Below are 144,179 nucleotides of genomic sequence, written 5' to 3' on the forward strand. Positions count from 1 at the left end.
TGAGTAGACCGGGATTCAAGCCCCTGACTGTTAAATATGGTCGATCTGCCAACCCGCACTGGACCAGCGTGGCAGATTATGGTCCATTTCCCACAACATGAATTGTTGAGGAGGCTTCCATCCTGCAGTGGGTTGATAATGGCTGCAGTTTACCTTTACATATATCTTGATGCTAGCAGTTTATTTTATTTTTGTTTGAAGTCATATATTCCATATTTGCTTTATAGTTGTCTTAGAAGGAAAAGGCTAAACTGTAATTTAATTTAATTGTTGTGTATTTTGAATGTATAATTTACTGATAAAATTTGAATGTACAATTTTATGCACTTATAAAGTGAATGAAATTTACTTATTTTAATGTAAAATAAACATTTGTATCAGGAAGGTGTTAGCCATTTCCTAAATGACTACTCTTTGTGTGTAAAACAACTAGTCATTTTACACACAGATTACTACAGCTTTAATATATCAGGATTATGATTTAGAAATGTGTAGACCGGGGTTCTTTAATATAAGCTATAATATCTGGATTATGATTTAGAAATGTGTGTGTTAATCTCTAAAACAACTAAAGCTATGAGACGATATTGGTTTGCTGGACGCAAAACACGAAAGCAACCCTCACCTGAGACCGAATAACTCGGTCTCATAAAAGAAATGCTCATAAAAATTCTTCTCATCATTGATGGGATTAGGACTCAGACCTTTGCCTCTGGGTGTTGGGAGAACATTAAATATAACCACTGCGCTATTCGCGAAGTTGTTTAGCACTCTTTTGTAATTTACTTTGTGGATATATCAAGTTCCCACGTAATCTGCATTTTTCTGTGTTGGTGAGAATCATTAAAATGAAAGAAACTTGGAGCAGGATTCTTGCTGAAACGTTTATTACAAACGTAAAAATTTAACAATGTATGAAAAACTTATTTCTAATTGCACGTCACTCTATAGGAACACGGTCTCAAATAAAACAAATTATTAACAGGACACTCCGTAATATGGCGCTGTGCCCGCTAACATCACACATATGTGGAAAGTGGGTACTTTGCCACGCTTACAAATACACTAAGAAAGTATTCACAATAACGTCATTATTATAAAAGTAAGTGAGTAGCATTAGAATTTATTTCAAGTAGAAAAGATAAAAGCCCTTCATATATAACCCCGTTATGTAGTAGAAAGAATATTTGAATTCTCTCTCCTTTACATAATTTATATATTAGCACATAATATAGACTGTCTTTAATACGAAAATATACCCGCCACTAATCCAATGTAACAATGGAAACGAACGTGAAGAGCACACGGTTCGGAAAGTGCATAAGTACAGAATGGGAGAAAGACTTCTTGTAGGACTGATATACCTTTGAATTGGCAGCCTAAATGTTAGGCCTCACCGAGTCTTCTAAATCTGAAGTCAAGTAGATAAACCTGACCACAAAACCCTACCATTAACGGACCACTAAAAGTTTTTCAAACATTAACATGCACGCCATTCCTTTTCTTTTGTTACTCATGCAAAAATAAAAACGCGCTTTCTGTACAGTATTCGGCGCATGAAAGAACTTCTGATTTGAACTATTAGTTGTCCATAAAGAACACTCAAAGCATAGCGAGTTTTGTGACCAGCTTGCTGTAGCACAACATCATATCACCGATAGGATCACGGCTGGGACTACCGATCACACAGACAGCTTCTAGATATACCCTTTATTAAGGGAAAAAAATATGAATCTTTTCATATATATATATATTTATATATGTGTGTATATATATATACATTACTTAAATACAAGGCAAGATATGCTGACCAGCAAGTCGTTCGATCCTCTCACTAGCCCAGACAGTCTTAAAATATAACTATTAAACTGAAGTTTAAACAACCTACACTAAGTGTATAGGTACTGATACCACCCAGCTGATATTACAAACTCAAAAAATTTCTACTGGTACCAGAATAAACATAACTATTAAGGTGATCAAGTATTAAATCTCACCAGATTGTGGAAGTAAACTAGAAACACAGCAGTTTGCGAGCCATATGTCAATTGATATTTTACAGAGGAAAGACGTTAACATAGCCCCTGAGTTACTGAAGAATTGAGCTTAATTAGCCATAAGAAGATGTTGGTACTGATTCTGATAAGGAGCTGAAGTAATGTTGAAATCGAAACTGTACGCTTTACTTGCAGCGTCATTTACGTTAAAATTCATATTCAAGCCCCCTGTGCTGCTGCTGCTGCTGCTATTCAGGAAGGGATTATCAAAGAAGACTGATAGAGGGTTGTTGTTAGTAGCCATATTGCTAGTTATACGCGTTTTCTGGGATTTCGCTGTGTTGTTAGAAAGAATTGTCGAAGATGAAGAATTACTAGGAAAAAGGTCTCCAAGGTACCCATAGACATTGTCGAAAGTGTTCGATGATCCGAAGGAACGTGTAGTTTGTGGAGAAAACTGTTGGTTTGACGCTAATAGCAAGAAATTTGGATCCATTTGCTGCTGTGGCGGGTTCGGAGAAATGGAACGTGGTCGGTGACATACTCCACTAGCGTTGGCAGCAGCAGAAAATATGGCTGCGGCTGCAGATTGCTGGTGTGAGGTAACTAGTTGCTGTTGAGTTATCTGGTGAGCTTGCTGCTGGATTGTAGCGCGCTGTTTAATGTAACCGCCAACATCCGTCGGAGACGTTCTATGGGACCGCTTGCTGTTTGTCTTTAGTTTCGTGGAACCAAATTTCGTCTGGGCAAACGTGCCAGTTGTGAAAGTGAGAGGCATGCTCGATTTCGTAATAAAACCATTTACGGGACTAGTTGATTTGTAAGTTGGAGACGGCGAACTTCTGAAGGGGCTTGCGGCCGTCGATCCAGACAGAGATATGGTGCTCAACTGAGCGGCTACGCTGTCAATTGGCTTGAAACATTGAGCTTCTGGATTGAAGGTCCGGCAGATCTCGCGGTCAGCATTGTCCTCTGAGCTGTCCGATTCACTGTATAAAATGTTGACTGTTCCTTTTTCTCCAAGCCTGTAGGAAACTTCTCCTGGGTCAATCCAGACACTAAGTTCTCGAGGAAGATTCTCTTGAATGTCGATGATATCCATTCCTGCAGCTCGTGCTGCAATCTCAAAAATAGGATCTAACGGTAACGCTGTTTTCACGCAGCGGAAAGCCGATCCTTTGTAAGGTCTCTCGGGATACCAATGACCTTCGAATTTTTTGTTTAAAGCTTTCTCCAGCTCTTCTCCAAACTGGTTAACTCGGCGTCTTGGGAGTTTGTTGTAAAGAAAGGAAATGAGAAAATTGAGAGCAACTTGGATTTCTAAGTTCATCCTCCTGACAAGTAATTTTGTTACTTTCTTTCAAAAGAATTGATTGGATGCTTCCTTATTTTAAGGTTCTGAAAGGGAAAAATGTAAAATAATTAGTTTATTTTAATTTAAATGGATATAAATAATAATTAGTTTATATTTTACATTAAATGGATATAAAGTGATATAAATATACATACATACAAAACAGAATTGCATGCTATTACATTCTACAACTAATACAAAAAAAAAAAGAAAGTTTCCATAAACATGTATCTCTAAAGCCTTCATTTTCGAGATATTAAATATTAATCACAAATTACAAAACTGGGTAAAGCAGCAAAATGTTTTTATCTTCTAATTTATGTCATAAAAATATGGCTCTGTAGAACGTCTTTAATAGGCGGTGCAATCATGTTTAACGACTCCATTTACCAACAAGTACACGGCATAGCCATGGGTTAGTCCCCGGTTAGTTTGGTCACGGCAAACATCGCGATGGAGGAATTAGAGGGTCGTGCATTTACAAATGTACCAGATCCCATTGCCTTTTGGTGTCGTTACGTGGACGAAGTGTTCGTGGTTATCCCCAGAAATTCAGGTGACCGAATCTTAGACCGCCTCAATTCTCTGTCGCCTTTCATAAAATTCACCATCGAGCTAGAGTCGGACAACACCATACCGTACTTAGACAGCCTTGTCCGGCGCGAAGGCACGCGCTTGAAGACAACTGTCCATCGTAAACCTATGTGTGCTGGCCAATTTACCAACTTCCGGTCAACACACGCGCGTAGCCATCTTCTTGCCACTGCACGAACCTTGCTAACTCGTGCCTGGACACACTCTAGCTCTGTAAATGAGAGGCGCACCGAAATTGCTAAAGTCAAGGCGGATCTTACGAGGTGTGGCTATCCCATCAATACTCTTGACTGGTGTGACCTCCAGACACGCGGCCACGTAGCGACCAACAGAAACATCCAAGGTGATGACTCAGCCACGAGCGCCTTTATCCCATACTACCCAAACCTATCGCAACAGGTTTGTAGAATCTTAAAATCACATGGGATAAAATGCGTACAACTCCCAGGCAGGAAATTACGATCCCTCATCTCTAAGGTAAAAAACACCTGTCCCCACCCTACTACAAAGCGGATTGGTCTACCACATCGCTTGCCGTGACTGCACTAGCTGCTACATCGGGGAAACTGGGTGACGGCTCGAAAAACGCCTTTCTGAACACAAAAGAGCAATCCGCTTAGAGGATGTAGAGCACTCAGCTATTGCCGAACAGGTTTGGGCAACTCACCACGACATTGATCCACACCGCAATGTCGTGATTGTGAATAAGTTCCGCCACTATCGGCGACGCGCCTGGTTGGAGTCGTTAAACATCAAATGCTTCAATACCTCAGTGAACAGGAACAGTGGATGTCAAGTCTACCCTATAACCGAAACAGCAATCCTGTCCATTGACAAACGCTGGCAACGTCCGCATACATCACAGCCACAGGCTTCAACATCCAACAATCAATCACGCACTTCACGTACAAGATTGGCAGTACACCGCCCTCATGCTCCATTCTTAACTGTCAGTTTAACTGAGGAAGGTTGTCAAAACAACCGAAAGCTTTTATTTGTATGTATCTAATCTAATATATGTATATTTCCTATTATTAAACTTGTCACAATTTATTTTTGTATCCGTTTCGCTCTGAGCAACCGTAATTTGATATTAATAATGAATCCAGAGCACACAGGCCTCTCTAATCATAAAGAAAGTTATATTAATCTCAGAAAAGAGTATTCTAGCACAATAAAGAAACATAAATGTTTGGCCTGGCAGTCCTTTGTGGAGACTGCTGGGAACAGGTATCCTCGGGGCTCCGTATATAAGATTATTAATGATGAAGTTAATATTAGGGATTTAACATTAGTGATATAACATGTCTGTGCAGAGGGCCAGCGAGATACGGTGATGTGGTTCCGATCTGTCTGACAGGTCTTGGCTGATTTCTGTTTATCCGATTCTCATGAGGAGAACTGTTCTTGGCAAAAGGAGCTTTTAAACTAAATAGTGAGTACATAATCTTCTGAGAGTGAAGTGCCCTTCTTACTAGCGGAATAGTGTTCGGTTATTGTGCTTGTTAAGTACATGAAGTCTCCAGGGATTGAATTCCTGGAGGCAGAAATTATTCAACGTTTCCACTTAATGTATCCTGATTATTTTTTGGATATATACAATGAATGTTTAAGAGAGGGTATATTCTCTGTGTTATGGAAGACTTCGCTTTTGAGAATGGTCGTCAAAGGTCTGGATAAGTCTTTGGATGAACCGAATTCATATTGTCCGATTGCTTTGTTCGTCATTTTTGGCAAAATCTTTGAGCGACTTATTATAGGAAAATTTTATCCTAGATATGTTTCTTCTGGACTTGATTCTAACAAACAATATGGTTTTAAAAATGGCTCTTCTACGGAGGATTCCATTAAGAAATTAGTTGATACATAGTTCAGTAGGAAACGCGGAGATATGTACTCGGTATGTTCATTGACTTTAGGGGGCGTTCGCGTTCGATTCTCTGTGGTGGGGTAGTATTAACGCAAGGCTAGAACTGGTCTCTGTTGTGCAAATTTATATACGGTCCTTGAGGGACTATTTCTTGGATCAAAAGGTTATTGTTAGGTCTAGATGGGAGGTAGTGGGTAGGAAGGTGGAATGTATGTCCCCCAGAGCTCCATCTTCCGACTTTTCATGTGGAATATTGTATTAGATGAGTTTTTAGAGCATGATATGAGCGATGTTTTATCCATCACCTATGCTATGACTTGGTTTTGATAGTTCCTGGGGATTCCTGGAAGCATTACTTATGCTTCCGGGGCTTGGTGTAAGAGGTTGTCGAATGCGGTATTAAGAAACATCTTTTGTCAGCCCAGATGTTCGCTCTTTTGGGCATAACCAGAGTTTGCCGCACAACGTCTACTGATGCGCTTCAGGTTTTAGCAGGAAAAATACCTGCTGATTTAATTGGCTGCCCATGCTGGGCTAATGTACGAGGGTAATTCAAAAAATAAGTTACACTTGACCATTGCTGCCCAAGGGACATTTATTGAGGTATGTAACATTATGCAATAGAAAGCACGCACCTTGCACTACTTTTCCACATAGTCACCGAGTCGCCTCTTGTTTTTCATGGCTGTTCGCAAAGACGTAATGTTTGGCGTGTATGAAGCAGCATTAATTGTTGTGACTCTCGGAACGTGTGACTAAACGTTCGATTCCCTGATGATAGAAATCCACTCCTTGGTTATTTAGCCACCGTCGAACTGCTGTTTGCACCTGCTCATCGTTTGCAAATAGTTGTTCCCCCCCCCTAGATGTTCTTTCAGCTTGCTAAAGATGTGATGTCACAAGGCGAAAGATTGGGCCTGTATGGCGGATGTTGGCATACCTCCCATCCAAAACACTACTTTGGAGCAAGTGTCGTGTTGTGCATGCATTGTGTGGCGCGGCGTTGTCCTGAATGAGAACGACACCTTTGCTTAACTTTCCAGGCCTCTTGTTTTTCATGGCTGTTCGCAAAGACGTAATGTTTGGCGTGTATGAGGCAGCATTAATTGTTGTGCCTTCTGCCATAAATTCCGTGTAAACAACTCCTTCACAGTCGAAAAACACAGTAGCCATGACCCTCCTCTACAGTCACCCCACAGGGCACCACAACCTTTACATGCGAAGAGTCAGTAAACAACATCTTGGACACCCTGTTCCCGCTAAACACAGATCCTCAATCCAGCCAGCAACAAGAAATCTGTACTGAAAACGCATCCTACAGCACCACTTCTATAGAACAGCCTTTCAACTTAGACGAATTAAAACTTGCCACTGGCAAAACAAAAAACAAAATAAGCCCAGGGTTAGACTTCATTGAAGCAGAAGTAATTAAGAAGCTTGCAGAGACGCAATCAAATCTCCTTCTCAGCCTGTACAACCATTGTCTGGAAGATGGACTCTTCCCGGATGACTGGAAAGTGGCCAATCTACGCCTCATTTTGAAGAACCCAAGTAAACTACCAGAGCAGCCAAGGTCATACAGACCCATAGCACTCCTTCCCGTTTTAAGCAAAATATTTGAACGTCTTCTCTTATCCAGATTGGAAAAACACTATAAAAATGCAAATATCCAGTCCCCAAACCAGTTCGGCTTTCGGGCAGGCCGTTCAGCAGAAGATGCTCTTCATGGATTCTGTCAAAAATTCAGCCACCAAATACTTCTTAACAATATCAGTGGATTTCGCCGGGGCCTTTGACTTGCTCTAGTGGCCAAGTATACTACGAAGACTCAGAGAAGCTAGCGTTCCAGCAAATCTTTACAGCTGCATACAGGACTATCTTCACAATAGTGTTACAGTCAGAAATGCCTATCGACAAGTCTCCAGAAATGTCTACAGAGGATGCCCCCAGGGCTCTGTCCTTGGCCTTTTCCTATGGAATGTAGTCATGGACGAGTTCCCGAACCTAGACCTGGGGGATGTTTCCACCCAAGCTTTCGCGGACGACTTGATACTGACTTGTAACTGGAAACTCCAGAACTTTCCTGGAAACAACAGCCAACGGAGCCCTTACAAAGCTACAGGAATGGACCAGCCTCCATAAACTCCATATATCCCCTGAGAAAGCTACTTCAATTCTACTCAGAGGAACCTTTCAAATAAGCAGGCTGCCACAGATTAAAATTGCTGGTAGAACCATTAAACTGGCAACTGAGATGTAGTACCTTGGGGTTATTCTCGACCCCAAGCTCACTTTTACCTGCATATAGACTACCTTCATCGCAAAGTCAGGCACTACACCGCAATAGTAGTGAGGATCAGCAGGTCTGACTGGGGCCTAAATCGGCGCTCATTGCAAATGCTATACAAAGCTGTATTTATTCCCATTATAACCTACTGTGCAGGTGTCTGGTATAATCGTGCACTCGTTGTTCCTAACCAAAGGAAGCTCACCTCCATCCAGCGTAATATCCTTCTCACTATCACCCGTGCCTGCTGCACAGTAAGCAACCCAGCCCTCCAAGTCTTGGCAGGAGTTCTCCTTCTGGACCTGCAGATAATTCGCAAAGGCGTGCACTAAAGGGACTCCCTACCACCATCCTGGATTTCACTGTAAACCCAACAAACACCATCAAAGAAGAAAAAAGCACCTTGCAGTCCTTCTTAACGCCTGGAAAAACAGATGGAATACCATCCCCAAAGGTTCCATCACTAAAAAATTCTTACATGAAATAGCCCAGATCTACCCCAAAGCTCCATCATGGTACAGCCCACGGTTATATACCACTTTCCTGATTACAGGCCATGGATCCATAAATCACAAACTAAATAGCCCCGGGGGTGATGCTGGGGCTGTGATCGGATAGCTTATTTTCTTGTTGAATAGTAAGAGTGCCTAATTTTCTGTGTGAATCACAAGAGTTTTTGCTTCCGTTGCCCAAGGCTGATAGCTAGCAGCGTCTAGGCTCACACCGCCTCGTGGTCCGGGGCGGGCAGGTAGGGGTGAATCCCCTGCCTGGCTAAGCTGAGTCTGACTTAAGGGGACGAGGCTTTCGTTGTTCGTTTATTTAACTTAAGAGGGGGTTAAAAATTTCTCCTTTTGAGGTTTTTCAGAGCATTTCCGTGTCCTTTCGGAATTGCATTGCTAATATTAGTTGAGTTTGAGTTGAGCATTTCCGTGCCCTCAATTAATAGTTATTTGCTAACACTAGTTACTCCTGGGACCCCAACCGTTTAACTTGGGTGGTGGAGTTTTTATCACGAGGAGAGATTTCCACGTGTTTTAATAGTTCCATTAAGTTGAGTCCAGGTCTGAAGCTCCTTGTTCGCTTACAGTATTGTGTAAATATTAATTGTTCCTCAATTTTGGGGTGAAATTTTTAGTTGTAAATAGTTTGTTTTTATATACAAGGTGATTCACTACCAGTGAGACAAACTTGCAGGAGGTGTAGGGGCACAAAGACGAATCGGAATCACATAGCATTGCAGAGTCTGAAATGCCTTCGTCATGCGTTAGACGACGTTGAACGGGAGGTCGCGTGAAGAGCGATCCCTCTGGAAGTCAGCATTTATGAACCGGTTCCAGAGGCAGTAGGATGGACGAGTATTCAAACGTTGAACTGGCCGACATGCACCTCGCGTATGGAGCTGCGGACTGTAACGGGCGCGCCGCTCTGCGCTTGTACCAGGAACGTATCCCGCACAGGCGTGCTCCTCATCGTAAGCACAGAAGGTTACGTGAGACTGGTTGTTTCACGAGAGGTACCATGAATCGAGAGCGAACGACGAGGACGCCAGACAATGAGGAGAATGTCCTATGTCTTACAGAAGGCAATCCGAGTACGAGTACTCGAGCGATAGGCCAACGATTGGGTATTTCCCAATCCACTGTATGGAGATACTGTCAACAAACCAAATGAGTTCATACCATCTGCAACGCGTCTAATCATTGGAGCCTGCGGATTATCCACTCCGGAGGACTTTTGCTACTTGGTTTCTTCAACAGAGTGTGGCAGACAGCGCATTTTCTGCGTCCGTATTGTTCACGGATGAGGCAAGTTTCACAAGAGAGGGAACCTTCAATTAACATAACGCCCATTTGTGGGCTTTGGAGAGTCCCCATGGTACGCGAACACGTGCAACTCAACGCCCTTTCTCTGTAAATGTTTAGGCCGGCATTGTTGGAGACCACCTCATTGGACCTTACCTTCTGCCCCCTAGTCTGGACGGTAGGGCATACTTGATCTTTCTACAGCAAGTCCTGCCCGAACTTATTATTTTTATTTATTTTTTTTTTTATTTTTGTGTTTTTGTATGGGCGGCTCCTAGAACAGAAGTTCATCTCCGCCTCGTTGCTCTGTTCAGTTTTTATACACTCTGTAAGGGTAAGGCCGGTGTGTGTCTTATAAAAATAAATATATTTTTTTTTTTTTCCAAACCGAATCCACACAGGAATATCCCAGATTGCATGAAGATAGATGAAAAGGAAGGGGAGAGAGGGAAAAAGAAAAAAAAAAAAAAAAAAAGCTTTTCATCCCGCACGGGAGAAAGTGATAGGAAAGAAAAACTGTGTTTGTGAGCTTATGTGTGTGTGTTCTGTAGCGTGATGTTGTGTTTTGGCCTATTGGCTACCTGGAAGGAGTGAGCACCTGGACGATTCCTCCAGGTACTCGTCCCTAGCAGAAGAAGGGCAAGGCCTCCCCTACTATCTGCACGCCCTCCTCCCTGGGGAAGAGTTCCCAGGGAAGAAAGAAAAACTTGTATAAGATGAAGAGAGGGAAGGAGTAAAGAGGAGAAGGACTGTTCCGGCCCAGGAAAGTCCCAGTCCAGGATGGATAGCTAGAACAACAACGCAAACAAATAAATAAATAAATAAATAATAATAATAAAAAAAAAAAAAAAAAAAAATTAGTGTGAGAGAGGAGCTTTCCTGGTCTGGGGAGCCCCAGCCCAGGTCAGAACGCGAAAAAAAAAAAAAAAAAAGATTTAATCCCACAACCTGGTCAAGGAAAGGAATAGAGCCAGGATGTCAGCAAGCAGAATGATGTTAAAGGGGAAAAAAATAACAAATAAATAAGAAAGAAAAGAAAGAGGGTTTTTTTTTTTTTTTTTCCAAATTATCCCACACGGGGTGGATAGGAAAAGGCTATCAGGAGAGTGCTAGGGCTACTAGTGCTAGCTGATTATGAGAAGAAGAGAGAGAGAGTAAAAAAAAAATAATAAAAATAAATAACTAGTTATTGAATTGCAGAAGCTTCTAGGATGATCCTCCTCCTACGCTTGAATACGTCTGCCGCAAAGTGCTGTAGTGCACCTAAGTTCCTTTTGGAATGGACAAGGAGTTCTACTTGGTCAGGAGAAAATCCCAAAATTGCTGCCTGCAGTTGTTGTCTATGGTCCTCGTAGATAGTGCATTCAAATAGTAGATGTTCCCAACTCTCGACAGACCCACAGAAACAGAGGTCAGTATTTAGCAGACCTAGTTGGTGGAGTTTCTGGTTGAGAGATCCATGTCCAGTGACCAGAAAGGATGTTTCCATGCTGATTGAGAACCACTTGTTGACCGCTTTGCTGGTTGCGAATGTGACATCCGGTATAAATTTTTTCGTAACAATGCCTTTTGTGGTCGTGTCCCATCTTGTCTGCCAGTAATTGATTAGCTCGTTATAGCAACGAGCTCTTTCCTGTTTGGTATCACTGTCCAGGTTGAGTTCAATATCCAGTATTTCAGTTGGGATTCTTTTCTTCAGACGGTAGGCAAGTCCTCTATAGATAAGGAATAGATCCAGGGGGATGTTTCCAGATATTACTTGCAATGCTGCAGTTGACACAGTTCTACAAGCACGATGGGTAGCAAGAATAATGCTTCTCTGGATTGAGTTAAGCTTCTGTTTGATTTTGCAATTGGTCGCTCTGTGAAACCATGCTCCTGCAGCATACGTGGCGATAGGTAAGAAAACAGCTTTATAGTATAACTGTAAGGTACGCTTAGAGAGACCCCAGTCGCTTCGGGAGATTCTGATAATTGAGGCAGAGAATTTTCTGATTTTGGCATATAAATGTTGCAAGTGTGGTAAGAAGGATAGCCGGTGATCAAAAACGACCCCAAGGACCCTGGTCTGTGTCACCAGGGGGAGCCGTATTCCATCTATCTTGACCTGAGGGGGCCGCCGAAGATCCAGTTTAGTTTTAAAAATCATCATATTTGTCTTGTGAGGATTGATGTGCAGTTTGTTAATCTTAGCCCAGTTGGTAAGGTTAGTTAGTACTAGGTTAGCAGTATCTTCCAGAGCAAGTCTTGAGTGTCCGGAGACAACAATGGTAAGGTCATCAGCAAATGCAATGACCTTGGTGCGTTCAAATGATCTGCTTAGCCAATCTTGTAAAACTACATTCCAGATCAGGGGGCCTAGGACAGATCCTTGGGGGCAGCCCCTAAAGACTGGTCTGGTGACGTGCTGATGTTTTGTTTTCACCATAACTGACCTTTCAGAAAAGTAGTTTCTAGTTAGCCAGTAGAGTTGTGAGGAGCAGTTGGCTAACCGGAGACGCTCCAGTGCACTCTCCCACCAAACTTTGTCAAATGCACCCTCAAAGTCAACACAAACAGCAAGCTCATACTTTGACTTAGATGTTTCTAGATGAAGAACCAGGTCGAAGAGGGCATCTTCGCAGGAGCGGCCAGGCGTGAAACCGTATTGTGCTGGGGAAATAAGATCTTGTGATTGGAATAAGTTGACAATCCTCAGGGCCATGAGGCGTTCCAGGATTTTGCCTAGGTTGGCCAAAAGAGCAATTGGCCTAAGGGATCTTGGCTCCATTGGTGGCTTGTTTGGTTTAGGTATAAGGCGGAGGAGTGCTTCCTTCCAGTATTTCGGAAATTTTGATTCCAGGAGGCATTTGTTATACAGGAGTAGCAGTAGGCTGGGTCTTAATTTATAAAATCTTTGTATAAACATATACTCAATCAAGTCGGGGCCTGGACATTTTTTGGGATTAATTTTCATCATAGCTGTTTCAAGTTCTTGTGGGGTAAAAGGGTTAGTACTGTTGGATGCTATATAGTTAGCATTGTTTCTTCTGATTGTCATATGTTCTGGCATATCTTCTGATACGTCATCTGGGGGGAAAAGCTTATCTAGTATCTCGTTGACTGAGTCTTCCCGAACTTATTGAAGAAGCACAAGTTCCTTAGTCGTTGTGCCGCTCAATGTGGTTCCAGCATGATGGGGCTCCCCCACATTACACCAATGACGTCCGCCAACACCTAAACATTTGGACAGCATTGGATATAGGTTGTGGTGGTCCGGTTCATTGGCCTGCTATATCGCCGGACCTATCATGCCTGGACTTCTTCTGCTGGGATCAAATGAAGACATTGGTGTACGAGACCCCCGTTGATTCAGTTGAAGACCTCGTCGCTCGCACCTCTGTAGCTGCCGGGGAGATTCGAGACACGCCAGGAATCTTCCAGAACGTTAGGGATTCCATGCGGCGGCGCTGTGAAGCCTGTGTGACTGCTTCTGGTCGAACTTTCGAACACCTTCTGTAGCATGGCTTTTTGCCAATGTAAAACTTGTCATTAAAATGATTTCTGTTACACTAACGAGTCGCTGTTTCTGTTCTTTTTCTTTGCTTCTTTGTTCACGCGACCTCCCGCATGACGAAGGCATTTGGGACCCTGAAATGCTATGTGATTCCGATTCGTCTTTGTGCCCCCTACACCTCCTGCAAGTTTGTCGCACTGGTAGTGAATCACCCTGTATATACAAAGAATGTCTTCATCCAGTGAGGAAGATGAGGTTACCGATAAGGAGTTGTTGATGGTCATGAGCGGGGTCACTGATGATGAACCAGAGGGGTTGATACAGGAGACTGTGGCTCAACTGCAAGAACCAACTGAAAAAGATGTTTTCTGGCAGAACTTTGCAAAGGACTCCAATAAAAACTAGGTCGTCGTCTCTGCCGAGTACCTCACAAACGGAAACAGGGTTGAAAAAGAAGAAAAGAAAGCAAGTTGATATGGCCTCGGATTGTGGTCTAAGTGACAAGGAAAAGAATAAGAAAAAAGAAGAAAAATGGAAATAAAGATATTGTTGATGAAAGCTTTGAATATATTTTTAAGATGAGGGAAAGACTTAAAGCGTTTTTGTGGGATACAAATAGTAACGTACCCACTGCAGCAATAAGAACGATACTTGATATGTGGGATACAGTCGAAAGGAAAGCACATGAGGTGCATATCAAGAACGTTTTATTAAAGGAAAAAATTAAAAGAAAAATGATAGACATGAAAGCTGTTCATCTATGGTTTCTAAGAATGTGGAGAAAAAAGTAAATGCTCCTAAAGTTATGATTGTGAAGGCCACCTCAAGTAGACACAAGACGAGTGACGAAGTAAAAATAGATATTTTAAATGAAGTAAGACCAATGTTATCAACTGTTAAGGTTAGAAATATAAGACCTATTAGGGATCGTGGGGTGCTCATTGAAGCAGAAACAGTCGATGACCTGGCTAAAATGAAATCCTGTTCTAAGTTACAAGAACTGGGGTTGAAATATAGTGTACTTAAGTCAATTTATCCTAGGATTGTGTTATTCGATGTGGAGCCAGATATTGAAAGTTATGAACTGTCGAATCAAATTTGGCAAGGTAATTTTAAGGACAGTATAAGTGAAAAAAAATTTAAATATTGTGTAGAAATTTTAACTGTCAATAAAAATAAGAAGACGCAGCTGAATAACTGGATACTTCAAGTAAATACTGAACTGTGGAAAAGATTAAGTGATAGAACACACCTTTTTATTCGGTGGTCCTCCTGAAAATTTAAAGAAATTTATGATGTCACTCAATGTTTTAAGTGTTTAACATTTGGCTATGTCGCAAAATATTGTAAGAGGGATATCTTACAATATCAGGGCATACGTTTAGAGATTGTGCTGATCGGAATAAGGAGCCCATATGTAGAAATTGCTTAAATAAAGGAAATACAGCTGCGCATGTTGCGGTGATTTGGGAATGTCCGGAATATATTAAGGCGACTGAAAACCTCAAAAAGAAAATTAATTATGGATAAAAATCTAAAAGTTTTGCAATTGAATGCTCAACGTTCTAAGGCAGTCGCAGCCCAGTTGCATAAAGCTATGGAATCTGAGGATGTAGACATTGCCTTGCTGCTTTTTTTTTTGCTAGTTGTTGGCGCATCGGCATCTGTGGCCATAGTGCACCTCCCAAGGTTTTTTGCAGTACTTTGATCCAAGCCCGAGGCGGGATTCGAACCCGCGACCTTTGGGTTGCCAGGCAGGCAGGCACTTTACCCACCCGGCTAGCCCGGTCGGCTTGCCTTGCTGCAGGAGCCGTACTCTGTGTGCAGGGCCAAGTAAGGGGATATCCTGTTAGATATAAGATTATTTCTGATGGTGAGAAGCCTATGACGGCAATTGTAATAAGAAACAAAGAGCTTGTAACAAAATTAAATTCTATGTGTAATGAAAAGTATTTATGCTGTGAAATTATATGTAATTTTGGAAGATTGTACTTTGTAACAGTTTATTGTCCTCCGTCAGAAGAAATGGAACAATATGTTAGTTACTTGGAAAGGGTGTACAGAGTGCTTGGTTCCTGTGGTGTGGTGGTGGCTATTGACTCAAATGCAAACTCTCCCTTGTGGGGTAGTAATGTCTCTGATGACAGATGAATAATACTAGAGGAGTTAATTGCTGCTTCTGGGATTGAGGTTGTTAATGTTGCTGGGCATGGACCTACTTTCTCATCAACGCATGGGCAGTCCTATATAGATATGACAATGGCGACTTATTCAATCATACATAAAATCAAAAATTGGAAAGTAATTGAGAATCTGATTACTAGTGACCACAACAGCATCTCCTTTATTATAGAAAATACAGATAATGTTCGAAATTATTATGATAATGATAGATTTTTGATACATAGTGCGGCATGGTCCATATTTGACATTGAGTTTGAACAGAGTGTTTTGCAGGTAGAGTGGACCGAGTTGACATCTGATGATATGGTAAAAAGATTAACGGGGATACTACAAAGATGTAATAGAAGTATGAAGAAAAGGAAGGGTGTTAGTCGTCCAGCGTTTTGGTGGACAGTGGAGTTGTCACAGAAAAGACGACAGTTATTTAAGAAAAGGCGTAAATTTCAAAGATTGCGAAGATCTGGTGATATAGAGCTGTGTGAAATTATAAAGGAACAGTATAGAGTTCTCAGACGTGACAACGTTCGTGCCATCAACAGAACCAAGATTTTGAAATGGAGAGAATATGTGGGTGAGCAAGGATCTAAGAACCCATGGAATTCTATTTTTAAATTGATTAATAATAAACGGCTAATTTCAGAAGTCTCCTGTTCTATAGGAGAGGGGGATGATGAAACTCTAACTTGGGAGAGGTCGGTGAACAGGATCCTGGATGATCTCTTTCCAGATGACTCAGAGGTGGAATATGGTTTGCATAGGCAAATTATTGAAGAAAATTCTAGGTATAATTCAAATGCACTAGAAGAACCCTTCATAATTGTGGAGATTGGAAATGCTGTATCCCTTGCAAAGGTAGACAAATCGCCTGGCATTGATAAAATAGAAGTAGAAGTAATAAAAAGAACTTTTGAAAAATTTACTGAACTTTATACTGAAATGTATAATAAATGTTTAGATGAGGGTGCGTTCCCACTGTGTTGGAGAAAGGCACAAATTAAGTTATTAATTAAAAGCATGGACAGGATGCTAAATGAGACCAGTCCATATCGTCCCATTGCACTTCTTCCGGTTATGGCAAAATATATGAACGGTTGTGTGTAAACCGATTAATGATTAATTATAATAATAAAGGCCTTGCATCTCAAAAGCAATTTAGATTTAAGAAAGGTCGTTCGACCGAAGATGCGGCCTATAAATTGGTCCAGACTGTGGAGGGCAGTGGGATGAGATATGTGCTGGGAATTTTTGAGGATTTTAAAGGTGCCTTCGACAGGTTATTGTGGGAGGGCATCCTTTATAGGATAAGTAGAACAGAATATTCAAATAAAATGTATTCAGTATTTAGGAGTTATTTCAATGAAAGGGAGTGGTGGTTAAAACCAGATATAGTGAAGTCAATAAGAAAATTTATCGAGGTTGTCCTTAGGGCTCGGTGATAGGCCCTTTTGCTTGGTACATGGTATTTGATGAATTTTTAAACTTGGAAATACCAGAAGTAGAATATATTGCCTATGCAGACGATTTGGTTATGATTGTGACTGGCAATGCAAGATCACAAATTGAAAGTAGGACAGAAGAGGCCTTGCGTAAGTTAGACGATTGGTCCAGACGACATAAGTTGTTGATATCAACTGAAAAGACTGTCCAAATGCTTTTAAAAGGCAAATCGAGTATGAACCGGGCACCTACTGTGAGGCTTCTGGGTGATGCAGTTCGTTATGTGAGATTAACGAAATATCTTGGACTTAAAATTGAAGAAAGATTATATTTTACTGAACATGCAAAATGTTTAAAAGAAAAAATAAGGACTCTCTATGCTAAGCTCCGGAGGGTGGTGCGAATAGATTGGGGGATAAAGGGCAGAGCGATAAACTTATTATATGAATAAGTTTGAATGGGGCTTGGGTGCATAGAGTGTCGATTACAATTGTTCAAAAATATTTGATCCAAGCACAAAGATTTGCTCTTTTAGGAATAACTCGAGCATGTCGAACTGTCTCCTCAGAGGCCTTGCAGGTGGTCTCAGGTAGGGTCCCCGTTCAGTCAATGGTTCTACTCGCGGGTCTGCTGTACCTAACAAAAATAAATGTTAAAAGGACATACCTAGGAATGACGTCTTGTCCTGATGACACTAAGATATATTCAAAATTAGATGTTAAATTAGAAAAAGAATTATGAAAGAAATAATATTAAAATGGCAAGAAAATTGGGATTTAAGTGTCAAAGGTCGGCAGACCTATGAGTTCTTTCCAAGGGTAGATATTGTAGATACCAAGAAAAAGCCATGGCTACAATTTGGATTGAACTCAATGTTCCTATTGACTGGACATGGACTCGCCATGAGACTTAATCAGTTCGGTTTGGTGGATCGTGGGTCTTGTCATAGTGGCAGTTTAGAGACATCATTACATATTATGTTAGAATGTGTAACTTATGCAGATTTAAGACATGAATTAGAGATGTCTGGAGAGGGATTGTCTTTGGATCATGTTCATGAATAAGTGTATGTTGTATTTTAATAGATATGTAGTTGCGGGTTTTAATAGAAGAAAAAGAATACGGGAAGATGGTAGAGGCCCGCCTCCTAGTGGCAGGGACGGAAACTCCCATTATTAAGATAGATGGAAAAATTCAAAATTGATATTTCTAATAGGAGGCTAAGTGGCCAAAAGTTAAAAGTAAAAATTCTAATCTTGGAGTTAAATTAAATTAATTGTTAAATTAAATTAATTGTTTTGATTTAAGACTAAGAAATAAATTCCCATTTTATGACTTTAACCATGGATAGGCTTCGGCCTGGGGAATGGTTGTCAGAAAAATGGAGACTTAATGGAATATCCTGGCTATCCTTTCCATTCACATTGTACTCCCCAAATTCAAATTCTGCATTCCTTATATCTGCTTGACACCACGTCTCTGATATCCCTAAAATATCCGCCTTGGATGTCTTAACCAGCACATAAATTTTTTTTATCAAATGTATTTACTATACTCCTAGCATTGGTGTAGATGCAAGTATACATACACTTGTTCTTACTCTTAGTTACTCTGACACAGCTCATGTATTTACTTGTTTCATGACTCCCAGCATTTCCTGAAATCCCGAGCAACTTGCTTTCTGGGCTGCTGTTCATTCTAAAAGAAGCAGTGCAAGAGTCATTTCCTCCTCTGCCTGCGGTTTGTTGTGTGTATTGTTGTTGTTGTTGCGTATAATTGTTGATACTAGATGTTGATACCGGCCTAACATACTGTACGCCATCTTTCTGATTAAGGCGAAAATAGTTTAATCTAAATCCTTCAGTCTTCACCATTTTTGTTTAGCGATGATATAATTTTACAGTAGTCACTTGTAGGATATATGCATATGTCACTATTTGCAGATGCTTTCCCGTCTTTTCCAACAAATATTGCAGCAACCTTCGTTCTGGATGTAGGTGCATTATATCGTCTCTTAACAATCTCGTTCAATTATTGCATTACTTCGGCCATACACCCTTGGTTTGATCATTTATCAACCTGTTTTGTAGTTGTTTCACAGAATCAAAAAAAATATGAAGTTGTCCATATTCTGGCTTATTTGCCTCGTTTGGATTTAGCGGTGAGACCAAACGGTAAATCTGGCAGTGTATTCTAAAACAGTATGGATCATTTACAGACGGTGGTTTAATCAAGGTTTCTTCAATGTTTTCTGTCCATCTTCGTTTCGGTCTCTTAGTCTATTACATCTCTCGTATATGTTCTGTTGTTGTTGTTGTTGTTTGGTTTTTAGGACCATTAGCAACTAAGGCCATATTGCTCCGGGGATATGCGGTGGTCATTCCCTGACCTTTCCGCATCCTCCGTATTTGGTGGTCATGGGCTCGAAGCCCGGTCTAATCAAGAAGCGTGTGCTGCGCACTGCTACTGCTGCTCCTGCCCACCTGGCTACGGAGGCGCCGTATATGTTCTCTGCAGTTATTTGTTTCATGTGTATCGCTTGTGAGCAGCTCTCGTAATAGAGTAAGTGTCTCAGATACCTACTAACCAGCATTTAGTGTATTTATTCGATGTGTTTAACTCACGTCCCCAATATCTTGCATTGCAATACTCACAGTTGTAACATATACATCGATGAGCCAAAACATTATGACCACCTACCTAATATGATGGTGATCCTCCACGTGCAGCCAAAACAGCTCATACCCGACGAGGCATGGACGCAAACAAGATTTCTAAATGTATGTGTCTTGTGTTATCTGGTACCAACACGTAACTAACAGATCCTTTAACTCCTGTAAGGTCCATGATTGAGACGCTGCAGATAAGAGTTGCTGTTCCAACACAAACCACAATTGCTCGATGGGATTGATGTCTGGAGAATTTGGAGAATTTCCAGGGCAATACCTGGAAGCGTTCCTCATGTTCTGCGAACCAGTCTCGAACAATCCGGGCGGTGTAGCATGGCGCATTATCCTGCTGAAACACGGCACTGCCAGAGGGGAAGACCGTCGCCACGAAACAGTGTACCTGGTCAGCAATGATGTTTGGGTAAAGTGTAAAGTGTATTTAGTGTCAAACGGCACCAGAGGTTTCCCTCATCTCCGCGTTGCTTACAATATAGGTGTAATCAATTTGCTGGGAATTGCCAGAGAGTTAAAAGTGTGTGGGATTTGTTCATGTGTAGTGTCATGTACTGTTATTCATCTGGTCATTTAGTGCCCTGTGGAGGTAGACCAGGTACCCAGTAGTTTGAATTTTTTTACTTTGGCAGGCCCTGCCACCTAGTTTCTTGAGATTTCAGTGGCTAGGACCTATGTTAAAAAAAATAATAAAATAAAATAAAAAAATAAAAAATAAAAAGGGGGAGAAAACCCTAGATTTGGAAAGGCCATATGGTAAGCGCGGCTGAATTTTGTCATAATTAAATTTGGACATGTGGAGCGTACGCTAGTGTACAGACAGAGAAGGGCGAGGAGACTAAAGACTGGGAAGAAAGACAGCAAAATGGGGACGATAGAGAAGACGACCCCACGTAGTCAGTGGGATATGCCCATGCCCCACCAGAAGAAAAGGAGGGGAGGAGACAGGAGGGCCATCACCTGCCCCCATGCTGGAAAACTTGGAGTAAAAAGGGACCGTGCAAGGGTGTCGGCCCAGAACGCCAAAGAGCCATATGTGCAGCATGGAGTTGCTTTGTCAGGCCAGTAGTCATTCCTGGGACCGCATCGCGTCCTTGACATCTACATGTCCAAACCTAGTGGTGTCAATCCTGGGACAGCTAGGTCCCATCCAAGAGGTGTAGTTGCACCAGTCGTGTGTCAGACATGGTTGGTTTGGAGCCTAGTCCACATTCCATACAGTGGAACTGATGAACCCCTGCAGTTGAGGTTTGGTAGGTGAATTGAGTTTGAAGTTTGTCCATGGGAGGAATCCCGTTCGGTAAAATAGTATCGAGTCAGGTTGTCGGTGAAGTTTAGTCATCCATCCAGTTGAAGTTTGGGTAGGGAAATTCGGGTGGGATTTTGTTCATAGGAGGAATCCTGTACAGTGAATTTGTTTTCAAGTCAGGTTGAGTCATCTATCAATGATGTTTGGTCCGGCATCTAGTGGGAGTTCTATCATATGGAGTGAGTCCAATCGGAAGAGTTCAGCGGAGTCCACTTAGGTGACTGGGTCTAAAGCCATCGGCCCTGCGCTCCTGCCCTACCCATGAGCACAATAATGTGCTTTTGGTCAGTCTGTCAGTCAGTCAGTCTGTCCTAGGTAACGGAGTTGGGTTGTTTTAGATTTTATCAGGTGGAGGCGGGAGTGTCTTTCGACTGGTGAATAGTTCCTGTGCAAACTTGGAGAAAACATTATAGGTCTGGTCATCTTCTAAGAGAAGGTATTCCTGGTTCTTCGGAATGAATTTAAGCCGAGTAATGAGGTTGCTTCGGAGGTCGTCGTACAGGTCATAGTCATGTAGCAGGTGGCTCTGGGTCTCATGGGCACACAGGTGCACAGTGGATTGTTTGCTATTCCCAGGAGGGTAAGCTTACTTCTGATGGCGCCATGTCTGGTGAGAAGATATGTGGTGAATAATCCCAGGGAGAACCAGGTAGGTGATTTTGGGTAGACTTTATGGACATCCGCGATGAATTAACGGGTTACCTCGCCTTTAGTTCAACAGGGTCCACCGTGTTTGCCAGATTTGCTTTAGATGGGTTGTCAGCCATATCTTTTCAGCACAATAGTTTCTCAAGGGATCTGTAGTATAACCCTGATATGTTGCAGGTTTCCCTCTGCTAAGTTGGAAGAGTATTTCGGTGCATGCCATCTCCAGGGCAAGGGGAAAGGCGCCCGCCAGAACCTGAAGTGCAAGCGTGCTGACGGTATTACAGGCACGTGTTGTGGTGAGGAGTATTGAGCGTTGAATAGTGTCCAGCTTGCGTCGGTTGACTACTGTGGATGACTTGTGGTACCATACACCGAAGCATAGGTGATGGCAGGGATAAAAACTGCCTTATAAAATACAGTAATGCCAGAGTACGTTTTTTCCGTCCCCAGTCCCGACGAGTCACCCTGGCGACCATCGCAGCGTAGTCCCTGATTTTTTGTTGTAAGTATTTTAAGTGAGGAAAGTATGTTAGATTCTTGTCAAGGATCACACAAAGGTATTTAAGTTGGGTGTTGAGTTTGGTGGTCCTGCTCTGTATTTTTATTTGCGGTGGTCTCCTGGGATCAAGATGTCCCTTGAGTAGGATGGACTGCGTTTTGGCCGGTAATATAGTGAGGTGGTGTTTGTGCGCCCTGTCCTGGAGGGTTGTAAGCACCTAATTTGCTGTAATTCCAGTTGTGCCCGAGAATCTGCAGCGAGGATCATTGTGAGATCATCGGCATAGGCGTGGTTCTGCACTTCGCCAAGATCCATGTTTTGAAATTCATTGACATAGTTCCAGAGTAGGGGGGTCCAAGAACTGATCCCTGCGGACAGCCCCGCTAAACCTGCTTGCCCACCGTGCAGAAGGATGCCTGGACTATGATAGCTCTGTTTGTGAGATAACTTGAGATGACACTGTATAGGTTATCAGGGAGATTTGCACATCTGAGTTTGCAGAGGACTCTCGGCCACCACAGGGTGTCAAACGCCCCGACAAAGTCGACAGATATAACCATTAGATACTTGCGATTGCAGTTTTGGACAACTTTCGCAATGCATTCAAGCGCGTCTGTTGTTGATTTGCTCGGTCTGAAACCAAATTGGTTTCTGGCAGGTAGATGGGCGGCATTGTACGTTATATCTATTCTGTGCCTGAGGAGCTTCTCATAGAATTTACTCAGAACAGAGAGGAGAGAAATAGGGCGGTAGGAGTCTGGAAGATCTTGTTGTTTGGTCAAATTTTTTAGTATTAGCTTTATGCTTGCCGTTTTTCACTCTGTAGAAAGCATCCATTGTGGAGGCAGTGATTAAACAGGTTAAGCAGGAGGTTAGGAGTGTACTATGCCACTTTTTTTTAACAATTTCGGGTTCTAGCACATCTAACCCAGGTGTCTTTTTATTTTTGAGTTCGACTATAGCATTTGCCAATTCTATTTCAGTGAAGGGTTCCTCAGTCTGTGCCGAGTAGTAATTGTCATTGTCGTGACAGAATTGCATTTGCTCTGGGGTATTGTGATCATCCAGTTTCTTGAAGATGGTACCCAGGATGTTCAGAACAGAATCTTGCCAGGTGTTAGTGGTGCCTCCCTGGGGGTTCGGGTGGAAGGGGTCACCTCACCTTGTAGACAGTGTCCCATGGGTCAGAGTTACCCATTGTTGAGACTAAGTGTTCCCAGGACTGACGCTTGCACTGCCTGATCATGGCGTTGTAGACTTTCCTTGTCTCCCAATATTGCTGTCTAAGATGTTCAATTTTTGCAAGGGGCCAGGTTGTCCTCGCCCATTGGAAGGCTCGTCTTTTATGATTCACGTCTCTTCTGAGTGCCTGCATTTCCATAGACCACCACAGGACTGCTCCCGGGAGGGGGTTTCTCTTTTTAATGGCAGCGTCAGCTGCTTGTTTGATTGCATGCTGATGATGGTGAGGGTCCTGTTCTTACAGGTTTTCAGCTTGCAGTTCTAGTTCATTGGCAATAATGGTCTCCCAAAAGTCCCAGTCAGCCCTTTCTGCAGCGTATCGGTGTTTCCTTTGTCTGTCTGTCTGTTGCAATGCGGTTTACAGGAGCTTCTTGGGTTCCTGATTTGAGTAGCACTAGCTGAGGCTTGGGAAGAAGAGTTTTTCGTTTCATCTGCTCAGTCATGTCCGGAAGTTTGTTGTGTTTTTTCTCAGCGCGTCGGCAAAGGTCGGAGCACGCTGTAGCAATTGTTTTGCTCCATCTTCGAGGTATACCTGCAGCTTTGCCGTGGCCCTTTCGTAATCAATGTGTGTCTGTTGCAGAATGATTTCTAGTTTTGTCCATATAGTTACAATCTGGACCCTGAGATGTGTTGTAACCCTATTGTTCTGATCTTTCATCAGTTCTTCCAATTCGGTTCTGAGCTTAAGAGTGTTCTAAAGAACAGTACCCTCTGGGAGCAAAGGATTGAGAGGGGTTGACTTTGGTTTTTTGTGGCCTTCAGCTAGGTCAATTTGCAGAAAGTTGATGTCCTGTGGGTCTTTGAGTTCCGTTTGTGAGCGAGTTTTTCGCTCTGAATTTAGCATAGTCGGCTCTGTTTTTTCTTTTGGTGGATGGGGGGATCCCGTACGGGTAATCCCCACATCCTTATTATGTTCAGTCACAATAAGTTCTTCATTTTGTGTCTGCTGTGAAGCGATGGTGGCTTTTTCTAACTTCCCCTCCATATTTGGCACAGTTCGGATGACCGAGTAGATGTCGGATTATCAGGATGTGCGTCAGTCGACTACACAGTTCTCCTAAGGTGCTTTAGAAGACGACCAGTGACTTGTCTTTGCGACAATTAGAGGCAGAGCAGTCTAACTGCAATAAAAAGGGGATTTACCCTCCAGAGTGGTGGGGGGAAATACACAGGTGGAAATATTCTCCTAGAAGGTCGAAACTAATTTCCCCTAAGGTTTTCAGTGGTGCTTTGAACGATGGTGATACCCGAAATGCCGTTTGATGAGAAGAAAACAAGTTGTTGCCCTACCATGTAATGTCTATGGTCGGCGAGTGGTGGGAACACAAAGGTCATGATTTCCTCTATAATATCACTTAAAACATAGCCCGGAGAGAGTGGAAAATTGTCTCTGTCCAAGTTTACACAAGTGGTAATCCTTAAGCTAATACATCATTCACAGAGCATATCAAAAACTTGACAATGTTGTCGAAACTCGATCATTTTCAGCGATATCGTCTCGGTCATAGGCTGTAGGTACAATTTAGGTAGATTCCTTACTTAAAAGTGAGGGCCTTTCCCTATAATTTGGTGTTCTCCTTTCCCTATAATTTGGTGTTCTCCTTTCACTTTTCAGATCTATCGGTGCGCAGAAATAAAGTCCCGAAAATCGGTCAAAATCAGTCGAGATCGCTGGCCGGGTGCGAGTTACGACCACGTGGTGCTATCATGACAGTAATAGCAAATGAATAAAATGATAAAGTGCATGTTAAAATAGCTAAAAGCATTCTTAATATATCTATACTATGCCTATTGATATACAGTGCTAGGTAAGGCTGTCCAGACACTCTCTCAACTAGTTTTAAGGCAATATTCAGCACGTGGTAGCGACAATAAACAAAGGGAAGGCTCTCTTTGTTGTGTAGGGTATTTCTGCGACGTGCCTAGAGAAGGTTTCAATTAATGTAAATACTTTGACATAGCGCCACTGATATAACGGGCAAGTATTATTTACCAAACTGGCACATTGCAATATGTACGTGGAACAAGTAAGTCGTTTCGGACTCTAAAGTCCAAATTTGTATGTGGCCGCTCGAGTTACATACAAACACAGGCTTTCACACGTAATAATAAATTCATTCATAATTTCGTTGTTTCGGCAACAAAGTTTTCACAAAGTCACCTGGTGATCCAGTTTCTTTAGTTTTTTGAGTCCAAATCATTGGCGAATGGTAAATCGCCAAACTGACACTAATTTACCCCCAGGGGCTCAAATCTGGTGAGTATGGGCTTGGTACATCCATGGTCCAGAGAATGATGATATCCGAATCGGATATCATCATTCTTCTCTTTCTTGGTGATTCCTTTCTACTTCTCTCTCTCTCTCTCTCTCTCTCTCTCTCTCTCTCTCTCTCTCTCTCTCTCTCAATGCAATAGGGAAGTTTTTTTTTTTTTTTTTGGCCGGTGCAGCATAAGCCTCAGGCTTCCTTGCACCATATGGCTAATAATAATTACGCTTTTTGTCTGGAGCACATAGAAAATGACTGCACGATTGAAATCCACCTATTGATGTGTTAGATCGCCAATATGGCTGCCTTTGTGAACAGACGTGTGTTTCATCGCTCCGCGAAATTTTAGTTTAAAAATGTGTTTTTACATACAGTGCCATGAAATGTATCCTCACTTGAAGACGAATTGGATTGGATTCCACTGGTGAAAAATTTTTGCCTATACAGTATATTGGGAATTTGGTCAGGTTGAAGCGTTATTTATCCGTATCCTTTTTTGCCAGACCGCATGGTCACCATGTGGCTGACAACAGGGCTATAACGCGGCGGCCGCGTTTCCACCTGACGCCTCGACTGGGGAGGTGCCCCAACTAGTGCAAACTGAGCAGCTGTTGTGCTGAATCAATCTGTGCATTTACCGAACAATATAGCGGCAACCCCCAAGGCAGAATGCGCTGGTCCCACAGGAATTAGTACTTGTTGGTGACTCTATTGTCAGGGAAACGGGAAACATGCTTTGTATAAAGGATAGGTGGAACAGGACCAGGGTATGTATGCCAGGGGCAAAGGTTGATGACGTTGTAGAGCGGATATCTTTTAAGAGCACAAATGGTGAAATAGTTCTACCCGTTGGCACTAATGATATTAAGAGTAGGAGACAGGCAGAATTACTTAACAAGTACAGGTCACTGTTGGAAAAATAGCCGTTAATTAGGGTTGAATTTGAAAGTGTCTGCAATTCTGCCCAGACACGATAGGAGGGAATATATGATGAGAGCCTTGTCGATCAATTCGGCCCTGGAAAGATTGTGCAAGTCTCAAGGGGTAGAATTTTTTTCAGTCTGGTCTGTACTTGTTAACAAAAGGGACTGCTTCTACAGGGATGGGATACACTTAAACAGAAAGGGTGCAAGGATATTTGCTGATGCTATCCAGGCAGTGTTAGGTGGGTCGGAAAACTGCTAGCTTGGGAGGATACAAGGACTAATAGATTAACAGTAGCCACTGGCAGAGGTGAAAGTGATTCTTGCACTGCTTCTATTGGAACGAGCAGAAGTCTGGAAAACAAGATGCAGAATATTTCAGAGACTGCTGGGAGTCATTGCGGTACAAATAAACACAGGGGTTGTGTTAGAGTAGCTAGGAAAAAGAACAGGTGCATGTATACTTGCGTGTACACCAATGCTAGGAGTTTGGTAAATAACTTTGATGAATTTGAGGTATTGCTCAAAGCATCAAAGGCGGATATTGTTGCGATATCAGAGACGTTGTGTCACACAGATATAAGGAATGCAGAACTGGAATTTGGGGAGTACAATGTGTACAGAAAGGATGGACAAGATAGGAAGGGAGGAGGGGTTATACTATTAGTTAAGAAACACATAAAATCCAAAGAAGTGAAGCCAGTCGACATTACTGGACAGTGCAGTGTCGAGTCCGTTTGGTGTGACATAAGCATTGGGAAATCAAAATTGAGAGTAGGAGTGTGCTATAGGCCTAATCTCTCTGATGAGTATAATAAGAAACTGTACAGGGAAATAGAGTGGGCCAGTAAATCAGAGAGTCTTATAATGGGAGATTTTAATTTCCCAGATATTGACTGGAATTTGTGGGTTGGTCACTCAAACACTAGCAAGGCTTTTGTGGATTTATTGGATGATTGTTTTCTACATCAGCATGTTCGGGAGGCAACTAGAGGGAATAACACTCTTGATTTGATTATCAGTAGTGATTCTTCATGCATTAAGAATCTGCAGATAGAGGAACTACTAGGTGGCCGTGATCACAGTGTGCTAAAGTGGGATTTACTCAAAGAGGTAACTACCATTAGGGGTAAAGGGAAGGGTTATTGCTTTCGTAAAGGCGACTATGATGGACTGAGACAGTATTTAAATTCTATACAGTGGGACCAACTGATGATGTAACTAACAGCAAATGCAAAATGGGAAGCATTCAAAGAACTTATCTTGGAAGCTACTAGGCTTTACATACCTAAGAAATATTGTTCAAGGTTTAGGCCTAAATCGATGTCAGGTGAACTAATGAGACATATGGCAGAGAAGAAAATGCATGGGATACATATAAATTAACATGTGACACAGAAGCCTATGATAGATATAAGGTGATCTGTATACAAGTTACGAAGGAGGTTAAGCAGGTGAAGGCAGATTATGAGAAATCTTTGGCAAAGGATGTAAAGAAAAACAGCAAAGAGTTCTTTACTCATGTAAACTCTAGAAGGAAGGGGATGAATCAGATTGGTCCGCTTGATATCGATGGTGCAACTGTTGATGATTCTGCTAGGTTAGCTGACAAACTAAATGAATATTTTGCATCGACATTCACACATGAGGGGTTATTCAGCGAGGGCAATTGCAGAGGTGTATTCAACTCTGGCAGTAAGCTAGAGAATCTTGTAATAACTGAGAGTAAAGTGGAGGAGAAATTGTTGAAGATAAACACAAGAAAGGCACTTGGGGTGGATGGGATCTATCCAGTTATATTTATGGAGGCAGCAAAGGAAGTAAGCAAACCCTTAGCCATAATTATGAGAGCTTCCTTGGATTCAGGGGAGGTACCCATAGACTGGATATGTGCAAATCTGACCCCAATTCACAAAGGAGGATCAAAGGCTGACACAAATAATTATAGACCTGTGAGTTTAACTTCTGTTCCCGGAAAATTAATGGATACACTGGTTAAAGAAGCCGTGCAGGATCATCTAGACAAGACTTCAGTTATAGCACGGACACAGCATGGTTTTGTTAAGGGGAAGTCTTGCCTGACCAATTTGATTAGATACTATGATGCAGTCACAAAAGAACTGGATGCAGGGAATAACTTTGATATTATATACTTGGATCTTAGAAAGGCTTTTGATACTGTTTGCACCTGGAAGACTGCTGCACAAATTGGAGCAGTGAAGCATTGGAAGCAAATTGCTACTATGGATAAAGGGGTGGTTGAGGGGGAGAAGGCAGAGAGGGGTAATCAATGGACGCTGCGCATCGTGGACTAATATTATTAGTGGAGTCCCTCAGGGTTCAGCGTTGGGTCCATTATTGTTTTCTTTATTTATAAATAATATTGATGAAAACTTGGACATCAAGCTTAATGTCCAAGTTTTCACACGATACAAAGGTTGGCAGAGTTCTTAAGGATACTACTGACGCTATGCTGCTGCTGCAACAGGATCTGGAAAGGTTGAGCAGATGGGCTGAGAGGTGGCAAATGAAGTTTAACATTGACAAATATAAAGTACTACAAATGGGAAACAGCAACCCCAGGGCAACGTATCAACTCTGTGATACTACACTGACAGTGGTAGAGAATGAAAAGGACCTGGGGGTAATTGTGCAGGCAGATATGAAGTTCTCTGAGCAGTGCAGACGGGCTGCAAGAGTAGCTCATGGTGTCTTATCAATGATATCCAGGAATGTTTCTAGCAGGGATAAGGAGGTGATTATTCCCTTGTATATGGCAATGGTCAGGCCACACCTTGAGTACTGTATACAGGTTTGGAGGCCTCATTTCAAGGAGGATATAGAGCTGCTGGAACGAGTACAGAGAAGGGCAACAAGATTAGTGAATGGAACAAAGGGTTGCTCTTACGAAGAAAGGCTTAAGTTTTGCAAATTACAGTGTCTGGAGACTAGGCACCGGCGAGGTGATCTGATTGAGGTGTATAAAGTGTTGAATGGTTTGAGCATGCTCAATGCTGATGGGATTCTGCCTCTTGCTTAGAATAATCACCTGAGAGGGCATAAATTAAAATTGAGGAAAGACAAATGTAGGATGGATGTTCGGAAGTTTTCCTTTAGCCAGCGGGTGGTTGGTTGGTGGAACAGACTTCCATCCCTTGTTGTGGAAGTTGATAGCCTAAATAAATTTTAGGCTCAGCTGGACAGGTATTTCGAACGAACGGAGGGGTGGGTGAAGTGGAAGTTTTTTTTTTTTTTTTTTTGGCTGATGCTGCATAAGCTTGCTTTCTTGCATCAAATGCCTCTACCAATGCTAATGCTAATGTCATCAAAGAAATATGACTTGAATGTCCCCCCCCCCACCATAATTCTCCATGGAGGGAGAGAGAGAGAGGCTATCTTCGCACCTGTGCTTCTACCAGAAATATTAATCCCACTAACGCCGTCGCCGCCACTATATATCCCACTGGGAAAGTAGTCCCGTTCTTCTAGGGGCATTTCTATATCTGGCGTACCAGATATAGAAATGCCCCTAGAATTTCCACAATCCACTCTGTGCCTCGAAATACACGCACGAACTTGTGGTTTCCATCAATCGCCATCATTTTTCACAAACGATCTGAACCCAACATTGTGAACCCGATTAACCGAACAGTCCCGGTAATCTGGAATCCACGGATATGGAGAAGAAATTAGTCAAGCACGAAAATCCGCTGACTGAGACACAAAATTATGACCCCCTCATTATTGATCAACTGGAGGATGTAGAGGACACCCGACCTGGGACCCCCTCAACCAAGCGCCACATAGACAAATCACAGTTTCTGCACGCAGCGCTGTATTGGCGACCTGAGCCAGTTCCCTTGCCTGGCTCACCTTTTCCACCTTCTCCGGCATGTGGGGAAGGTGACGATTTCACCGTCTCCCCCCACCCCCATTCTTACTCTCTGGTGGGGCATGGGCATGACCCACTGTAAACTGGAGCTGTCTTCCCTATCGCTATATGTCACTGCCTTCCCCCTAGTCTTCAGTCTCTCCCCCACTCTACCTGCACGCAAGTGAATGCCCCACACAATCTAAATTAAACTATCTAAAGTTTCCTTTGCCCATTATTTTCGGCCAATCATTCCTAGCACCTCCCTGCCACGCAAGGGCATAAAACAAGTTTTTTTTTTTAGGTCCTAACCGCTAAAATCTTAGGAAATTAGGTAGCAGGACCTGCCAGAGTAAATCTCAGTCTACTGGTGTTTCCTGATCTGCCTCCACGGGGCGAAAGTGGGGCAACGTTGAGCCTCAGTAGGGGTCCAGCGGCTAAATGAGAAGATGAACAACGGTACACGACACCACACATGAACAATATCCACGCACATTTGAATCTCTGGCATTTCCAGTAAACTGGGACACCCATCACAATGCAAGCAATGCAGAGATGGGGGTAACCTCTGGTGCCGCTTGACACCAAACACACTTTACACTATCGATGTGTTATGGAGCCTCAGTTTGGTGTACAAAAGCCACCCTGGAAAAGAACAAGCGTAAACTTGACTCAATATAAAGATTCATGCTGTTGTCTATCTGCAGGGCATGCTGCACTGTCAGCACCCTTGCTCTACAGGTTATCACTGGATGCTTGCCGCTGTATCTTGAGGTGATTAAAATGGGCCTTTACCATCGATCAAAGAAGGGAATTCCGGCACAGTTGTTAAATCTTCAACTGGAGCTTAGCAATGACCTGAAACAAGAAAGAAAACGTTTTTTGAAAACACCTTCATGGACTCTGGTAGCATTCATGGGAAACCACGCCAAAATGAGAAATTACCAGAAGATTCCTCCCATCCATTGATATGACTTTCCCAAAGTACCCTTCCAGGTTTTCACCTGGTCGGAAAGTTACATTCCTGATCACAGGACATGGGTCCTTTCAACAGAAATTGACAGCAATGGGAGTTGAAAGAAATCCATTCTGCCACTGTGGCGAAGAGGAGTCATGGGGCATGTCATATATATGTGCCCTGCTTACGATGATTCTAGGCTCAAATTTTTTACTGAAATCCAGGGGAACCCTCGTAACCATGAAACATACCTGCTTCAGGATGAAACAATATACCCAATGAGTTATGCGCAAGCTGTCTTTACCATCAGACGGGCAAAGCTCACTGAACTTAGAGCTGCTGAGAACAACTACCCTCAAGTGCAAACACAAACTAATGTCGGATAGCCAAAATATTGTACTGAAGAATAAATAATATGCTGCCGTCATCAAAGTTGGCACTCCTTGGAATGCCGACTCCCAGAGAGTGCTTGGCCTTTGGAAATCACACAGTGGCGTCTGCCCCTGTGACTTTTGATCCCTCTCCCCAACCCCTATTTCGCCTTACTTGGGTGGGCTGCCTTCTCTATCTATCCACTTTAGCTTTTTCCCCACATTCAGACCGCCCTTGCTCTTGTTCCCCAGGCTTCTCTTCTCTTCATTTTTTTTTTAACTTGGTCTTCGTCCAGGACGCTCAGGCGACCCTGGCGGAGAATAGAGGGCAGCCTGGCTACCTCTTAGCAGTGTGTGCGGGCAACGTGGGGTCCCACCAGGGGCCCTGCGGTCAAATTCCAGGACACCCAACAGAACTTAACGCAACAGAACTTAACGCAATGTGTCATATACAAAAGACAACACTTTTCTGGCATTTACAGTAGTACTGTATTTCTTCACAGCGTACATATGGCACAGATGTGAGAAATCACAGGTGGTGCCTGAACCTAACACTATGCACTATTTCGATCACTGCCTCTCTGAAGGCGTGTTTATCGACGTTTGGAAGTATGCTAGGATTCGGCCCGTTCTTAAGAGTCCTACCAAACCACAAGACCAACCCAGCTGATATAGGCCTATTGCCCTGCTGTCAGTGTTAAGCAAGCTCTTCGAAAGGACAGGATAGAAGCACATTACCATTTTGTTTCCCATTTATTTACACACCCAAATATTATGTACAATCTCAAGAAACATGTACAATAATTTATATATAAATTTATGTACATTTGTATTCCCATATATAATTATCCTAGCATATAACTGTAGTCCTTGAGGTTGTCACAGACATTCTCTCAGATATGCCAGACAAGCTGTCCTTGCTACCTGGGAGTCTAAAACGCTGATGGAACTGATATTCGGGTGACACTCAAGTCAAGTGGACCCAATTTCGGCGAAGTCCGGACGGTCTATGACAGCCAAATCCTCTGCTTGCACCTTCACGATGGTGGGACTGTTAGTAATCCTGGGTATAACCTCCATGCACAAGTACATGGTGGGTGACCACCCAGGTGTGAACCAACGTAAGCAGGGGTCGAGGTGTGGCGCCCACACCACATGGAGGAACGCCGCCCCTCTATGTTACCAGGCAGTACTAGGTGGTAGATGACTCTCATCAACCGGTGAAATACCACCACTTTGCTTATTGGAGGCTTGAAGTGGTGGAACCCATGTTTAGTCTCTAGAGCTAAGTTCCAGCCAACCCGGAGGGAGTGACTGGAGGGAGTCCGAGTAGTGTGTATGCGGGGAGCATTGTCGAGGCCACGTTATGTCAAGGATCTGGGTATATTCTTACCACATGTACGCCATATCCAAAAATTTCATTACTTCATACAGCATGTCCCACCCACTTTTTCTTACTATTGAATACACCATGAATTGTCAAAATAATAGAGCAAGCTTATCTGCGAAAAGATCTAAACCTCCCAAGGACTTCCTAATTCATTTCACAGGTATGCGTGGTCTCAATTCCAATCTCAACGATGTCCATTTCCACTTGCAGTGTTCCAAACCCCATGTACTATTTCTCACTGAATCTCAGTTATCAGTTGATTCAACTACTGCTCATCTCGGATGTCCAAATTATTTGCTGTATGATTCCTTTCGCCTCAAAGGTGGTACTTGTGCATATGTCCGTTCTGATATTCCCTGCTAGAGACTTGGCAATTTGGAATCTCCTCTCTTTGATCTTCTCTAGCTTAAAATCTCTCTACCTCATTGTGTCAAATTCATCTGTTGTCTCTACCGTTCTCCCAACTCCATTAATCACTTGGAGCTCTTTGACTTCCTCTCTTTGCAACTTGACTTTCTCCAGTCCAACTTTCCTAACAGTGAGGTAATTTTAACGTTCACAACTCCAGCTGGCTTCCGTTTTCTAGTCACACCGACCCAGCAGGTCGAGTTGCTGAGGCTTTTGCAATTACTGATGACCTAGCACAGATTGTTCATTTACCTACAAGAATACCGGACAATCCTAATCATACAGCCAATACGCTTGATCTTTTTCTCACAAACAACCCTTCTAAGTACAAGGTCGAAGTGAGAGGTCCTTTAGGCACTTCAGATCACAACTTGGTGATTGTCTCTTCTCCAATGGAACCTTTATCTCATGGCTATTCCCAACCTCGTATTGTTTGGCATTACAAGAATGCAAAATGGGATGACCTGCGAGACTTCTTTTCTTCTTTTCCTTGGTCCGATTACTGTTTCAAAACTTCTAATGTCAACGTTTGCTCAGATCGTGTCAGTGAAATTATTCTTGCAGGAATGGAATCCTTTATCCCACACTCCACTTTAAAATCTCGTCCTTTATCTAAACCTTGGTTTTCCAATAAATGTGCTAAGGCTGTCCAAGAGAAGAATGTTGCATATCGTAATTGGCTTGTTTCTAATTCTTGAGTTTCATTTTCTGCCTACACCAAAGCTCGCAACAATTGTAAAGCAGTTATTAATCAGTCCAAACTAGAGTTTGAACAGGCTAAGAGTAGAAAACTTGCTTCTTGCCCTAATGGTAGCCGAGCATTCTGGTCACTTGCCAAAGCTATTGGCCACAACTTTTGCCCATCTCTGCTCCCACCTCTGTCAAATCCAGTTGGTTCTGTTGTCACTTCAGCCAAGGATAAAGCTGATCTGCTAGCAACCCATTTTTTTCCAACTCCTCTATTAATGATCTTGGTAAAACACCTCCCACCATTCCTAACACGCTCCATTCAATGCCTCCTGTGGTCTTCCGTCAAAAGGATATCAGAAGGATTTTGATGAATCTTGATGCTAAGAAAGCTCCAGGTCCTGATGGTATTTCTCCACTTGTTCTCAAAACCTGTGCTCCTGAACTTACTCCTATTCTTTGCCGCCTTTTTTCACTTTCTTATTCCAAAGGTGTTTTTCCTTCTGCTTGGAAATTTGCTCATATCCAGCCAGTTCCTAAAAAGGGTGACAAATCCCTCCCATCCAATTATCGTCCCATTGCAATTACTTCTACTCTTTCTAAAGTAATGGAGAAATCAATTAACCGCCAACTCTTAAACTACCTAGAAACCTTCCGTCTGATCAACGATCGCCAGTATGGATTCCGTCAGTGTCCATCCACTGGTGATATTCTGGCTTATGTTACCCATTTATGGACTAATTCAATGGAAAGGTTCGGTGAAACACAAGTAGTTGCTCTTGACATCTCAAAGGCTTTTGATCGTGTTTGGCATAAAGGTCTTCTAAACAAGCTTCCATCTTCTGGTTTGCCAACTGTTTTTAGTAATTGGTTATCCAGTTTTCTCTCTGATCGCTCACTGAGGTGATGGTAGATGGCTCTCTGTCTTCTAACTTCTCCACTAATGCCGGTGTCCCCCAAGGTTCAGTTCTTTCCCCCACTCTTTTCCTCTTGTATATCAATGACCTTCTTCTTTTGACTGGAAATCCTATCCATAGTTTTGCCGATGATAGCACATTGCATTCAACTTTCCATTTTGAGAAACCTTGTCCTGCTCAATCAGCTTAAAGTTCTCGAAAATCTGCTGCCAATTCCTTAAATGCTCAGGTAATTCTCCAGTGGGGCAAAGACAACTTAATTGATTTCAACCCTTCTAAAACTCAGTCTTGTCTTATGTCTCGCAAAAAGGATTCTTCTGCTCCTATGCTTATCTTTAGTGACACTCCAGTTTCTAGGCAAAATGATATATCTCTTTTGGGGATTACCCTGACTTCTAATCTCTCTTGGCACAAGCACATTACAAATATTGCTTCCTCTGCATCTAAAAAACTTGGTTTTCTCTTTCGCTCTCGGCGTTACTTTTCTTCCAAACAGCTGCTCACTCTGTATAAATCGCAAATCCGCCCTGCCATGGAATATTGTTCCCACATCTGGGGTAGTGCCCCCAAAACCTCTCTCAGGCTTCTTGATTCCATTCAGAAGAGGGCAGTTAGGTTAATTAATGATTCATCTCTAACAAAGTCTCTCCACTCGCTTTCTCATAGACGCACTGTTTCTGCTGCATGCCTCTTCTACAGATACTTCCATGGGCACTGTTCTTCTGAATTGGCTTCTATAATTCCCGCTCTCTCTTTCAAAACAGTCCGAACACGTGCCGCCACCAGCCAACATCCATTTACTGTCCAACTTCAAACCCACAGAACCAACTTTTCATCTTCCTCATTTATTCATTCAACTGCCGTTTTCTGGAACAACCTTCCTTCATACGTATTTCCTTAAAATTACAATCTACAGAAGTTCAAGTCCAATATCAACAAATACCTTCTTTCGTCTTCTCAACCTCCAACCCAAGCAGGGTACTAAGTACTATAGGTTCTAATACCTCTCGTGTTTGGGGTTCTCATAAAAAAAAAAAAAAAAAAAGTTTGAACATATATATTATGTTCAAACTACAGTAGAGGAAACAGTAAAAAACACGTGTGTGTGTGTTCTGGTATCAAGGGTGGCCCCTAGGCATAGCCCATCTCCACCTAGTGGATCTGTATTAAATGTAGGACCTCTACAAAGGAGCAGCCAACCCCTGAGCAGCTGCTGCCTGGTGCACGTCCCCAGGCACGAGTAAGTGTAAAGTGTAAATTGTGTTAGGTGTCAAGCGGCACCAGGGGTTTCCCCCATCTCCGCGTTGCTTGCATTGTGATGGGTGTGCCAGTTTACTGGAAATGCCAGAGATTCAAAAGTGTATGGATATTGTACATGTATAGTGTCGTGTACCGTTGTTCATCTGGTCATTTAGCCGCTGGACCCCTACTGAGGCCCAACGTTGCCCCACTTTCGCCCCGTGGAGGCAGACCAGGAAACACAAGTAGACTAAGATTTACTCTGGCAGGTCCTGCCACCTAATTTCCTGAGATTTCAGTGGCTAGGACCTTTAAAAAAAAATATATATATATACATATACATATAAAAAAAAAATATATATATATATATACACAGTGACACTTCCCTTTAACGGACAGCCATGGGGAACGAAAATGTGTCCGTTAGAGAGAAGTGTCCGCTAACAAGAAGTCTGAGGGAGAAAAAAAAAAAAAAAGAAAGAAAAATCGTTAAACGTTTAATGTAAAATTAAATTAAAATATATACAGATTTTGAACAATATTTTTGTAAATAATATACATACAATTGTGCTATGTATATTATGACTTTATCTTAAGAAAAATACATACAGCAATCACTTATTTTCTTCTGCACCTTCTTCCGGCTGATAATTTTGTTTTCAACATTTATTTGGAGTGAAGAAACCACCGAAAGTCCTTCAGTATCTTCTTCAGCGGCGAAAAACATTTTTAAACGATTGATTTGTATGAGCGCTTCTTCTGTTTTCATCGGTGGTTCGTCGTTAATATGTTCTTCGACAGAATGACCTCCTTCCATTTCTTCATCCTCATGAGGAACTTCTTGAAAAATATCGATGATAATGTCGTTGATATCTATAGCACCATCTTCTGTAGTGAGGTTTGAATCTATATATTTGTAGCCAGGGTCACTTGTAGCGGAAGTATCGTACATTATCAATAGATGTTGAAGTTCTTGTTCTTCTTGGTGCTCCACATTGCTGTTCACAACTTCAATTTTTGCGTTTGAGAAGCCAGACTTTACAAAACAGTTCAAAACAGTGTTTTCTAATTGCGTTTACTGAAGAGGAAATCCACTGAATCGCATTTGGATGCTGAGTTTCTTTGCAAGGTCACTCGCACATGTTACATCGTTCATGTTTGCCGTTCCGTTCTGATATTCCCTGTCAGTTAGTTTGTTTATTAGGAGCATTAGCAACTGAGGCCATATTGCTCCTGGGATATGCGGTGGTCATTCCCTGACCTTTCCGCATCCTCCGTATTTGGTGGTGACGGGCTCGAACCCCGGTCTAATCAAGAAGCGTGTGCTACGCACTGCTGCTCCTTCCCACCTGGCTACGGAGGCGCTTCATGTTTGCAATGAGATGTGTTAAAACACGTTTTCTGTAGTGAAGTTTAAAATTTTTTATTATCCCTTGATCCAAAGGCTGACACTCTGCAGATGTGTTTGGTGGCAGAAAAATGATTTGAATGTTGGACAATTCAATGTGCGGGTGAGATGCAGCATTATCCATGAAAAGAATAATTTTTCTGTTTTGACGAATCATGTTTTGGTTAAAGTGACTTATCCATTCGCTCATGATATCTCGTGTCATCCACGCTTTTTTTATTAGACTTCCAGTCAACATCCAAAAGATTCAACTTTATGCCCTTGAAACAACGAGGATTTTGTGGGTTTCCTATAACAAGAGGTTGTTCAAAGTCTCCCAGCATATTTGTACACAATAGTACAGTCAAGCGTTACTTAGAAATTTTTCCGCCCTGGCACTTTTCGTTTTTCAGACTCATTGTTTTTTCAGGAAGAGCTTTGAAAAAACAACCCTGTTTCGTCACAGTTGTAAATATCCTTAGCTTCAAAATCACGACATAAATCTTCCAATTTGACGGTCCACTCTGTTACAACCCCAGTATCAACAGATCCGCCTTCACCACTTACGGTTTTCCAAGAAATTTTATGCAGTTTTGAACTTGTCTAGCCATCCCACAGAAGCTTTGAACTCATTTACTCCCATAGATTTCGCAACCTCCAAAGCCTTTTCCCTAATAATAGGCCCATTAGTGGGAATTTTTTTACCACGTGCGCGACAAATTTGAAGTCCAACAATTTTCGGGAATGATTTTTGAACCTGATCATTTCCGTGTTGCCAAAATTGTTTGAGCAGTTCATTTTTTTTCTTTAGGATGTCGCTTACCTGCGTCTTCCCGATTTTGAATTTTGCAGCGAGATTGCGAACACTATTTTTTTGCCGATCATATACGCATTAATGAGCTCGACTTTATCTTTTAAAGTTCAATTTTTACGAGAAGACATTGTGCACTTCACACGACACTGAACAAAACTGAAACTGAAAAGACGAAAGGCCGACCATATTCTCTCCCCTGCACACACCGAATTCATCAGAAGTTTTACACGTGCCTTAAAATTCTTGAAAAAGGGTTTAGAACCACGACGTAAACCTTGATAAAATTCAGAGAATTCGAAATAGAAAATAAACACACGATTGAGGCAATACGTGGAAGAAAAGTTCATAGAAAAAGAGCCGTGAGCTCGCCCGCTGTCCGTTATGGGGAAATCAAATTAAGTGCTAATCTAAACGAAACAGTGCAGATTGCTTGTCCGCGTCCGTTACAGAGAATGTCCGCTAGACAGAAGCTGCAAACATGTTAAAACCAATGGAGGTGAGTTGGGGAATTTGAAAATGTCCGTTGTAGAGAGATATCCGTTAACGAGAGGTGTCCGTTAGGAGAAGTTTCACTGTACATACATACCCTTTATGGGCTCGCGTGGAAGGAAGGCGCTAGAAATGAGAGGCCGAAAGTAGTTGGCGAAGGTGATTTTAGATAGTTTACTTTAGATTGTGTGGGGCATTCACTTGCGTGCAGGTAGAGTGGGGGAGTAGTTTGAAGACTGGAGGGAAAGGCAGAGACATGGAGCCAATAGAGAAGGCAGCTCCAGTTTACAGTGGGGCATGCCCATGCCCCACCAGAGAGTAAGAATGGGGGGTGGCGCGTGGGGGCGAGATGGCGGAACTGCCACACTCCCCCACCCGCCAGGGAGGGGTGGAAAAGGTGAGCCAGACAAGAGAGCTGGCTCAGGTCGCCAATACGGCGCTGCGTGCAAAGACTGCGATTTGTCCATGTGGCATTTGGTATAGACCAGTAGGATTGAATCTCTTCTAGGATTTAACTCCTCTTCTCTGATGTCTGTGTGCACCAAGTTTTGCCTCCAATTTGGAGATCGCTCATTGGAACTGGGACCCGTCCGGTTAAATCATATTTTAGCGTCCATAGGATAATGTATAGAGGGCTGCTTGTCGCTTTTGGTGCATACTCCGTCTGAAGGTCAGGATTGAGTATTATACAAGGAAGTCCAGGTCCATTTTTGATGCTAGAAATGTAAGATCAATAAGTCCAAGTCAATACATGCAGTGAGTGCTGCAATTTGTTGAGTAGTCGCTCGTGGGAACCATGTCCCGTCCATGGATAATTCTCCGTTGTTGTTTGGGAGAATGGAGCTGTCAAGCAGAATGCAAGTCCGGGTGGTATATTGTGCACGGAGGCTGTGCTTGCTCTTTTCTTTGGAGGTTGCCCTTGGGAGCCATGTCCCGTCCATGAGTCAATTTGCGGCGGAAAGTAATTGAGTATGGTTGAGGTGAGTTCCAGTTCTGCCATGATATCCAGCGTTATCAACGGGGATAGAACTCGAAGGTTTTCCCCCATACTCTTCCTCTGATACGTGTTCTGTTTGATTATAATTGGTGATGAGTTCGGATAATTAATGGCCCTACCCCAGTAATCTGGTATTGATGGAATTATAAGTTTCCACCTAATCATGCAGCTTTCAGGTTAGGGGGTGCGTGGAGTACTAAATTTGTCCTTGTTGTTCGTGGTTTCCAGGCAGTGGAAGGGTTAGTCGTCTAGCGTATAGGCTCTGAGCAAATTCAGTTAAGGCTTTGTTGGTTGTCCCATCCTCCAGCAGGTTGTGCTCCTGGTCTTTAAGGTTGCAACGCACTTGCGTGATCAGCTGGGCACGTAAGTCATCATACAATTCACACTCATGCATCTGGTGATCCCAGGTCTCGGGGGGGGTGTCACAAGCACATGCAGGGTTGTCTGTGATTCCAAGGAGATGAAGCTTGTGACGGATCGCTCCATGTCCTGTAAGGAGGTAGGTGATATGCAGTCCTGGACAAAACCATGTCAGAAATATAGGGTACACTTGCTCCAGATTTGGAAGGAACTTTCGCGTGACTTCCCCTTTGTCAGAGTTTGTCCAACGCTGTTGCCAGATTGATCGCAGGTAGATTTGAAGCTTGTTCTTCTCTGCTTTCCAATTGCTTATCGGATCTGTTGTGTGGTCCAGATATATTGTAACCTTTCCCCGTCCAAACTGCTATAGATGCCTATTTCGGGTGACCTCAAAATCGAGGGGGAGAACCCCTGTAATCACTTGCAGTGCGTGGTTCGACACTGTTTTGCATGCTCGGGTGAGGGTCAATAAGATGGGTCTATGTATAATTTCGAGCCGTCGGCGATTTACCACGGTTGAGGCCTTGTGGAACCATGCGCCAGACGCATATGTGATTGCCAGGATGACAGCTGCTTTATAGAGGATCCCCAGGTTGCGCCTTTTCAGCCCCCAGTCTCGGCGTGTAACTCTGGCGAGCATGGCTGCATAATTTTTAATCTTATTCTGCACGTACTTTAGGTGTGGAGTGAACGACCGGTTCCGATCCAAGATAACTCCCAAGTATTTCAATTCAGTAACTAGCTTGATGGTTCTGTCTTGGATTCTAATCTGTGGTGGTCTAGTTGGGGTTAGGTAACCCTTCAGTAGGATGGATTAAGTTTTGGTGGGTAAAATTGTGAGACGATGCCTTTCTGCCCATTGTCGGAGTTTGGTTAGTGCTGTGTTTGCACGAATTTCCAATTGAGCTCTTTAGTCTGCGGTTAGGACCAGGGAAAGGTCGTCAGCGTACGCCAGTGCTTGTACATCCCCTAGGTCGAGGTGGAGAAACTCGTCCAACACATAGTTCCACAGGAGGGAACCCAATACAGAGCCCTGCGGGTATCCGCGGGGTACTTGGTACTCGACCTTGCAATAGGGGACCTGAACCAAGACCTTTCTTCCGCTTAGGTAGCTTTTTATGCAGCTGTAGAGATTTATCGGCAGATGAGCTGCCCTGAGTTTTGCGAGGACGCTCGGCCACCAAAGAGCAGCGAACGCCCCCGCAAAGTCGATAGACATGAGAAGTAGATATTTCTGTGGACAGTTTTCTGCCATGTTCAGGATGCGCTCCAGTGAGTCCAGAGTGGATTTTCCTGACTTGAAGCCATATTGCCCGTTTGCAGGAAGATTTGTTGTAGAGTAGTGTATTTCGATTCTCTGTTTGAGCAGTTGTTCTAGCACTTTACTGAGCACAGAGAGGAGTGCAATTGGTCGGTAGGATTCTGGTATGTGTGGCCGTTTAGTTGGATTTTTGAGGATTAGTTTTAGGCTAGCAACTTTCCAATCAGAGGGGAACGTGCCAGAGTGGAGAGAGTGATTGTACAGTTCCAAGAGAAGGTCCGGGGTAAATTCGGTCACCTTCTTGACCAGTTCTGGCTCAAGCATGTCGAGTCCAGGGGTTTTTTGTTCCTAATTTTGTTTATGGCAGTTTGGAGTTCTAGGTGAGTAAATGGATCCTCTACCTGCGGGGACTGGTAGGCGTCATTGGCCTGGCATATCTGTTGTTGTTCGTGGGTGTTGTATCCTTCTAGAGGTTTGAAATTGGCATTTAAAATATTATTGATGGTGTCCTGCCAGTTGTTGATCATGGCGCTTTGGGGGGGGGTGATGGTGGAGGGTACCACCTCTCTCCTGGGCAGCTTATTTGTAGTTATTCGGTAAATGATGCTCCATGGGCCAGAGTTGCCCACAGTGGAGACCAGATGCTCCCAGGACAGCTTTTTTCGCTGCCTGATCATTGCAGTGTATGTGTGTCTATCCTCCCTGTATTGATGTCTGAGGAACTCTTCCTCATGGGGGGGGGCAAGTTCGTCTGGCTCTTTGGAAGGCACGCCTCTTCTGATTCATGGTTCTTCTGAGCAGGTCGAGTTCTCATGACCACCATGGGACAGCACCTGGCATCGGAATCCTCTTCTTGATTGTTTGATTGGCTGCACTCACAATGGAATTTGTGACCGCACGTTGGTGTTGATCCAGGATTTGGTTCTGTAGCTGGTCAGCTATTAGATTGTGTACATTATTGATGATGGCGACTTTGAACGCATCCCAGTTTGCTTTGTTAACTGCGTATCTGTTCTGTTTGAGGCTCTTTATTGGAGTTCGGTAGAGTGATCTTTGTATGGTAAAGGTGATGGCCCTATGTTCAGAGCTGGTTCAGTTCTCCAGCACCATCCAGTCTGTCAAGTGGCCGGCAAGGGTTCTGGTAGTCATAGTGGTATCGAGAGTGGCCTCCCATAGGGTTGAGCTGAGTGTGGGAAGGTTGTCCCAGGCACGAGTAGCCTGACCTGGTTTTTTTTTATCCTCGTACATGCCAAAGCGCACAAAATCCCTCACCCACTGGAGGTAATGCAAACCAGTGGGTGCCAGCTATCCCGCTCCCAGGCTGGCCAGGCCTGGAAGCACGCAAAAAAAAAAAAAAAAAAAAACAAGGCCGGAACTCCAAAAACTCATTGAAGTCACACAGTCGAGACAAACATTTTTGAAGAACCCTGCAGCATTATGTATATCAGTTACCCTATTAACGTTAGCACTAACAAGGAAATAAACTATTAACATTGATTACCCATTCCAGTAAGGTTTACCAGTCTCTTTGATCAGTTCTAGCAACAGAATTTGAAAATTATTTACAGTCGTTTTTACAGCAATATTAATTGTTACCAATAGTTACATGTATTTTTGTTTTATAAAATTGTAAAGAATGTCCAGTAGTCTAACTGTTCAGGAAATATATAGTCTGATTTAATTTCTTCCCTAGGCGATTTCCATGTAGAGAGTTCACATAGTATTCCTGAGCTTTAGCAGGAGAGGAAGTTCCCAGCATGCACTAAAGCACTCGCAGTAGCACTAAGCATTCTTGCAAGAGGTTTTCCTATACGTATAGTTATAAATTATCAGTCAGAAAGCAGAAATTGGAGTTTTTGTGTTCAATAGGCTTGATGGCATTTTAGATTATTGCGAGATATATCTTATGGGGTGAAGATCTTATTTTATTATTTTTTAAAAATAAAATTTCATAAGAGAGAAGCGTGTTGGGGTGCACAGAAGTATGGATATTCTTAACTGTATGGTTAAGCAATTATTTACAATTCTTCAAGGTTATCTTCCTAATAATTTAGGCACGTATATACACAAAGCTTCTTGGTGAGCCGTCCAGCTTCACTTAGAGGAGAAAGAGGTCTACCTATCATTTCCTGTTGCGTTGGTGGCTATCTTCTGATATGTTCTTCCCAAAAGTAAGTCAATCTGGATCATTATGACTCCGCAGTAGAGTTTCTAGCCACAAGTCGTTTCTTGAAAACTGCCGCAGAGAACCGTTGAAATGTAGTGAAGACATCAGAATTTTCAATGAGAAAATGTACATTATTTTCTGAGAGATTATTTATTTTACTCAGCAGTTCCTGTCTTTCATTCAAATAATCGTTACATTCAAAGAGAACGTGCTGCCATGTCTCAGATGCACCGCAGTGACAGAAACGGTCAGGCTCAAGGCCCCTTTCAAAAAGTTTAGCCCTGAGCGACCCGTGGCCAGTCATTAAATATGATGTAGTCATGCTACGCACAAACCATTTTGAGACTGTGGATAATGATGCGAATTCAACATTTGAAATATATCTTCGTGTAACCTCACCGTGTTCACTTTGAACCCATCTTTGCTGCCATACAGCAGTGAGTTCCATCCAGAGTCGTCGTTTTTCCTCTTTTATTCTGTTGGCAGGGTCTGTTACAATGTTAAAAATATTTACAGAAATTCCTTTTTTGAGATTATAGATCATACTCCTGTAGGAGATATAAAGATCCAGAGGCAAGGTTCCTGCTAGGACATGTAGAGCAATATTCGACACCGTCCTAGGAGCTTGAAGAAGAAGAAGCACATAACCATTCATTCATTCATTTTTCATTTATTTACACACACACACACACAAAGTTTATGTACAATTCCAAGATAAATTACAATTAATTTATATGCATGATTTATACAAGATTTATATACAATTTTATATACATTCTCAATATATTCATCCTAAGGGTGTACATGTGTGTGTGTGTGTGTGTGTGTGTGTGTGTGTGTGTGTGTGTATTCCGGTATCGGGTTGGCTCCTAGGCAGATGCCCATCTCCACCTTGTCCTCTGTTATCGTACAGAAACTCTGTTTAGTGAGCCTGAAAAAGTATTGGTATTTGGTGTTAGGAGTGGTGAGTTTTGTTATCATCTATTTGTGCTTTTTTTTTGCACAGATCCCTCACCCACCGGAGGTAGTGCAATACCGATGGGTGCCATCAATCCCGCTCCCAGGTTGCCTATACCTGGGAGCCAGCAAAAAAATAAATAAATAAAAAAATAAATAAATAAAAAAATAATAAATAATTAAATAAAAAATAATAAAACAATAAATAAAAATAAAATAAGTAAATAAATAATTAAAAAAATAATCATATAGGATCATTTTTTCTTTTCCTACCATTTTTTTTTTCAAGTTCCTTGAGCAGCTGAGGCCCTCAGTTGAAGTTGCTTTCTAAAGACATTAGAAGCGAAGTTTTGCAAGGCTCTGAAATTGCCAACATTATCCATAAGAACACTGACATTCTCCTCCGATAATTCTGGAACCAGACTCAATAGTGTGTGCCTGAATTGTACATACTCTGGGCAATGCAGGAGAACATGTTCCCAGGTCTCAAAACCGCAACAAGTACAAAACGGGTCCGGCTCTAAACCACGCTGAAAAAGCTTAGCCCTCATAGAGCCATGCCCCATTAACAAATAGAAGGTATACATCTTAGGCGTGAACCATAATTTTATACCTGGAGATGCTAAGTAATCAGCTTGTTGAATATATCTCTTTATGGTTAGGCCATGTTGACTCTCATCCCATCTTTGTTGCCATATTCCTGTTACCTCTTTCCAAATTCTAACCTTTTCGTGTTTTATATCATTTGCAGGATCAGATGTTATGCCTTGCACAGTAATCGAAAGGCCCTTCTTTAGTTTGTACAGCATTCCACGATTACGTTATCAAAGTAAAGATTTTCATCTTTACTTTGATAACGTTTTGGTGCCAGATACTAGCTGCATAGGATACCACAGGCAGGAAAATTGTTTTGTAGTATAATAATAAAGTTTCCTTAGACAGGCCACAGTCTTTGCTGGAGATCCTGACCACCGATGCAGTAAAATTCCGAATTTTGTTCTTTAAATTTAAGAAATATGGCTGGAAACTCATCCTATCATCTAAGAGAACAGCTAGATATTTAGTCTGAGGTACAGAAGGTATCTGTCTATTATTGAGTAGGATCCTAGGAGGTCTGTTATAATTAAAATGTTTGCCGAAAGTCATTAAGTTTGTCTTGCTTTGAGAAATTTTCTGTTTGTTAGGATTGGCCCAGGATAACAAATCATCAAGAATAGGTTGCATCTTCTCTTCAAGGATTTTTCTTGACCTTCCTTCGACAGCCACCACCAGGTCATCAGCATAAGCAATTTTGACTACATTGTGATGCGTTCTCAAGAGCCATTGATCCAGGACTGCATTCCAGAGGAGAGGCCCCAACATCGACCACTTGGGTCATCCTCTGGAAACCCAAGAATTATAAGTAAGATGCTTAGCACTAACCTTGACTGAACGTTCATAAAAATAAGACCGTAAGACTTTGTAGACATAATCGTCGCAATTTGCAGACCTCAAGCACCTGAGGGCGCTCTCCCACCACAACGAGTCGAAAGCACTCTCGAAGTCCACAAACACGGCCAGGACATATTTGGATGCAGAGTTTTGTGCAAAAGAAGTCAGAGTTGTAATTGCTTCCTGAGTTGATTTTCCCTTTTTAAAACCAAACTGAAATTTAGAACAGAGTTGTTTTTCTTCTAGCATTTTTTGAAGTCTTGGGGCTAAAAGTCTCCCAAATAAGTTCGCCAGCAGCGAAATAGGTCTATAAGCACGAGGATCCGATGTTGGTTTCCCTGGCTTATGAAGGATCTTTAACCGAGCCACTTTCCTCTGCCTAGGAAAAAGCCCCTGTAGGAGGCATTTATTCATAAGATTTAATAAGATCTGTGGGTAAAGATCAAAAATTTGACTGTAGTAAGGTTCTCAATCAGATCTGTGCCGGGACATTTCTTACTATTTAGTTTACCAATAGCAGCTCCAAGATCCAAAAGAGTGAATGGTTCAATGTCCATAGGACCATGATATATTTCATTATTTTATCTTATCTCCTGTTGTTCCGGTGTGTCAAGTTCAGGGATATCTTTAGGAAAAAGATTAGAGACAATAGATTCAATTGTCGTCTTCCGCTCATGAGTTTACTGACCTAGTACCAAGACAGTGTTATACACATCTCCAGCAATCATTTTGTTTCTTGTTAAACGGTATATTAAACCCCACGGTTCCATGTTTCCTATTTCTTTCACCAAGTTCTGCCAAAAATTACATTTAGAGTTGGTAATTTCCTTGTGGTATCTTTTCCTAAGATTACTATATGCTTCTTTATAGTTCTGTACATCCTCATTTGATAAGTGTCTGTTCCTTTGATAGTTCCTTCTCGCTTGGAAAACTTGGGTCCTCAAACAGGTCAGCTCGGGGTCAACCACGGAACTAAATCTTTTTTTCGGTTGTTTTCTTTTGGCAGACTGTTGCACTGCGAGGTTCTCAATGAGTCTGTATATAATTAACACATTCAAGTGCCGTTATAGTATTTAAGCTATTTTGAATTTCCTGTGTTAGAATGGTATTAAGGTACTCCTTGAATTTTTCCCACTTTATTGTCTTCATAGCAAAACGTCTAAGATCGTTTGGTTGTACTTCAATACGATGCTTTTTAGGTAACACACCAAAAATAATAACTTGATGATTGCTGTTTATTAGTCCTAGAATTACATCCCAGTCTGTGATCATTTCATCCATTTTACCAGATGTTAAAGTTACATCTGTGTTAGATTCTCCGTCCGATGTGGAAAAGGTGAAAGGTTTACCAGAAATATTTTTAACGCAGAGATTGAATGAAAATATGAAATCTTCTAAGGCCAAACCTTTTGGATCAATAATCCTACTGTGCCAAAAGTTAGACTTCGCATTTAAGTCTGCCGAAATGATTAAATTTTCTAGAAAAGAATTTTGAGCATATTTTATCAATACGATGGAGTGACAACTGAATGTCCTCAGATGATGGGCAGTACACCGAAGCTAAATAAAAAGATGTGAACGATGCAGATATCATCAAACAAATCACGGTGTTAGAGCAGTCTCCGGAAATCGCAATGACAACTAAGTAGACACACTCCTGAGAACTGGAAAGCGTAGGAAATAAACCACACTAAGGTAAAGGACTAACATGGACGGGACCCAGGTCCCAAGGATGACAACTCGGACATGACACCAGATTGGACACCACCAACAGGGTCATTGTATAGTTTTCCTGCAGATGCGTGTTGGCGATCGCACCGGGCTCCCTTGCCTGGTGCCTTTCCACCCCCTCCCCTGCGCCGGTGGTGGGACGGTCCCCCCCGGCACCCCCTACTTTCTCCTGGTGAGGCATGGGCCTGCCTCACTGACTTCTGGGGTTGCCTACTCTATCATCCCCATATTTCTGCCTTACCCCCCACAGCCTTCAGTCTCCCACCCACTCTATCTTTATGCTAGCGAATGTCCCACACACAAAAACTTAATTATGTCAAAATTCCCGTTCGCCCATTCTTTCGGCCTTTATTATGCAAGCATTATCCCCCTCACCTAACGGTCATCAAACCGACGATGATGGATATATGTATCTGTCTATACGTACGTTCATATAAAAGAGCGCGAGCGTTTTTTGTTTTTTTAGGTCCTAGCCTCTGAAATCTCAGGAAATCAGGTGGCAGGACCTGCCAGAGTGAAACTAAAACTACTGGGTTCCTGGTCTGCCTCCACGGGGCGAAGGTGGGGCAACGTTGGGCCTCAGAAGAGGTCCAGCGGCTAAACGACCAGATGAACAACGGTACACGACATCACACAGATACAAAGCCCACACGTTTTTAAATCTCTGGCATTTCCCAGTGAACTGGTACACCCACAATGAAAGCAACACGGAGATGGGGGAAACTCCTGGTGCCGTCTGACACTAAATACACCTTACACCTTAGGAACAAGTGAGGGGTTACCTGCTCAATTATAAAATTGTGCAAAGCAACGAAGACACCCCCTGGGCAGCAGTGCTAGTAAGAAATCCAGAGATAACGGTTACAAAGGTACCACAATTTTGCACACCCTGGGCAGCCTGTGCCCATATTATATTCTCCATAGGCAGCTACTCATAATAGCCTTCTACTGTAGGCCTGGAGTAGAAATCGACTTTGCCACAACATATCTACAATCAGTACAGACAACCCTGGCAGGGCATAAAATCTTGATTGGAGCGAATGTTAACTCCCGATCACTTGTCTGGCATAGTGCCACACCGGACCACAGGGGAACCTCAAACGGACGGAAACTAGTAGACTTCCTAGCACATTCAATATTTACAGTCAAAACCCAGTTGTTCTGTGTCCCACCGTATTGTAACATGTTATGGGAAGAAACGATCGACATAACTTTAACATCCAGAAATATAGAGACAAACGTCACCCACAGGACCGTACAAAACGCATGGACTACGTCTGACCACCAAACCATCACTTACATCATACAAAGGAATTAGGCTAGAACAGTCGCCATAAAATGCCTGTCGAACAGATTCGCAATCGGAAAAGCAAATTGGGACGCCTACTGCAATTTCTTATCCACCCAAGGGAGACAGTACATGGAGGACTTGGACAGACGGGAGACCGAAGGCGAAAGGATAGATCCTAGCCAGTTCGCATAAGATATAAGCTGTGCGACATAATCACCAATGCAGTGGAAGCGGCCATGAAAAGGAAAACTCCGATGGCGGGAGCCATGCCGTGGTGGGCCCCGGAGCTGCAAAGAATGAGAAGACAAGTACAGGATAAAAGAAAGCAGTATCAAAGGGCACGAAGAACATCGCCCCAGGCGGAAGTGGCGGAAGTAGCAGAATTCACACAACAATATAGACAGATCCGAAACCTTTATATAGAAACTATTAAAAAAAACAAGAAAACATCCTGGGAACGACTTGTCCAAATAACGGGAAATACTGAACCCTGGGGAGTGGTGTATAAAATCACCACAAACAAATTCCCCAGAGGCGAAGTGATGACTGCAACAAAGACGGCGCAAAAACGCTCACTGCAACATGGCAGACTCAATAAAGAATGTACTCAGCAATCTAATCCATGACCCAGCAAGCATACTAACAGAGGACCAAAAAGCCATCTGCCAAGCAAACGAAGAATATGAGACTCAATAACTAGAGTCCCCTTTCACCGCCAACGAACTACAGGAAGCGGTATCACAAACCAGGAACAAAAAGTGCCCTGCCTTGGCCCCGATCTCATCGTGCCGGAAATGGTCAAGAAAGCAGCAGAGGTTATGCCGGACCTCCTACTCCGACCTGTATCAAAGAGGAACAGTTCCCCACCAGCGGGAGGAGGGCCAATCTAAAACTGATCCTCAAAAATCCAAACAGATACCAGGAAATGCCCTACTGTCGACACTCAGCAAGCTTGACGAAAGATTATTACATAAAGGATCCACAACCACTATAATGAGGCAAACCTGAATTCACCCAAGCAATACGGCTTCAAATCAGGATCTTCGACCATAGATGCCATCCAAGGCCTAATCACCAAAGCGATGTAGTGTACCAAGAAATATTTCCTGGTCACAGCCGTCGACTTTGACGGAGCGTTCGACACCCTCTGGTGGCTGAGCGTCCTTGGCAGGCTCAGGGCTGAGAAAACACAAAGCAATTTGTACAGGAGCATCAAAACTTATCTCTCTGACAGAAACGTCCAAGTAATAACGCCCTACAAGAAGTTGACATGGCCGATCCGTCAGGGATCTGTCCTGGGGCCGCTCCTCTGGAACGTGGTGTTTGATGAGTTCCTCACCATGGACCTGGACGAGGTGGAGGCACAGGCCTTCGCAGACGACCTCGTTCTAACGGTCGCGGCGGATTGCACACAGAACCTTGAAATGCTTGCAAACGAAGCTCTTGAAACCCTGCGGGACTGGGAAAAACTACACACCTTAACAATCTCGCCAACGAACATGGATTCAGTACTACTCAGAGGGAGGTTAAACCTTAGGCAGGACAAACAATCAAACTAAACACTACTTTTATACTCACCGGCCACGGGGCTTTCAAGGCCAAATTAAATGCCTTGGGCATAATCGAAGAATCACACTGTCTCTGCAGTGAACTAGAAACATGGCATCAGGTTATGCACCAGGGTGAAATATACGAAGACATCAGATATCAAATGATCACGAGAATTAAATACACCCTTAGCTGCATATTTCAGCGCTCCGAATTAATGATCAAGAACTTCCGACTATCGAGTTTCCAGATAGCGCCAAGGAGTGTATCTCATAAAAAATAATTATTTGAAGTGCATGTAAGTAAAATTTCAAGTGTCTATCTCATGGGGAAGGCTGGAAATTCCTAGATCGAATCTAACGTTGTTCCTATGGCAGTGACCAATGGTCAGTCATAGGATTGACATTAGAGAAGCTGTATCGTCACTCTCAATCATCTGCCGCTTTGAATTTCCGGATTTATTTACTGGGCTGTGGACTCTCCTTGACTAAAAAGACTGTGAACTTTCTCTTGAGACTATTTTCACAAATTATTTTGACAGTATTTCTTGAGACATACCCCTGACGATGTACTTGCCTTTGTTCTCCGCAATATTGGATAGTGTTATGATATCATAACTTCCAAGACCAATAACTTTGTAACCCCATCAATATAAATCATCATTGAACACGAGCGAAACCAGCATCGATCAGAAATCGCTTCTCTGAATCGGAATCATCAGTATTCCCAATGGCGCCTCCGTAGCCAGGTGGGAAGGAGCAGCAGTGCATATCACACGCTTCTTGATTAAACCAGGCTTCAAGCTTGTCACCATTAAATATGGAAGATGCGGAAAGGTCAGGGAATGACCACCGCATATTCCGGAGCAATATGGCCTTAGTTGCTAATGCTCCTAAAAACCAAATAATTTACATTTAGTATTCCCAAAAAATTCTGTCCCCCCCCCGCCCCGTGCTTTGTCTATGGAGGTTAATAGTCAACTTCTAACTCCCATAACTAATCAACTACTTAATGTATTCCAACAATAAACATCCCAAAACACTCGTCAGGACTTCCCTTAAGATAAAATCATCCTTATTTGTACCAATTTGTCTTACTCTCAAAATTCTACCATGGACAACGCCTGCCTAATTACTACCCTGGAAAATGAGCTTTTCACATATTAATTGGACTATAGCTTTCCACCAGGATCTGCTGGCAAAGAAATAACAATCCTAACTGGATCAGCAGCATATACGTGTACCCTCCTAGTGCCTTATATGCATCCAAGAGACTTTTAATTTAACTTCCTGTCATAAAGATTTGTCACACCAAACCACCATACTACTCTCATATGAATGAGTGTCATCTACAATAGGTGATTCTCTGTAACTACACCACCCACAGACTTAGGACAGGTCTCAAAAGAATCAGCATCATTTGTTACCTCTGAAAGGAACCGATTTTCCTTTTGAGCAAATTTATTTACAAAAATTGGAGGCAAAATGTCAGTATCTATGTTGCAGCAACCACCCCCAAGAGGAGTCTTAGTTTACCCCTCACCTTCATCCAACTACGTATCTGGATAAGAATTAAGACCTCTAAGGATCAGTGCTTGATTCCCTTTTTCCAATAAGACCATCTATATACTATTCTATGACCACATCATCAAAATTGATAACAAAAAAGACTTGTCCCTCAAACCACATCAGTTTTAATCCCCTCTTGAGGACTTTCAAAGAAAATAAAACAAAAAGCAAACACCCCAGCCTTAAAAGTAAGCTATGGGTCCAACCATTATTCAACTCTCTTCTGGAAACCACACCTAAAACAAAAACAAAATGGAACACTCAAACTTCAGGGCCCCAGGCAATAGGCCCACAGACAGTGCAATGTCAGATAAGGGAAGACCGGAGGTGCAGGCTGACAGGTTAGACCATCAGGAATTCCCAGAACTAGAAGAGCTGAGGGAAATTATTAATCAAGAACGAAAGGCAGACCATCCCCACCAGTAAATGAAACACAAAAATGCTCCCAACTGCCAGAACAGCATCTGTGTGCTGTTGATGACTCCAACGAAAAATAACAATTACATTAATAAAGAGGATATAACTGACTCCCTAACATCTATAAATGAAGCCACATCACAGATTAAACGTGACATGGTGGCCTATATCACCCATGAGGCAAATAACATAACAATGTCTGCCATAAACTTTATTATGGATAAATGGACTGAAATGGAAGCCATAACAACAACTCTCATCATAGAAAATGAGAAATTAAAAGTAAGAGCAGAAGAACTCAGAAAACAAGTTCTCTACCAAGAATGCCATTTTCAAGTCCCATCGGACTCCTCTAAGAAGACCTATGCCACCACACTGCAACAGGATTGAACACTGTGAAGGATTGAACACTGCAACAGGATTGAACACTTTGGTCATTCCCAGACAACTCCAAAACAAAATGTATTGATCATACATGCCACAAATAATTGCAAAATGGAAACAAATAATGAAATCAAAAACACAGTTGCAAAAACATTAAGAGGAGAGTACAGAAATGTTAAAATTAGATCTTTACGCACAATAAAAAATAAAGGCATTGTTCTGGAAACCACTAGCTCTGAAGACAAGATTGCATCTTCTGAGACAATTATAAAACAAGGTCTCTCTACAGCCAAGCCGAAGATGAATGATCCCACGATACTTGTGTATGATGTTCCCAAAGAATTATCAAAAGATGATATCATATCTGACATACACTATAAGAACCTACAGAATTTTGGATTCAAATTTGATGAAGTCAAAGAATCCATAAATCTCAGGTTTAATACAGGATCTAAAGTCAACTTAACAAATTGGGTCATTGGCTTCCCTGCAAAATTTCAAAAATGTCTTTTTGAACATGACAGCTTTATCTTGGGTATCAAGCCCATAATTACAGTCGGTTTACAATAGTGAACAAGTGCTTTAGATGCCTGGCTTTTGGTCATTCATCCGACAACTGTAATCAAAAGTGTCGTTGCGCCATGGGAGGACATGTATACGCAGACTGTCCTCAAAAACAGGATACACCAATATGCATCAACTGCAAGAGGCGTCATAAGGATTACGATCACTCTGTAAAGGCCACTTCATGTCCAGAATACATTAGAGCACTGGAACAGGCTAAAACAAGAACCATTAATGAGTAACATCAACCAGACTTCTGCCCTTAATGCAACTTTCCCTAACCATCAGGATATTACCATACTGCAACTGAATGCTTATCGCTCCAAGAATATCACAGATGAAGTCCGAGTTGCCATCACTGAGAATTCCTATGATATGCTGTGCTTACAAGAACCCTATATTTCCAGAAGTCTCCATGGACACAACTCAAAATTAATGGAATTCCCAATCTCTGCCCGGATCATACATGCTGACGCAGAACATCCAAAATCTGCAATAGTGGCATTTAATAACTCACTTGATATAACAGCTATTTCTTCCCTGTGTAGACCAAATGCTACATGTGTACAAATCTCGTCACTTTCTCATACTTTCTATTTCGTATCACTCTACTCTCCTCCATCTGAAGATATCCAAATCTCCCTGAACTATCTAGATTCTGACATTGAAAAACTATGCCCATCACCAATCATTATAGATACAGACTCCAATGCCAAGTCTCCATTATGGTTTAGTACCTCCACTGATCACAGAGGACGACAACTGGAGAACTTCATGCTGGCACATAACCTGCACATCCTAAATAAATCCAATCAACCCAGTACCTTCTTCACTATAAATGGTGCGTCTAACATCGACCTGACTCTCACAACAGCAAACATCACTAACAAAGTATCAAACTGGGCTGTGAGTGAGGATCTAACATGTAGCGACCACCGTGAAATTTCATTTAAACTAACCACAAATTTACAGAATCGGAGGTTACCTCCCCAGGACTTGAGAAGATTTGCTATAAAGCATATAAAATGGCCACTGTTCTTGGAATCAGTTAAACATGACTTCCCTGATTAAATTTTAGATTCATTTAGTCAGCTTAATGCTAAAGAACAAGCCTTCTATATCCAAACTGCCTTACTATGACCAACTGAGTGCTCGACTTAGAGAATAGCTCCAAAAAATCATCTGTTCCCTGGTGGAATCCCCATCTAACGGCTTTAAAAAGACGTGTTCACAGGGCAAGGAAACTGTATCAAAGACGACGCTCTTGGCCTCCCAATGAAGTACAAAGATTCAGAAATGAACACAGAACCATAAAACATCAGTATAATCTCGAAATCTCAAAGCAAAAAATCGCTACCTGCTAAGTTTATAGAGTAGTCTCCATGGGTTCCAGCTGCCCACAATGGAGACGAAAGACTGCATTGTGGGCAGCTCGAACCCATGGGGACTACTCTATAAACTTAGCAGAGACAAAGTGCCAACCAATGATATTTACAACTCCATAGTGACCAATGACTCTGAAACCACGACTTGGCATGATACTGTCACAATGGTTCTGGATAAACATTTCCCTCAGGATGATCAGTCGACAGACTCTGCCACTCAATCCATAACAAGAACCCTCAATCTTCAATACTCCTCCACTGTCGATACTGACCTGTTTACTCAACAAGAGCTTGAAACAGCTTTAAATAAAATCAATGTCCAAAAATGTCCTGCACCTGACTTGCTGGAGAATACTGTCATTAAGAAGTTCGGAGAAACTTATCCTAACATCCTGTTAAATCTCTTCAACAAATGTCTTCTCTGTGGTACTGTCCCCCATCTCTGGAAGAATGCACTAGTCAAACTACTAAGAAAACCCAATAAGCCCCCATCAGACCCCAGAGCCTTCCGTCCCATTTCTCTCCTACCAAATTTGGGGAAACTCTACGAACGACTACCCGCCCCAAGAATCTATGATCTTCTCCAAGCTCAAGATATCTTTTCACCTCACCTGTATGGATTCGTTAAGGGCAAGTCTTGTGAAGATGCACTTCTTGCATTAAAAAATTACATCCAGAATTCCAGATCAAAATATGAAATGGCCATCTTCATAGATTTTGAAGGTGCTTTTGACTCCCTCCGGTGGAAGAGTGCCCTCGCAAGCCTTCGGAACATCTCATGCTCCTCTCTGTTGTACGAAGCTATCCGAGCCTACTTTGATCACAGATCTATACAGGTTACTTCAAAAACCTGCAGCTGTCAATAGAGGATGTCCTCAGGGCTCTTTCTGGGGCCGCTCTTCTGGAACATTACTCTAATTACGTGGCTAACCAGACAGTTCGATTTTGCTACTCGATTTGCATATGCTGATGACCTTTCATTGTCGTCTCAGGCAACTCCAGCAACAAATTCAAGAAAGAGCTTCTCGGGTCTTTAAGGATCTCATTAAGGAATTGGTAGCGGATATTTGAGAAGTTGAAGCTGATTGAGCAGGGCAAGAGTTCTCAAACTGGAAAGTGGAATGCATCGTGCTATTACCGGCAAAACTATGGATAGGATTTCCAGTCAATGGCAGAAGGTCATTAATATACAAGAGGAAACGAGTGGGAGAAAGAACAACCTAGGGGGACACCAGCATTACTGGAGATGTTAGAAGATAGAGAGCCATCTACCATCACCATAAGTGAGCGATCAGAAAGAAAACTGGATAACCAATACAAAAAACAGTTGGGTAAACATAAGATGGAAGCTTGTTTATAAGACCTATATGCCAAACACGGTCGAAAGCCTTTGAGATGCCAAGAGCAACTGCTTGTGTTTCACCAAACTTTTCCATTGAATTAGTCCATAAATGAGTAAAATAAGCCAGAATATCGACACTGACGGAATCCATACTGGCAAGCATTGGTCAGACGGAAGGTTTCTAGGTAGTTTAAGAGTTGGCGGTTAATTGATTTCTCCATTACTTTAGAAAGAGTAGAAGTAATTGCAATGGGACAATAATTGGATGGGAGGGATTTGTCACCCTTTTTAGGAACTGGCTGAGTAGGAGAGATGGCACATTGAACCAAACTGACCTGGGGAAGTCTTCCCCCCACCCACCGTGGTGCAATAAACTGACCAGGGGAGCGGTCTGCCCCACCCTCCGCTATATGGCACACGAAACTGACCGGGGGTCTACCCCATCCGTCGCTAGGTGGCGCACCACACTAACCAGGGGGCGGTCTGTCCCCATCCCTCGCTAGGCGGCACACCAAACTAACCAGGAGGCGGTCTGTTCCCATCCCTCGCTATGTGGCACTGCCGTCGAAACACTCTGAACCGAATTTCACAGTGGGTAGTCTACCACTCACCCTCCCCACTGCTAGAGGGCGCACCCGCCGAAACACTTTGAACCGATTTTAATTGATATTGCTGCCACTAGGCGGCACAACCGTCGCACACAGGTGTGGGAACTCTTAAGGTGATGACGTCACAAATCACGTGAATCCTTCCCATGATCCTTTCGCAATCTCCTCTCAGGACTTTGATGTTTTTGACTTCCCATAATGCTTTGCGCCGCTTTCACCCATGATCCTCTACGCTCACCGAATTTTGTGATTTTTTATTTTATTTTAAATTTTGCTGCTGGATGGCAGCACACGTATAATTTAAAATGAATTTTAGTGGTATTTGAACCCAATTTTAAATGAGAAGACTATTTTAAGCAACATGTTAATGTTATTTTTAGCCAATAAATTAATTTGTGCTATTTTGAATTGTTTTTTATTTTAAAGTATTCATGAACAAATCAATGGTATTATGCAAACATAATTAAAGTATTCATGAGCAATATTTTTAACCAATGGTATTTTGTCAGTTGAAAGGGATTTTTAATATAATTTTTTATGAAGACACAGAATTATAATGAACGAGGTCTTTTATTGAACACTGTTAACAAAATTATTTACAATGAAATCATTATTCTGCTGAAATCTTGACACAGCTTCTTTTCAAGGACAGTCCACAATTCTCCAATTACAAAAAGTATGAAAAGTACTATAAAGGTAAGTATCTTCTGTTCCAGGGTTAGTGTTGTTTTACCTGCAAGAAAGAGAACATGTTAGAAGATTATTATAATCCGACTGTGGTGGGGAGCTTTGCTAGTGTTAATGCTTTACAAAAACATACAAAATTACCCAAACGTACTGTGAAAGAATGGTTTTCAGGACAGCCCACATATGTGAGACACAGACAGCAGCAAAGAAATTTTCCTCGTAACCAGATGAAAGTTCCTGGTCTTCATCATACATTTCAATACAATCAGTTTTAAAATGTTTGTCAAAATAATAGAGCAAGCTTATCTGCGAAACGATCTAAACCTCCCAAGGACTTCCTAATTCATTTCACAAATATACGTGGTCTCAATTCTAATCTCAACGATGTCCATTTCCACAGCGGTACTACACTGACAGTGGTGGAGAATGAAAAGGACCTGGGGGTAATTGTGCAGGCAGATATGAAGTTCTCTGAGCAGTGCAGACGAGCTGCAAGAGTAGCTCATGGTGTCTTGTCAATGATATACAGGAATTTTTCTAGCAGGGATAAGGAGGTGATTATTCCCTTGTATAAGGCAATGGTTAGGCCACATCTTGAGTACTGTATACAGGTCTGGAGGCCTCATTTCAGGAAGGATGTAGAGCTGCTGGAACGGGTACAGAGAAGGGCAACAAGATTAGTGAATGGAAAAAAGGGTTGCTCTTACGAAGAAAGGCTTAAGTTTTGCAAATTACAGAGTCTGGAGACTAGGCACCGGCGAGGTGATCTGATAGAGGTGTATAAGGCTTTGAATGGTTTGAGCATGCTCAATGCCAATGGGATTCTTCATCTTGCTCAGAATAATCACCTCAGAGGGCATAAATTCAAATTGAGGAAGGACGGATGTCGGATAGATGTGCGGAAATTTGCCTTTGGCCAGCGGGTGGTTGGTTGGTGGAACCGACTTCCATCACTTGTTGTTGAAGTTGATAGCCTAAACAAATTTAAAGCTCAACTGGACAGGTATTTCGAACGAACGGAGGGGTGAAATGGGAGTGGAGGTTTTTTTTTTTTTTTGGCTGATGCTGAATAAGCTTGCTTTCTTGCATCATATGCCTCTACTAATGCTAATGCTAATGCTAATACTTGCAGTCTTCCAAACCCCATGTACTTTTTCTGATTGAATCTCAGTTATCAGTTGATTCAACTACTGCTCATCTCAGATGTCCAAATTATTTGCTGTATGATTCCTTTCGCCTCAAAGGTGGTACTTGTGCATATGTCCGTTCTGATGTTCCCTGTCAGAGACTTGGCAATTTGGAATCTCCTCTCTTTGATCTTCTCTGGCTTAAAATCTCTCTACCTCATTGTGTAAAATTCATCTGTTGTCTCTACCGTTCTCCCAACTCCACTAATCACTTGGAGCTCTTTGACTTCCTCTCTTTGCAACTTGACTTTCTCCAGTCCAACTTTCCTAACAGTGAGGTAATTTTCCTTGGTGATTTTAACTTTCACAACTCCAGCTGGCTTCCGTTTTCTAGTCACACCGACCCAGCAGGTCGAGATGCTGAGGCTTTTGCAATTACTAATGACCTAGCACAGATTGTTCATTTACCTACAAGAATACCGGACAATCCTAATCATACAGCCAATACGCTTGATCTTTTTCTCACATACAACCCTTCTAAGTACAAGGTTGAAGTGAGAGGTCCTTTAGGCACTTCAGATCACAGCTTGGTGATTGCCTCTTCTCCAATGGAACCTTTATCTCATGGCTATTCCCAATCTCGTATTGTTTGGCATTACAAGAATGCAAAATGGGATGACCTGCGAGACTTCTTTTCTTCTTTTCCTTGGTCTGATTACTCTTTCAAAACGTCTGATGTCAACGTTTGCTCAGATCGTGTCAGTGAAATTATTCTTGCAGGAATGGAATCCTTTATCCCACACTCCACTTTAAAATCTCGTCCTTTATCTAAACCTTGGTTTTCAAATAAATGTGCTAAGGCTGTCCAAGAGAAGAACGTTGCATATCGTAATTGGCTTGTTTCTAATTCTTCAGTTTCATTTTCTGCCTACACCAAAGCTCGCAACAATTGTAAAGCAGTTATTAATCAGCCCAAACTAGAGTTTGAACAGGCTAAGAGTAGAAAACTTGCTTCTTGCCCTAATGGTAGCCGAGCATTCTGGTCTCTTGCCAAAGCTATTGGCCGCAACTTTTGCCCATCTCTGCTCCCACCTCTGTCAAATCCAGTTGGTTCTGTTGTCACTTCAGCTAAGGATAAAGCTGATCTGCTAGCAACCCATTTTTTTCCAACTCCTCTATTAATGATCTTGGTAAAACACCTCTCACCATTCCTAACACGCTCCATTCAATGCCTCCTGTGGTCTTCCGTCAAAAGGATATCAGAAGGATTTTGATGAATCTTGATGCTAAGAAAGCTCCAGGTTCTGATGGTATTTCTCCACTTGTTCTCAAAACCTGTGCTCCTGAACTTACTCCTATTCTTTGCCGCCTTTTTTCACTTTCTTATTCCAAAGGTGTTTTTCCTTCTGCTTGGAAATTTGTCCATATCCAGCCAGTTCCTAAAAAGGGTGACAAATCCCTCCCATCCAATTATCGTCCCATTGCAATTACTTCTACTCTTTCTAAAGTAATGGAGAAATCAATTAACCGCCAACTCTTAAACTACCTAGAAACCTTCCGTCTGATCAACGATCGCCAGTATGGATTCCGTCAGTGTCCATCCACTGGTGATATTCTGGCTTATGTTACCCATTTATGGACTAATTCAATGGAAAGGTTCGGTGAAACACAAGTAGTTGCTCTTGACATCTCAAAGGCTTTTGATCGTGTTTGGCATAAAGGTCTTCTAAACAAGCTTCCATCTTATGGTTTGCCAACTGTTTTTAGTAATTGGTTATCCAGTTTTCTCTCTGATCGCTCACTGAGGGTGATGGTAGATGGCTCTCTGTCTTCTAACTTCTCCACTAATGCCGGTGTCCTCCAAGGTTCAGTTCTTTCCCCCACTCTTTTCCTCTTGTATATCAATGACCTTCTTCCATTGACTGGAAATCCTATCCATAGTTTTGCCGATGATAGCACATTGCATTCAACTTTCCATTTGAGAAACCTTGTCCAGCTCAATCAGCTTCAAGTTCTCAAAAATCTGCTGCCAATTCCTTAAATGCCGATCTTCAGGTAATTCTCCAGTGGGGCAAAGACAACTTAGTTGATTTCAACCCTTCTAAAACCCAATCTTGTCTTATATCTCGCAAAAAGGATTCTTTTGCTCCTATGCTTATCTTTAGTGACACTCCGATTTCCAGGCAAAATGATATATCTCTTTTGGGGTAATCCCCATTAGAAGTCCCCTGACTTCTAATCTCTCTTGGCACAAGCACATTACAAATATTGCTTCCTCTGCATCTAAAAAACTTGGTTTTCTCTTTCGCTCTCGGCGTTACTTTTCTCCCAAACAGCTGCTCACTCTGTATAAATCGCAAATCCGCCCTGCCATGGAATATTGTTCCCACATCTGGGGTGGTGCCCCCAAAACCTCTCTCAGGCTTCTTGATTCCATTCAGAAGAGGGCAGTTAGGTTAATTAATGATTCATCTCTAACAGAGTCTCTCCACTTGCTGTCTCATAGACGCACTGTTTCTGCTGCATGCCTCTTCTACAGATACTTCCATGGGCACTGTTCTTCTGAATTGGCTTCTATAATTCCCGCTCTCTCTTTCAAAACAGTCCGAACACGTGCCGCCACCAGCCAACATCCATTTACTGTCCAACTTCAAACCCTCAGAACGAACTTTTCATCTTCCTCATTTATTCATTCAACTGCCGTTTTCTGGAACAACCTTCCTTCATACGTATTTCCTGAAAATTACAATCTACAGAAGTTCAAGTCCAATATCAACAAATATCTTCTTTCGTCTTCTCAACCTCCAACCCAAGCACGGTACTAAGTACTATAGGTTATAATACCTCTCGTGTTTGGGGTTCTCATAAAAAAAAAAAAAAAAAAAAAAAAATGTTTGTACATCCTTTTACATCTGTTGTCTCTGGGGGCACCCAGTTGGGGAAAACCACATTTGTGTTATCCCTCATTCATAATAGAAACATGTTAATAACCCCACCACCCAAAAGAATCGTGTACTGCTATTCAGAATACCAGCAAAAATTCAGCAGTTTCCTAGAAGTAGAGTTTGTAAACAGGTTAAAACCATCACAGTTTGACCCAAACATTGAAAATTTGCTGATTATCGATGATTTAATTCATCAGGCTAAAGACAATACCGAAGTAGCCGAAATTTTTATAAAATGATCACATCACAGGAGTTTAAGTGTGATTCTGCTAACACAAAAATATTTTGTCAGTGTACTCAGTTTAGAACTATCAGTCTTAACGCACACTATCTGATAGTTTTCAAAAACCCACATGACTCTCGGCAAATTTCTCATCTTGCCACATAAGTTTTTCCTGGATGGTTGGGTGTACTGACAGACATTTATAACGAAGCAACAAGTCAAGCACACTCTTATTTGTTCCTAGATTTTAAACAGGACACACCTGAGGTGCTCTCTGCGAAGTAATATTTTGCCAGAAGAGGCCCCCAACATTGTTTATGTAACCATATGGCTTCTAGACTCTGAAAGCACAAAAATCTCAACAAATTTCTTTCTGAAGCCACTCCAAAACAAGCCACAGCTGTCTTAAAACACACTACGCCAGCACAAATCACATCTCTTTGTGAAATTTGTAAAAATCTTCTTTGTGGCAATATCCCTCTAAGTAGCAAACAGCATTCACAGCTCTCCAAGAAAAAGAAAATCTTGAGATAATTAGGAAATAAACAGGTGCCAATCATACAAAGGCGAAAACTTATTCACCAGCACGGTGGTGCTTTGTTTCCCCTACTTGGTAGCATAATAGTACCATTGCTTAGATCCATCATAAGGAAATGAATCAGTTGTATAAAAATTCACGCTGTAAACATCCGAGAGCAGAAAGAAATTGAAAGTTTGGATGACAAAATGTCATCTGTTCTTCAAAGGAAAGATTTGGATGTTGAAAGTAAAGTCAGAGAATATTTAACCACTTTACAGACTTATTTAGGTCTAAAAAGACAGCTTACACCATCAGTATACACGGAAGAAATGCCACCACCCCCACCTGTTGAAGATGTTCCTGTGAAGAAAAGGAAAATTTTTTTTTCCTAGCCTCCCCAAGGCGGTTGAGAACAAGAAAGCTGAATTGGGTTCGAATGTAAGTAAAAACATCTTTTTTATTTAGAAATAAATGTTCTGTTATGTCAACAGTTACAATAACACCATTCATCCACAAATCGGGAGAATAACGCACATTAACAATCTGGTGTATGGTTAAACCATGACACCTGCGTGTAAGGAAATAAATACAGTGTAAACCACATTCTATAGACAACTTGTGTTGGATAACAATAGCATTATATGTCCATTTTTTACATTGATTAGTTAAAAATTTCAGAAAGTCCTTTTTTGGTTTGCGATCATAGCTGTCAAAGTATTCGCCACGTTGTTCCTGTAGAAATAAGGCAACCCAGTGCTGTCCAGGTAGATGTGAGGTATTGACTACAAGGAGACAAGGAGATATCTGTATTGACTACAAGGAGACACGGTTTTGGTAGCATCCGTGTAGGTAGTTCATCACGTGCACACACTCCCAATGGAAATTTCCATGTGTAAACATCCATCTGTAAAATCTGTTCACTCTGTTCAGTGTTCATAATCCAGAAGTACTGAGCGATCTCTGGTGATCTAAAGGATATTTTCAAACTTTGCGAACAACACCACTGTAACGTTCTCGAGTAGGTGAGCAGAAAATTTCAGTTCTATATGTACACTTCCTCGGCGATGAGTGTTGACGTGTTCGCCTACGGCATTATGGTCAGGAGAGAGGTCAAATCCATACAACACATTACCTTCTAGGTATTCTTTATAGGAAATATCATTTCCCACATCATGTGTCCACTTGTTCAGTGATGTGAAGAGAGAGAGAGAGAGAGAGAGAGAGAGAGAGAGAGAGAGAGAGAGAGAGAGAGAGAGAGAGAGAGAGAGAGAGTATGATTTGGTGTAATGACCCTCTTTATAATTTGGTGTCAGAGGTTGACTTGGATGTTGAATACCATCAGCTGTCATTACCAGATAACATAAATTGAAGTGGGCAAAATTGAATGGATTGCGACTATACGAACCATTGAATGCTTCACTTGCAACTAGACCTATAACTGATCGAGATGGGATGTTACCCAGATACAAAGATTTGTAGATGTTGTCTCTTGTAGAATCACTCATACCTTTAGGAATCGAGTAATAGCTGCCTTGCACCCTGTTTATGGGGTAGTGAATGGGATTTTTTTCAAGCACAGTTATGTGGGCTAACAGAGGTTTAGGATTTAATCTTACTTTGTGCACAAAGAGGGTTCCTTCCTGAATATGAACTCTGCATTTCATGTCTGTGGTGACGGCCAATAAACAGAATTCTGGGTTACTTCGCACTAGTCGAATACGTAGTGACACATTATTAACGCTATATCTTGCCTGGTGACAAAAATCCAGATGTAGGCACCCTAGAAGTTCCACACGCCTTGATTTTGCTATTGATTCCTGCCGTTTACACATCACACATTCTGTCTTGGTAAACATTTCACTGACATCCACAACATCATCTTTCACGTACAGTTCTGTTGTTAATTGGGTACATTTCGCATGGCGATTGTAATTCAGAAGTTTTTCTAAATATGCCCTGTAGGGATAAGTATCTGCTGATGCATAGTTAATTTATCTTGTAAAAACAGATCCACCTGACTGAAAAGGGAATGAAAAAAATTGTTCACCACACTCACAGATCTCTTTCCCATTACTGTGTAACACGAACTTTCAGACGTAAAAATGTTTTTCCAAAATCTAAATATCCTTCTGAAGTACCTGGAATAAAAAAATTAAATGGGGCCACCACTATCTACACTGCTTAGTGGTTGAAAAGTCACATAAGATGAACGTTCGATAGATAGATTAATAGCAGGTTTTTGAAATAGGTCTAGTTCCGACATCATAAGCTCCATGTTTATAAAAATATCTCTGCGCTTCCTCTGTTGTTTGTTTGTTATTTGGTTTTTAGGAGCATTAGCAACTAAGACCAACTTCCGATGCTCTGTTTATAAAGGATCGTTTGAGGGGCACCCCCCTCCAAAATATTGCCAATCACGTTTTGACCTGCTTTTAAAACATGCTATCCACAAACCGGGCTGTGGGTTTCAAAAGTGGTGTCAGAAAAGTGAATGCTGAACGAAAAATTCTTCCAAGTCCATGCCCATGCTGCAAAAGTTTTCCGGCAAATGCATTACCACCTACTGCTTGTACCATGTAGTAATCAATGTATTCCCTCATCTTTGTGAAAATGTAGCTTCACTAAAGTCTTCCCACTTCTAAACTCTAGAAACTGTCCACTGTCTGTACAAATACTGATGGACATGGTGTGAAACCAGTAATAGTCTGGGTTTTCGTATGTAAATGTGTTCTGTTCAATACAGGGAACAACACGTAACAGCGGAGTGCACGTATCGCCTAATATTTGGTCCCGAATCAGGTTGGAATAAACAAAATACGCTGAGACACCCTCGTTTTATATCTACAGGGTACTTCCCGCTGAGGGCTCCACTCAATTTAGTGCCAATCTGGTGAAAGCCGAGCATAAGACCTAAACCTGGGGAATCTTGTGGAAATACTAATTAAAAGTTTTCTGGTATATGTAAAGTCAGGATATCATCTGAATTAACATTTCCACTTAAACTTGGGCAGACACTCGTTCGTTCGTTCGTTCGTTATTTGGTTTTTAGGAGCATTAGCAACTAAGGCCATATTGCTCCTGGAATATGCGGTGGTCATTCCTTGACCTTTCCGCATACTCCGTATTTGGTGGTGACGGGCTCGAACCCCGGTCTAATCAAGAAGCATGTGCTACGCACTGCTGCTCCTTCCCACCTGGCTACGGAGGCGCCCAGGGCAGACACTCAACATTGCATGAAGAATACTAGAGGTGGATTTATAGCTTCCATGTGGAAGCACACACATCTAGTAACTGCCAGCAGTAACAAGAGTAAAAACAACATTTCTTGCACTTGGGGCAAAAGAAATTTGACCTTTGATAGGTAATACACTCTCACCTACAGATGTATCTGTAAATACATGGCAGCCTTTTCCCCGTACACCTGCTTTCTGAAGTCCAAATAATTTTACTAGTTTCTCAGGCAATTGTATTTTGCCTTTTCCATGCACATTCACTGAAAATTGATATTTTGCAGCAGTCTTTGTGTGTACTGTAAATGAAACAAGGGGATGAACACTGTTCAACTCATCTTTTAGATGAGTTGAACAGTGTTCATCCCCTTGTTTCATTTACAGTACATAAATCCCCTTGTTGATAATCTTTATACTTTAAAGAAAGCACATGTAAAATTTGTTCAGAGTCAATCATCACGAAGTACATGAAATTCATCATATCCTTTTGTGATATTGTTCCACACTCCAGGTATATGGATTTCAGAAAGTGCCACCTCCCACTTCCCACTCACATTAATTTCCCGGGGCAATTGAACTTTGAAACGTGATTGCATGTTATCAGGATACAAGTCCATACTTGCATTACTTGGTAGGGTTAGGTAAAACATCTTTGCTTCGTACCCAAGAATTGTAGGATGCAGGGTATCCAAGCCACTTCACAAGTAACTGTCTCTGGCCACATACTGTATGCTTCCCAAGTACTTTTTCAATCAGATACACGTTTTTAGGTAGCTTGTTATCAAAACTGACTCTCTGCAGCTGATGCTCACAAAATGTACCTACTATCACCTCACTATCTCTCCCTTTAACTTTATAAATAAAATAAATTTTCTGTTTATACTCCGGGACGACGAAACGGTCAGAAGAGTTCACAAGATAGACAGAATACAAGAAACAGCACCGTATTCAGCAGTCACGGGCTTGAACCCCGGTCACTCAAGGCACATGTACTTATGCTCCCGCGCGCCTGACCACTAGGCTACGGCGGCCTTATATACTACGGGGTGCCTTTTGATTACCTGAGCTATGAAAAACACCTCCTCACACCCTCTGAACGCTTTTCGAAAATTATGGCTATCATCACTAAGAACAACATGGTCACCGATTTTAAACTTGGGTTCCAAAACTTTTGGATGGGGTCTATACAATTTAGCATGCACTGTTTCTTCGTTATGCATGGTAACATCTGCAGGGGCCATACCAATAGATCTGTGTGCAGTTTCATTATAAGTTTTCACTAATTTTTGCAGCACATGAATATATTTATCATTTTTTTTAAGTAAACCATTTATAATTTTTTTCTTTTAATGTTCAAATAAATCTTTCTGCCATAGAAGCTTTCTTTCCACTTCTAGTAGTATAAAAGTGGATATTTTCAGATTTGAATAATGCACACACTTGTTTATTAGTAAATTCCTTTCCTTGGTCACTATTAATATTAAATAACACTTCTTTAAAAATAGATTTGAAAGCTTTAACTACTTCTTGTGAATGTTTAGATTTTAACGGTCTTACCCAACCATATCGTGAAAAGCAATGAATACACACAAGGAGAAAATGAACACCATTATTTGCTTTAGCAAGACTTGACATGTCGGCTAAATCACATTGAAATGTATGGTGAAGACCAGGAACTTTCATCTGGTTATGAGGAAAATGTCTTCCCTGCTGTCTGTTTCTCACATAGGTGGACTGCCCTGATAACCATTCTTTCACAGTATGTTTGGATAATTTTGTAAAGCATTAAAACTAGCAAAGCTCCCCACCATAGTAGGATTATAATAATCTTCTAACATGTTCTCTTTCTTGCAGGTAAAACAACACTAACCCTGGAACAGAAGATATTTACCTTTATAGTACTCTTTTCATACTTTTTGTAATTGGAGAATTGTGGACAGTCCTTGAAAAGAGAGCTGTGTCAAGATTTTATCAGAATAATGATTCCCGTGTAAATAATTTTGTTAACAGTGTTGAATAAAATTCTGTCTTCATTAAAAATTATATTAAAAATCACTTTCAACTGACAAAATACCATTGGTTAAAATTTTGCTCATGAATACTTTAATTATGTTGAATAATACCACTGATTTGTTCATGAATACTTTAAAATAGAAACAACAATTCAAAATAACACAAATTAATTTATTGGCTAAAAATAACATTAACATGTTGCTTAAAATAGTCATCTCATTTAAAATTGGGTTCGAATACCACTAAAATTCTTTTTAAAATATACATGTGCTGCCATCCAGCAGCAAAATTTAAAATAAAATAAAAAATAAAAATTTCGGTGAGCGCAAAGGATCACGGGTGAAAGCGGCGCAAAGCATCATGGGAAGTCAAAAACAAAGTCCTGAGAGGAGATTGCGAAAGGATCATGGGAAGGATTCACGTGATTGGTGACGTCATCACCTTAAAAGTTTCCACACCTGTGTGCGACGGTGGCGCCGCCTAGAGGCAGCAATCCCAATTAAAATAGGTTCAAAGTGTTTCGACGGGTGCGCCCTCTAGCGGTGGGGAGGGCTGGTGGTAGACCACCCACTGTGAAATTCTGTTCAGAGTGTTTCGACGGCAGCGCCACCTAGCGAGGGATGGAGACAGACCGCCTCCTGGTCAGTTTGGTGCACCACCTAGCAAGGGATGGGGTGTAGACCGCCCCCCTGGTCAGTTTGGTGTGCCATCTAGTGGAGGGTGGGGGCAGACCGTCCCCTGGTCAGTTTGGTTCAAAGTGCCATCTCGCCTACTAACTAGGAAGTGTTTGGGAGGTTTAGATCTTTTCGCAGATAAGCTTACTCTGTTAGTCTGACAATTCATGGTGTATTCAATAGTAAGAAAAAGTGGTGGGGGACATGCTGTATAAAGTAATGAAATTTTTTGGATATGACGTACCATGGTAAGAATATACACAGATCCGTGACATAACGTGGCCTCGGCAATGCCCCTGCATACACACTACTCTGACTTCCTCCAGTCACTATCTGGCAGAGTAGAGGTAGCAAGATTATACACTAGCCGATCCTGAAACCTCCAGAACAGTTACCAATATGGTTCGGTCCAGTGTACTAACTAACGGTCGGCCTGCGAACACCGTTTTCGAGCTGTACCCTCGAAATGTAAGGAAGATGCATCTCGCCATGAATGTCCATCATAACCTCAAACGTCATCAGTCATACTGCATGAGGGAAGAGTTGACCGGAACTTTGCTCTGGAGACTAAACATGAGTTCCACCACTTCAAGCCTCCAATAAGCAAAGTGGTGGTATTGCACCGGCTGATGAGAGTCATCTACCACCTAGTATTTCCTGGTAACACGCAGGGACGGCATTCCTCCATCTGGTGTGGGGGCCACACCTCGACCCCTGCTTACTGGTTCCCAACTGGGTGGTCACCCACAGTGTGCTTGCGCATGGGGATTATACCCAGGATTACTAACAGTCCCACCATCGTGAAGGTGCAAGCAGAGGATTTGGCTGAAATAGACCGTCCGGACTTCGCCAATATCGGGTTCACTTGACTTGAGTGTCATCCGAATATCAGTTCCATCAGCGTTTTAGATTCCCAGATAGCAAGTACAGTTTGTCTAGTATATCTGAGAGAATGTCTGCGACAATCTCAAGGCCCAGATTAATCGCCTGAGGAGAGATAAATTCAAATTGAGGGTGGTTGATTGCTGGAACAGACTTCCATCTGTCGTTGTAGAAGTTGAGAGCTTAAATAAATTCAAGTCAGAACTAGACAAATATTTGGACCGAATTGATGGGTGAAATGGAAAGTGTTTTGTGTGTTTTTTTTTGGCTGATGCTGTATAAGCTCGCTTTCTTGCATCATTTGTCTCTACTAATGCTAATGCTATTGCAATTCGTTTACTGATAAAACTAACTACGTATTAACAGTCATGGATGTGTTTTCTAATTATGCATGGGCTATACCTGTTAAGAAGAAAATAGGTTATGAAATATCTAAAATTTCAGATTTATTTGCAAAACGAATTCCTGAAAAAATACAGACTGGCAGAGGGACAGAATTTATAAACAGAATTTATAAATAAACAAACGCAACTGCTTTTTTAAAAAATATAGCGTTCATTGGTTTACTGCTGAGAATATAGAAACAAAAGCTCAAACAGTAGAACGATTTAATAGAACTCTGAAAATATGGAAACACTTTATAGAGAAGGAAGTAAAGCTGAAAATGAAAAACATAGTCTGTAATGCTCGTAAAATTTACAAAAAGGAATTATCAGAATCGAAACCCAAGTTTCATATTAGTGATAAGGTTTGAATCAGTAAATACACAGGCGTGTTGATAAAGGGTCACTTAAGTAACTTTACTGAGGAAATATTTATTTCTGAAGTTTTGAAGACAAAGACCATTACATATAAGATAATAGACTTGAATAATTAAGCAATACAAGGTTCATTTTATGATCAAGATTTAGTATAATATAATAAGCAGGATGATGTCTATCAAATAGAAAAAAAAGGGAAGAAATATCTCATTAAATGGAAGGGCCATTGAGATTTGTTTAATTCATGAATAGATAAATAAAATCTAGTTTTAAATTGAATAATGCCCTCATGCTAATGTATGAATTTTATCATCTAAGATATATCTCATCATCAAAAGGACTCAGAGCATTTTGTTTACTTCTACTGTTGTTCTTTTATCTTAAATAAACACGTTTTATAATAATAAAATGTTATTCTTTTTTTAATTACACATTTTTAATTCCTTTTCCACCCGCTCATCAACTTTCTATGCATACATTTTTTTATCTTAATCCTACGAATTCATTCATCCTTCATTTTTCCAATTATTTTCTCATTTAACCTATATATGTTATATTTATTATTTTCTAGATAATGAGATGTATGAAAGTAGTCTATCACTTGTTTCATGTCTTCATAAAAGTCGTCAGTCTTAATATCATATATAAAACTATTTATATCTGTATACAGAAGGCTTGTATTTTCACCATAGAAGATAACAGGTTTATCTAAAGTTACTATTGTTTTTTTTCGTATGAACTGAGCATAATATTTCGCCAAAGATATCTCGGTTCTTAAAGTTAGGTTTAGCTATTAATTTTTCAACTTTATTTTCATCACAACACAATGTAACATCAACTGTTTTTCTTACATTTTCCATAGTCTTTCCATAAACAGAATTATTCATTAACTTGAACAAATCTTTCTGAAATGCATTATTAGCTTTATTTTATTTTTTTTTTTTCTGTATTAAAGTCTATGTATGATTTTAACGGCCTCCGTAGGCAAGGGGTCAGTAGCGGGAGTGCACTAGTACACGCTTTTTGAGTGGACCGGAGTTCAAACTCCTGACTGCTAAATACGGTCGATCTGCCAACCCGCACTGGATCAGCGTGGCAGATTATGGTCCATTTTCCTCAATATGAATTGTTTGAGGAGGCTTCCATCCTGCAGTGGATTGATAATGGTTGCTGATTCCCTTTTTTATGATTTTAACCAGTTAGATTGCTTGAATTCTAACACCATGTATTTTTGTTAGTTTAAGCCCTAATTCGAAATACTTCTTCAAGTTTCTGTAATGTAACACTAACTTTTCTTTATTATATGATGTAGTCATTTTGGATATATTTTTTATTTATACTTACATGATTAGGAGCTAAAGGTAAATCGTTATGTTATAATTCTCTAGGATACTAAAAATCTATTTATAAAACATATCCAATTTAATAATTGGATATGTTTTATAAATGTTCCTGTGATCGGAGCAGCAAACAGTGTGGTAACTCACTAAGTTTTATTTGACACCTCAACAATGACCTTGGCTGCGCCGTGAGTGTGCGCAGAATGACTCCTACGTGCACCGTCTTAGTCAGTGTCAGTAAGATGGCCACTGTGCAAAAGAAAGTGCAGTGTGTGTTGTGCACGTAGGAGTCATTCTGCGCACACTCACGGCGCAGTCAAGGCCATTGTTGAGGTGTCAAATAAAACTTAGTGAGTTACCACACTGTTTGCTGCTAAGCAACGGTACACAACACTACACATGTACAGAAGCCATACACCTTTAAACCTCTGGCATCGACAGTGTCCTGTTTCACACCCGCAATATATAGTACGCGGAGTGGGGGAAACGCCTGTTGCCGTTTGACACTAAACACACTCTAAACTCTGTTTGCTGCTACAATCACAGCAATTGATCAAATATTTCCGAAGGTAATTAAAAGAGAAATCATGGACACCTTTTTCGATGAACCTGTATTTCAGTTACATCTATATTTGTATCTACCCATAAATATTCACTCATTGCTCATTCATATAAGCTATTTGAATCCAAATACAGTACATTAAGAATGATGATAATTCATTTTTATTGAAGTCTTTTAGATATTTATTATTTTCTTTTACATATCTAATACAATATTGATTAATTCCACTTCTAATTCATTTTTCTACCATTAAGTCCATATCTATATTGCATCCTAAGATAAACTACGAGCTGTATAATACCAAGCAGGGTCTAATTTGTAAGCATCTAAGTAAACATTTCTCAAATTTTCAAATATATCAGCTAATAACAGCACATCAGTATTTAAATACAAATCAGAATATTCAGTAGGGTTTTATGTTAAATTCTTTCCAAACCTTTAGTGCATGAAAGTAATCTTCAGAAATATCATTTTTCTTTAATATGTTATAAAATTTTACTTTTTCAGGTAATTTAGTTTCTTCTCATTTTTCTAGAGAGTCCATGTAGTCATTAGGATATATACCTTTTCTTATAAAAAAATCTAGTTTATCTTCTGTAAAGTATTTCTTTATGTTTTTGAACTGATCTCTTTTAAGATTATCAGCAAGCTTATCTATAAGAGTCCCATAAATTTTAATGAATCTATAAATCTTAACCGTTTTGCTATTTTCATCATCCATCAGAAATTCTTCTTCGAGTTTAATTTTCTTATCAAAACTGATATATTTTTCTCCATTCTTTATAATAACTTTAATGTTATCACTGTTAAATCCTAATTCTTTAATAAATAAGTGTGAATCATAACCACTTAAATTATGAATAATTACTGGAATAAAATCTAGAATTTCATACAAATTACAACTATGAGTTGCACTCTAAATTTTCCTGTTCAGTGATCATGATTTCTAACTTTCTGTAATAATGTTCTTTTGATGGTCATTGTAAAATTTATTAGGAATTTCTTTTCCACAAATACGGCATATTGTTGCATTATCATATGTTTTCTTTTTTTTTTTTTTTTTTTTGAGAGATGTAACATATCTTTTATAGTGTAGATTCAAAATTTTTTTTTAATATTCAACCAGCCATTCTATAAACACTTTTGATGCTTCTACACTTGGTTCTTTATATTCATATTTTATCATTAATATATCTAAAATAATAACAGAAACTCATAGGTTAATGAATTTGGTGACTCATTGTACAAGAACCTTTTTTTTTTGCTCTAGCAATATGTATTTTTTTCATTATTACTTTCAAAATCTGCATAAATAATAAACGGAATTTTTAAGGAGTGATTATAATTTTTGAATAAAACACTGAATCAGTTTCAGGTATCTTAACTTTTACAGGTTTGCGTTCTTCATGGTCTATTTCATGTTTTAAATTTCTTCTGAACAAAAAAAAAATATACATCCACATCTATTTTTTCTTTGAGATTATTCACCTGTGTATACTATTTTGACATTTTTTATCCAAAAATAGTGTTCTATAACAGTAATATCAATTTCAACGTGTTTCTTCATATAGAATAGATTCACATGCTTATCTAATTCATTTTCAGTTATCTGTTAAGGATAAATCGAACCTTTTTCATAATGATAAACATTAAGAGAAGTATTGTTTTCCTTTCCGAAATTATATCATCTAGTGAAACAGGACAAGGAATATTTTTAAAATTTAATTCATTTTCATATTTTCTATATTTTGAAATACTTTGAGGGTCTTTTTAAACTGATTATAAATCAGCTAATTTACTGCATTTAAAACAGTGATATCTTGAATTTTCACATTAGCAAAAGCATTTTTTTACTTTTAACAGTTTGGGGGAAATCAATGTAAGATGTTACTCTTAAAGGATTATATACATTGATATTAAGACATAAATATTCAACACCGCATAAAACCCAACCAAAATCCTGAAATGTTTCTTGCAAAATTTTCTTTTGCATTTCATTCCAAAGTAAATTGTAATAGGAGTCTAAGTTAGTTCCTTGAAGAATTCTACTTTTTGTTACTTTGAAATTAATACACTTCACGATCTTGTTTACAAATTTCAACTGTTAAGTTTGTAACATTTTGAAATGAAATTTCTTTTATTTCTTTTTAAATAATGATGTCTTTTTTATTTTCTAAGAATGTTATAGGATCTAATTCACTTTTTCATTTTCCAATTAAGATACTTTTTTAATCTACCCTCATAAGCTAATTCTGTTTTTTCGCGTTTCATTAAAATTATTAACGGAAGCTTTATGAGTAGAACTTGCATTGTTTTCATTTCATTTATCAGGGTTATAATATGTTTCACAAGTTTCCCATTTTATGAATCACGTAAAGCTTTTTCTTATTTTTCTTTTAGGAAATAATTCATTAGCATCAAGTACACCAAATGTTTGAGCAAATATTCTTCTTTCTCCTTCATTCGTCATAAACTCAGTTAAATCTTCTACATTTCTTATTGTATAATGATGAAAATAATTTTTCTGGCAAAAATTTTCCAATTCGCTAATACTTTTATTTTCAAGAATATATTGATCTTCATTAATTTCTCGTAAGTGGAATATAAAATTAATTAAAATTTCCCTATTTAAATCTGTATATTCTATAAATTTGTTGTATTTACAAATATCTTTTAAGTTTATAATGGTCATTTGACTTAATGCAGAATACACCGATGAGCCAAAACATTATGCAAATCGTTATGCAAATTGAAGCAAATACAGGTGAACTACGGCTTTTTTTGGCTCATCGGTATATATATATATATATATATATATATTGTGCTGCCACTTTATTAGGTACTAGGTACCTACCTAGTAGCGTGTTGAGCCTCCTTTAGCCTTCAAAACAGCCTGAATTCGTCTAGGCATGGATTGAACAAGATGCTGAAAACGTTGTGCAGGAATGAAGTTCCATGCAAATGAAAGTGTGTCACGCAGTTCCTTGAGATTCGACGGAGGTGCAGGCCTGCAGCGAACAGCTCTTTCCAGCTCAACCCAAAGATGTTAAATAGGATTGAGATCCAGGGACTGAGCGGGTCACTGCAGCAAAGAAAAGTCATTGTCATTTTCCTGGAACCATTCCATAGTGATTCGGGCTTTGTGCACTGGCGCATTATTCAGCTGAAAGTAACCATCTGACTGAGGATAAACTGTCAACATGAACGGTTGCACTTGGTTAGCAACGATGTTTAGGTACGATGTGGCATTCAGACGTGAATCTATGGGTATCAGTGGACCCAACGTGTGCCAAGAAAACATTCTCCACACCATAACACTGCCCCCACCACCTTGCACAGTAGTCGTCAGACATGATGGGTCCATGGATTCATGTTGTTTTCGCCAAATTCTGAGCCTTCCATCAACATGATGCACCAGGAACTTCGACTCGTTAGACCAAGCAACTGTTTTCCAATCCTCGATAGTCCAGAGCTGGTGTTGCTGTGACCACAGGAGGCGTGCTTTCTTGTTGTTCATTGATAACAAAGGTACGCGACGTAGCCGTCTGCTGTTGTAGCCCATTCGCGACAAAGTGCGCTGGTTGTCCGTTCGATATTTTGTTATGCACACCAAAGTTATATTCTGACGAGATGTGCGACATTGTGGCCCGGAGAACTGCTGTTTCAGAGATGCTTTATCCAGCACGTCTTGCATCTGCTACCATGCCACGTTAGAAGTCAGTTCGATCAGTCCTTTTCCCCATTCTTGCTATGGTTTGTACGCTTAACTGATACTAAAAAGGTTGTTCTGCTGCATTTATATCCATAACTGTGGTCATGAGACTTGCGACGTTGTAGGACAAACCATTTTTGTGCACAGCAGGGGTGTACCTAATAAAGAGGCAGCACAGTGTACATGATGGTCTGAAGTGAAGAAAATGTCTCTCTATGCAAGGCTATGATATACCCTAAAACGAGTTAATTAAATTTATATTAATACATTTTCAACAAAATTGACAGAAGCATAGAAGGCGATAATAGTTTCTTCCATACTGAATCATCTACTCAAATGTAATAGCCATAGTTTCCAATGATTCACAATACATCACAATACATTCTTAGAAAAATTCAAAAAATCATATACAGGGTGATTCAGGAGGAATAGTAGATATTTTGGGAGGTTATTATATTATCGATTATTCTGAGTAAAAAAAAGTTCATATTCATATAAACATGTGTCTAATTTTCAATGGATACGGAGATACAGCTGTTTGAAACTGGCACGCACAAAGCCATTATGAGAGGTATTAAAGAAAGATAAATGACATTGTTTTTATTATTATTATATTAGATTCACCCGTAATTCATTACATAAGCCCGTGTTTTGTGTCTGTAAATTGCGTGTGTTCTCTAGTCGAGTTGCCTGTTTTGCTGGACGAACCCCCCCCCCCCCAGTTCCTGGGGAGTGTCTTCTCTGGCCATCTTTATAGCTTCGTTTGTACCTCTTGGTTGGGGGAATCCTCGCATAGGAATCCTTGTCTATCTTCTTTATGGCCTGGTGGAGTGCTTCTGTGTGATTATGGAAGTAATCCTTCAGGTTAACTATCGCTGTCCTCTGTTGCTCAATGAGGTCTATCAGGACACTTCTTCCTTCTTCTCGGACAATTTTCAGTCTCTCCTCGGAAGATTTCGTGTGGTGTTGGCTGCTCTTGGTCATCATTGTCCTTGTCTTTCTCATGATATCCTCCAGCTCGGTATTAGTCCAATCTGTGAACCCGAAGGAGTAGGCTAGCACTGGGACTGCATAGGTGTATATGGCTTTAGCTGTGTTCCCTCCATTCAGCTTTGCTTTCAGCAGGCTTCTGAGTCTCTGATGGTATTTTTCTGTCAGGCAGACCTTAATTTCCTTGTGCTATAACTGCTGGCCCTGCATCATTCCCAAGTATTTGTAGGACTGTCCCTCTGCTTCGATCTCTTTACCAGTCATGGCAGATCGATCATGGCTTCGATCTCTTTACCAGTCTGCAGCTGGTACTTTCGGTTGACTAATTTTCCCCCCTGCAATCCTTCAGTCTTGCATTTGTCCAGACCAAATTCTATCCTAATATCATTGCTGAATTCTTCGGTGATCTGGAGTAGTTGCTGGAGGTGCTTCTCGGTTTCCTCGTAGAGCTTGATGTCATCCATGTACATCAGGTGGGAGAGGATGTACAAGCTCTTGCTTCCATCTTTTACGTTAAATCCGTACTTGCTACTGTTGAACATGGTAGATAGCAGGAGGTTAAGTGCTAGCCAGAACCACAATGAGCTCAAGGTATCTCCCTGAAAGATTTCTCTCCTGATCGTGATTGGCCTGGTTGTAACGTTTCTACCTTAATGGTGGTACTCCGTTTCGCTATCGTTTCTCCTAGTACGTTTGTCACTATCGGATTGACTTTTAGATGTTCAGCGCCTCTATTAGCCAGCTATAAGGCACGGAGTCGAAGGCCTTGCGGTAATCGATGTAGGCTGTGTACATGTTGTGGCGCTTCTTGTAGGCTTGCTACATTACCACGACATCTATGGTTAATTGGTCCTTGCATCCTTTGCTCAGCCGCTTGCCTCCTTTCTGCTGTTCGGCGATTATGTTCTGGCTCTCCAAGTGTTCTGATATCTTCCTGGTTATGCAGCTGGTCAGGATCTTGTACATTGTTGGGAGGCAGGTCATTGGCCTATATTTCGCTACGTTTTTCTCTCTTCGTCTTTAGGCTTTAGATATGTGATTCCTTGAGTGAGAAACTTCGGAACTGTCTCTGGATGCTTTATCATTCGGGTGAACTGCTTTGCCATGTGCTTGTGTGTGCAAGTGACTTCTTGTTCCAGTAATTGTGGACGTTATCTATTCCTGGAGTTCGTCAGTTGTGAGAGTTCTTGATCGTCTCTTTTTATTCTTCTTCCCGAATCTCCCATTCTCTCATTTTTTGTTAGTCCTTGGTTTTCTTGCGTTCTAGTTCTATCCAGGTTGCTCGGCTGTTATGTCTTACTTCCCTGCTCCATATGTTTCCCCAGAATTCCTCAATCGTCTTCTTCTCGGGTCGTCAGTTCCCTTCTTTCCCCATCTTCTCCGAGCTTCCTGTAGAAGCCTCTTTGATCTTCATCAAAGATTCGGTTGTTTATTTTCCTCTGGGAGCTCTCTTTGTATCGGTGTAGTCTCTTGCTGAGTGCAAGGAGGTTCTGCTTCAATGTGAAGCAGAACCTCCTTGCAAGTACTCCCCTATTCTCTCATTCTTTGTCTCATGTTTGCTGTGGACGCTGTCTCTCTTGTGGATTCTCTTCACTTTTCCAATCAATTTCTTACTTCTATTACCCCGTTGGTACTGGGTGAATTGGCCTGTCTTTACTCTTAATTCTTCTATCTTCTGTTGGTCTTCTTTCCCAACCTGGTGGTTCCTTCTGTTTTCGGTTCTTCTTCTGCTGCTGCTGCTGCTTCTCTTCCATTAATCCTCGTAGCTGCTACTGCAGCACAATACACGGCTGTGTGGACGGCCTCCAGTGTTGCACCATTGCTGTCGAGATAATGCGGTATTATGTGTGGGTTCAGGTGGTCTGTGACTCTCCACAAGGTTCTATTCAGCCTTCCACAGAATCACTCTCACAGAAAGCAATGAATTTTGAGTAACGAAATTGTTTTTTACAGAGTAGTAGACTCAAAATTTAAAACTCTCCTCAAACCAGCCAACCGCGACCTTGTACTGAATTGTTTCCAAAAGAAACAACATTTTCGTAGTTTTCTTTTAAAGTGTGCTGAACGGGTCACAGGTTGGTTGCTTAAGAGTTTTATGGCTCCTTAGCATCTGTGGCTATAATGCGTCAAGTCAACGGGCTACAGGAATGGATGCCTACTTATTTCCATTACGAAGAAAAATACCTTTGAGGTTTTGCTTCGATGAGTCAATTGGTTTGTAGAAAAATTCCAAGAAAATTTCATAGCTGCAGGAATTTTGCTGTAATATATCTTTGAGCCTTCTTCGCAAAAATAGGTAAGCAATTCTTTTGCACGAGGTCTATACTATAAAAAGGAATGTGGAGCCAGCAGTTTTTCAACATTGACCCTAAAAGCTCCGAGGACCCTTTAGGTAGGTTTAAGTCTCTCTCGATATCGCGAGTTTACTTTGTGTAAACAACTGTGGTCCAGAGATGAGAATTTCTTCGTCACAATAGTTTATACCATCTCCTAAATCACAAACGTTACATTGGGGATCTGATGGCATACGTTCAAAAAGGTGGTGATGGTACCGGTAGTTCAGCTCTCTAGGGTACTGTCCTTAAAGCTGAAGTAATGTTGTTGAGGGTAAACACTGCTCTGTTTAATCATCGCGTTATGATCTGCTAGATTTAAGGAACAAAAGTAGTATCCATTAACATGATCATCCCTTCCCACATGGAAACGGAAAAATCATGGCTTTCTTTTTATCGCATTTCCAATATCGCAAGCCATTCAAACATGTATGGCACACTTCGTTGGGGGTGAGCCCAACTTCTATCTTTGTCACTTAATTTAATTCCAAAACATGCGGTATTTATATTTTTCACAAATGATGTTATACCGTATCTTGTCTTTTTCGCCACAGTATAATTACCGTAAATGTAATAAAATATATTTGGATTGTTCATATAACAACCAGGAGTTGCCATTGTCAAAAACACAGAATATACTATTTAAGATGACTGCACCAGAAAACAACTGAATGTGGAAGAAACAAAGAATCACTCTGGAGATTTATATAGCTACCTGATTGGCAGGTCCAGAGATGTCTAAACACGTGTGGGCATGTCCATACCTGTCCGACACAAATGAATTAGCACGCATATCATGTATACATTGGAATGTTTATCTACGAAAATAATTCTTACTGTTTGTAAAAAAAACTGCACATGATAGGTAAAAAGTCTGGATTTTTAGAATTAGCATTAAAACATCCAGAAACATCATAAATTTTGGAAACACCAAAATCTGTGCATACCGTTACATTTGTGATTCATGTGTTCATGGATCACAAATGTAACGTTTGTGGTCCATGAACCAATACCGGTGCTATTTCTGTTCCCTGTTTACTCCCTTGCATTATCAGAGCAAATTGTTTGATTTATTATTATTTTTTTCTGATCTTGTAAATGATTTCCGTGGATTCTCTCACTCTCCTGCCCTTGGTGCATTTGTAGTGCGCCTAAATTTTACTCCGACTCTTTCTTACCTCTCCTTCGGAATATTTGCACTTCTTATAGCACTTTGTTCAATAAAGCTGATCAGGTGGATAGTTTTATTAGTAAAAATAAATTTTTATTTCATACTCTTGCTGAATTTACGAGTAGTTAAATATGAGCCATTAGCAGACCGGAACAAAGTACTGTTACCTCGAGATGTCTAAACACGTGTGGGAATGTCCATACCTGTCCGACACAAATGAATTAGTACGCATATCATGTATACATTGGAATGTTTATCTACGAATCACTCTGTATAAAGATAGGTTCAATGAAACAGTTCATCCAAGCCCTGAATAACGAAGGATAATGCTTTTATTACGTTTGCACTAAATTTCTGTCACTTACATACAAAAAATTCTAGATAAGAATTTTTTTGGACCTCCAATTCGACAGCTATTGCTGCTGTTGGAGAATCAATGAACCAATTTGGAGAATCCATGAACCAAACGGAAAGAGAAGCTTCGACTGGCCTTAATAATATAGTAATTTTTTTGAGAAACAATAAACAACTAGATTATGAAACGATCGTGAGTGCAGCATGTCACTCACGATCGTTCGGAAAACTATGCTGCAATGTGAGTACTAAGGTTCGTTCTTGCAGTTTCATCTTAGCTATTCCCCAAAAATATTAGGTAGTTTAAGTGAAGCGCAGGGGGATATTTCCTTCAGGATATAAAAAAAATGAAAAACGATACCATGGGGATATTGAAATGTCAATATATTGGCCGACTACTGCTGGTTGCTATAAAAGCGGAAGAGTAACCGAAATTAGAAGTCAAAAAGGCACAAGTTTAACCCATTGTAGTGTATGAAAAATGTCAATATAAATTGGCCGAAATTTGTGGCAATATACAGGAGACTAGCCTTCGATATTTCTGATTTAGGTATTGTTATATAAAACTAACCTGTTTGTAAAATCTGTAAAAATACAAAATAAACTGGGGGCACTTTCATCAATATTATTGTTTTTTCACTTGTAAAAAATCTGACGTGAGAAAATTAAGTAACTTTCGGAATTTCAATTTAAAATATCGGAGAATTTTTCTTCAAATGTAATTAAAAACATTAGAGAATTTTTTTATTCTATGAAAAACATTATGGGAAGAACATTTTTTAGTGAAAGATTGAGAACCTTTTTTCTGCGATCAAATATTATTCGAATGTTGTAAATAAAAATAAGTTTTATTTGAATACGCTGGACTTACAAGTTTTGTGGAAAGAAGTTCGTGTATCCGAAGAATTAATGCTAATATAACATCATCATAGTGGAATCACCTCTGAAGATAAAAATTGAACGTTTAATTAATGCTAGTAATTCGAATGCTGGGAACGATAATGTTAATTGGATATACCTATTAAAATCCTAACGAATGTAAGGCCAGATTTTTACATTAGCCGACAGCTTCGATGGTCTCATTTGTAATGAGACTATTGAAGCGTAACTTGCCTTTTCTCGGGTTCAAAAGCATTCTCTTGGAACTGCAGATGGAGGTAATTCCTAAAGAAAACTACATTGCGCGGACATCGGAAGCAGATCGGATTACTTGATAAATGTTAAATTCACCGCAAGCTGCCAGTGAACGTTGCTGATTAGAGTACTGCAGACAAACAGAAGTAAATAATAAAAATGAAGTACCAAAGGAGAACTCGAGGGGCACCAAAAGAAGAAAAGAAGAGAGAAAAAAACCTTGTATCAAAACTTCGCAGGTGAACGAAATAATAAATTGACAATATAATTTAAAAGCATTGAAGATACGTTAGATGTACATAGTCAATCTGATGGCTCAAATCAAAATTTACTCGAATAAAATGAGAAAGTGAAAGTTTCAGCCAGTTAATGAGACTAAACTAAAAATTCGCAGTTTGAAATTTTTGCCATGCTGTTAAATTAATCAGTAATTGCGAAAATCAGATTTCAAATTTTTGTTCTTTAAAAATATACGTAACTGCTTATTATAATTGTAATTTTTAAATTATATAATTACATATAAAACTAGTTAGCCAATATAATTACATATTCTTCCCTTGCTACGCAACATTTAGAGTTTTATTACAAAACAAACAAACAAATATAATTCTCATTTTGTAATGCTGGATATCTCTTGTTCTTCCTTAAGAATGGGGATCAAGTGTCTTCCCTAGTCTGAAGTTGCAATTCGTTGATTATATTTTTCTCACATAGAGATATCCTTCTTTGATGCATTGGCGAAGAAAGCAGAAATCGACATAGTAACGGTTATAAATTTCGGTCGCCCATCCACCCAGTGTCAAAGATAGCACAGTAAAGAGACTAAGACTACCAAGAGAGCGCTGAAGAGTTCAATATGAATTAGAAAGGAACTATGAAGAATAAGACATCCTTTAGAACAGTGTTTCTCAAACTTTCGCGTACCCCCAAAGAACCATGTTCTTATTTTTGTACCCCCATATATGTATGTCTACTATATTTTACTACAAGTAAACCTCTACACTTGAATTATAAGTGCTTACAGTGAGTTAACTTTTTTGTACTTATATAGTAAAACAGATGATAAGACCCATTTTATGCGCGTTTTGTTTTGCGCGACAAATTGTCGCAATACAGACATCCCCTGGCATTTTCTATCCCCTGGCATTTTCTGCCGTGAAGGGAATTTGTCACTTACCAATGTAAACCTATATTTTAAATTTGGTACGACAAATAAAGATTTATTATTATTTATTCTCATTATAATATCGTTTCTACAAAAACAGTGTTTAAAAGAAATACAAACATTTTATTCTCATTATAAATAACAAATATTAAAAACTCAGGGAGATTGTTGAGCTTGTTTTGTTGAAGCCAGCAATTCAATTCGTGGCCGAGTGGATGTTAGGGCAAGAATAATCGCTGACTATGGATTCGATCGGTTTCTATCCTTACCTTTTATCGACGTTAAGGCAGAGAAGCCTTGTTCACACAAATAAGTTGAGGGAAATACGAGAAGCTTTGAAGGAGCTTCATCGCTAATTTCTTTGAACTGTTTTCGAGTTTTGGACCAAAAATCGCATATTGTCAGGCTTTAAAAAATTGTTTTAAATGAGTTGTCCGCTGAAAATTCTAATAAACTCTCTTTTAAATTGACTGGCTTGTCAGAAGTTATGGCATTAGCTATGACGAAAGGATTGAATACCCAATTGTTTAGTTTTTCTTCGTTCTTGATATGCGGAAAGTATTGTGTGAAGGCTTCACTGAGACCATCACATGACATTTAATTATTTTAGTCACACTGACACTTACGGGAACTCATTCTGAACAGTGAATTCGTTAAGATTCGTAAAAGCTGCGATATTTCCATCCTTGATACATTTTGTCCACAACAATAATTGATTATAGAAACCTTTTATTTTACTATGCGTTTTGAAAATATTACTGTCGAATCCTTGAAGTTGGAGCTTAAGTTCGTTTATCTTGCGGACAATATAAGAAGAAATCTTTATTGCATACAAAATGCATATGCCGTACACAATACCCTTCACGGCTACAAAGCCAGGGGTTTACAGTAAAGGTTAATACAAGGTAAAAGTCTAATATAAAGGTTACAAAGGCTAATACCCTGCAATAAACAAGGATGAGACAGGGGAAAAAATAATCTTATTACTAATTATACAAGTGTAATGAAATGAAAGCAAATGGAAAATTTACATATGAACGTAAATACACAACAGCATGTTATCATGCTAATTTATCCTCCAGGGAGCAGTCCTCTTACAGTGTTGGAGTCATCTGAGCAGGCGCAGAAAGTTGGAGCAATGTAGTGAGGGATCCATGGGAGTGATGGGCAGGTCATTGGGAGCAGGTTCTAATGCCCTATGACATGGTCCTGAGAAGGAAGTCGATAGAGTAAGTTCTGCCTGTATTTTTTATCCAATGCGAACTTGTAGAGGTCGCCATCCAAGGAGTATACGTACTGCAGCATTTGCACGGGTATGAAGCGATCGGATAACTTTAACCGGTTTGGGGTGGCCTGGAGGACTGGATTGGCTCGAAGGCTTGGGACCGGGATCCTCCAACCGCAGTTGGCCCAGAAGTCTGGGTGCGAAATAATGCCAACCATCATTTTTACAGAAAAGACGAGTCTTCTCTTATGGATAATGGCAGGAAGACGTCTGATGTTTCGAGATGCTGCTATCTGGGTGGTCCTTCGTGCAGGGGGAAGACGGAATTTCCATATGGCCCACTTCAATAGCCAAAATTCGCCCGCAAAAATCCGTCTTAGATGCGTTGCGGCAGTTGAGGTCCAGACTTCTGCTTCATAAAGAATGACCGGATAGACACACGTCTTAATATACCTGCACCCAACGGCCTGGTCATGGACATGCATAAGTTGTTGCTTAAGCATCCACCGGAGTCGACAGAATTTTTTTTGCAGGTGGTCTATGTGTGGTATAAAGGAGAGCTTCTGGTCAAAAATAACGCCCAGGTCGGTGTGTTGCTGCACAGCAGAAATCGCGGATCCTCTTATATTGGGTTGCACCATCGTTGGGTTCCGTTTGAGCGAGAAAGTGAGCTGTTTCGACTTCTCAGGATTGATGTGAAGGCCGAAACCGGAGAGGAAGGCCTCGAGGTTCTGGATTTTATGTTCGATTACGACATTTATGTAGTCAGCAGTGTCTCCGGGGTTGATAACAGTGAACAGCTTTATATCATCGGCGAAGGTGATAATATCAGTTCGGCCCGTCACGAAAGGCAGAAGAACGGCTGAGAACAAAATACCAGAGAGGACCCCACCTTGTGGGACTCCAGTTGTAATATTTCTAGTGTAGCGTCGATTGGCATCGCGAACAATAATCGTCCTATTCTCAAGCATTGACTGAATGAACCAGAGCACGTCTCCGCCAATGAAGTAATACTCACGTAATAGCCTTATCAACGGGTGAACGGATACGGAATCAAATGCTGCCTGGACGTCGATATAAGTAACGGTGATTTCCGAACCGTGCTCAAATGCTTCGAGGATCTTGGTAGTGGTACTGACTAGATTTGTAGCGGTGGATCTTGACCGGGTGGCATAGTGGATCTGCGGTGGCTGATGTGGCATTATTTGTGTGGTTAACGTTTTCAGAAGAGATTTCTCAAATAGCTTTAGTAGGCTTGATGCAGAAGAAACAGGACGGAAGTGACTGGGCTGAGAAGCAGAGCGTATTTTTGGCAGCGGTCTTACTAGATAGACATGCCACATAGGAGGGAAGAATTTTTGATGAAGGATTTTGTTGAATAATGACAGAATGGGATCAACAATAAATGTACTCAGGCATTTCAACATAAACTGAGGAATCCCGTCTGCGCCGGATGCGGCCGTAGGTGCTAAACTGTTTATTGCATCAATCAGTTGATATTTGGTAAGTTGAACTGAATTTAAGAGGTCGGTTGAAATCGGATTGATTGGTAATTCCATTGGTGTGATGGATTCTGGCTGAGCCGCAAACCTAGTTATGTGGTCGAGCCAACTGCTCAGATTGAGTGAGTGAATGGCGTCCTCTGATTTGCTTCTATGGAAGGGCTTCCCTTTATTTATGGTAGCCTCTAGGTGAAGTTTTATTGCCTCCCTCTTATTCCTAATGAAAAGAGCCCTGGCTCGGGAGAATGCAGTTCTGTCCGAGGGTGAGCCGGAGTTTTTCCACCGCTTGTGCATGTTCTGTTTGACGTGGAAGCTTTCAGAGACTTTTCGACTCCACCAGGCCCTTGAATGCTCTGTAATGGTTAGCTTCTTTGTTGCAGCATAGAGAGAGACAGTGGCTATCCATCTTGTCATTAGGTCAATTCTGAATTCAGGGTCGCATTCCTCAAGGACATCCCATGGAATTGCCTGGGCTGCATAAACACACCTTTCAGGATCAAGGTATTTGGGCGCTGTAATAGTTTTGGCTGTGACTTTCCTCCTGCCAGAAGTGATGGGTATTTCTGTTTGCACAGACAGAATGATGGGGTTATGATCAGACTGTAGGTTGCTTGTCGGGTTTTGATTAGCCACACAATTTGCTGACGCGAACGCGAGGTCCAATGTGCTTTCACCCCTCGTGGGTGGTGTGCTCACCTGTTTAAGACCTAATATGTCTAAATGCTGACTCAGTCTTCTCTTGAGGCTCCCCAGGGTATTTGGGAGATTGAAATCCCCACACACGATATGCTTCAGTAATGAATGGAGATGGTTAATCTCCATTCATCACTGAAGCATATCTGAAGCATATCACTGAAGTAATTGAGGAGTTCATAAACTACTTGTGCGTCTGGAACTGGTGGGATATACACTGCGGCAATGTCGAGAGAAACGTTCTGGCTGTTGTTGTTTTTAGGTTTTAGTGTGACTAGAACTGCCTCGAAAGAATCGGACTGGCTCGATACTGAGTGGAGGATAGAAAATACCTGCTCATTGAACAAAATTGCTACTCCTCCTCCCCTGCGGTTTTCTCTAGACGTACACACCATCTGATATCCTGCAGGCCAAGTAGAAGAAAGTGTTTGTTCACTGGGATCAAGCCATGTTTCTGCAAAGCAAACTACATCCATTGAACTGGACAGCAAGAGCTCCTCAACTTCATTCAGTTTGTTCCTCATGGATCGCACATTTTGAAATAGGAGTTGGAATGAAGCTGTTCTCCTGACCTTGACGAGGGATGTACACTGTCTGGTCCGTCTGTGACGCCTTGCTGGTTTTCGATGTGTTGAAACCATGACAGGGATCGTAAAATTCAGAGGTAGAGATAACGGAGATTTTGAGTAGTTTTCTATCACCGTTGAGAGTCTCTTTTCCGTAGGTGTGTTAAGGGCGAAATATGGAATTACCTTTTTGCTATGGCCAATCCCATATAGAGCAGCTCGGTTGTTAGTTGGGAATAGAAATACATCGTCTAGTCAGAGTCTGGACTGTTGTGGACGCCTCTCAGGGGTACTTGAGGGTATCGCTTCATTTCTGCTTCGTGTTTCATAAAATGGTCTGATGTTGGTGTCGAGGGGCCATTTGGTGCACGTTCCAATCCTTTCAAACTGGCTTCTGTCACAATAGATGCGAAAAGAAGCATAAGATGTGCTACGAGTGTTCAATTTCTGAATCTTTAAATTCAACTGGAGTTCCTCAAACAGTACATCAGTGACGAGTTCTGCTGACGTGTTAGGGGCCAAACGCGACACAAATAAACTGCTTGGGGAGAGTCGGGGTGATGAGCCAACCGGTTTGAAAGGCTGAAGCTTCGAATTTAGTGCAGTTCCCGTCCAAGTGTTTTTCTTCCTATTCGAACTGTTTTGATTGGTAGTCTGGGCAATTTCTGGTTTGGCACCGAATACCAAGTTGGTGGCAGACCTGGTAGTGGTTCGGGTTTGTTTAGGACTAAGTGACGAGTGAATTCCTGCGTGCAGTTCAAGGGCGTGTGATGTGGAATTTTGGTTTCTGTACTGATCAGGACTTACTTGGTCGGGTGGCACATGAACACCGTTTGTTTCCTTGGGCAGGTTTAGCTTGAGCACATTTGAATATGATTTAGCTTTCTCAGAAGGGTGTTCACTGCAATATCTTGTTCCTCTATTACGCTCATAGACAGTAATAGGCGGCGTGTTAGCGACTGCGCCTTTTGGTCGGTTTTCCGCTTCAACGCCAGAGCTAGTTGTCGGGAAGGATACACTTTCAACATAATCTTTTCCCATTTGAGGAGATACAGTGTCAATATCTCTGCTAGCTGGTTTTGAGGTCTGAGGAACCCACAGAAATGATCTCAATGCGGATCTGTCAGAAAGCATAACGTTACTCTTCAGATCTATCATCTCGTTTTTCAATGCGCTCATTTTCTTTCTAATTTCCTCGTTCTGTGCGCGAAGCTCCTGGTTTATACTGAGTAGAGTGGATAAACATTCATAAATTTTTGGAAATTTCTCCTCTAAATTGTGCATGTGCTTTTCAGCCTGCATAGCAGCAGGGTAAACAAATTGCGTAAATGCTTCCGCTATTACGCTGCTAAGGCTATTCAGGTTGCTGAGATGTGAGGTGTGTGTCTGTTCACTCTCTGCATCACGGGGATCTGCGTGTACGGAGCAGGTTCGACCGGCATTTTGGCAGTTGTCAGGACAGATATAACAACAACAACACGATTTGTTTATAATAGCGGTGTGAGGCTCCGTTTGTGAGCTCATGGCTTTTCCCTTACCATCGCTGGGTGGGGCATTTGCCCGGTCTCGCTCATATTCCAAAGGAGGTCTTCCTTCCTGATCCAAATTACTTTCTTTATTCTGCAATTCATTGTTTTGCATATCAGTGAAACGATGAGGGGTTACGGAATTGCCCTCTTCCAAAGTAGTACGTATTTCTATCGATGCATTGTCTTCTCTTCGCGGAGGGGGGGGTATCATTCTCCCTAGTGGCCGTTGCTTTGGTTCCTATTTGTTTTCCCTTTACACAACATTTTCCCAGAAACCCTTTCCTTTTGTTCAGTGACAAGCGAGAGAGGCTTGAATACCCCGAGCATAACAGGCATATTCTGTGCTTTGATTTGCTGCAGATTAAGGTTTCGTCGGCAGAGGTATGACAGAGGTCACATGTCCCAGCAGTTACTGTGAGTGTTGTGTTCTTAGTCATCATTGCCGTTAGCAAGCAGCTTCATGTAATTGCTGAATTAAAAGATTAAAAGAGTCCCTGAGGAAGGGTAGCGGCCGTTTTAAACTCCTGCGGCTAACTGGTCAAATAGCTCTATTCAATGCAGGATCAACGATAACCTTGAAACAAGGTCAAGCAGTTTTATGGCCAGTGTCCATAGTACAATTACTATTAATATAAAAATATTAATATATAATTACCTGATTAAGGCACAGGTCAACGAAGAGTATCACTATGTAACTGGTATCCTTAGGATCATGTAGATACTACACATGGAACTGTTCATAGAGAATTTCTTTCACTATTAAATGAAAACACGGAGCACACAGAGTTTGCGTCCGAACTCGTTGGAAGGCTCTGAGTTGTGAAATCCACTCAATGCTTTCGAAGTTGGATACATAGTCAGATTTTATTTTTTCTAGGAAGCACTTCACTTCCTCCCTCAGTTCAAAGAGGCATGTTAAAACACATCCTCGGGAGAGCCACCTCACCTCGGTATGCAACAATAGGTGAGTGTTGCTGAACCCATCTCTTCGCACATTGCGTTTAAAAGCCATGAATTTAGTGCTGGAGACTTGATCAAATTGACTACCTTAATAGCAACATTAATTACTTCATGCAACTCTGGAGTCATATTTTTTGCAGCTAAACTTTGTCTATGAATAATACAATGCTGCCAGCCGATGTCAGGATTGAATTCACGTATACTTGCAACAAGACCGCTTTATTGTCCAGGCATTGAGGCCGCTGCATCTGTGGATATACCGATACACCATTCTCACTGGAGTCCTAATTCAAGTCTCACAAAATTGCCCAAAGTTTGAAAAATATCTTTTCCCTTTGTATGTTCTGGCATCCGTTTACAACCCAGTATGTCGTCCTTAATAGCACCAATTGCAACATCAAAATAGCGGACAAACACAATAAGCTGGGCATTTTTTGAAATGTCTGTAGACTCGTCGATTTGCATTGAAAATATTTTTTATCCAGCTTGATCTTTTCAACAGTTTTCAGAATCTTGTGCCATTTCACAAATTCGGCGACCTACAGTAGTATCAGAAGTTGGTATGCTTTTTATTATGTTTGAACACTTTTTGTCTAGCATTTTAACAGCGATAATTAAAGCACCAGGAACGATGAGTGTTTAAACCGCTGTGTACGCCTTTTTATTTTTAGCAACTAATAAAGATATTCAGTAAGATGTTTCTAAAGTATCTTTAGAATTCGAATTTTGGGTAAAACTTTGAATAACTTTTTGATTTTTTATTATAGAGTTAGCTTTGCGCTTAAAAAAAATCGATAGCTTTGTCTTTCAATTCGACATGATTTGTTACAAGATGTCGTTCTAATAGAGAGGGCTTAATGCTATTATTAGACAGTTTGATTGCATATTACACGGATTGGAAGAGGGGGATCACATTTGTTTGAAACGAAACCATAATTAACATAACTTTCGTCATAATAACGATATTTAGGTTTAGTCTCAGCTCTCAAAGTTTTTGCGGTATTATGTTCAGTTTTAGTAGATTTTCCAACGACATTCTCAACACCACTCGTTCCAAATGAAGGAGTAATAAGTGTAACTTCATTAGATCTTTGCAATTCATTATTTTCACTACATACACTGCCGTTCTCACCTTCACGTTTTCGCTTTAAAATAAACTTACCCATAATAAAAGTATTCAAATAATCACACGGAAGAAATAACAGGAAAAATCACCACACAACTGCAACCGTGCGGCCACAACCGTCCCCGTGAGCTTATGTAGAGAAGAACTAAAATAAAATAGATAGTGACCGGCTGGTAATCCAGCAACCATCGGACAGAGTTCGAATGATTTCGTAAATACTCGGTAGTACTGGTAAAATTCGATTATACGCACATTCCGTTTTTGGATTAATTAAATTTGATTAAAAAATTTGACTAAGAACAAAATTTGATTATGTGTATTAATACCCGCCAAGTTATGGGTCAGTAATTTTTTTTAACCACTAAATTAGCAATAATTAAAAAGAAAATTTAATTATAAAGCATCATATATGTACTTAAAATTATCATCATTTCGCATTTCTTAATAGCAATAAATAAATATAGAGATAAATTAGGCTTTTTTATTAGGTAATCTAATCATGTATTTCGTTAATTATTATTTCCATAAAGTTTTAAAAAATAATTTTTTTATAAATTTTTCGAAAATATATATCATCTCAATCAGAATGTCAAAATTTTTAATCAAATTTAATTAATCCAAAAATGGAATGTGCGTATAATCGGATTTTGCTGTATTTGACACTTGAACGCAGCACTTCGGATGAATCATCAAAACAAAACACGCTTAAGTAAAAAATAGGATAAATCATCAATTCTAATGAATCATCACTTGGCTTAATAATGGCAATAGTGTAATTACTACAGAATATGGTAAGTAAAAAATACGTCTCAAAATTTCAAAAATATTTTTGTTTCTTGTTAATCACTCGGGTCCCCCCGGTTGAATAACGCTGCTTTAGAGCGACGATTATCCTACAGGATAATAAACAGAGTGAAAAAATTAAAACTCTTCCTCTCCTCTTCTGTCCTCCCATAATAAGTGGTGGCAGAATAAAATTAAAAAAAAAAAAACTTTCACTTTTCTCTACCATCCTGAAAATATCTAAAAAAATACAAATGCTATTGGATGACTCAGATAAACCAAAAAAAGATGAACTGGAAGTTTCAGACAGCAGATTTACATCCCGGAGTTGGGGTGGTGATCTCAAGAACGGATAAGCGATGGGCACATTCACAGGGAACAGAAATCTGATCCATCCCCCAATGAATCTGTTACATGCAGCAAGCACTACTAATGCAGTCACACCGAAAACCCCAAAGAAATCACAATATAGTCTGCCATACCAGGCGGAAGAGCGATATTGGTTTTCACTGTAATAAAATTATTACATTCAAACTGATGAAGCAACACATATTTACTATAGAGAAGGGAGATTAAGGAGGCATGAAAAATTCAGCAGCATCCAAGGAGCAGCATCAATGGAGGAGGATTAATATCAATATACACCCACTTCCATGCGGGGAGAGGAAAGAGAAAGCCAGTCAACCTTCAACCCTTATTTTAAGTAACCACATTCACAGAAGTCTCAAGTGATCGGTAAGGGGAACAAGGACAGGAGGCTAAGCCAACCACCTTTCTTTCCCCTTTAAACCCATCCAGAATTCTTTCAGTGTGGAGTATCCCCTGGTCCAACACAATACAGGCTGATTGACAATCCATTCAAAGGCCAGCTACCAGAATATGCAAACAGAGCAAACGCATCACCTAAGTTATTCTTGTGAAAGTCGGCCGGAAGTCAGAAAAGAAGAACGGAATAAGGACATTAGGCGATGCAGTTAAATATTTTTATGCTCATTTCTGACATTGTTTTGTCAAACATGTTTGTTACAAGATATTCGTAACATATGTTACGAACAGCTAGTGAAAAATATTTCGTTATTCCAAAGTTTATGTCTAATATGACGTATGGGCGCCTCCGTAGCCAGGTGGGCAGGAGCAGCAGTGCGTAGCACACGCTTTCTTATTAGACGGGGTTCGTGCCCGTGACCACCAAATACGGAGGATGCGGAAGGTTAGAGAATAACCACCGCATATCTCCAGCCCGGATAAAGGGTAAGGGTTGACGTCAGGAAGGGCATCCGGCCGTAAAATTTTCATGTCAAAACAGTAAAAAAAATGCTGACCTCATATATAATGGGAAAAAGGCGAGGACAAAAAAAAAGTCTAATATGACGTATGAATAGTAGGTTATCATTATCTAAATACTTGAAATGAAAGCACTTCGCCTATGTAAAGTTTATAATCTAAAATCATACTTTTTTCAGATATTTCTCTACTGCTTCTTCAGCGATTGTAATTCTGCTCTTACAGAGTTACAAGATACGAAAACATCAAACTTATGAATGGCATAATGTCCGTCTTCCACCTAGAACACTGTTAATGAACAAGAATGAACTACCATCTGAAGCAGAACTTTCTCCAACAAATATCCGCAGGTGTTTCATAAAGAGTGTGTATCCTCTCTGCTGTTCACTCCATTATGTTTCTCCTTCACAGCCTCTAATAACGATTACATAGTGTATGCAGAAGATATTAAAGCTAATAAACAAAATAAAAATTATCATCAGTCAATACCTCTATTTTAAATTCCTACATTAAGAAGAACTTCCAGGGTTCTTCCTTCCCTGCATAAATCGCGGACTTTACAGACTCCGATAAATCGGTCATTATGGTAGTGTGTCTGAAACGCAATTCACTGTATTATCATCGGCTGGAGAATCACTGATATCTTTCGTTATTTACCCCGGAATTACATTTTGTGCCCTACTCGGCGGTATCACTACTTTCGAAGGAGTAACATCTTCTACAAGAATGAGGAAATGACTCGCATATTTCGCTTAACCTATGTAAGCCCTATATGCTGCAGAAATTTGAACTCGTTCCCCATTACCTAAAACATTATTTTGGTCTGAATCGGATCTCAAAAAATGGATAACCTTCCTCACATCAGAACTACGAACAAGTAAATATAATTTGCCTGCCAAACCTAATCACCATAACAACAACAACAACAACAACAACAACAACAACAACAAAACATTAATAGGTCCGAAAAAGTCCCGAATATCTGAGATATTCAATGAAATAGTACATTCCTCTTCCATTCTTGAGATCAAGTAATATATATGTGTGTGGAACATAATATTTGTGTGGAATTTCATCTCAAGTTCCACACAAATATTAAAAACACAAATCACTTCAGCCTTTGCAAAAGGTTTTATTGTCTCAGGTATTTCTGACAATTCGAGTTCTACAGCACATTAAAATACCGAATAAAAAGTTCCAGCTAACACTATAAAAACTTTGCCAAATAAAGTGCTGCAATTAATGCAGAGACGAACTGTGCAATTCAATGCAATTCTCCTGTCATCTTCAGCGCAGTGATGCACTACACTCAATGAAATCTTATTCGTTTTAATCTATTTGTATGACTGTCTACGCACAACAAAAGTGACTATGATGAACTGTTAAATTTGTGCATCTTAAATTATAACTTCAGTCTATTTCCTTATCAATATTGTACTGCTTCTGGTCTGTGAGAGTAGTTAGCAAAGCAGTCATGTCCTGTAATCTTATGTTCTCGTATTATTAATTATAAAGATTAAGTTATAAATAAAGGCTGAAATGGAGTTTATAAAGCAGAAAGATTTCACTGTTGTGACTTTTCATGTAAACTCCAAAAACGAAAGGTATTAGAACTTATAATAATTAGTAGCGTGCATAGTTTGAAGGCCGAGGAAACAGAATGTCCCCATGACCGCTAATAGATAAGTTAATTAAATATGCATTTATTTTATCTGATATTTCACCTTGACGAATCTCTAGGTACGCCAGTAACTGGAACAAAGTGTAGTCTATATTGATACAGCGCACATATATTAGATAATGCAATTGAACAGAAACTATCCGGTGCAGCGATGTAGATGTGCACAGATAAAGAACAAGCGTTAGCAAAAACGTTCGCAAGGTAAACACATCAATCGGTTTTCTGAAACCTCTACGCATGCCAGAGCAGTTGTCAAGGCCAAACATACAAGCCCTTGCTACCCCACTGCGCGCCTGTGTGTTGCTGGAAAAATGCTGTTCAATAAAACTGGGTTGAAACTAAAGCTGTGAGTGCTCGCAAAGTCGTACTAGTGTACAGGCAGTTTCCACTACTGCGCCTCATTCTGCGTTGCTATTTTTAGGCAGACCACTCACAGGCCAAGACTTCGGGAAGTACGGGTCTTGAAAAAAATATATATATTCTTCCTCCATAAAAAGAGACCACAGAGTTAACTCGTTTTCTGCTGAATGTGAAGGCGCTTTGGATCTTCAGGGAAACGTCAGTGGACAACTACAATTCTTTCAGATTAATTCGTATGTTCTAGAGTAGCAAATCTTTCAAAATGGCACCACATGCAGGAGACAATAAAATGACAGAAATAATTCAGAAACGAGTACATGGACATTTTTAAGGGAACTACAAATATTAAAAATAAAAGCTTTGAAAATCGGTATAATTAATTGAGATTATGAACTCCATTTACTCTATTGCTTTATTTAGAACGATGCATTCTACAACTATATCGTGTATAGATAATACTACGCTGTAGTAGCAAACGATTGACGATCTTGTTTGATATTATCAACGATCTTATGAGATGTTCTGCTTCTTTGATGTTTGCAGAGCTGTTAGGAATGGGACATGAGACTGCCAAGGGGTATGTCTTTGTGCGTGATCGATGTAAGGAGTGTAAGGATATTAGGCGCCAACTCAGCATTGTTATAGGCCTTTATGACAGCTTGAAAACAGGGAGGATGCCCTGGAAGGAATTAAACTGGGGCCCATCAAGCTCTCAGCTGCTCACATGAACCCCAGAGCTTGCACTTGGTCATCAGGCAACAGAGCGGCAACCCCCAAGATAGAATGCACTGGTCCCACAGGAGCTAGTTGTTGTCGGTGACTCTATTGTTAGGGAAACGGAATAAGGCCAGAGTTTGTCTGACATGGGCAAAAGTTGATGACGTTGTAGAGCAGATATCATCTTTTTAAGGGAACAAAAAGTGATATTGTTTTACACGATGGACTTAATGCCATTAAGATCACGAGATCTGCAGACTTGCTTAACAAGTACAGAACAATGTTGAAAAAAAAAGTCGTGAGGTAGGGTTAAATTTGAAAGTGACTACAATTCTGCCCAGACACGACAGGAGGAAGTACATGATGAGAGCATTGCCAATCAATTCGACCCTGGAGAGATTGTGCAAGGCTCATGAGGTAGAATTTTTCTCACCCTGGTCTTTCTTGTTAACAGGAGAAACTGCTTCTTCACGGATGCGGCACACTTAAATAGAAAGGATGAAAGAATATTTGCTGATGTTATCGAGGCAATGATAGGTAAGTCGGAAAATTCCTAGCTTGGGGGATACACATACTGGTACATTAAAAATAGCTGCAGGCAGAAGTGAAAGTGATTCTTGTACTGTTTCTCTTGGAATGAGAAGCAGCCTTGAAAGCAAGGTGCTGGGAGTCATTATGAAACAAGTAAATACATGGGCTGTGTTAGGGTAACTGAAAGTAAGAACAGGTGTAGTATATTTGCATGTACACCAATGCTAGAAGTATAATAAATACATTTGATGAATTTGAAGTGCTGGTCAAGACATCAAATGCAGACATTGTTGTAATTTCAGTGACGTGGTATCACTCAGGTCTAAGAGCTGCAGAATTTGAGTATGGGTAGTACAATGCATAAAGGAAAACAGACAGGATAGGAGGGGTGGGGGAGTTATGCTCTTAGTTAAGAAACATATTAAATCTAAGGCAATGCTGAATCAATTTGGTGTGACATACGTTTGGTGTGCAATGGGAAATCAGTTTAGTGTGCTGTTCAACAAAACTGGGAAAGCAAAAATGAGAGTAGGAGTGTGTTGTAGGCCTAATTACTCTAATAAGTACAACGAACAGCTATATAGAGAAATAGAGTTGACCAGTAAATCAAAGTGCCTTATAATGGGGTATTTTAACTTTCCAAATATTAACTGGAACTAGTGGGTTGGTCACTAGCAAGACTTTTGTGGGTTTATTGGATGACTCTTTTCTATATCAGTATGTTAGAGAGGCAACGAGGGGATGTGGAATAGGTGTTTTTTCTTTCTATATTTATTTACTTATTTGAATTTATATTATTTATTTTATTTTACTCCTGTATCTTAGCAACAATTGCCTTCAATGGAAATTGTTGCTAATATTTTGTGCAACAGGCACCTCGAGCACTAAGACCCACAAGCTACCTGACTGCGTAAAATTATCAGAATTTTCCAGGAGCTGAGGGATTCTTATTTTACCTATATAAAATATTATATATTATTTATGTCATCTGTTCATGAGAAAATGGCACACAGAGTTATAAAACAAAGACATTATACAAACTATTTACAGGTATACACGTTAATGGTATTCATTCACAATGAGGCAAATCAAGTATGAAATAATATTACACTGTATATACATAAACAGATATAAACGAAGTAAATATGAAATTTACCTCATTTATATTTTCAGTGATGAAACTGTTAATAAAACCACACTGCCGCTGATTGATATCCATCATATTCTATTCTCAGAGCTTCTTCCTATATCTATTATCTATTATCTCCCCACCCTTTCCCCCTTATCTTTAAGGTATTAGCTATCATAAACAAATAAATTCACATTAATTTCATACTTTAAACCCTAAAAAAAACTCTTTAACATTTTAACCATGTATAACTGTTCCTTTAGCTTGTTTTAATTTCTAATAGTCCTCGTCTTATTATTCATCATTTTTATAGCTCATTTCTGCCCAATATTACTTCATTTATATACATTTCATCCCTCTAGTAATCATTATATTATTCACGGTCCATTAAGGTTATACATAGGTCTGGTCAGTTCTGTTCCTAAATTTATAAAATTCTAAAGAACTTTGATCTGAGGACTTACAGTTATATCTTCGGAGCCTTTCCCGGAACTTATCAGCTATTCTGTGATCCGCTTTCTGCTGAACTAAACCTTTCCCTTTTCTCTTCCTAACAGTATTCCACACCTTTTCAGCTACTCTTTCTCTCTTCAAGCCGCAATATGTAATATACTGTATTTCTTTACCAGCAAGCATTCTCACATCACTACATCACTTCTGTAGCACATTAAATTCCGCACCTTTCTCCCACCACACACTCTCTCTCTCTTTTTTTTTTTTTTTTTTTTTTTTTGTAGTTGTTGGCGCATAGGTTTCTGTGGCCATAAATGCACCTCCCAAGGTTTTTGCAGTACTTTGATCCAAGCCCGAGGCGGGAATCGAACCCGCGACCTTTAGGTTGCCAGGCAGGCACTTTACTCACCCGGCTAACCCGGTCGGTCTCTCTCTCTCTCTCTCTCTCTCTCTCTCTCTCTCTCTCTCTCTCTCTCTCTCTCTCTCTCTCTCTCTCTCTCTCTCTCTCTCTCTCTCTCTCTCTCTCTCTCTCTCTCTCTCTCTCTCTCTCTCTCTCTCTCTCTCTCTCTCTCTCTCTCTCTCTCTCTCTCTCTCTCTCTCTCTCTCTCACATCACTTTGTTTTCTCTCCAACATCTATCGCACTTTCCCATTTACATTTCTTATTTTACTCCTATCTTCTTTGCGCTCGAAAATCTTATTTATTTCTCTCTCATTTGCATATCTCCGCGTAACTAATTTGTACAGACCCAATCACTACGTAGTTTCTAAACTTTATTTTTCTCGTACCTTACGTACCCGCAACCTTGTTTACCCTTAACGGAACCCTTTCATCTGACCCCACTAGACCTCATACTGACAATACTTAAAGAATAAGGATGTTTATGCACACTTCATTCAATATACTGTATTAATATAAACTTATATATATATATATATATATATATTCACACGCACGCAACACTATTAATCATTTAACTGCATGAGCCGAGGAATATTGATCCAGGTTGAGGTATAGGTGGAGCGCCTTCAACGCTATGTATAAAGTGAACTTGCAAGAAGTAAAATGAAGCACTTTCGCTTAAGACACTGTGACACAGAGGAAAAGCGTTAATAAATTCATTAACCGAAATCCAATATAATTGACACCATATAACACGACGACAGCTCTGAAGAAGATATTCATTGGGCTTTAAGTAAAAACTGTATTGAGCGACTATAAAAAGTATTTTGAAAGTAATAATAAAACCGCTTTCATCTGAGATGCTTTAAACGTTTTCTATTATCAAAATAATAATTAAACAATTCTGTGATTACTTTATAATTCAAATATATAGATAAGTATCTTGAGTTATCAATATTATCGTAAGGACCATTTCATTTTAAACATTTTCAAAATGTTTACAATGGAGACTATGCAAGATGACACGAATATCCAAGGAGGGCTGCGTTGATAAGCATAATGAGTTTTATTCTTCTTTTTATTTCTTTTTTTTTTTTTTTTGTGATAATCGTTCTTATACAATTACACGAATGTACTGCAGTAGTCTATATATAAAATAGTCATATTTTATATATAAATATTCTTTTATTTTTTATAATTCACGACAAATCGCATATACAGCACGCTTAAGGCCCTAACTGTAAATGAACCGATGCATTGTCCAAAGAAGACAAGTACCACTACTCTTGTGTTTTTCCGGCAGCTAGGCGTTAGTATGAGAAAGGCACTTGCCTTTCTCATTCTAACCTAATGATGACAGCCTAGCAGTTGTAAACAAAAGTACGGACAGTAAATCTCTCCCTGATGTAGATAAATATATACGATACAAATGGATACATCGCAACATTGCCCTTCGCGACTACCAGGCCAGAGGTTAACAGTGATAATGCAATATGTAAGAGAAATAACATTGATAAATTAAACATAAGGAAATACATATGTGGACGCAAAAAGGAAATACAGCTCAAATCACAAATATAATACAGTTATATACACCACAACGTACAAAGAAGATATAAGTGGAAAACTGAAAAGTTAGTAAGCCATCTTCATATCATATGGTATTGTTGACTTGTTAGCTTCGAAAAGAAGGATCGGGGACAGGGAAGTACAATTCAATGATGCGGTGTCTGTATTCCCTGTCACAAGCAAACTTATATATATATATAAATAATATAATTTGTATATATATATCCAAACTTATATATAAATTTGTGTGTGTGGAATCCTTCCTTATTCTCTTCATGGAAGGAAGCAGTAACCAGTTGGAATCAGTGGAACGTATGTTTTGAGAATTCATTCAGATAATATATTTTTGTATATAGCTGTAGATTTTAGAAATTTGTATAATATTCCTGTGGAAAATATTGCCAAAATGGATTATCAATCTTATTCTCTCCCTCCCCACTGTGACTTCGACAGATCGTTGGAAAGAGGGGGAGGGGGAAAGAATCGCTGAGAAATCACTCGCTATCAGTGGGCGAAGTTTTCTTACGAAAGTTTTTCGATACCATATTGGACTACTAATGCTGGCTAACGTTCAATCTCTTTCACACTCACAACTGATATAAACGATCTGAATAATTTAAGAAGCACATACCTGTAATGCACTGAGACATGGATAGTAGTTATCCTCGACTTTAAAAAATACACGTAAGAAACATAATGAGAAAAGTGAAAGGAGAACATCTACTGCCTCCCAGCTGCCCCAGCGAAGCTGTGCAACCTACCTTTCGTCAGCTGCCACATTTTAAGACGCATTACTAGGGTAGTAATCCGCAGCGCCATTCACTACCGCTTCTGGCTATTCCGATATCGCTTCAGTACTGTTAGCCTTCCGCGTTGAATATAGTTACCGTTGCTACAGTCAACGCTATGGTAGTGGGGGACGCAGAATATCACTAGTAATAACAGTAACCCGTGTTTGCTTTCACTTTGATAATGTTGAAAATGACGGCGCACTCTTGGCTTGCTGTAGAAGTGTGCATATTGCGTGGGCGCAAAGCTTCCTAAGACCAAAGTACAGCTACTTGGTAGGAATGCCACTTGCAGCCAGTGTTTGAGAAGAATATCGACCATCTCTCTCTCTCTTGCCATATGTCAAGAAAGGATTCAGATGCTTTAGGAGAGCGTTAGGAAACTTCACATGACTAGTTTGCAATAAGAGATATAAGTGCCTGTGTCTGTGTCAGGTAGTATGATAGCCTATAAGTGATAAATGACACCACCTTAAACTACGAAAGCAGAAGAAATAATATCCAGCGATAATCGCTGACCAAATTATAAGAGATCAAAACACAATCGTCCTGGAAAGAACACAAGGCACTCTACTCTTTTAGTTATAATATTTAGGGTACTAATGTGAATTTGCGAGAAAGTAACGTATGAAATTAAATTCATTTTTTGCTTAGTTCAGTTTGCGAGCTTAGTAGTGGATAATTTTTACTATGCTAGTTGCTTCCATTGAATATAGCTTCAAAAATATCGGACCTACAAAATAACCATATAGAAAAAAAATATTACCTTCATACTGATACTAATTTATAGAAATAATAGTATTTCTAGAAAAAAAAAACTTAACATTATTACTATAATTAATACCACTCACCTACCACGTGAAATGAATAGTATAGTTTAATAATAATAATAATATATTTATTATAGTTTATTAAGCTAATCGCCTAAATCGCTATACAATTTAATTTGACGTTTCAAGCATCTTGGCGCCTCCGTAGCCAGGTGGGCAGGAGCAGCAGTGCGGAGCACACGCTCCTTGATTAGACCCGGGTTTGAGCCCGTCACCACCAAATGCGGAGGATGCGGTAAGGTCAGGGAATGACCACCGCATATCCCCGGAGCAATATGGCCTTAGTTGCTAATGCTCCTAAAAACCAAATAACAAACGACAAACCAAGCATCTTACCTATACCCATCATCAGACCATGCTACTGTCAGACTACTCTTGCCGATGCTCCAAGAAACCTGAAGGGCATACCCCTAACCAGTTCCCTAACTATATTAAAAAAAAAAAAAAAAAAACTTAATCTAACTGAATCTAGACCACTTAACTGCAGGTGATAGAATTTAAAATTTCTGGGAAAAAGTAATTAACTAAGCAATGCTCTAGCCGGTCGGCTGTGTATAAGGGGTGAAAGCAAACACTTGCTATTTTAATAAACGGATTTTAATAATAATAATAATAATATTGTTAAAATTTGTTTTTAGCGCCAGAGTGAACTGAACTTACTTATGACATTCTGAATATAGTCTAAAGCAGTGGTTTTCAACCGGGGTGCCGCGGCACACTAGGCTACCCCAATAACATTCTTGGGGTGCCGTGTAATTTGGGTTTAAGTTACTTAAAGTTATTATTAGTTTTTTAAATTTGCCTATTTATTTCATCATAAAAAGGTGTACAGTATCCGTTGTACCGTATCTTTTTAATTTTGTGGTGATCTATAATTGATTTTTATTTAGTAACTCTATATAAAGAATAAAATTATTATATAGGTATATATTAAAAGGTCGAAAACCACTGTGTTAGGTCTTTCTTTTGGCCTAGGGGTGCTGTGAAAATATTACTGGGACACTAAGGGCGCCGTGCACCGAGAAAGCTTGGGAACCTCTGATCTAAAGAATTGTATCAGTATTAAATTAAAATACAATTCGGTTACGCCGACCGAAAACAAACAGTTATAATTACAATTGACTTTCTTAGTCAGTTAATCGGTATAAATTAGCTCGGGTATAATTTCCATCAGACTAATCCATAATTCAGTACTCTTTAATATCAACGAGCTTACGCTAGTGACTCGTTTAAATATGAAGAAGCTTCTCCACCTACACCAAAGCAATGGTAACATGGCGAGGAGCTGGGGCGGGGGGACACAAAGGTCTCTTATTCATTTAAATAATTTTTATTATCAGTATTGTTGGTACAACAACATTTATTTTAATTTTAGCTTGCAAACACCTGGCAGTCTGCGCGGGCAGCACAGTGGTATCATCACCGTCCTCCCCACATCGGGTGTAAAAGGGCCGGGTTCGAATCTCTTCGATGACGCGAGGAACTTTAATGGGCATTTTTCACTCCGTGGCTGAGTTAGTCGGCCTCAGGCATAGATAGCAATAGCAAAGATTTTTCTCCAAGAAACCGGGGTTTATGTCCAGCAAAACAGGCAAATCGACCAAAGAACACCCGCAATTTACAGACACAATTCACGTGGATAGTTCAATGAACATTGTGGGTGACCATAATAAACAATTTTAATAGTTTTAGAAACACCTGCGCAGAGGATTTTAACTAATGCTGCTTAAGTGTACGTGATAATCCTATACTAGGGTCACTCCCTTTCTGAGTTAATAATTATTCAAACAAACTCGTATACATTAGATCTGCGATTAACCATTTGGTGTTGCACCTACTAGATATTTATACATTTTTAAAACGTAGAACATAAATGAAGAACAGCTTTTAAATATAATAAAACATAAGCATAAAAATTAAGCACTTAGGGAATATAATGAAATAAATTAGTCCCAGATGCTGGTCGTGTTCAGTGATAACAGCGACTTCAGCCTCAGCAAGTCGTTTTGCTAGACCAGATTCGAAACTCTTCTGAAATGTTCAAAATTTCTGAAGATTCCAGTTGTTTTACATCGTCCAAATCTGTCATTTACGACTTCAGGCTAGTGAGACTTTTTAGTAGCCTATCAGTAACCTGTTACTTACCTTTTGCTCTCAGTATCCTGTAACCTGTCAGATGAGTAGATATTAACAAATTCCTTAGGTTTCCAAGGAATAAAAAAGCACATCAGTTTCTCAATTGTTAAGCGATCACTATAAATAAACAGCAATATTTGACCTTTTATTTCTAATATATGCTGTTATTCAAAGATGACCAACCAGACACGAGACAGACATAAATGAGCAACCGTATGTGGAGAGGAGCAGAAGTCCCGCTTCAAATACGGTTTTGAGCATCCGTAGTTAAAAAAATCTTATGTTGTTCTAAGTCAGAATAAATATGGTAAACCATACATCAGACTATTGGGTATTCACAGTTCTCTGCTCAGCAACGGGATAACTTTAACCCATTGGCTGAAAAGGTACAGTATCGTGCTGAAATTCGTGGGAAGGGAGCGATTCGGGAACGCTGCAGCTGAAGTGACGGTTCTTTTCAAATCTTTTAAGATTCTCACAAAGATGAGGATTATGAGAAGGTGGAAGTTGGGAAGATAAATAACATAATGCAAGCGACCAAAATTGTGGTATGACCTACATACAATTACACTGATGTGCAAAATTTAAGGACCAGTCAGGTTTTCAACTGTAGCTTCCCATAGGAGTGGCCCGGATATGGGAAAAGCATACCAAAGGAACCTCGTGAGGTACAAAAATGATGAAGGAAACAAGAACGACACACGGAAACAAAATAGCACTTGCTGCCATGATACAGATGCATCACTGCCAAAGATGGAACAAAGGGAAGAAGTGGTCCTCAGTAGGAGATATGACCACCCCTAATGTCGATGCACCGTATGCACCGCCTGTCCATATTTAGAACAATGTTGTTGATAAGTTCTTGTGGTAACATCATCCATTCCTCCGTCAGCGCCATCTTCAGCTGATGAACATTTTCTGGTGGGTGTGGAAGTGCCGCTAGGCGTCTTCCCAGAGCGTCCCATATGTGTTCGATGGGATTTAGATCGATGAAACGGGCAGGCAATCCATAAGAACAATATCCTCACTTTCCAAAAGCATATCAACAGCTACAGTGCGATGGGGTGTGGCGTTATCATCCATAAACACGAACTAGAGGCCAATGGCACCTCGGAACAGACGCACACGGGGAAGGATTACCTCAGTAGAGTAGCGTGCACCAGTACAGTACCGCTTTCCAATATCTAGAGTTGTGTACGTCTATCCAAGATAACGCCTCCCCAGACCCCAGACGAGAACACCTCGATCGCCATATCGATCCATTTCAGCGATGTTTGCGTGGTGATACCGTATGCCAACCTCTCGCTAGATTAGCTGACGTCCAGAATCGTCGATGAGACCGAATCTACTCTCATCAGTAAAGAGTACCTTAAGTAAAGATTTTGTGGTCGTAACCTTTAAAAATAGTGTTGGTCCTTAAATTTTGCACACCAGTGTATTTCTGTCACGGCATAGTGGTGCCAGGGGTTTATAATAGATATTTACATTATATCGACAACAGAGACATACAAAAGCAATACACATACAGAGAGATCTTTATGAAAAATACATACATGCTATATAATATACATCAAGACTATTGCATGCGAAAGCACAGTTCTAAATTTTCAGTTCAGCGAGGAATCCCTTTGTGTATTTTTTGTTGTTTACCACTTCTTGGAGGTCACCGTCCATCACTTGCGTTGAAGAGAGCTTTGGCAGGAAATTGTCGGTTTGTACTAGCCGGTTATGGTTTTCTAGCAGATGTGCTAAAGACCGGAGATAAAGGGAAGGAATGCACCAAAATCAGTGATCTCAGAAATTCGGTTCTATGATTTTACCCGTGGCCATCTTAACTGTGAATAGCAACCTAGCAACGTTCTTTCTCCGAAGTATGACCTTATCCAGCGGAGTTGAATGGAATCTACTAACTCTGTTGCTCTGAGAGTTGAAGGTAGATGGCGTTCGGTGTTGGTCCATTTTAACAGCCAGAATTATGCAGTGAATATCCTTTTAAGCCTTTGATCGAGTCCGACATATTAAGTTCATCAAGATATTTGAGGAGTCCGTCCTTGATGACAAGGACATTTGAATAATAATTAAACACCTCTACAGGAACCAAATGGCATCTGTTGTAGTTGATGGCAGAAAGACAGAAAACATCAACACTGAACATGGAGTGAGGCAAGGATGTATACTCTCCCCCCTCATGTTTAACATTTACTCGGACATCATCTTTAAAAGAGCATTAGATGGAAGAAGTGAAGGATGGTAGAGTGATTAACAATCTTCGCTATGCAGATGACATTGCACTTTGTACAAGTAATATTCAGGACTTACAGACACTCCTCAATCGTTTGAGTGAAGAAAGTGAAAGAATGGGCCTCGGGATTAATATCAACAAGACTAAGCTCGTGGTCCTTAATGGAGCAATGCTAACACCTCCAATCATGTTAAACGAAAAGCTGATAGAGAGAGAGTTGATAAAATTAAATACCTATGCTGTTGGATAAATGACAAAAGCGAACCGAGAATGGAAATAAAAGCAAGGATTGAAATGGTCATGCAATATTTTCTTAAAATGAGACCTGCACTGTGCAATGGAAACCTGGATCGCCACCTAAGAATCCTGATGATGAGATGTTACGTTTGGTCAGTTTTGTTGTATGGTGCCGAGACATGGACACTGAAAACTATCACCGCGAAAAAACTAGAAGCATTTGAAATGTGGACGTAGAAAAGAATGCTAAAAATACCATGGACAGCAAGAGTGATCAATGAAATTGTCCTGCAAAGAAATTGAGAAACCCGGGAATTGCCAAAGAACATAAATAACAGAAAAACGGAGTACCTTGGACACCTGGTGAGTAACAACAAATACTAAATTCCACGGCTAATTATTGAGGGAAAAATGCAAGGAAGAAGAAAGACTGGGAGAAGACTTACATCGTGGCTTGATAACATTGAGAATTGGACAGGACTGAACACGGAGCAGCTGTTCAGAGGTACCACAGAAACGATCATCATCATATCAATCCAATTGTTTTTTACCAATAAGCTCATCAACAAAATTCTCTAATTATATACAAGTACAACAAGAAATTTACACTTTGGACCTCTTGACCTCCTCCACGGCCTAACACAGTTAACCCTTGTAGAGGTATTACCGCCCCTACTGCGGGGAGGTGGAGCCTCTACTACCCAGTTAACATTATTGTAGTTACAGAGGCCGACAAAAAAACTGCATCACCGAGTGCTGAAATCAAAGCTTGAAACCGGTAATGTGAAGAGAAGACCTGGATCAGGCTGTGAGAGAATGACTACGCCTTCCCACATGCTACTGCTCCTGATCTAAAACTGTACTTTAAGACGGCCTCTGGTGTTGAAACAAGTGCGCGAACTATCTAAAGACGGCTTTCGTAATGTGGTCTGCATGCCTATCAGCCCAAGAAGACGCTTTTGTTGACCCAACAAATGAGGAAGAAGCGACTTTCTTGGGCTAAAACGCATGTTTCATGGACAAAAGAGTAATGGGACGCCGTCATCTTTTCTGACGAATCGAAATTAAACCTGCATGGATCGGATGGGAAGCGATACGTTAGAAGACAAAAATCGGGGGCATATCATCCTGACTGCATAACACCGACTGTAAAGTTCCTCGCGGGGTCAGCTGGTCTAGGGATGAATAACAAACAAAGGGGTGGGATGAATTAAGTTTATTAACGGAACGGTGAATGCAGAAACCTACACTGCTATCCTGGAGGAGTGCCTGAAACCCATTATTAGGGATCACCACACAGACGTCCAAAACTGAATTTTTCAACAGGACTCAGCACCTTGCCACACAGCAAAATTTGTACGTTTTATGCTATTTAGATTTAATGATGAATTTGTCTTCTTGTCTCACAAGACTTAAAACATACTTACACTAATGTTTTCTCTCGTTTTTCTCCCTTAAGGTGCAGTCATACCTCAGAAATTCTGGCATTACAGTGTTCGACTGGCCCGGCAACAGTCAGAATTTAACCCTATCGAAAAATTCTGGTACATAATATTGTCTACAATTGCTCAGAAGAAGCCAACAAGTAAGATTCAGCTGCAGGAGAGCATTGTAATTGTGTGATACTACGAAATTGGGAAACCGTATGTCAAGAAGTTGATTAACTCTATGCCAGATCGTTGCAAGGTCGTTGCATGTAATTGCAGCTGGAAGAGGAACAACAAAATATTGAGGACTTATTTTGCTGATTTATAGTACATAATACTGTTACGTTAACTTGTCATTTCAGGTTGTACACGTAAATGCAATAAAATGTACGTTTGGTTATCATGGTTTCTCATATTTCCATTAATTAGGCATTTTACCATTTAGGAAGATATTTATGGCAATTAGGTATATCAGGTGGAGTCTTATAAGATTAGATTTCATTCACAGAGACATACCCCGATGAGCCAAAACATTATGACTACCTACCTAATATGACGTTGGTCCTCACGTGCAGCCAAAACAGCTCATACCCGGCAAGGCATGGACGCTACAAGATTTCTAAATGTGTCTTGTGGTATCAACACGTAACCAACAGATCCTTTGACTCCTCTAAGGTCCGTGGTTGAGACGCCGCAGATCGAAGTTGCTCTTCCAATACAAACCATAGATGCTCGATGGGATTGATATCTGCGGAATTTGGAGGACACGGCGATACCTGGAAGTCTTCCTCATGTTCCGCGAACCAGTCTCGAACAATCCGGGAGGTGGGGCATGGTGCATTATCCTGCTGAAAGACTGCACTGCCAAGGGGAAGACAGTTGCCATGAAAGGTTGTAGCAATGATGTTTAGGTGTGTGTGTGTGTGTGTGTGTGTGTGTGTGTGTGTGTGTGTGTGTGTGTGTGTGTGTGTGTGTGTGTGTGTGTGTGTGTGTGTGTGTGTGTGTGGATTGCCTGAGCGGAGCTCGGAGTTTTCCCTATTAGCCGCTCCATGTCTTCTTGTTTATAGGACTTCTTTCTTCTTTCTAACCGGCAACTTAACGAGTGGGGCAGAGACACGAGTTTTCTTCCCCCCACTTTCCACCTCTACCACGAGGAGGCGTGCCGGGTTCTATTGTCATCTGGCTAAGTGTCCCTGAAAGATTCAGGGGCACTCAATTTAGGGGGAAGTAAGGAAGAGTGATAGAAAGGGAAAAAATTCAAGAGTAGGACTGCCTAAGAAGAAGTGATGAGAGTTTTAGTAAGGATAAAATATTTCTCATTCAGGGTGGTGAGAGAGAGAGAGAGAGAGAGAGAGAGAGAGAGAGAGAGAGAGAGAGAGAGAGAGAGAGAGAGAGAGAGAGAGAGAGAGAGGAAAGTTTGTTCTCTTCAGTCAGGCCAGGTCAAGGTTGGTAGTTATTTGTCAAATCCGGTTGTCCTCTCTCCTAATGGCCTATCTTCTCTTAAATGCCTTAATCGTGAAGGTGTTGAATGCCTTGAAATTGTCCTTACTTTTTGTGAGCTTTGCCTTATCAATTGGTTGTGTGAAGTCTACTAAGGAGGAAAGCTTTTGACTTAGATCTTGGTAACAATGACAATCGTTGAGTATATGGTCAGCAGTTTCGAGCTCGCCGCATTGACATTGTAGTGTCTTTGTTAGACCCAGTTAGTATAGTTTGGCGTTTATACTGCAATGACCCGTCATTAGGAAGGAGGCATATAGGCCTGGCACTAGCCATAATTTTTCATTCTTGATTAGCTTTTGCACGTTCGGGATGTATTCTCTTGTTGTTGCTCCCTTTTCCGTGGTTGTCCAGGTGTTTTGCCATTTCTCCCTCATCATGTTCCTTATTCTTGCTACTTCCGTTTTCTTTTCAGCCTGAAAGTCAACAGTGATGTCATCAATAGTTGTGAGTATTCCTTTGTTTATTCTGTACTTCAGGTATCTCAATTGTACCTCTAGATTTGCTGGCATTTTCCCTAGTAGAGCTTGTAACGCCATTGTTGAAGTTGTTCGGCATGCCCTTGAAATGGTTAAGAGCGCCAATCTTTGTGCCTGTTCCAGATGTTTGGTTATTATCACCTTGTTTGCTCTATATCTCCACGCACCCGCTCCATAAGTAAGAATAGAAAGGAAAACACAGTTATAATAAAACCTTAGCATGTGCGCTTTTAGGCCCCATTCTCTTCTGGTTATTTGCTTGAGGGCCTTTTAAGTATTTCGTGTGTGCGAGGAAGCTGAGTGTTTCATCCAACCACTATGACGCCTAGGTATCTAAGGTATCTAGTTGTTTGTGTATATTTAATCATTTGATCTTTGTACTTGACGAGTGGGGCGTTCTCTATCGAGTTTCCCCTTGATCAGCATTTGCGTAGTTTTTTTTGTGGATACGTTCAATTTGTGTTTATCAGCCCATATGGCAAGCTCTTTTAGGATTTGGTTTGCATTATTTTCTATCTCCCTCCTGGAGTCGCCACCCGTGACAATAGTGAGGTTATCTGCGTAAGCTAATTATGTTTTTGATTGGAAGGTCTTATTTGTTAGTTAGTTATTTGGATTTTTAGGAGCATTAGCAACTAAGGCCATATTGCTCCGGGATATGCGGTGGTCATTCCCTGACCTATCCGCATCCTCCGTATTTGGTGGTGACGGGCTCGAACCCCGGTCTAATCAAGAAGCGTGTGCTACGCACTGCTGCTCCTTCCCACCTGGCTACGGAGGCGCGCGGAAGGTCTTATGTAACCAGGTGTCGAAAACAAGGTTCCAAGAGAGTCGGGAATCCCCTTGTGATATTTCTTATGATTTCCTGAACACCGCTCCGAACTAGAAAGTAAGGAGAAAAGTGGAGCAGAAATGGCGACTTTCATTAACCTCGCGAGGGCACTCTGCCACCAGAGTGTGTCAAAGGCCCCCGCAAAGTCCATGAAGATGGCTAGGAGGTACTTACTATTAGAGTTATCTCTTGTGGCAATCAATTCTGAGATGGCATCTTCTGTGCTGCGCCTGAGGGTGAATCCATACTGCTTTGATGAGTATAGGCCTTTTGTTTTATAGGTATGAATCAGTCTGGCTGCAATGACCTTTTCCAGAACTTTGCCCATGACTAGAAGGAGGGCGATCGGACGGTATGAGGTAGGGTCTTGTTCAGGTTTGTCGGGACGTTTCAGGATGATTTTGAGGTTTTCCAGCTTCCAGGCCCTGGGGAAGGTGCCAGAAAGGAGACAAGAGTTGAGAGCACTTTGGATGGCGCAGGGGGCCACTTTCCACACCCTCTTCAGGATCTTCACCTCCAAGGCGTCATGCCCCGGGCATTTCCCATTCTTCATAGAGCCTATAGCTTGGCCTATTTCCTACAAAGTGAATGGCATTTCTTCTGGGGGGGGGGGGGGGTTCTTGATATATTCTGTTTTGTCGTCTCATTTCTTTTTGGTGCGATGTCTCTTCATGTCTTGATAGGCGATCGTGTCCAGGATCACACTGACGTTCCCTGGACGTTCATAGTAGCATATATTTCCTGTGAGGGGATCTTGCTGTTGGGTAGTTTATGGACTAGACTCCATGGGTTTGTGTTTCCTTTAGTTTGGATTAACCTTTCCCAGGCTGCTTTTTTCTGTTGTTGTATGGTTTGATTAGCGTCTTCTCGCCTGTTTATACCTGACCTGTAAGTTAATGAGTTCGTCTTGTGGCCTAGTTGGTACTCGTCGAGCTCTTTGATACTCCCTTCTTGTTGTTCTGCATTGTTGTTTCAATTCAGTGAGGGTCACCGCCCACCAAGGGACGTGATACTTTTTTTCTTTTTCTCAGCTTCATTGATGCTTTGCATGCTTTGGTCATCCTATCTTGTGATTCCAGTATGTGTTGTTCTGTGTTCAAAGTTTGTAGGGCAGCTACTTGTTCCCCTGTTAATTCCTCCTTTAGGGCGGTATATCAAATTTCTCCCAGTTTGCTGTTTTTGTTTAGAATCTGTATTGATCTGTGTGGTCTGTTCATGTACGTCTTGTCTGCTGAAGTACAGAGAAGGTTATGGCATTGTGGTCTTGTTGAGATTGCAAGTTGTATCTTCCAGTTTTGCACCTTCTGTCCCACAGCTGGGGTAGCTAAGGAGACATCAATGTATGAGGTACCACGCGGCATGACATAGGTTGGGAGATGTCCATGCGTATTGAGTACCTGTGCGAGAGAATGATTTTTTCTATGGTCTGTCCTTTTTCATCCCTTTGCGGACTGTTCGAGAAGCTCGAATTAGCATTGACATCAGCCTGGATAAGCACGCTTTTGTTCCTAAGCTTGTTGAGTGCTACCTCCAAGTAGTCAGCGTATTGGCTGTATTGCCTTCATCCTCTTTGCCCAGGACCTGATCAAGAAGCGGAAAACCCTGTCTCGACTTGACTCTACTTGCCAAATGGCAACCTACGCAGTGCCCCCTTATACTGTCATTTTTGTTCCCATTCTCCTTCCCCCTCTTTCGCCTGATGGAGACATCTCCATCTCATCTGAGCATAAGTTCACTGTCGTCCTCAAGGCTCATCCTCTCTCTCTTTTTTCTTCTCTAAACTATATCCTCATTTTCCTACTCTCTCTCTCTCTCTCCCTGTTTTTTTTTGGTCTCTGTCAGGAAGCTTAGGCGACCCTGGCAGAGACTAGTCAGAGATTTTGGGAATGCCTGGCTACCTCCCAGAGGTTAGTGGTGGGCAACGTGGAGTCCCATTAGGGGCCCTGCGGCGAAAACCTAAATGACAACCCAACCCAACAATACACTTCAAAAAACAACACGCTACTCACACTTCTGGCTTTCACAGAGTACTATTTCACCGCACAAAGTGTCTGCGTGAGTAGCACAGAGGTACCAACACCGTTCTCCCCACACCGGGTGGAAAAGGCCCGGGTTCGAATCCCATCGATGACGCGAGGAACTTGAATGGGCCTTTTTCACTCAGTGGCTGAGTTAGTTGGTCTCAGGCATAGATAGCAAGGTTTTTCCGTGCTATCTACGCCTGAGACTGACTAACTCAGCTACGGAGTGAAAAAAGCAAAACAGACAAATCGACCATAGAACACAAGCAATTAACAGACATAAGACACAGCACGGCAGATGAATTTAATTATTCGGGTGGCCTAAAAATAATAGTTTTTTTTTTTTTTTTTTTTTACCGCACAAAATATACGTCACAGCTGTGGGAAACCACCAGACGCGCCCCCAACCCAAACACTATGCCTGTCAGAACCTTCTTCGTTCTAACAGTCAGTTGATTGTTTGCCTATGTAGCCCACATTGCGTAAATTCTTAAAATTTTATTTGGCTGTAATTTAAAATCCTGATACTTAGAGACTGGGGGACCTCAATTAATGAGAACTGTTCTGTGTGTCAGGGTTTGAATCTGAGGAAATATAATTACACTTAAAAGCTTAAAATAAGTGATTTTCAGAAATAATAGTGGCACTGAGTATTATGATTGAATTTTGATTAATAAGCATAAATAAATAAAATGAGTGCTAACAAAGATACTATGTCAGGGGAGGGTAACGAAACAAATAGGAAATCCTCTGTTAAAATTCAAGAGCTCCCCAAGATTGAGCCTTTTGTAAGTAATAGTGAGGTAAATACAGTGAATGGGCTTTTTTAACGTACATGTGGAAGAGAATGACGGGTTTCCAAATTCTCATAGTAAGGGTTCCCATAGGATATTTTAGAAAAGTAGTCTTAAAGCAAGATAATAAGCTAAAGACTGAAGGGACCAAATTTGACAGTATTAAGCATCATGATCCTCGTTCTGTTGAAAAATGCAGTGTTGATTTGGCTATGGCTGTTTCTGGCAGGGCCTTGGAATATAACTTGGATGTCGACAGCTCTGCCTCTTCAAGAAGCAGAACTCCTGAGAGTTATATTATGACAAGAAGTGGTAAACGTGTTTATCGTGACGAAGGAGAGAGTTCTGTAGGTACTACTACTTCGGTTAAGAGTAAATCTCCTGTTTTGGGAAGGAAAGAAAGGAGGAACAATAAACATAAGAAAAATCTGACAAATGTATTAAATGAAGTAGGTATTTAAAGATAATGATGAAGAAATGAGACAAGTGAACAGGAATGAGGTATGAGGTATATTGAGGGTCTAGCGCCTCCTCGGATTTCTCCCATCTCCGCGAATGTTCTATGTATCGGTGACCGTACCCTGTCAAAGCCAGAGATTTAGAAGTGTGTGGGTCATGAGTAGTGTTATATGTTGTGCCCATTGTTTATCCGGCTTATTGGCCGCCAGGCCCCTAATGGGACCCGACGTTGCCCATACCTCGCCACGTGGAGGCTAGCCGGGTGTTACCATTGAGTCAATTGTACTCTGGCAGGTCCTGCCACTTACTTTCCTGGGATTTTAGTGGCTAGGACCTAAAATAAAATTGGAACGACCGCGGTTGATTTTAATTCACTTACATTAAAGCGCTAATATGGGGTTTGACGCTGAAGGCCTGTTTCTGAAGTGCCTAAAAGGTTGGGCGAAATTTTTTTGGTGTATTTTAAATTTGGACGTGTGCAAATACACTATGCACTGTGCAAGAGAAAGTGCTTTGAGGGGAGAGTGAAGGCTGGGGGGTGAAATAGGAAGAAAAGGGTCGATAGGGTAGGTGACCCCCAATTATTCAGTGAGGCATGCCCATACCCCCACCAGAGGGAAGGAATGGTGTGGCAGGGAAGACAGGAGACAGCAAGCCGTCATCTCCCTCCCCTGCCGGGTGTGGGAGTAAAAGAATTGCACTGCACAAGAGAGTGCAGAGCCTTGAGCCAACTTGGAGTTTCTCTATCTTCGTCGGTCTTCTCTGTCATTTGGTAGCGTTTGGCATCCAGATTTGTCCTCAGCTATGAACACTGGTCAGGTCCGTTGTTAGTCTGTTAGCAATGGCTGTGGTTCTCTTCATCATGGGAAGATCCGCATCTCCATGGGGTTATTCTTGCGATCGCTGGTTTTAGATGATTAGTAGTGAGCAGGTTCCTGAGGGAGGTTCTCCTTGAGTCCTCTCCACGCGTGTTCTGTGTCTCTATTTTTTTTTTTATTTATTTTATTTTATATTTTATTATTTTTTATTTTTATCTTCTTCTGTAGATGGCTATCAGTGTTTTACGCCTACCAAATAGTTTTTGGGCATATTCCTTTAGCTCCCTGTATTCCTCTAGTGAGTCCAATAGATGTGATTCCAAGTTCTTGGGGAGGTAGTGTATTGCAGTGATCAGTCTGCACCTGAGGTCCTCATAATGGGTGCAATCATACATAATGTGCTCCCAGCACTCAAGCTCCCCACAGGCACAGCTCGGATCCACCTCAATCCCCAGCGCTGCCAGCTTGGCTTTAAAGGCTCCATGACCAGTCAATAAATAGGTGGTGCATAAGCCAGGTTGAAACCAAGTTGGGGAACTGGGGTACATCCTGTCGATGTTCGGAATGAATTTCCTGGTGATATTTCCCTTATTTGAGTTGGCCCAGCGCTCCTGCCAAACTTGCATCAGGTGTTTTTGCAGTCTTGTCTTTTCATTTTTTTGTGGTGCATTAACGTCCACAGTATAGCCATGGTATATACAAGGTATTCCTTTCTCTATATGGTAGTTCATTCCCCTGCGCGTGATCTCTAAGTCAAGGGGGAGAGCTCCGGCCAAAACCTGCAGTGTGTGGGTACTGGTTGTCCTACAAGCGCGTGTAAATGTCAGTAGGATGGTTCTTTGCGTTGCATCAAGGATGCGTCGGTTTACTACAATTGCTGTTTTGGGAAACCATATTGCTGAGGCGTAAGTGATGACCGGTAGGAAGGTTGTTTTATAAAACAATGACAGGGTGCGTTGGTTTAACCCCCAGTCCCGCCTGGCGATCCTAGCCACCAATCTAGAGTATCTTTTAATTTTGGCTCTGATATAAGTTAGATGGTGTTTAAAGGTAAGATTACCATCCAGTATAACCCCTAAATATTTTAACTCGGTCACTAATTTTATTGTGGTAGGTCCCACCTTTATTTGTGGCGGTCTACGTATATCAAGCTTGCCTTTTAGCAGGATGGAGGACGTCTTTGTTGTTGATATCATCAGGCAGTGGGTTCTGGTCCAGTTTTGCAATATCAGCATTGCCTGATTGGCCTTTTCCTCTAGCTGGGCCCTGCTATCTGCAGCAATGGTGAGGACCAAATCATCAGCAAAGGCCTGGGAGCGCACATCACCGAGGTGCAAAGCCAAGAACCCGTCCAGAACCATATTCCACAGGAGCGGCCCCAGAACAAAACCCTGGGGACAGCCCCTGCGGACATCACGATTCACTCTACCATAAGGTGCTTCCACGATGATGCGTCTCTCGGAGAGATATGACCTAATTATGGAGTATAAGTTGATCGGCACTTGTGCCTGCCTTAGTCTTGCCAGTACGCTCGGCCACCAAATGGTGTCGAACGCCCCAGCGAAGTCAACGGAGATGACTAGAAGATATTTATTATTGCAGTTTGCTGCTGATTCCGATAGGCTACGCAAGGCTTCCACAGTAGACGAACCCTGCTTGAATCCGTATAGAAATGGACTTAAACATTGACAGTAAATATACGAATCCAGTTGAGGACATTGACAATGTTAATAATTCTGTCAACGATGTCGCCAACAAACATCATGCCTCACACGCTTCTGGATATCAGTCGCAAGATTTAGTAGAAAACGAACTGGATTATGAACCACATTTAATAGATTCACAGTTGTTTGATAGAGATGTACTGAATAACCAAAATAAGCAGAAACAAGCGCTTAACGATTTTCTTAATGAACCAATCAATTTTGTTATTATATATATGAGAAGAAAGTTAGAGGAATTTTTATTTTCTAAAGAACATCGATTCAATAATTATGCTATCTCTCAAATATTGGCTATATGGGGTTATCTCAAAAGTTTGGCCTTGAAATTTTGAATAGATAATGAGCGCTTGAAAGAGAGAAATAAATGTTTAGAGAGGGTATGTATTCACTAACTGAATACATAGCTGTACTGGTGAGATATACAGTGAAGTTGTTAAAAGTGGTGTTAAGGAAAATTGAAAGGATAGCATAACTAATTATGACAGCTATGCAAAGCAGAATAATGGGCTTAGAAATAATGTTAGTTCTAATAACGCACTTCTGATGAGGCTTGAGCATCATTCTAAATTTAAGTCTAGCATGGAGCTTGAGGATATTAGGACAAATAACCTCATAAAGAAACTGATATTGAATATCACTAAGCGTAAGAAACCCGGTTTAAAAATAATATTATATGATGTTATTAAGGACGTGCGTAAAGAAGAGCTACTTAATGAGTTATATAAAAGAAACTTTATACATATGTATATATGCAGAGATGACGTCAGTGAGGAAGTTTTTCTAATGAAAAAGAAAACAAAAATGGAAATAATTAATTGGATATTGGAAATATCCTGTAGAGTTAAAAAGTTACTTGTTAAACAAACTTTATTGGATTGATGTCCTAGATTGAGGGAATATCATTATAACGACAATTATAACAAATTACCATTTGTTATAATTATCAGAGATACGGGCACAATTCTAAGACATGTAGAAGTGATACGCTGGTTTGCAGTCATTGTGGTGTGACGGGTCATAATTTTCAATTCTGTAAAAATAAAAACAAACCTCAATGTTGTTCCAATTTTAGTGCAAAAAATAGGTCTGCTGCTCATTCGGTTAGAGATAAGAAGTGTCCTGAATACATATTTGCACTGTTACTAAGGAAAGAACGTATTCTGCGCTTTACAGTAATGAGCAATAGCACACTTATCCATAGAAATAATATGTACGGCGAACTCAAGGTTCTCCAAATTAATGCGCAGCGTGCAAGATCTGTAGCATATGAAGTAAGATTAGTTTGTGAACGTGAAAGGATTGACATTGTTTGTGTTTAGGAACCGTATGTTTATAGAAGTCAGCTAACTGGATATCCCAACTCTATTAGAATTGTCTCAAAGAAGCGAGACAAACTAAGGGCTGTTATACTAATTTTCAGCACTGATCTGGTTGTGACAAGAACTGATTCCTTATGTATATCGCATGCAGTCTGTGTTGGTATTGAAGATAGTTGGGGACAATTCTTCATTATATCTATGTATTGTCAAACTGATGAGGACCTCCATTGCTCTCTTAGCTAATTGGAAGAGGCATTATTCAGAGTGAAAGGCAGAAAAGTGATTATCTGTCTGGATTCAATGCTAAAAATCTTTTATGGCATTTTAGATTTACGGATGCCAGGATGATATAGTCTTCTTTGTTTTCCAGTACTTGCTGCTCAATGTCTTTTGGAAGATAGTGTATCCTTGTGAGATGATTGCATCTTATATCCTTGTAGATTTCACAATCATACATAAGATGGTCCCAGTTTTCAGGGGAGCCGTAACAGCACAATGGCTCATCTGTAACACCTAGCGCTTCCAATTCTCCTTTGACTGGTCCGTGACCAGTAAGTAGAAATGAGACGTACAGGCCAGGGGAGAACTACGAAGGTGACTTTGGGTAGATTCTGGAAATTTCAGGGAAGAATTTTTTAGTGAGATTTCCTTTAGTAGAATTAATCCATCTTGACTGCCACGTCTGCATTAAGTGTTGTGTCAGTCGCTTTTTCTCTGGCCTGGTATTGTTGGTGGGATCAGTTGTGAATCCAAGGCACGTGATGAGTCTCCCCTTGGAAAGACTGTGCAATAGCCCACGTCTGACAACCTCCAAGTCCATCGGAAGTGCACCAGCCAGCACCTGAGAGCATGGGTGCTGACGATGCAACAGGCTCTTGTAATGGTAAGAAGGGTGGCACGTTGCATTGTTTCTAGTTTCCGCCTGTTTACAGCCGTAATCGCTTTGTGAAACCAGACCCCAGATCCATAGCTGATAATGGCCCACAAAGACAGTTTCGCAGTAAAGAGAGAGGGCACGCTTTATCAGGCCCTAATCTGGTCATGAAATTTTATTTACTAGTGCAGCGTAGATGCGAATTTTCTTTGTAAGGTAGCTCAGGTGCGGAGTGAAGGAGAGATTTCTATCTAATATAATGCCGAGATATTTGAGTTCTGAGGACAGGAGTATAGTCCTGTTCTGTATCTTTATTTGTGGTTGCGTTGTGGGATGGAGCGTCCCTTTCAGTAGTAGGGAATTTGTTTTTGCAGATGAGATCTGTAGTAGTTATGATAAGCCCATTCCTGCAGGGTAACAAGGGCAGGGTAACCTGTTTGCTATGTTTTCTAATTGTTGTCTGGAGTCCGCTGCCAGGGCAAGGACCAGATCATCTGCATATAACTGGGAAGCAAAATCTTGTAGGTTCATGGTAAGATCGCCGTCTAGTACTACCTACCATAAGACAAGCCCGAGGACTGAACCCTGGGGGCATCCTGTGTGTGTGTCGGGAAATCGAGCTGTATGGTGCTTTAACTGTTATGCTTTTTCTTTGGAGAAATAGTGCTTGATGCAACAGCAGAGATTTTTTGTCAGGTTGGCTTTATGGAGACTGCCGAGGATGCTTGGCCAACAAATTGAGTCAAGTGCCCTGGCAAAATCGATTGTGACATCAGAAACATTTTTTGGTGGATTTTCTGGCTGGAAAATCTACCAAAGAAGAGATGATGCTTTCCAGTGCATCCGCAGTGGAGGAGTCCTCTTTAAAGCTACCAGAGAAAAAAAAAAAAATATATATATATATAATATTAGGGTCATCCGTAAATGATTACATATACCCATATATTTTGTCCGTAAATTGCGTGTGTTCTGGTCAGTTTGCCTGTTTTGATGGACGAAATATCCCAGTTTCTGGGGTGAAAACCTTGCTATTTACGCCCGAGACCGACTAACTCAGCCATGGAGTGAAAAAACTCATTAAAGTTCCTCGCATCATCGACGGCATTCGAACACGGGCCTTTTCCACCCGGTGTGGGGAGGACGGTGACGATACTACTGTGCTACACGTGCAGACAGCTACCAGAGACATCATCATCATTTTGCTCGGGGGCGTCCCCCCCGAGCAAAAGCTCATAGTTGCCTAAAAAAAATTTAAAACCCCTTAGCCCCTGCTGCCGCCTGAACCAGTCAGACTTAGCAGCAGGATTATCGCCCGTGACAATAGGGAGGCAGGTTTCTACTATCTTAGCTTTTAAAACTTAGATGGTTGCACTTCGCCTAAAACTCTCTTGTGAGTGTTCACATCTATATAATATTGGTGTAAATACACCATAGAAAACTCTTAAACTACGTTTGTAGTTTGAAGGGGCATCATTTTATCTGTATCTCATATTGTGCTCCTCCTTCACAACGAGTTGACATGTATTGCACTACCTCGAATAAGTAACGCTTCACCAAAAGAGACGACTATATTGTTACTTATCATATTACTTATCATGTCTGCAATACCAGGGTGCCTGCCCACCGATGAAGGGCCAATAAGCCTTGAAACGGTTCCGTCTGGGTGGTGGTGCCCACTGAGAATAAGTAACAATAGTCTTCTCTTTTGGTGAAGCGTTACTTATTCGAGGTAGTGCAATACATGGAAACTCGCTGTGAAGGAGGAGCACAATATGAGATACAGATAAAATGATGCCCCTTCAAACTACAAACGTAGTTTTTTCGTTTAAGAGTTTTCTATGGTGTATTTACATCAATATTATATAGAATATTTACACTCTTAAACATATGATGCTTTATTGCATCAATCTTCATTTTAACATCTATATTCATATTTACAATCTTTATTTACATATATACGCCGACCGGGCTAGCCGGATGGGTAAAGTGCTTGCCTGACAACCCAAAGGTCGCGGGTTCGAATCCCACCTCGGGCATGGATCAGAGTACTGCAAAAACCTGGGGAGGTGCATTATAGCCACAGAAGCCGATGCGCCAATAACTAACAAAAAAAAAAAAAAAAACATATATACAATTCAATAAAATTTCAAACATTAAAATTCCTCCGTCTTTTAAACACTTGTTCTATATACCATAAAAATTCCCTATTCTCAAAGATATCCACTCTGAGGAAGGGCTGCCGATACTTTTAAATTCTGCTAACCTGAAATCCTCATATGTCAAGCATCTCAGAAGCACGTGAAGGCTATCTATATTCCATCTCTCCACACCTGCATCTAGGATCCTGCTTTATGCCCAACTCCGTTAGACGTACTTTCATGCCTTGCCCAGTGTCTATCTTCATCTGACTGAGTCCTAACCCAGGCCACTTACTCGCTCTAACCATAATCTCTACCGTAGGTATCAACTGATATTTTATTCTGCCCACCTCGGAGCCAGCCCATCGCTCTTGACATTTCTCTAATACCTCTTTGTATAACCCTTTTCTCTCCTCCTTTACATCCGATTTAGTATATTCTTTTGTAACTAGAGGACGTGATCTCATTTCCAGTATCGTTCTGGAATTACTCCGCCCAGTGGCATACAACAAGCTTCTAAGGGCTATAATCAAATCAGTGGGCTATCGTCCTGCAACAACTTCCAGTGCATCTTTCGAGACAGTTCTGCAAGCTCTTGTTAATGCTAATTGGGCATATCGCTGTGCGGATATCAACTTCCTTTTCATATGAACATTTTGGACTGCTGACCCCCATGCACCACAGGTATAAATCATAATGGGTATAAAAATACATTTACACGCAACGCTTTCCCTTTTAGATCCCATTTGACTCTTACAGTCCTTCGTATCTTTGCATATATAATCTTAATATTATTTCTAAGGTATTCAGCGTGTGGGACGAAGTTCAGTCTTTCTCCAATTATAACGCCGATGTATCTCATTTCTGTAACAAAGCCTATGGTGGTCTTTTCTTCTAACTTTATTACAGGAGGACTAGTCCTGCTAAACTTCCCTTTCATTATTAACGCTTTGGTCTGGGTGGGAGACACTGTCAGTTTATGCTTCTTAGTCCACTTATTATTTTTTCTAAGACCCACTTAGCCTTCTGTTCTAAGACAAAGCCTGTAATTTGCATATATTAGAATAACCACATCGTCAGCATACGCTATAAGATCATTTCCTTCCCATTCTTTCTGCAATAATTCATCTAGTACATAATTCCACATATATGGCCCCATAATTAAGCCTTGTGGTGCCCCCTTTTTACCGCTTTCCTTATTTTTATGTACTTCGATCTTATCATGACCTCACGCTCTCTAGAGTATTCTCTTATTATCTTATATAGGGTATTTGGACACTTGGCTTGTCTTAGTCTTCTAAGTACACTCTCCCACCAAAGACCATCGAACGCTCCTTGAAAGTCAAGAAATACCCCGACTACCTAATTTTCTAAAGAAAGCCGCGTTCTTTGCCTTGCCTTTCGTGAATTCAAATTGTCTCTCAAATTCAAACCCAGCCCCTTTGTACACGCCATCTAGCCTGCGTATTAATAGCCTTTCTTAAATTTTAGCCAATACAGACAAGAGAGCTATGGGCCTATTATGATTTAGAATCTGTAGGATCCTTATCTACTTTCTTTAATAGTAAACTTATCTCAGTCCCTTTCCAATATTTTGGAAAAATACATTCTTTTAGGAATTTATTGTATATCTCTAATAAGAGCTCAGGCCGTCTTCTTACTATTCGTTTCACAATTTCAACTACAATTTTATCTTTACTAGGTGCTTTCATAATTTTGCATTTCTCAACTGCCATCACAAGCTCCTGAGCCACATAAGGTCCAATTTCGTCTTGGTTAGCATACAGACTATTCTCACTTCTAATATTTACCCGCTCCTCAGTCTCATCCTCCACACTATCTTCTCAAAATAGCATGTTTAAAATTTTCTGCATCGTGTCTCTCCAGCTATGCGTTTCAACCCGATCCATACGGATGGTAGTCACTATTTTTTCTACCTTCATTTTGTCCATCATTATTTTATAGGGTAAACCCAACACATTTGTATTTCCTTCTTTTTGGACAAAATCTTGCCAACACTTAATTTTACATACCCTTATACTTTTAACATACTCCCTTTTCAACACCATATATTCCCTTTTATATTCTTCTAACCAATATTATTCCACCTTGCAGTTTGAAAACAACGCCTAGCCTCAAGACACGTTTACGCAATCCTGTTAATTCTGTATTCCACCATGGAACTGAGGAGCAGATCTTCCTACCCTTCCTCATTGCGCCATCGGAAACAAGAAATTAAAATTTCTGTTAGTATCCTCACTCTCTCAGAAGCCAAGCTGCTTTCCACTTTTCCTATATTTCTTGTGTCCATTTTTCTTTTAATAAGTCATCAAAAACCTGCCAGTCAGCCGAGGCCACCACATATCTCTCTATATCTTCTGAGACTATTAATGCCTCTGAACCACTTTATACCGTATGACTCGGTGGTCACTGGTAGACCAATCATTCACCACTCTCCATTTTTGCACTTTATTCACTGCGGATTAACTACACACTGCGACATCAATATACGATTTTCGCAGTGTAGAGACAAACATAGATAATTGTTCTGGTTTATTCAAAAGCTCTAATCGATTTGAGATTACGCAGTCCTCCAACAAACCTCCGCGTTCTTCAGTCTCAATTCTGCCCCATAAAACTGAGTTCGCATTCGAGTCAAATCCAATTATAAAGTGCCTATTTTGTAGTTCCTGAACACACCTTGTCTATATACTGTAGATAAGCTCGTAGTACCTCCCTGAAATGACAGTACAAAACATATAGCCTAAAACATATAAACATATAAAACATTGAAAACATATAGCCTTCCAAATGTCCCGATCAACTCTACGCATACTCCATGTAGACATGTAGACATGTATAGTATCTTATGTAGGACGGCACCTGAACGAAAGTTCAACTCCGTCTTTGTACACTGTGATGGTTACAGAGCACTGTAACAGGCCAGAAATGTGTGTAACGTTATGTTCGTGCAATGTGTGTGTTGTTGTGTTGTTTAGTTGTTTCTGGCCGTTTTGTCACCTGGAAAGCCTGTCCAGTGTCCGTCTACACCACGGGGAGGTAGGCCAGAACTGCGCAAGAACCATGGCCAACCTCAACAGTCATGTACTGAATGTCCAAAGAGGGTTTGGAGCCATTCAGAAGAACCCCGTGCCAGCAAGCCGGCAACAGCGCACGCACGCACAGCAGAAGACGAAGAAATAAGGATGAGAATAGCATAAAGTAAAAAAAATAAATAAATAAATAAAATAAAATAAAATAATAAAATAATAATAATAAAAAAAAAAAAAAAAAATATATATATATATATATATATATATATATAAGAAGGAAAAAAAATATACATATATATATATATATATATATATATATATATAGAAAATATATGTATTGAAAAAAAAAAAAAGTAAAAAAATAAAATCTTTATCCATTTCTTGCCCACATCTTTATGCAGTGCTGCCCAAAGTGGTCCACAAAGAGAAAAGGGGTATTGTCAAACAGAAGTAGTAATGTCATTCAATCATGATCGGCAGGAACAAATTCTAGATATAATTCTGAATTCTGTTAAACTGGAGTGGTGTCAGAAGTCTCTGGTAGATGACGGTATCACTGAGCAGAGATTTAGTTGAAGAGAGTCTTGATAAAGGATGAGTCAGAGAAGTGCAGCATCTGTTAAAATCTTTCCGTGGTCTTGAAAGCCACAACAATTTTGTATATGACGTCATCAGGACGACAAGGCAGCGCACAGTTGTATTATGATTTATGATGCATTTTCAGTTTCATTTCTTGAATTAACATTGAGGTTGAGAGACTTCCTGCGATTAAAAGCAGCATTGCAGAAGGTTTGAAGGGCCCGGAAATTGTTGACAGAAATGAGTATCTTCTCACCTCCGGGACACAAGTTTGGTACTGTTGCCTTAAGAGCCGATCTTAGATCCTCGTAAATGAAGCATTCAAAAAGTACGTGAGGAGAGTCTTCCGGTAGCCCACATCTACAGGAGACTATATTGGAAAGTCTGAATTGGTAGAGTTTTGCGTTAAGCGAACCATGCCCAGTTAGTATGTAGGGGGTAAACAGTGAGGGTGAAAACCATTTTCTGGTGGATGATGAGAGTAGTGCAGTTACGTCGGGAAAGAAGTTTTTGGTGATAGCTCCTTTTTCGGTAGAATTCCATCTATTCTGCCAGGTGTTCACTAAAAAATTCCAGCATCTGGTTTGCTCAGTTTTGGGATCAGTTTGAGGGTTTACAATGATTCCCTGAAATTCCGCAGAAATGCCTTTGCGGATGTAAAAGCAAAGCCCTCTAAACACAACATGCAAGTCAAGTGGTATGGTGCCTGCAAGAGTCTGTAAAGCTGGAGTTGATACTGTTCGGCAAACGTGAAGTAGGCTGAGGAGAAAGCAACGTTGAATAGTGGATAACTTGGTTTGTACTGTTTTGAGTGCAGTACGTCTAAACCAAAGGCTGGCAGCGTAGGTTGTAATTGGGATTATGGCAGCATTATAAAATAGATGTAGGGTTTTAGTGTTCAGTCCCCAGTCTTCTCTGGTAATTTGGAGCAGCATTGCGGTAAAACTCTTAACTTTGACGGACAGATGTTGAATATGCTGAGTAAAGGAAAAGCGGTCGTCGATGATGACTCCTAAAAATTTGGTGCTTCGGACAAGTGGAAGTGATTTCTTGTCAAGTTTTACAACTGGTGATCTGCGATAGTCTAATTTGTGTTTAAAAATCATAATCTTCGATTTTGTTGGGGATAATTTTAATTTATTCTTAGAGGACCAGGACGATAGTTCAAAGAGTACTTTATTGGCATAGAGTTCTAATTCAGATCTTGAGTTTCCATTCACTAAAATGATAATGTCATCTGCATACGCAAGTTGTTGCACATTTTGAAATTCAGTCGTCCTAAGCAGCCAATCATCGAGAACTAGGTTCCAAATCAAGGGACCCAAAATTGATCCTTGGGGGCAACCACGGGAGACAGATCTGTTAATCTTCGTGCTTTTAGTGATGACGGTGACAGTGCGATCAGCAAAGTAGTTTCTAACAAGTTTATAAAGCTGAAGAGAGCAGTGATTGGAACGGAGTCTACTGAGGGCACTTTCCCACCATAAAGTATCAAAAGCGCCCTCAAAATCGATAAAGATTGCCATAACATACTTGGAAGTGGAGCAGTCAATGAGGTGGTGGAGTTCTAATAAGGCGTCTTCGCATCCAAGCCCTTGCCTAAATCCGTATTGAAGAGAGGATGTGGAGCTTGTGGCTCCCTGCAGTGTGGTTATTTTATTGGCAATTAATCTCTCTAACACTTTTCCCAGGTGAGAGAGCAAGGCTATGGGGGCGGTAGGATCTCGCATTATCTAGTGGCTTACCAGGTTTATGTAAAATCTTAAGAATGGCGTGTTTCCATGGTTTGGGAAACGTTCCAGTATTTAAGCAGTTGTTGAATAATTTAAGCAGAACTTTGGGCCTTAGGTCATAAAAGTGTTTGATAAATATATTGTCAATCAGGTCATCGCCAGGACATTTGTTTGACTGAATTTTATTCAAGATTGAAGTAAGTTCTTCTGCAGTGAATGGACTTGTTTCTTCTAAAGGAAGGTATTTTTGGTTTAAATCACGAATAGATAGATGGTGTGAAGTGTCAATAGCGAGATCATCGTTAGGCAGCAGTTGGTCCAAGATGGCATTTATGGAGTCTGTTAGTGTAATAGTTTCCATACTGTTGGAGGTAATAGAGTTAAAAATGTCACCCAAGATCATTTTATTTTTAGCAATTTTATAGATGACGCCCCAAGGATTATTATTCCCAGACGTACGGACAAAATTGTGCCAGGATTGCAATTTGCTTTCATAAATCAATTTTACGTATTACGTATCAATTTTACGTATTTTCTTTTGAGAGTTTTGTATTCTTCATGTAGTCTGTTGACTTCTTCTTGAGGCCAAGTACGCCGTTTACGCTGAAAATTTCTTCTGGCTTTATGTACAAGTTTCCGAGTAGAGGATAGTTCGTTATTCTACCAAGGTGTGCAGTTAGTTTTTAGTTTCTTTTTATGCGTAGATTTCTGAATTGCAGTGATGATAATGTTTTGAATCTGCAGTGCTAGTTGTTCGGTGGTAAGAGATTTAAAATTTTCTAGGTTGTCTTCAGGCAATTGAGAGAGAACGGAACGATTAAAACGTTCCCATTTTATGTTTCTAAGAGAGTAACGTATGAGATTACGAAGAGGTTGTTGAGGAGGAAGAGTTGATCCCAGCAGGAAGACGATGGAGCGATGGTCACTTGTCGTTAGGTCAGTTTCTACGTGCCAGTCAGTAATATAAGGAGCAATACGGGCTGTATAAAGTAAAGTGTAAAGTGTAAAGTGTGTTTAGGGTCAAACGGCACCAGGGGTTTCCCCCATCTCCGCGTTGCTTTCATTGTGAGTGAACCAGTTCGCTGGGAAATGCCAGAGATTTAAAAGTGTATGGATATTGTATATGTGTAATGTCTTGTACCGTTGTTCATCTGGTCGTTTAGCCGCTGGACCCCTACTGAGGCCCAACGTTGCCCCACTTTCGCCCCGTGGAGGCAGACCAGGAAACACCAGTAGACTAAGATTTACTCTGGCAGGTCCTGCCGCTTAATTTCCTGAGATTTCGGCGGCTAGGACCTAAAAAAAAAAAAAAAAAAAAAAAAAATATATAAAAATAAAAAATAAAAAAATAATAAAATAAAAAGAGGAAATGAAAGTTAAAAAATAAACTAAGATATATATATATATATATATTTTTTATTTTTTTTTATTTTGGTAAATTCTATGGGGAATAACGCTAAATTTTTGAAACGCCGAGTGTATGGGCGAAAAACGTAATTTGGAGATGATTAAATCAATTCCGATGTGTAGGGCATTCGCTTGCGTATGTGCAGGTAGAGTGGGTGGGGAGACTGAAGTCTGGGGGGGGGGAAAGACAGAAGTATGGAGTCGAGAGAGGAGGCAACTCCAAGTCACAGTGGGGCATACCCATGCCCCACCAGAAGGGAAAGTGGGAATGGTGAGAGGGGGATGAGACAGTAAGACCGTCTCTCCCCCCCACCGGGGATATGGGTATTAAAGATGAAGGAGGCTAGGGTGCCCTCTTCAATTCGCCAAATGGCGTTTGGCAGCTGTGCTGCGTTAAGTCTCTTTTCTTCAATATTGAGCCGGTTTCAGTCCAGTCGCTCATGGGGTAAGCGCCGTCCTTGTGTTTTTCACTCACTTGTCTCAAGGTTTTTCTCTGTAGTAACTCTGTTGGATAGTATTTTATGGTCTTGTACAGTTTAACTTGTGGTGATATTTCTTCAGACACGATTTATGGTAATTAGCAGTTTTCTCCACTCGAAGAGGTCCTGCGCATATTGAGAAAGTGCTCTGTATTCCTCTTCTGTGTCAATGAAGTGGGATTCCAGTCCTTTCGGAAGGTAGTGTATCTTTGTGATCAGGATGCCTCTGAGATCTTCGTATTCTGGGCAGTCGTAGACCAAGTGGTTCCAGTTCTCGATCTCCCCACATGTGCAGTTGGGGTCCTCAACAAGGCAGAACCCGAGCAGCTTCTCCTTAAAGGGACCATGACCAGTAAGGAGCGAAGTCAAATGCTTCCCCGGAAAGTACCAGGCTGGTTGCTTGGGATATATTTTGCTGAGGTTGGGAAGGAATTTTCTTGTGATTTCTCCTTTTGTTGTATCGGTCCATCTTTGTTGCCACTCCCGAAGTAGGTAAGCCTGTAATCGGACTTTTTCTGTTTTTGTACTACTCGCTGGGTCAATTATGAAATCCTGGAAGGTGGCAGCAACCCGCCTGGCATGCAGGAAGAGCAAGCCAGCTTTTACAGTCTCCAAATCGAGGGGGAGCGCTCCAGCAAGCACCTGCAACGCTGGTGTGCTTACTGTTCTGCATGCTCGTGTGGTTGTTAGTAAAATGGTCCTTTGTATCGTATCCAGAGTTCTCCTATTGACTGCAAGCGTCGTTTTGCTGTACCACACTGCAGCAGCATAAGTTATCGCAGGGATGAAGGTTGCCTTATAATACAACATTAGTGCTGTTTTTTTTTAATCCCCAGTCTTTTCTCGTAACCCTCGCCACCAGTGCCGAGTAACGTCTTATCTTCGTCCTTATATATTGTAGGTGAGGTTGAAAGGATAAGTTTTTGTCTAGGATAACTCCTAGATATTTCATTTGGTTGGCAAGTTTAATGGTCACACCTTCTATTTTAATTTGGGGTGGGCGCCGTATTTGCAGGGTTCCTTTTAGTAGAATAGTTGTGGTTTTCGTCGGTGAAATTTTTAACTGGTTTCTTGTAGCCCAATTTTGTATTTTCTGCAGAGCTTGGTTTGCGGTAGTTTCCAGTTGGGCTCTTGAGTCAGCCTCAATGGTAAGAATAAGGTCGTCTGCAAAGGCCTGGGCTCCGATCAGCCCCAGGTCCAGGTTCAGGAGCTCATCGAGAACCATATTCCAAAGGAGTGGCCCCAAGACAGACCCCTGCGGGCAGCCCCTGTATACAGATCTTGTGACTTTTTGGTAGTTGGCATTTATTTCTACTTTCCTGCAAGATAGGTAGTCCTCCATTACCTTGTATAGGTTGATAGGGACTGCAGCCACCCTTAGTCTGGCTAGGACGCTCGGCCACCAAAGTGAGACGAACGCCCCAGCAAAATCAATTGAAATGACTAGCAGGTATTTTTTTCTGCATTCCTGTGCCTTCCGAAGCAGGTTTCCAAGTGCATCCACTGTGGAGGAACCCGGCTTAAATCCGAACTGATTCCTAGCCGCCAGGTTTGTCCTCTCATAGTGGTTTTTTGTGCAGCAGTCTTTCATATAGTTTGCTGACCACTGAGAGCAGTGCAATAGGTCTATATGACTCTGGGCAGTCCGGTTTTTTGTTAGGATTTTTAAGTAACAACTTGGTGTTTGCTGTTTTCCATGCTGTGGGGAATTTGCCTGTTTCCAGGCACCTGTTGTAGAGAGTAAGTAGTAAGTGCGGTGCAAATTCTGCAGTTTTCTTCAAGATCTCTGGTTCGATCATGTCCAGTCCTGGGCATTTGCGATTTCTGATCTTGGTGGCAGCCTCACTGAGCTCTTCCAGGGTGAAGGGGGGTTCAATTGTCGAGGTGTTATAGATTGCGTTCTCCTTGCAAATTTCGTGTTGTTCTTGCATGGTTAATATTGCTGGTTCCTTGAAGATTTTGTCCAGTATGTTGCCCATTGACTGCTCCCAAGTGGTCGTTAGGTTTCCCTCCGGTGTCCTGGTAGTACTAATGACCTCGCCCCTGGGAAGCTTATTGGTTATCACCTTGTAGACTATGCCCCAGGGGTCGGTGTTTCCAGAAGTAGACACTAGGCGCTCCCAAGAACCCTTCTTACTTTTTTTTATGGTGTCTGTGTAACGGTTCCTAGCTTCTCTGTAATGTTGTCTCAAGACCTCCACCTCATCTTCGGGCCAGGTTCTGTGAGCTCTCTGGAAGTCTTTTCTTGTTTTTTGCATTTGTCGTCGTAGTACTGCAATTTCTGGTGTCCACCAGGGTACTGTGCCGGGTTTTGGGTTTTTTTTTTTATCACTCGATCACTGATGTTTAGTAATAATTTTGTAGTTTCCCTCTGAAGGTCATCCGGGTCGCTCCGGGGGTTTATGTTTTCCAGATTGTGTTTAATTGCCGTGGTGAGCAACTCTCTATATAGTGTCCAGTCTGCATTTGCGACTGCATATCTCATTTGTGGTTGGTTTGTTTGAGTTATTCTTGTTAGTTGTCTTTCAACTGAAAAGGTTATTGCCCGGTGGTCTGAGGTGGTCCATGCTTCCTCCACCGTCCAATTAGTCACATGTCCGGCCATACTCCTGGTGGCCTGTATTTTAAGTGTAAAGTGTAAAGTGTGTTTAGGGTCAAACGGCACCAGGGGTTTCCCCCATCTCCGCGTTGCTTTCATTGTGAGTGAACCAGTTCGCTGGGAAATGCCAGAGATTTAAAAGTATATGGATATTGTACATGTGTAGTGTCGTGTACCGTTGTTCATCTGGTCATTTAGCCGCTGGACCCCTACTGAGGCCCAACGTTGCCCCACTTTCGCCCCGTGGAGGCAGACCAGGAAACACCAGTAGACTAAGATTTACTCTGGCAGGTCCTGCCGCTTAATTTCCTGAGATTTCGGCGGCTAGGACCTAAAAAAAAAAAAAAAAAAAAAAATCCATTAGGTCAGTGACGATGCACACACATATATACACACATGTACAATTACATACACGTGTATACATACACATATGCGTTGGCGTGGGGGTATGATCGCTAAGGTTGTTATGCCGAATTCAGGCTCAAAGGATTTTTGGCACGTTAATTTTTGTTGTGTGGGGCTTTCGTTAGCGTAAAGACAGAAGTGGGGGGAGACAGAAGACTGGGGGGTGAGAGACAGAAATATGGGACCAATAGAGTAGGTAGCCCCAATTTTCAGTGAGGCATGCCCATGCCCCACCAGAGTAGAAGATGTAGGGTGGCGAGAAGGGGAGGGAGCAAAGGTCGTCCCCTCCCCCCTCCCCAAGGATGTGGGAATAAAAGGTGAAGGGAGCTAGAGTGCCCTCTTCAGGTCGCCATCAGTCTGTTGGCAGTTATGCTGCTTTTTGTCTCTTCTCTGTTTTCAATGTCACTCATGGGGTAATCCCCGTCCTAACTTCTCTTCCAGTTGTCAGCGTTCCATTTGGTCGAGTCTGGTGTCCCGAGAATTTCGATTTTCTGTTTCATCTGGTAGCGTTTCTTGTCAGTCTCTGTGTTGATTGCTGTAGATTGCAATTAGCATTTTCCTCCTGGGAAATAGATCCTTCGCGAAGAGGGAGAGCGCCCTGTATTCTTCCTCTGAGTCCAGGAAGTGAGACTCCAATCCCTTCGGAAGGTATCTGATTCTTGTTATGAGAATCCCTCTGAGGTCCTCATATTGTGGACATTCATAAGCTATGTGGCTCCAGCTTTCGCTCTCTCCACATGTACAGCTGGGATCGTCGGTGAGACCCAGCCCGAAGAGCTTTTCATTGTAAGGGCCATGTCCTGTTAACAGTGTTGTCATGTGGTACCCTGGGAAGTACCACACCGGTTGTTTTGGATATATCTTTCGGATGTCCGGTAGGAATTTTTTTGTCACTTCTCCCTTGGTGGTCTCAGTCCACCTTCTCTGCCAAAGGTTTAGGAGGTGGGTCTGTAACCTGACTTTTTCATTCTTTAGGCTGTTCGCCGGATCAGTCGTGTAGCCCTGATGGGTGGCAGCCACTCCCCTGGACAGCAGGAACAGCAACCCTGCCTGGATGTAAAAGCCAGGGAAATCACCTGGGTCACTGTAATATCCTTATTTAATAATAACAGCAGCCTGACATCCTTCGTCATGGTGCGCCACCCTAAAATCAATTGGATACCCTTTGATTTTCCCGGCTACCGTGTATAGTTCGTGCACCAGCAGAACGTCACAATCTCACCAGTGGACGGGAGATGCAATGGTGTGTAATGCAAGTTTAATACTAATGCATAATAGTTAAATAAATAGTGGTACCTGCTCAATGATAACGAAAGGTAACCAAAACGCAGACCAAGATCATTCTAAAGTCCTGGAGTGGCTTAGAACAAGTTGCTCAGTCACTTATTGTGGAAATAGAAAGACTGAAGATTCAAATAGATTTAGAAAATAAAAATGTTGAAGAACTTAAAAAACGTCAGATGACCAGCTCCAACAAAAGCGCATCGAAGAACTAAAAGTACAAAACATCCCTGAAATAAAGGATTTATGCTAGTGTTCTAAAAGGATTCCTTACCTGAGAATACTTTTTTTTTTGTTAGTTGTTGGCCCATCGGCTTCTGTGGCCATAATGCACCTCCCAAAGGTTTTGCATTTTACTCTGATCTACGCCCGAGGCGGGATTCGAACCCGCGAACTTTGGGGTGGCAGGCAGGCAAGCACTTTACCCACCTGGTTAGCCTGTCGGCACCTAAATGTAACTGTATTCTTAGGTGCCGGTCGGCACCTAAGAATACAGTTACACTTATTTCTATTTCTGAAAACGAAACAGTAACTAACGCAGACGACGTACGTGCACCTTTTTCCAGTTCTTCAAGCTCGAAGCCTGTTAAAAAACAGCCTACAAAGAGGCCTCAGAACCTCATAAGGTTCGCAATTCGCAACTCACTACTAGCCAGCAAGTTAGGAACATGTCATTAAAAACCTAAAAAGTGATCTGAAAGAGGTTAAAATCAAGGCACTTCGAGTATCAAGAACAATGGGATAATAATAGAGACAAACTCTAAGGAGGATATAAATGCTATTGCATCCTCTAAATTTATTTCTGAAGCTGGTCTGTCTTCAGAGGCACCGAAGGAACTAAATCCTACAATAATTGTTTATGATCTAGATAACGATTTAACTAAGGAAGACATTTTGGATGACTTGTATTTCAAAAATTTAAAAGACCTTGAGTTTACACATGACCAGATAGGAAATGAGATTCTATTTAAATTCAAAACGAAATCAAGGTCCAAGTGTACATCAAACTGGGTGCTTGCTCTTTCCCACACGTATTTTCTCACAAATCTCCACTCTAGACAGGATATTTATAGGGTTAATGTCTCATAAATTTAAGGCCTTTACGATAGTTACCAAATGCTTCTGTTGTTTATCATACGGACGCACTTCTGGCTCTTGCAAAAATGAAGTGCCGACTTGCGGACACTGTGCTCGTTCGGGGCACGTATTTTCTGAGTGACCCTGCAGTATGTTCCAATTGTAAACGAAAGAAGAAGACAGCCGATCACTCTGTTAGAGATGTCTTGTGTCCAGAATACCAGAAAGCTATGGAAACAGTAAGACAAAGAACTATTCCAATCCAGTCCTAATGATCATAACGATGATGAGGCTGAAGAATCTATACTCTTGACCGCCAAATTAAAATCAGTCAATTAAATGCCCATAGATCTAAGACAGTAACTGATGAAATTCGAAGACTTGCAGATATCCTTTCTCCAGACATTGTTTGTTTACAGGAACCGTATCACTATCACGGTAAAATTACAGGCTATCCTTTATCCACCTGGCGCCTCCGTAGCCAGGTGGGAAGGAGCAGCAGCACACGCTTCTTGATTAGACCGGGGTTTGAGACCCTCACCACCAAATACGGAGGATGCGGAAAGGTCAGGGAATGACCACTGCATTTCCTAGCAATATGGCCTTAGTTGCTAATGCTCCTAAAAACCAAATAAGAAACAAACAAACCTTTATCCACCAGAATGATAAAATTCCCTAATGAAGATCCAAAAAACAGCTATTATTGTATTCAATAGAAATTTAGACATTCTCACCGTCACTTCTCTCTGCTCACAGCGTGCTACCTGTATACAAGCTACTAATGAAATCATGTCCTTCTTCTTGATTTATTTATACTGTCCACCATCTTCAGATATTAATCCATTTCTGTAGCACTTAGAAACTGCTCTTCTTAAACTTTTACCGCTCTGGAGTTAGGAAAGAAATAAGCAATACGATTCTCCCATTTCTACTCCTTTATTTACTATGGAAGAGCTTAAAAATTCAGTTTCTCCAATGAGTAATAACAAATGCCCAGGAACTGATCTACTGGAATTCATTTTCATAAAAAGGTTCTTCTCTATTAGACCAAACCATCTTTTGAACTTCAACAAGTGTCTTGTAGCTGGGAATTTCCCTGTTATTTGGAAGTCTGCTCTCATTAGAATAATCTCAAAACCAGGTAAACCACCAAGTGATCATAAATCATAAGTGATCCTAAATCATACAGGCCTATCGCTTTATTATCCCACTTAGGCAAGTTAGTAGAAAAGCTCATGGCATACAGATGTAATCAACTTCTTTTGGAAAGTAATCTATCTTACTCTCTTCAGTATGGATTTAAGCCTGGTTGTAGTTGTGAAGATACGATTTTTGAATTTAAAAAGTTAATTGATAGCTCTACTTACAAATATGCACTGGCAGTTTTTATTGATTGTGAAGGCGCCTTCGACAATGTTTGGCGGGAGAGTGTCTTACGGCGCCTTAGAATCGCTCATTGTTCTAGACATCTCTTCCTTTTGTTCAAAAGTTACATTGCTGAACGTACTGTCTACATCCAAACCAAACATCACTCGGTATTCAAAGCTGTTTCTCGAGGGTGTCCCCAGGGTTCCATTCTTGGCCCTCTTGTGTGGAACCTCTTCCTTGATGATTGACTTCTTCTCCCTCCAACACGGCCGATGTGCAAATGATTGCCTTTGCCGACGACCTCTCCCTCTTAGTACATGGTAACTCCAGATCCAATTGGAACAACGGGCTAACTCTGTACTAGATAACTTGCTGGATTGGACTCTGAAAAATAAATAAAGAGTGTCACCATCTAAATCCAAGATGATGATATTTCACGGAAAACTAGACCATAATATACCTCCGGTTGTCATGTTTAATGGAGTATCTCTGCCACTTGTTACCAGTCATAAGCATCTTGGTATTATTTTTGATGAAAAATTGTCATTCTTACCACACATTCAGAATCTTTCCAAAAAAGTGAAAACTTTTACGGCCATATTATTCAAAATCTCTCGGCAGGACTGGGGTTTAAAAAAGGGAACCCTTAGAATTCTATACTACACAGTGTTTATTCCAATCTTTACATATGTAGCCAGCATATGGTTTCACAGAACCAAACTTAATACAGTTCAAACCAGACTAGACAGTGTCCAACGAACCTTTTTGCTAGCTCTCCTAAGAACTTGTAGAACAGTTTCAACTGCATCTTTGCAAGCCATTGCAGGCTTGTTACCTCTGGATCTGTACCTTACGTACAAAGGCTTTGTTTACTATATTCGTAACGGACATCCTCTAACTTTTTCCGATTTGACCTATAATCCCACTGCCGATCCAAAGAATGAAAAAGCGAAATGTTGGACTGAGCTTCATAAAAGATGGCAAGTGAGATGGAATTCCTCGACTAAAGGAGCCGTGAACCAGATGTTTTATACATGATGTTAAATTCACTACCTCAAAAAGTAATCAGTTTTGGTTCTACCCAAGCCTTGTTACATCATACATTCTAACTGGTCACGGTTCTTTGAACGCGCGTATTCTTCAATTCAATCTATCTACGACAAATACCTGTTTCTGCGGAGCCTCTGAAGACTCGAGTCATGTCTTATTCTTCAGCCCAGTTTATCAAGATTTAAGACAAACATTATCTAGTACAGTGCATAATTTCTCTCCTGGAAATGAAAGATATCTTATTGAAATCAAAATGCCTTCTCAGCTCTACAGGAATTTGCTACACAGGTTTTCAACAGACGATGCGGACTGCTGAGCTGACTTCAGTACTCAACAAAGCTACTTTATTTCAATAATAATTATTATTTTAATATTTTATCTAATTAATTTATTATTATTATCTTTTATTTATTTATTGTTTTTTATTATTTTTTTATTATTAATTTTTTAGTTATTTTATTTTTTTTCCTTTGTATTTATCTTTATTTTTCTTTTGTAACGTAATAATATTTTGTCCATTAATTTTTTTTTTTTTTTGCTAGCCCCTTAGGAGGCAGGATTCGCTGGTCTCCAGTTTATTACAGACGGGATTTTAAACTGCTTGTACCCAGATTTGGGCTTCCTGGGTATGGGAGCTGCTGGCATCCATTGCTATTACACTTTCTGCAGTGGATGCGGGATTCTTTGTGGTATTCACCACAGTACGTGATAAAGGAGACTGCTGCACCCATAAGACTTGCGCTTATTCCTATGGGTGCTTGAAATATTACATTTAGTTTAGTACGTGTAAGCTGGGCCCGCCTCCTCGTGGCGTGGACGGGTACTGGGAAGCAGCCTTCCTGGTGATCGCTGCTTCCTGGTGGCAAAGCGGCCAGAAACAGCTAAATAGCACAACAACAACACACACACACACACACACACACACACACATACACACACACACACACACACACACACACACACACACACACACACACACACACACACACACACACACACACACACACACACACAACGCAAACATAACACTACACTCATTCTGGCCATTGTATCGAGTCTTGCATATCATCACAGATAACCATAGCGGAGATAAACTAACGCTTAGGGGAAGCCTTGGGTAAGACACAACACATGTCCACATTATAATTTTATCACCCAACTGAAGAATAACTTGATATGAACGTTGGTCATTCACCCGTCATAGATCATGTGACTTCCCTCTCCCGGGTGCTTTTGCGTTCCCATGATCAATTGCGCGATCTCCTCTCTGTTGATAGGATATTTCCCCTTCCCATGAACTCAACAGTTATTTTGCATCGATATTTACAGAAGAAAAACCCTTTAGGACAAAGTCCTACTGGCCCTGCACATTGCTAAAAGCATTTTACGTTGAATGCTATGAAGTTTAGTCTGGACTGAAATCTTCATGCCAGAACCAGGCGGCTGCACCATAGGAACAAATTGGTAGAAACACAGCTTTGTAATATAACCGTAGAGAGCGAGGATTAAGACCCCAAGATTGTTTAGAGAGCGCTAAAACATTTTTAGTATAAACATTTTGATATAATCGAAGTGACATATTTGTATTGCAATTGTATTCATCGTATCCATAATTGGATACGTAGATCACGTTAAGCGTTAAGTTGTGGTGGGTGTGAACAGTTCAGAATTACTTAGTGGATTGTTATTGTGTCTTTTATTGTAATTGTGACCTTTTAAGGTATGTTGAAATGCCAAAGGAGCTCATCCTTCCAACTTGGTAATGAGTTTAATGAACAGAATGTTAAGCAATTAGAAATCCTCAGTTTAAAAATGTTTCCCATAGATAGAGTAAAATATTTATAAATTCTGAAGTAGTACTTAAAAATCATGCGCAAAAATAAAAAGCTGCGCATGATTTTTAAGTATTACTTCAGAATTTTTAAGTACTACTTCAGCATGTTGCCATATAGCTTTTTATAAGATATTTTGATATCAGAGTCCTTGATATCAGAGATTTCACGGACTGCAGGGGTTCTCATGGAACAGGCAAATACATGGGCTGTGTTAGGATTACTAACAGCAAAAACAGGTGCACGTATACTGGTATATATATTATAGGCTAAGTTGTTGTAGTAGGATTTTAGTAGCATCAGCGACAAAGGCCATACTGATTCGTGTATATTGTCTGTAAATTGCGTGTGTCCTAAGATCGATTTTCTGTTTTCTGGGAGAAAAAACCATGCTACCCTCGCCTGAGACTGAATAACTTAGCCACGTTGTGAAAGAGGCCCATAAAAATTCTTCCCATCATCGACGGGACTCGAACTCAGATCTTTTCCACGTGGTGGGGGAGGATAGTTATTCTACCAACCGTGCTACAGACGAGGGCCTAATGCTAAGAGATAGTAAATAAAAATGATGAATTTCAAGTACTAGATAAGTCATCAAATACGGACATTGTAGTGGACATCAGAGACATGGTGTCACTGAGACAGTGACATCATATCTCTGATATCCCCTCCAAGAAGTCAAGATTTCAGTATAGGAGTACTATCACTAATAGGCGGTAGTAATAGTATTCGCCACATAGTGCAATTAAGCCAAGGTCCAAGGTCGTTTAACCGCTAATCATTTAAAATTCGCATGTCAAGTATGTCTGTATGTACTATAAATAAAGATTTACAAATTATTAATAATACCCTAACACCACAAAAAATGCAAGTAAGGTATTTAGCGCACCCTGAACTCGTGGCGACTAATTATATTTTAGTGGCATCTGTTAATTAAATAGAATGAATGTTATTTTTTATGGTGCGAAAGGACTGACATAAATGTGGCACCGTGTGTGTATGTATGTGTGTGTGTGTGTGTGTGTGTGTGTGTGTGTGTGTGTGAGAGAGAGAGAGAGAGAGAGAGAGAGAGAGAGAGAGAGAGAATATGACGGGTAGAAAGCAGTAAAAGTAAAAGTGCAGTTAGAGAACATACACACTTAACAGGTAGATAAAGAAAAATGGTACAAGGAAAGAACCCAGATCCTTTCATAGGAGGCATCATAGAACATGGTAATGACGGAAATGTCCATTTGCCGAATAGGAGAAAGTGGGACACCCAAAATCGATTGCTGGAAATAACGTACACCCATGTAGATAAATGGTAACGCGATTATTCTTCTCGAGCCGGGCAGGTCATCATTCAGAATACGTTAGCAGTTGAAGCGGATAGCGAGGGAAAGTTTCAACAGGCACTCTTAATGATCTGACTCGAAAGAGAGTTAACAAAACTGGGATAAGTGTAGGACAACCAATCATCAGAAAAAAACACATGATAGAATGAGTTACATTATCTTGGTGCACAGAACGGAACAACGGACATTACAGCAATGGCAGCACATGATGCGGAGTGATGGACCACGCTACAGAGTCCAGCATCAGATGAACTCAGATTGTATTGCACCATCGGCTGAAGTTCGGCAGTGGTAGTGTAATGGTATGGGTCTGTTTTATCATCTGTGATTTAAATGTGGTGCGCTGGTTGGCACTTGATGAAACCACGAATGTGGCTTTTTTGTGTGAAAGTGTGAATATCCTGCCTTATACGCATAGCGGCAAATCTTTGCAGACGAGCCGTGTTTGCATCAGTATAACAACACTCTGTATCCCAAAGCACGGTCAGTACAATAGTACTTTGGAGAAACCAATATGGTGAAGTTGTTTTTCCCGCCAAGAGCTAAATCTAAAATCTAATTAAATACCTTTGGTATGTTTTGGAACAACACAACTGAAAGCCAGAACAAGATGTTCTAATTCAAACAGAAAATTAGCCGCAGCATTAAGGGAGGATTACACCAAGATTCAAATATCCATTTAAGGCTCAATGTAGGCCATACTATATTATATATATATATATATTTTTTTTTTTTCTAAGCAGCTGTTTTATCAGGCCTTTTATTTTCCTGCCAATACATGTTGGGATAATATGAATACAGATACTGTATTTATACGTACTCTATATAACTTATGGCAAAAATGTTTATCAGGTTATCACCCACTGTCAAAGACAATAATAAAAAACCGATTCCAGCACACCCAGTTTATAATGGTAGTATCCGTTTCTATGGAAACAATCTTCAAAAATGGTCCACTTAGCCGTGCAACGAAGTATGACTACAATGGAGAGCCTTTTCCGAGCTCCAGCAGCAAGGCAAGAGCTACAGAAAGTTAATGGAAAGCTTATCGACTGCATGTGTCTTCCTTGCACTTTCAGATAGCCTATTTACTGGCCGTTTTATGATATTATGGTAACGAAGAAGGAGAAAAGCGAATATTTGTTCAAATTGTTTATTAGATCGTCATGTTTCTCTTTCATTCACGCAAGGGGAGACGAGTCTTATTTTGTGTATAGCAAGTTAAATTATAGCGATGCACATACGAACAAAACTACTGCTATAAGGCTGTTTCCAGTGCACAAAAATATCGACTGTAACTTTTCAGACACTAGGTTCGTATAAAATGCGATTTGCAGAAAGAGAATACTCAACACCAGTTTCAATCAGAAACAGATCCCAAAATATCTCGGGTGAGGGGAATGCTAGTGATTAGTTTTACTGATGGGTGGGTGGAGAAATATCGTATCTGCGAACTTCGCGCTAATAATCAGCACAATTACAGTCGCACCTAGCCTACTTTCAACAAAGAATAAAAATGACATATGCGCAACGGAAATTTATTCTGACACTAAAGTGTCAGAATAAATTTAGCACATAATATATAGAACAGGGAAACATATCCAAGTTGCTTGCACCATCTGTTTATTCTGTAATAAACAGATTGTTTTCTTTTCAGGAGGGATATGCCATCCGATGATCTCTCCAAGTATGGCGCGAGCTAGCTGTTATTATACAAGGTTATTTATTTATTTGTCTGAGCAGATTCTTCTCTAGGTAACATTAGGTAACATAATCTATCCGTACAAATGGGTTAGCTATTTAATATGCTTCAATATTATGACTTGAGAAAGTTAAACTTGTTATCCATAGAAGAGGTATCGAACCCTATAATAAATGTAGCCCATTGTTTTTTTTTTTTTTTTTACTCTTCGTCCACTTTATGACTCTGCACACCTAAAGCACAATAAAGACTATGCAGCAGCAAGTCATGGGAACTGGTATACGATGTTGTTGTCGAAGATGACAGAAAGATGATGTCGGTATGGATCAAGTTGTTGTCGAAGATGACAGAAACTGAATATGCAACTGGATCTTTTATATCTTACACATATTTTAATAATGTCTATATATTTACTGTATTTTAACATTTATGTTTATAAATTAGTGTCATTGCACATGTGCAGTCATTGCGGAAAAGGTTTGTATTATTTTGTCCAGAATATTAGCTCGCATAATTATTTCATGATTAATGGCGTTCAATTTTTCATTTTCTATCAGGAGGGCTGTTGTTACTGTCTCAAGTTAGGACCATTTGTCCATAATAGCATGTGCTGCCTTTTTAGTTACTTTATTGGTCTCTCCCAAAACAAAGCCCCTCATATTTTTTTAACCATTGTTTTGGTTGTCCCAGTTTTTTGATCAGTGGTGACAACAGGAAAAAGGATCTCATGACTGCCGAGATCTTTACTGAATGGTTCAAGGAGACATTTGGACAATCTCTCGCGCCCAACCAATTAGCAACCGAAGAAAACAGGAAGAAAATAACTGACCTCCTTCACCGAATCGCAGAAAAAGAATCCATCTCAAACTTACTAAGAAATACACCTCTAACAATCATCACAATTACCAAAGAAAACCTCATGAAAGCTGTAAATGAACTTCCTAATAAAGCAAATGTTGGTCCTGCTAACTTCCCTCTTTTCATGGCAAAAATCAGCAGCCCTTACGTTATTGAGGTGCTGCATTGCACCTTCAATGAAATCGATCAAAAAGGTACTCTCCCCTGTATATGGAACAGCTACATAGTCAGGCCTATTCCCAAAATAAAGAAACTAAAAAAACGCCAAAGACTATAGACCCATAGCCATAAGTTGCACCATCTCGGAAATTTTTGAGAAGACTCTTCTCTCAGTCCTCACCAAACACTGTTTCGGGCATCGTCCTCTGCACCTGCACTCCGGCTTATCTGGAAGATCAAGTCTCACAAATCTCCTTGAGACCCTTTTTCGGATGCAGAAAGCTCTCAACAATAAGGAACAACTCGATATTATCTTCCTAGACATATCCGCATCTTTTGACAATGTCTCGATAACGACTCTGGAACAAATTTTATTTTTCTACTTAAAAATACAAGGCAATCTCCTGAAGATTTAATGTAACATTCTGAAGAAAAGGCGCCTCATAATCTGTAATGACGATTTTATTGCCCATTACTCTATTTCGCAGGGAGTGCCACAGGGAGGCGTTCTCTCCTCACTTTTATTTGCTGCAGCTCTGGAACCATTTTTTGATGACCTGAAATTCTTCGTTAAATCTAAAGGTCTACAACAAGTTAAGCAAACAAACCAACAAGCCAATAACACAATAAATGAACTGGAGCAACTACCTCGACTGTATTGGACTACATTTAAACCTAAGCAAATCTGCCCGGATGACAATTACAAAGAAAAAGAGCAGGAACAATATCTCTATGCTGGTAAGGGAATGGGAAGTTCTAAAGGTTAAATCGCACGCAGAACTTGGCCTAAAATGGGATGAGGGACTAACATTCTCCGAGCACTTTGATTACATCAAAGTAAAAACATGCAGCGCTCTGGGCTGCCAAACAGGAGTTAATTGTCATTAGAAACCCAGATCTTGTTGAAAAGTATATCTTGAAATGTATACTTCCCATCCCACAGTATGCTTCACAGATTTGGTCCTCTGCCCCACCGAGCAACCTGAACACTTTCCTAAGTATTGAATAATGGCTCTTGAGATGGCTGAACAGGAACTCGAATCACCCATTTACTATCTCTAGAGCCATCCTACTGTCCGATCTCAGTATTCCTCCCTGGAAACAGACAATTAACACAAGAAACATTTTCACATTAGTCCAACTGCTAACAGGAAGATTAGACGCCCCCATTATTGACGGCTTCACTCTCGTCGAGAAGCCACCAAGATTGCTGAAATAAGACATCCTCTTCAAAGCAACTTAAAAAATCTGGACAACCTAAGTCGCTTTTTTCTAGCACACACAATAGAACTCTTCAACCAACTAAGAATTGAACCGAAAATCTCTGTAACGAAAAAGCCTGCAGATTGACAGTCTTTGCCGACTCCTGTCATCTTGTGGAACTGTAGTGCATAGCCACTCGTCTCAAAAACTGCATTTGATCCCTTTTAACTGTATATTCTCAGTATTCCAGATGTCAGCCTAAACTGTCAAAATTTTAAATATTCTATGATGTTAAAAGATGCCAAAAATTTAAATTTAAATATTCTATTAAAAGCATAATTACGTATGTATTTCAAAATTCTCTATTCAACCTTTCAGGGTGAACATCCCATGGACTTTGTAACCTTTTGCTCATGGGGTCCAATTCAGACCTTAGAATGTAACTCACGCCATTCTAGCCAATAGCTGTCCCAGGAGGGTCTCCTCAACAGAGAAATAAATTGATAATAATAATAATATCTTTCTCAATAGACGATTGTGGCATTTTGGGAGGCAATAAGGGGGAGTTGTCGTTTCCTCACTCAGACATATCTGTAGGTTTTCTCACACCAGTATTCTTTCCATCCATAATCCATACTGATTCCCTATTCCATACTGTCCAACACATATTCAATATTAAAGTAAGGTATACTGTACTAAGAAAAGAAACAACGTAACGGCACAGTAAAGGTAGCAGTTTTATGCAGTGCTCACACAGTATGGGATTAGACAAGGAAATCTGTCAACTTCATTTGTTTATTTTCGCAGGGCGTATGTCAGACAAAAGCTAGCTCGAAGTCCACTTGCTGTGATCCTACGGTGTGCAGGGGTGAGGATTAAATGGGACGCTTTAGAAGAATATATGCTGGTTAATACCAAAAATATTTCTGGCTTGAAAATAGTCAATTCTTCTTAAATTCAGCATGATATAAACGAATATTACATTTAAAACTCATAGTTAGCTCTCGGTTCCAAGATATAGCCCCCCTTATGATTTAGGGGAATATTGGTGAATACTAGGGAATTTTGGAGTCTAGAGAATAGGTAGGTTGGTAACACTGAAATAGGAACTGATACGCCATGTTTCTTTTTTTTTATTTCTGTGTATTTGTATTTCTGTGTATCATTTACCTTGCAAGTGATGTTCATTATAGACATTTTTTATAGACAAAAATTATGTAAAAAGCCAGAATGCCACGTAAATGTGTTAACAGTGTTGACAATTTTTGTCACATCCACTAATACAATTTTTGTAGTAGTGGATGTGACATTTTCCACTCAGAAACGCCAAGTGACTCCACTTGTGAAGGCAGCCTACTATCATTATTTTGGCTGTAAGGTAGGGAAAGAAGACAAACCCTGGGAACCTCATATTTGCTGCAATACATGTGCTGTAAATCTCTGTGGATGGTTGAATAACAAAGGACGTTCAATGCCTTTTGCAATCCCAATGATTTGGAGGGAGCCTTCAAATCATGTAAATATGACTGTTATTTCTGCATGGTGCCTCCTCTTCAGCATGGCATATAAAAAAAAGGAAGTGGACTGTGGAATACCCCAACATGCCTTCTGCTATCCGACCAGTAGCACGTGGGGATGGTCTACCTGTGCCTCACCCTTCAGAAGAATACACTTTGGAGTCTGATGAAGATGGAGGCAGTGTGAGGAATACCACTGGCCAGTCGACATCGCTGGACAGTGCAGTGTCGAGTCAGTTTGGTGTGACATAAGCATTGGGAGATCAAAATTGAGAGTAGGAGTGTGCTATAGGCCTAATGACTCTGATGAGTATAATAAGAAACTGTTCGGAGAAATAGAGTGGGCCAGTAAATCAGAGAGTCTTATAATGGGGGATTTTAATTTCCCAGATATTGACTGGAATTTGGGGGCTGGTCACTCACACAGTAGCAAGGCTTTTGTGGATTTATTGGATGATTGT

General features: G+C 40.7%; 1 protein-coding gene across 1 annotated transcript; it reads right to left on the minus strand.

The window, feature by feature from the left end:
• Positions 1 to 876: 876 nt before the first annotated feature.
• On the minus strand, positions 877 to 100,225 carry LOC150083170 (protein Tob1-like). Its single transcript, XM_090377887.1, has 2 exons — positions 100,096 to 100,225; positions 877 to 3,395 (listed from the first exon to the last, which is right to left on the minus strand). Exon 2 carries the CDS (start codon positions 3,325 to 3,327, stop codon positions 2,107 to 2,109), a length of 1,221 nt encoding a protein of 406 aa, XP_090234013.1. The 5' UTR covers positions 3,328 to 3,395; positions 100,096 to 100,225; the 3' UTR covers positions 877 to 2,106.
• Positions 100,226 to 144,179: the final 43,954 nt, after the last annotated feature.

The sequence above is a fragment of the Mastigoproctus giganteus genome, chromosome 7 (genome assembly GCF_048544385.1).
Source record: "Mastigoproctus giganteus isolate SK-2022 chromosome 7, ASM4854438v1, whole genome shotgun sequence".
NCBI lineage: Eukaryota > Metazoa > Arthropoda > Arachnida > Uropygi > Thelyphonidae > Mastigoproctus > Mastigoproctus giganteus.

Coding starts and splice junctions, on each gene's coding strand:
- LOC150083170 (XM_090377887.1), bottom strand. CDS start 3,327: ATGAACTTAGAAATCCAAGTTGCTCTCAATTTTCTCATTTCCTTTCTT.